This window comes from Dipodomys spectabilis, unplaced genomic scaffold, assembly GCF_019054845.1.
Source record: "Dipodomys spectabilis isolate Male_0828 unplaced genomic scaffold, ASM1905484v1 ptg000081l, whole genome shotgun sequence".
Taxonomy (NCBI): domain Eukaryota; kingdom Metazoa; phylum Chordata; class Mammalia; order Rodentia; family Heteromyidae; genus Dipodomys; species Dipodomys spectabilis.
This window is the reverse complement of record NW_024870758.1, coordinates 25,562,081-25,706,259: the sequence shown is the minus strand read 5'-3', so window position 1 is coordinate 25,706,259 and position 144,179 is coordinate 25,562,081. Positions and strand designations below refer to the sequence as shown.

Below are 144,179 nucleotides of genomic sequence, written 5' to 3'. Positions count from 1 at the left end.
GATATTAAAGGTAAGAAAGAGAGAGAAGTAGAAAAAGAGACAGAAGTGTCATAAATCAAAATAGAAAAGAAAGAACTTTCCCTGGAATAAGAAAATATTTAAGGCTGGGAAGTGGCTCAGTGGTAGAGCGCTTGCCTTGCATGCATGAGGCCCTGAGTTCGATTCCTTAGCACCACATAACCAGAAGAAAAAAAAAAAGCCGGAAGTGGCGCTGTGGCTCAAGTGGTAGAGTGCTAGCCTTGAACTGAAGAGCTGAGGGACAGCGCTCAGGCCCAGAGTTCAGACCCATGACCGGACCCAAAAAAAAAAAGAAGAAAATATTTAAGAATACAATTTAAATACAGTCAAAGCCAGGCACCAATGGTTCATGCCTGTAATGACCTCCTCAGAAGGCTGAGAACTAAGGATCAAAATTCTAAGCCAGCTGAGCAAGAAAGCCTATTAAGGTTCTTATTTATAATCAACTACCAAAAAAGCCAGAAGTAGAGCTGTGGCTCAAGTAGTAGGACTCTAGCCTTGAGCAAAGAAGCTCAGGGACAGCACTCATACCCTGAGTTCAAGCCCCAGAACTGGCACAAAAATAAACAAACAAATAAATAAACAATTAAAATAGGAAGAGAGCAAGGGAAGTACAGAAGGAAATAGGTAGGAAATGAAATATAAACCTTAAGCATATTTTAGTAAAACTCCCAAGTTGCAAAGATAATATATACACATATGTGTGTGTGTGTGTGTATAAACAAGCTTCAGAGCTAAGAACAAGTTAATTATTTAAAAAAAGGAAAAAATGCAGATTGGCATCAGTTACTTTGAAAAACAGAAATAATACTATATTGAGGAATACTGAGAATAATGCAACTGAAAGCTCCTATACCTAGCCAGGTATCATTCAAAAGAGTATCAAAAATTATGGCATTTACTTTCCAAGCATAATAAAAATGCATGTAGACATATGACTACAAAGATTATATCACCAACCTCAGCCATCTGAGGAAACTGAACATGCTTAAGAGATAAGAAAATTTAAACCTTGTGTTAAATCTAGTTGAATATCTAACCTTGGTAAAATGGATCCATTATTTATATGTGAAATTTGGGATGGTTAGTCTTATCCCTACCTTCTACACATGACATTCTAGAAGCATCTCCTTACCATATTTGTGAAAATCTATAATGGCTCCAGCCATCAGCAATTATTTCTTTGGAGAAAAAAAATCATCCCCAGGTTAAGAATCCCTGATGTAGTTTATAATTACTCATTCAGATAACAGATTGACAAAAAAAAAAAACTGTAATGGAAGTGCTAAATAAGAATTCTTGAAACAGAGATACATACTGCTATGAAAAAAACCTAATAACAATCTGGAACTAAAATAATAATAAAAATATTTAGCAAACCCAGAGCATTTGGGTGATGATTATGAACACAATAAGAAAAATAAATACTCAAGAAAGTAAAGATAAAACAATCTTTTGCTGAAGATTTAGTTATATATCTAGAAAGCATGAAATTCTGGTGGGAGAAAAACACTCAAATTAAGAATGAAATGCACCCAGATGCCCCTCAGTGGACGAATGGATCAAGAAAATGTGGTATATATACACAATGGAATTCTATGCCTCCAGCAGAAAGAATGACACTGCCCCATTTGTTAGGAAATGGAAAGACTTGGAAAAAATTATATTAAGTGAAGCAAGCCAGGCCCAAAGAAACACTGGTCTCATGATTTCCCTTATTTGCAATAACTAGTATATGTCTGAGACAAGCAGAAACAGTCAGATAAGTTGATGTTAGGAGAAATGAACCCCAAGATAAGTATTCAAATTTTTTTCTTTCTTGTGATTGTTTCTAACATATTTATAAGATGATTTCTTTGTTGCTTTGTATGTCCCTCCCCTATGGCATATGTTTTCACTGTATTTGATGTTTTCACTGTAATTTCTGGAGGGGAAGGGAAAAAACAAATTGTTTAAATAGGGATACAGGTAGACCCATTGCAACAATGAGATGTTCAAGACATTATGTCGAAAAAACGAACTTTGCAACTTTGGGGGAGGGCGAGGCGGGGGTTGGATGGGGAATGAGAAGGGGAAGGGGAAACAAAGGAGGAGGCAAAATGCTTGATAAGAAATGTATTCAATACCTTACCCATGTAATTGTAACCCCTCTGTACGGTATTTTCACAATAAAAAAAAAAAAGAAAAAAATAATGAAGTGCAATGCATCTTTTAATACAGGAGGATGATGATGTAAAAATAAATAATTTCTCTATACTACCATAGCCATCTAGAAATCAGAATGAGAAAAAGATATTATAGTTATAGTAATAAAAATAGAAACTATTTAAAAGGATATTTAACAGGAACCATGTAGGACCTTCATAAAGCAAACATGAAAAAAATCTCCCTGAAGGTTACAGGCAGATTTATGGTAACATAAAAAATATATACCTTCATTTCAAGGTTATGCACTTGCTCTGAGGTAGGCTGAATAATGTTTTCCTAAAGATACCCATATCCAAGCTAGATGCCAGTGTCTAATGCCTGTACTCCTAACTATTCAGGAGGCTGAAAACTGAAGATCAAGGTTCAAAGTCAGCCTAAGCAGGAAAATTGGTAAGACTCTAATTTCCACTTACACACACACACACACACACACAAATGAAATTGAAGGTTGGTTCAAGTGGTAGAGTAACAGCCTTGAAGGTAAAGCTAGGGGACAGTGCATAGGCCCTGAATTCAAATCACAGTACTAGCAAAAGTAAAACTAAATAAAAAGATGTCCCTATCCTAATCTTCAGAACCTTTGGATTTTTTAATGGATTGCACAGGGATTTGAGTTATAAAGAAAGATTTGAAGATGCCATCCAGTGGCATGACCCCAAAGGTGAAACCCAGCAGAGAAGAACCATAAGTGAAGGATACAGACAGCCTCTTGCAGCTAAAAAGGGCAAAGAAACAGACTTTCCAATCTCCAGAAAAAATACACTTGATTCTTACCCAGTAAAACCCATTTCAGACTTCTTCTAGAACAGCATTACAATAAATTTGTGTTGGTTTAAACAAGGAACTTTGTGGTAATTTGTTAGTACAGCAACAAGGCACTATTATGAACCTCTTGCAAACTCCTAGTAACGGTTTCAACAATGGGTTCATGTGCAATATCATTTGTAATGTTCAGACTACTCTCTCTCTTTGCTTAACTTTTCCACCACTTGTCTCATATTGGGTTGTAGCTATAGGCATTTGGGAGATTCTGCCAAGAAGCTGAATCAGGGATATGGTTAGCTGTTTACTTGTGCATATACCTGCTCATGTTTACCTGGTCGTTTCTACAAGTTATTGTAAGTTAGCCCTCTTATCAGACTGGCTCTCGTAAATATCTCTACCCTCCACTGTTCCAGCACACCACCCAAGGAAAGCACGGAAGCAGAAGTCCTATTGCATCTTATAACACCCACACAAAAGCATCTGGAGACTAGCAGAGAAAAGCGTTTGAAGGGATATCTTAAAGAGTCAATTATTCTACTTACCACCCCCAAATTATTTCATACTGAAAAGAGGAAAACATCCCACTGTCCTTCAAAACACAGTAATTTAACAAAGCATATTTAATAGGATATTCTGTACAGAAATCTTAAACTGTGTTTGATAGTCATATTATGGTAGAACTGTTGGTAAAATAAGTGATTTAATAGCTGCATGAGAAAAATAGCTTTCCCGCATGTGAGAAAGGAAATACAAATTTAAAACTAAAATGGTTAAACAAGAATTGAGAGTTAAATTAGGCACATTGACAAATTTCTCTAATTCCAGCTACTTGAGAGTAAGAGATCCAGAGGATCACAGTCCAAAACTTAGTGAGACTCCATTTCAATCGAAATCTGGGTTTGGCAGCTACTTGAGAGGTAGTAGAAGGATCTTGGACTAGCCCCAGGTTAAAATGTAAACTTCTATCTGAAATATAACCTAACTGCAAACAGGACTTGGAGCATGGTTCAAGTGGTAGAGGCCCTTAGTTCAAAAACTAAACTACTACCATTAAAAAAAAAATACAACCATCCAGTATGTATTTCTTCTTAGCAACTGGAAATACCAATCCTAAAATGTATTTTATTTTGTGACTTGCTACATAAGTGTGTAGTTTCCTGGTCACAGTCCCCTGGATGGAGCAGCGCTGTAGCAGTGAGTCTGTGTGGCATCCACTAGGTGGCTTCTAGTTTCTAGGGAAATAGGGCTCATGAAAGAGCATGTAATGGTTCAGATATAGTATGCAGAGAAACCATTCAGAATTCAAATGTAATTCACAGGATCCTGCTATATGAGAAATGAAAGAATATTGTAAGAGACTAGTGAGCATCTTATCAAAAGAAACAGAGATTTATAATGAGTAGGTCATGATGACCAAAGACAGAAAACTTTGCTATTATCTACAATGATTTGAAACCTATCAAACATGTTTAAAACCATAATAAAAGAACATACTGAAAACTGGCAGAATTGATCACTTTACCTTATAACCAAATAAAGATAATACTTTTTGGGAGTATTCTAGCAAATAAATGAAAGAATGTGATAATTGTTTAATCTCACTGTGAAAAATCTAATGAGTTCATGATTCTTGACAATCATGATCTTGGCTGACAGTTAAGGGACAGCTCTTTTGGCTGACAACTAGATGAACAGATATTACCCAAGTACAACTATCACCTATAAAGTCATCTTACAATAAAAATTTAACCTGATTCCAAAAACATTCCTAAATCATCAATGGATCTATAAGTGAGAGTTTGTTATAGTAATCTTATAAAATGCTTGAAATGTTCTAAAACTTTTGGCAGTAGGAGATTTGAACTCAAGGCTTTGGATTTGCTCTGCAGGCACGCCACTCCTCAAAGGATCTTTCAGATCTTTTGGCTCTGGTCATTTTTGAGATAATCTCATCTTTTGACTAGGCCAATCTAGATTGCAGTCCTCCTACTTACGTTCCCTGTTGTAGCCAGGACACAAGTGTGTTCCACCACGCTCAGCTTTTTCTGTTGAGATGGGATTTTGCCATTTTTCCCCTCATTGGGCCAGGCTGGCCTTGACCAGAAATGCTCTCCATCTCAAATAGCTAGCTAGTATTATAGATATGAGGCACCAGTGCCCAACAAGAACTTCTCAAATTTTAAGTTTTAAAAGGGAGCAAAAGATAAAATACTTCATAATATTTTTGTATGAAATTGATTTGCTATCTCCAAAATCAGCACTGTCACACAGAATCAGAGTACCCATCTATTCTCTGCAAAGTAAAGGAGTGGCCTTCCTGTCTGCCAAAAATCCACGAGCTGAAAGCAGTTCCTTTGTTTTCAGCTTATACCTAGGATCCTTAAACTAAGTCTACCTTCAGGGAAAGAAGGAAAAAGGAAAGAGGAGAGGAGAGGAGAGGGGAGGAGATGGGGGAGGGGAGGAGAGGAGAAGAGAGGAGAGGAGAGGAGAGAGTAGAGGAGAGGAGAGGAGAGGGGAGGGGAGGGAAGGGGAGGGGAGGAAGGGAGGGAAAAGGAAAAGAAAGGAAAGGATAAAGGTATATTCCAGTGAGTAGGCAAAGAATTAAAACTGACTATAGTGAAAGAGGAATCAGACTAAACACAGAATACTTAAAGCATTCTTTCTTATTTCTAACCCTTTGCTATAGCTAATTCAAGTAAATATGAATGAGGTGCCTAGCTCTTCTGGTACAATGTCTAAAGTTGCCCTTGCATCCTTATTTATCCATATTGCTGCTTTAATACCACAAAATTATAAAGTGGTGTAGCAGAAAATGAATGAAATAATGATGAACTCTCTTGAGTTTCTTAAATACATAAGAGGTAAGCAGCTAAGATGTAATGTAAAGATATGAGTGGGAAGTTTGTGACCCATGAAGTTGATACTGCAGGAAGCTTGAATGAAAAGTTGAAAGGCTTTATGAGTAGGCCAGACTAGATAGATAGTGAGGCAATTAGAATCATTCATTGCTGCCAAGGCATCAGGCCAACATGAATTACAACCCAAACTGAATGAAGCAGAATAGAAAAGCCTTTAATGAAAATGTTGGAGAACTCACAAGGGATGGGGAAAGTGCCAAATAACTGGAAGATGGCTAAGTAAACTAAAAGGTCTATTCTCCCATCAATGCATAAGGGATTTACAAGTTTAACTCTCATTGCTGTTAATAGGAATTCTATGTGTGATCCAAGGGTGTATTCATGGAGAAAATGCATCTATTAGTGTCTCGATTGGCCTCTCTTGAGCCAACACTGGCACATGCTCCAAATTGTGTGGTAGTTTGGTGACAGGGACTAACAGGAGCTAAAATGAAAACCACAGATTTAGCTTCATCTTGTAATCCTCTGTAAGTACAACATTCTTTACCAGCAAAGAAGAAAAATATATGTAACTTCTCACAATATTTAATTTGTAGATATTTAGAAAATAATTTTCAAAAAATTAAAAAAATAAAAGGAGAAAACGTCATACATTCCTATTCATTGAAAATAAAAGACACATTTTAAAATCATTTTCCACCCAAAAAGCAGCCTTTTGCAAACTTATTTAATAACAACTACCATAGCCTTCACTATGTGCAGACATTGTAGATTCAGATGCTTTTCTGATTCCATTTATTTGTGACAACTATTTATAAAATATTATTCCTATATCACAGATAAATTGAAAATATTATTCCTATATCACAGATAAATTGAAATTAAGACATTAAGGTCAAAGTTAGAAATTCAAGTTTAGGTCTGCCTAGGCCCAAAGCCCATGATCTTTTCTAAACACCTCTCTGCCAACCAGAAAACAGAATCTCAGTCATTTTCTAGTTCTCTTTGACTTAATAAAATTCACTTCCTGACCCAAAGAGTATCTTCAAAAGCAATGACTTCCCTTATAAATCTACATTCACGTACTTTTAGATGCACAAAATTATGTTTTCAAGTACTGTCCTTTCTCAAAAAAAGAAGAAGAATAAATTTTAAAGATGGCCAAATTAATATCTTTCCAAGATACATAAAGGACATTCTTTGTGTGAATCTATCACATGCCAAGGTCCATACGGGAGTCAATAGGAAGACAATTACAATCTCTGCTCTCAAGATCAGCAAAGTCTGGCAGGAGAAATAGGCATAAGAGATTCATTAAAATCCAGCCTGCTACATGTACAGAAAGGTAGTTCACAGTGCTGTGGGGACAATTATGCCTTTTTTTGGCTGCTGGATTCTTAGTGATTTTTATTGCTCTAATGAATTATTTTTATAACAGATTTTGTTTAAAAAATCCTTACTGAATGCTCAATAGTATTTGATTACTAGGAGCTTCCTTTCCCATATTCCTGTATTATATATTACAGGGCTTAAGTATCATTATACCTAAGTGGCTGGAGAAGAAATAGTGGCTCAACAAAATTACATGACTTACAGACCCCCAAAACGATCACCAGTTCCACATTTTCCTTCTCCAAAACATAAAATTTTCTATAAAACTTTACTTAACCCACAGTAATACAGGCTTTGAAGATTCCTCAAATTCACCTAATTCCCTAAGAACCAGTTGGAACAGCAACCATCAAATATCCTGAACTATTCTAGTTCAACCAAACAGCAAAACAATTTCCGAAACCATAGGTAGGTGCTGGATGCTGCTTTCATTTGAGTTAATTAAAACTATTTGATCCACTATGGTGCAACCCAGTGTAAGATCTTTAAAAGAATTGATTAATCCATGCAAGTTTCAAATAACACCTAAGCTAAATGCTAGAGCTTGTAACTGGATTTAAATCAAGCTCTGGCTATTATTTATTGACCTATTCCAAAATGGGGAGACAGGAGTATTTTCTTCTCTAAAGGTATTTGCATAATGGATAAGCTGTCAAAAATAACCATAATTTCCCATTACACAATGTATTTAAATTTTTGTGAGTACCAAATAGAAATAGATTCAGTCAGAATACTGTTATTTAAAATGCCAAATGCTGAGAGAACAGGCAATTCAGTTTCCCAGGGCATGGGAATAGATAAATTTGACTTATTTCCTTAATGGAAGCTACTAGAGGATGGTAAACGTTCTCATTAAAGTAAATCCTACTGACTTTTGAGAAATACACACTTCTACACAGCCTCTCCTGGGATCCCAGTACCATTATGGCAGCCCATGAATAAGCTAAGACAACACTACCTATGCCATGTGAGGGAAAGTAACCAGAAAGCCTTCAGGCCCTAAATCTTTTCTTCCTACCATATTTGCTGACTTCTGAAGCCGGAATTTTATTTTATTTTTTTTCTCAATGGGATTAGAATGACCTGGGTACTTCTTAAAAGTACTAATATCCTACCTTTTCCAAAGATTATGATATTAGTTTGGGTGCCTGCTTCCTTTTCTTTATTTTGTTTGAAGCATAACAGGGAATTCTATTGAGCAGCTGTATTTAAGAACCAGTGTTAAGATATTTTAATAGACACGGAAGAAAGCAAGAAGATATGGGGTTACTTGGAAAGGATTAAAGAATCTGTCTTTCAAGATAGAGTTTAGGGAGTCTGGAGTATCAAGAGCAAGAGTAACGTTCAGTCATTAGTCAAAATTAAATCTACACTTACTCAGAAGAGCAATGTTGAGGTGAGAGGAGAAGAGTCAGAACTGCTGGGGGGGCAGGGGAGATCATTTTACCACTTCAGACACGGAAATGAGTCTTGAAGATTTTGTCTCACAACAGGCTCAACAAATCTTTTCTACAACCAAGTATAAAATAAATTATTTTAAGTAATTTTTAATGGCTGAACATGGTGGTTTATGCCAGTAATCTCAGATACTTGGAAGAGATCAAGAAGATCAAAATGTGGGATCACTCCAGGCAAAAATGGAGTCAAGAAAAAAAGCACTGTGATGCTATCTAAATGACAACTAAAGCAAAAAAGGCTGGAGGCATGGCTCAAATGGTAGAGCAGCAAGCGCAAGGCCCTGAGTTCAACTACTAACTACTGCAAAAAAAATCATTATCATTACTATTATTAATGCAGAAGTACGAACTATCTTATGCAAAAAAAAACATTATCATTACTATTATTAATGCAGAAGTACGAACTATCTTATAGCCTTCTTATTTGAAAAATGAGACAACAAAATAAAAGCCATTCAAAAAATATTTTTTTTAATTTTGCCATGCTAGCGAATGACAGGCAAATCCTCTACCTCTAAGCTATATTCTTTGTCTCCAAATAAATATTTTTAAATTATGTGGAAGAAAAATTTTCAATTTTTATATAAATTTAATGTAAAAATATGTTTAATTAAAACTATAAAAGTAGGCCCCATAAATAAAAAAGAAATTCTTAAATTATATTATTTTCTTATTGCATGTCCTACTTGTTACCGTTTTGCAGAAATCATTTCTTTTTCAGGAAAGACTTTTATTTTTGTGATTAAGAAAAATTGTTGCTTGTACATTTTTCTAATTTGAAATAATAACTATTTTACTAGATGTAGTTTATTACTTTTGCAAAGGAAATTTTATACAAAGGCATCACTAAGACTGATCATTTTGAGTGTAAGGTGAAATTTTTCAGTCTACTATATATATAAAGGAAAAAAGCTCTCATAGTTTAAACTGCTTTTAATTGTGTATTCGTTCTACGTATTAGAAGTGATAAAGAACCATTGGGACTAATAAAGAGGAAATGTTTAGCAGATCCATCACATATTTTCCTATTATCCCATTTGGGAAAGAAAACAATGAACATTATATACTTGTAATTAAAGGTTAATTCATTTTTGAAAAGCAATAAAGAATTAGAGGATCCATTGCAAATTTGTTATTTCCTTGACGTCTTAACTCTTATTTGATCTAGTATTTTTCTTCATACTGGATTTTATCTACCAATCTGAAAGATCAGTTGTCATCTCATTTGTCTTAATTCCACGGTACTACTAATCGTCACTCTGAAACTAGATGGCAACGTTCAAATCCTAGTTTAACTACTGTTTATTGAGACGTTAGGAAAGTTAACCTCTCCCTGTTTCAGTTCCTTCATCTGCAAGATGGAAATAGTCATAGTATACTTTAGAGTAGGGATAGAGGAGAAGAGTGATTACAAGGCTTAAATTAGTTACTCTGTATTTAAGAATTTATGTGCCAAAAAGAAGCATTCTACAAGTATTTGTTATTAATATTATCATAACAATACTTTGAGTATTTCAAAAATTCAGCTGTTATCTAGAATTGCCATAGTATCTAAGATACTATTTTTGCTTGGTGTGTGTGTGTGTGTGTGTGTGTGTGTGTGTGTGTGTGTGTGTGTGTGTGTGTGTGTGTGTGTGTGTGTGTAATCATTACCTGATTTTTCAAACATTTACTTTGAATTTCAAATCCATTTCATCACAAAGAAATCTAACTGCATTTTCTTGAGGTAAGATTTGGATGTGACAGTAATAGTGCAGAGGCACATTTTAGAAAAATTAAGTAAATTAAATCTCCCAACAACAAATCCTCAAAGAACTGCCCAATTAGTAAGTGGGCTAAAGACTAAAAGAAAGACTTCTCTAAAGAGAAAATAAGAATGGCAAATACACACATGAAAAAATGCTCAACTTCTCTAGCCATAAAAGAAATGCAAATCAAAACAACATTGAGATTCCACCTCACATCAGTTAGAATGGCTATAATCAAGAACTCTAATAATAACAGATGCTGGAGGAGATGTGGCCAAAGGGAACCCTACTGCATTGTTGGTGGGAGTGTAAACTTGCTCAACCACTTTGGAAAGCAGTATGGAGGTTCCTCAAAAGAGCTCCCCTATGACCCAGCAATCCCACTTTTGGACATTTACCCAAAGGATCACGTTAGGCCATACTAAAGCTACCAGCACAACTATGTTTATCACAGCATTATTCACCATAGCTAAGATACAGAACCAACCCAGATGCCTCTCTCTCTCTCTTTCTCTCTCTCTCTCTCTCTATATATATATATGTATGTATATATGTATATATGTGAGATATATATATATATACACACATACAATGGAATTCTATGCCTCTATCAGAAAGAATGACATCACTCCATTTGTTAGGAAATGGAAAGTCTTGGAAAATGTATATTAAGTGAAGCCAGGTAAAAAGAAACATAGGTCCCATGATTTCCCTTATTTGCAATAACTAGTATACGTCTAAGACAAGCAGAAAAGGTCAAAAGCTATGTACATATGACTATATAAGATGATGTTAAGCGAAATGAACCCCAAGATAGGGACACGAGAACTTTTATCTTTGTTGCTGTTGTTTTTATTTGTATTTATTATTATTATTATTTTGTTGTTGCTGTTGTTGGTCATGGGGCCTGGGCACTGTCCCTCAGCTCTTCAGCTCAAAGATACCACTTGAGCCACAGCACCACTTCTGGCTTCTTCTGCTTATGTGATGCTGAGGAATTGAAACCAGGCCTCATGCATGCAACTTCCCAGCCCCTGCTGTTGTTTTTAATATACTTATTAATGCACTATGTGATTTTTTTTGTTTCTTTTGTATGTTCTTTCCCCATAATATAACCCCTGTTTTCACTGTATTTGATTCCGGTGCCCTGCACCTTGTATATACACTTTTCTGATTTGGGGAGGGAAAGGGAAATAACAAAATGCTGAAATAAGGATACAGGTTGACCCATTGTAACAATGAGACGTACATGATACTATGTTGAAAATGAACTTTACAATGTGGGGAGGGGAGGGAGGAGTTGGAGAGATGGGGAGGGAAGGGATGGTAGGGGAAAAACAAAGGAGGGGGTAAAAATGCTTGGAAGGAAATGTACTCATTACCTTACTCATGTAACTATAACCCCTCTGTACAGTATTTTTACAATAAAATATATTAAAAATGAATAAAAATAATAGTGCTGTATGCATTCCAAGAAGTCTTTCCCATTTCTTCTCTCTCTGCTCCATCCCTACTCTACCATTTCATGGCTCTGTCAGCTTTGTGCTCTTTAGACTAAATATGCCATGTTGGACTTTTCAAAACATTTCACTCAAGGTAGATTCCTGCTATCATCATTGTGTAGACCTATACCCTAACACTCTGGAGGCTGAAGCAGGAGGCTCTCAAGTTCAAGGCTAACCTGAGCTACACAATAAGATGCAATGAAGGAACAAATGAATGGGTGAGTAAATGAACGATTCAATATCCTCTTGACTAAAATTCTGAGGCAACAGGGCAAAAAAAGCAACATGGAGCCAGTCACTGGTGGCTCACACATGTAATCCTAGCTACTCAAGAGGTGGAGATCTAAGGATCGAGGTTCAAAGCCAGCTCAGGCAGGAAAAGAGACAATTATCTCCAATTAATTTCTGCCAGAAACCCAGAAGTGGCGCTATGACTCAAGTGGTAGAGTGCTGAAGAGCTGAGGGACAGTGTGTAGGCCTAGAGTTCAAGCCCCATGAAGGACAGAAAAAACAAAAACAAAAAAAAAAAACAAGCAGCATGGATCCAGGCAAGGCAAATCTGGGGTAAAATTATTAAGCTCTACTAGCTGTTTCACCATAGAAGAGTATACATAACTTAAACTTGTCTGGATCCCTTTATCTGAAGACTCAGACGCTGTTCATCTTATACAGTTGTTACTGAGATAAGTTATAAGCTTTACAACAAATCAAGAATAACGTAGTTCAGCCGGGCGCTGGTGGCTCACGCCTGTAATCCTAGCTACTCAGGAGGCTGAGATCTGAGGATCACGGTTCAAAGCCAGCCCGGGCAGGAGAGACCGTGAGACTCCTATCTCCAATAAACCACCAGAAAACCGGAAGTGGCACTGTGGCTCAAGTGGTAAAGCACTCGCCTTGAGCTGAAGAGCTGAGGGACAGCGCCCAGGCCCAGAGTTCAAGCCTCAAGACCGACAAAAAAAAAAAAAAAGAATAACATAGTTCAATTCATAGTTGGAGCTAAAAGACATACACAGACAATATTTCTCAAGATTATGTTAAATGATGGCAGTGACATAGGCATTCTATAAGGAGACAAATGATAAAGAGAATTAGAGAGGTTTTGGATTGTCATTTAGAATTTAAAGGTAATAGATGATTTAATTCACTTATAGAAATATTCCTGATTTCTAAATCAAATACCTAAAAATGTGTTTTTACATTTTTAGTTTGATTTCAACTTAAATATTTTACAATGAGAAGATATTTTGTTAAAGCCAACATTTGCAATTTGCTTATCAAAGTCCCTCATTATCGATGGACAGATGGTAATTAGTATGTAGAGGTAGTCCATGAAATTTTACAAAGGTTCTGAGATTATTACCAGCTAAGAAAGAGTGCATTAAAACAAAACTAAATAGGGAATTATCTGTTTACTTGTTTTGTTTAAGTCCCTGAGACGTATTCCAGTGAGAGCAGTAAGTGAAGAGAATGGAATAAAAAAGGCAGAAGGCCAAAGTGTCATAAATGCTGTTAAAGTATTCGATAAAAGCTATCCACTTGAGGTTCGTTGCAACACACTGGAAAAAAAATGATCTTCCCATATTTAGACACAAGTGATAGCAAGCCGAACACTCTGAAAAATATGTGATACTGTTATATAACAACACGTACAACCATATTTATTTTATTATTGCTACCTATGTGGCCTACAGTGCTAGTAGGAAACCTGCTTTGATGTACACGATATAATGTTTGGAAGCTGCTCTGATTATTCTACCCTAATTAGCAGGATGTCTGGTAAAAGTCAGCAAACAACACAATCCCTCAGTTTTGTACTAAAAACTAAAGCTTGAATCTCCATAATATTTTTTAAACAAACAAACTAGGACATGAATTTTTTTTTGGATTCATCTTTTCAAATTTTTCCAAGATCCTTCCAGTCGATACATAAGATAGGGCACATATTGTCAAGGAGAAGTTGTTAAAGTGAATATGAAATGTGCTTCTCAAAATATCGTTTACACATTTACCAGATGGTAAAATAAACATGTAAATTGTTATCAAGTATACCCCAAGTTTGTATTAAAATTTTACACACTGCAGGAAGGGTGTAAAAATTATCACATATTGTATTACTTGTTCACTTAATAGTTTATTAGCATTTCATAAATATTTTCTTTAAGAAAAAATATTAGTTAAATGGTCAGAGGACTCATGCTGCTGATCAGAACTACAGAAGCTCTGAAAATTATTAGGAAATAAAAATAACACATTTTTTCTTATCCATTTATTAGCTGAAAATGAAAAGAACATTCAAAAATAAAAAATTTCATTAAATCAATAAGCTTATAGACTTCACACTTTTGTAGATCGAGCACTAAGTAAGAAAACTGATTTAACAGACTTACACTTACATAGAGAATTATCCGTAACACTCCTGGTTATATAGAGTCCTCTTTATTTTTAATCATCGCTAACTACTACAATGTAAAGCACTACATATTCACAAAAATAGTAAGATTAAGTCTCTGTGAAATTTCTATCTTTTTAATTCTATCTTGGTTCAAACTTCACAGATAAAGTTTTTAACACCAAAGGAGCACATGATAGCATCTTCAATCTCTTTTTAGGTTCAATCACCAGTTTTAATAAATAAAACTTGTATTGGTGCCACTAATGCCATTACTTCATGGACAGATCTGAATAATGATTATAAAAATATGGTATTACATAATGAACGATTAAAAAGAATTCCTGAACTAAATTTACCTTCAGAATCACCAAAGCTAAGTTACATGTCAGAAACACATGACTCTTATAAATGTTATAAAATTTAATGAGTTTTTCAGTTTTTCTATCAGAATGACTATTTTAGCTGAGGAAATCCTAGAAGTCAGAAGTAGAGCCCAAAGCATTTAACTCAAGTTGTAAAATATCTCCTATCATATAGAAATCTATAGAGAAAGTTCTTATGAATCACAGCACAATGGTTCTTTAAGGGTCCCAGAGATAGTATAATTTACTATTATTCTTGCCTACCTAATGTAATGTGAAAAACAGTATGAAAAACTGAAGTTCAAAGGCCTTTCTGTATCAGCCAAGAAACTTGGAAAAAAACCCAAAGCTTTTAGAATAGAATATATCAAATTTGGGATCATATTCCTTGAATGAAATAGAATGTAGATAAATCCATTGAGCAAACCAGAGATTTTCATCTGATGTCTCCTAAAACTGGGGTGCCAACATTGCTTAAAAGAGTAGTTTTACTTTTTCTCCCAATAGTCTAGATATTGGCACCAATATCAGGAGTCATTGGAGGACAGAGGCAAAGAAAGTCCCAGTGAACAGAAAGCCAGAGTTTCTCTCTGGTCCAACAGCAAAGCTCCATGCTTATTTGTGTACTTTATATTCTGAATATCAATGCATTTTGAAAAGGCGCTATTGCTAGTGGTTTCTCAATTTCTGCTGTCTTTGGGAATGGTAGACAGAAAAAAATTCATGTTCATATTGTTAGTGCTTCCTTTTGAATGTGGCTTAAATATGAATTAGCCTCTTTCCTTCAGCTCATCTACCACGTAAGAATATACATTATGTTGTGTGAAGGGGGGAAAAATTGCTATCGTAAAGCTTAAAACATGACTTCTCTAATTAAAAAAAAAAGTTGAGCTGGGAATGATGACATATGCCACCAGGGTGGCTTATGATCCATCCCAGTAGGATCATCAGTTGAAGGCAAGCCTGGGCTACATAGAGAGACCCTATCTCTAATAATAATTATTATTATTAATAACAATAGTAAAACATGTAAGAGACAAGTTCTAATGTTGCCACTTAAGCTAATGTAATAGTTTGCTTTCAGCCTGAAAGTGTTAACTAATTTCTACTGTACGGTTCCTTTTGATCTGTGTAAGATATATTGTATTAATAAACTGGTTTGTTAAATGACAACTCCTTTGTACAACTACTTAAAGATAATAAAAAGAAAAAAGTGAAAAAATAATAATTTGCCATCTCTTTTTCTTCTATATTGGTAGCTTGTCTGAATAGTCCTTTTTCCATAATCTTACTATTATCCTTGGCTAATACAATAACAACATTTGCATAGTAACTTCCAGTATAAAAAATATTATAATCTACATGATTTGCTCATTATATACAAATGTCCATTTTATTAATAAAAAGGAAACCATATAAATTGTACAGTAATCTTCAAATTTTCAGCTTGTTTCACAATAAAAATTGTACATATTCCTTCCACATTCTTACCAAATTTAACAATCTGGAAAGGTATGCTATATTATTCCTATATGCTTTTTCTTAATGCCCTTCTACTCCAAGATTACACATTCCCTAGAGTTATAAGTTCCCTAGTTGGTAGATACCTTCCTATTTTAGATGCCAATTTCTAATTTTGTCAATACGACCAAATTTTTAATTATATCAAGACTGACAAAGTTGGAACTGGGGAGGGTAGAGAAACAAATTTTCATATACTTATGGAGTAACTATAAATTGACACAGTGTATATTCCTCAAAAAAGTCTTTTTTCAGGAACTTATCCTATTGATATCTAATATTAAACATAAATGTACAATGTATCATTTTTCATAATAGCAAAACCTATGAACAATTACATGCACATTAGTAAGGGACTGTTTAAGTATAGTAAATGTAATGCAATGGTAAACGTATTAAAAAGAATGAAATCAATACATACCAAGAGAGAAACATAGCCTAAGGAGACAGAACATAGCCTAAATATATTGTTAAGTGTAGATATAATTTGCACAATACTACATATGGTTTCTTCAATTAGAATTCATAGTAAAGGTCAATTACATTTAAGCAAACAAGTTGCTTCCATTAAATTTGGATCTTTTTCTTTTTCTTTTCTTCCTTCTTCTTCTTTTTCTTTTTGGTATAGGTCCTATGTCTTGAACTCAGGGCCTGAGCCTTTTTGCTCAAGGTTAGTGCTCTGCTACTTGAGCCATGGTTTCACTTCTGGCTTTTTGGTGGTTAATCATAGATAACAGTCTCACAGATTTTCTTTCTAGAGATGGCTTCAAATCTTGATCCTCAGATCTCAACCTCCTGAGTAGCTACGATTACAGGTTTAGCCAACAGCACCTGGCTTCCATTTTGTTTAAACATGCAGAATGTAAATGGTTACATAGCATCCAGGCTTTTCTTTCTTTTCTGTTCAGTGCTGGGAATAGAACCCAGGACCTTACTAATGCTAGGCAAATGAACACTCAGCCTTTCACCCTCCTCTTACCACCTCTGTACCTTCTAATTTCACAAGCATCAAAACTATTATCCATTTCTTAAATAGGCCTTGCTCCACTATCTTTCAGACTTCGCTTATGAATATTTTTCTATGCAAAATGACTTTTTACCACCCCCCATCCCCAACCCTGGATTTCTGCAAGTCCATTCTCAAGAAGATCATATCAAAGCTTCCTATGATTCCCACAGTTGGGCATAATCACACTTTTTCAAAGGAGCTCTCTTAAGCTACTGTTCTACAAATCATCACTGACCACTTTTTATCCTGCAGAATAGTGTTCTCACACACACACAAATCACGAAGAGTCTATATTTAATTCATCCTACAATCTCCATGGTGCCTTTCATAATCCCACAATCATAGTCAGTAATCAACAAAGGCTTGCTAAATTAAAATAGTAATCAAATCCATATGGAAAGTGCTTGTTCTATTTGTCTGAGATAAAGAATCCCCAATCCTTTATTGTCCTGTGAAGACAAGCTACTTTTCATTTCTCTAAACTGCAAACACAACAATAGTAGAAGGGGAGATAGTAAATTCATCTAACCCACAAAAGCAAGGTGTAATGCTGGCCATTATTAATTTCACTTCAACTGGCAATCCACTTGAAAATAAAGGCCTAGCAAAATTTTCAGTTTGGAGACCTGCCAGAGAGGCCTTTGAAACAATGGCAGAGAAATTCTGAGCTTTAATTCAGGTTATTTTGGTAAAAACATGTTCATTAGGATTTCTATGAAATAAATAATGACCATGTTGCTTTTGGTTTGCAAAATAAATAAGTAAGCTAAATGTTTCATTTAATTGTAGGTTAAGACTGTAAAAAGAGCAAGGCTAAATAAAATGCATTAGTCCAAGGATTTCATTTTAGAAATATTTGTATTCTTTTTCTTGCCAAATTGTATTCGCTAATAAACAGATTTCATTTTTACCATAATTTTCCTTTTTTGTTATCAAGTAAAAATAAGTGAAAGTAACAAAAAGATTGGCAGATGGAAACAAGTGAGAAGCAATGTACACAGATAACTCACAGAAAGGAAATGCCTGAATAATAAAACATTGACTATACATCATTTCTAGGAACTATGTTAACTGAAAAATCAAAAGATATATTATTCATACAAATAAAATGTTGGAGTCTCAGAAAATTCTAACATATTGATTCTTCACTCTTATAAAAGGGTCAATAGAATATGATTGGGGATAGTGAAATATAGCTTTAAAAATATGTAAAATCCAAAAGAAGGAATAAACTAAAAACTGTACATTTGTTCTCCAATCCTTTTACCATTTTTCAATCTGGGAACACTGCTAAATTTAGGAGTAAGCTAAAATAAGCCATGGTCATATGACTGCCTAGTTTCTTGAACATTAATAAATACTTAATTCTAGCACAGATGAAATACTGCATTTGGAGAAGCAGGTAGTAGGTAGTGTAAGAAATAAGTCCAATCAATAACTTTTACTTTTCTTCATGTTGGTTCTCTTTTATTTTTAAATCACAGAAGTTGCAGATTTCTAAAGATTATACAAGCTAAACTGTACTGAACAATAGTTAAGCTAAACAGGGTAGGAGTAACGCCAGCCCTTCAGAGGCTGGGACAGGATAATCAGGAATTTCCTTGTCAGGCTGGGGTCCAAAACCAGACCCTGTATAAAAATAAGTAAATAATTTTGAAAACCATAAGACATTTCTCACAATTTTAACTTAGCAAGTCCCAAAACATATTTAATCAAGCTCTTTCTCCTAACCTTTAAAGTTTTTCCCATTTTGGTCCTACAGCTGGTGAATTTTCATATTCTATACTTTATTTCTTCTTTTTTTTTTTTTCAGTACTGGAATTCGAATTCAGGGCTTTGAACTATGCCCCCTAGCCCTTTATTCTTTAGTTATTTTGGAGAAAAGGTCTTGAGTTCTTGCCTGGGTCAGGCTGGACAATGATCCCCTGACTTACGCCTTCCACATAATCGAATAACAGCTTATTTTTTATTAGTTGAAATGGAGTCTCGATAATATTTTTCCAAGGCTGGCCCAGAACTGTGAGCTTCTTGATCTCTACCTACTGAGTACCTGCAATTATAGGCACAAAGCACTGAGGCCAACCTTGATCAATTTTTATTTTTATTTTTTGCTAGTACTGAGGTTTGAACTCAGACTCGTACTTGCTAGCATGTGTTCTACTGCTAGCTATGCTCCCCTGCCCTATATTATATTTCATAGCAAATAAACAGGCCTCATTTCATCTTCTCTTCTACTCATGTTATAATACTTGCATATATAAGTATTATATAAAACACAAACAAAATCAATTAATATTAACTTATCATTCCTAGGGATAATAGTAAGCAATAACCCTCCACATATTTTAAGGGATACTCAATCTGAACAAAACTTCAAAGTTTCTATACTTCTATTACAATCTCCTAAATACGACAGCTTCTCAAACGTGTAATGATTTGTTTATGATTTAAATGGATACAACCACTTAAAATGAATGACTTGAGAGGATGCCATGGAGTAGGAAGCCATCTGAGTAAGTAAGCTACTTATGTCTGGCCTGCAAAAAGGAGATGAAATTTTTGATCTGACACATTTAATGGAAATTCCTCTATAACTGACTTGAAATATGGTATATGGATGGTATTGCCTAAACTGACTTTCTACCTTTAGAATTGGTTCAACCAACAAATTCCATTTGTGAATAAACTCCATTTACGCTTTGGAGAATGACATCAGATGTCCAACATGTAGTACTTCCTGATGACCTTCCAGTTTCAATCTACCAGATAAAGACTATCTTATGGATGGTTGTAGTTTCCAAAACAGCACTTATCATGATGTTTTATCATCATAAGTTGGCACACAAGTGTAAATGTTTCTTCTATACAGAAAGTGAGAAGATCTACACTTCCTACTATATTCAAAAGGTTAACCTGCTTACTCTAAAAGATGACCAGATTGATTTATTCTTATAAAATGCAAAGTTACTTAAAAAAAATTATTTGTAAGGGGTGGGTAGTTGGGGAGGTGGGAAGGAAGGGAAGCAACAATGCTCTATAGGAAATGTACTCATTACCTTATGTATATATCTGTAACCCTTCTGTACGGTATTTTTACAATAAAAAAGTATTAAAAAAAAGAAATTATTTGTAAAGGCTGAGTGTATAACTCAATGGTAGAGCACTTGCCTAGCATGCTTAAGGTCTTGGTTTGATCCTCAGCACTGAAGGGGAAAAAAGCAAAAAGGAAATAATTATTATTTTTTAATCTATGTACTTGTTTTTGTTGTTGTTGTTGTTGTTTTTGTTTATCAGTCATGGGGATTGAACTTAAGGCCTAGATGCTATCCCTGAGCATTTTCATGCAAAGATAGTGCTCTACCACTTTGAGCCACAACACCACTTCCAGTTTTCTGGTGGTTAACTGGATATAAGAGTGTCATGGCTCTCTTGACCCAGCTGGCTTTAAGCTGCGATCCTCGGAACTCAGCCTCTTGAGTAGCTAGGAATACAAGTGTGAGCCACCGGTGGTAGGCACTTACTATTTTTAAGAAAGTTGCAATTACATCAGTCCCTAGGCCTGATATTATACTCATCAGATGCAATTGTCCAACATTAGCAGTTTTAAAATTTAAAACTAAAACAGAACAAAAATAAAAAACACTTTCAGGGCTGGGAAGGTGGCTCAGTGGTGGAGTGCTTGCCTTGCATTCCTGAGGCCCTGGGTTCGATTCCTCAGCACCACATAAGCAAAAAGAAAAAAAAAGCCAGAAGTGGCGTGGTGGCTCAAGTAGTAGAGTGCTAGCCTTGAGCTGAAGAGCTGAGAGACAGCACCCAGGCCCAGAGTTCAGGCCCCACAACCGGACCCCAAAACAAAACAAAACAAAAAAAAGAAACACTTTCAACTAGTCTTCTCACTACAATAAACAAACAAAAAAACCTTGAGGAATGTTTCCCAGCTTTGAATCACATTAGAATTACTTGGTAATCTATGAAAACTACTGATTCCTGGATCTCACCACCTGATTGATCACATCCTGATTGATTTGGTGCGGAATGATAATCCAGGCATCAGAATTCAAAACATAACCCTGGTGATTCTGATGTGAAACCACTGACCTAGAGAATGTGAGAAGTGATACTGTCCTCTTCCTCCCTCCAGCTGTGTCTTAGTGTCAAGAAGGAAGGAGGCAGTTCATGCAAAGAACCACACAGCAAGTATGGGCCTGTTCATAGACTACAAGTGACTTTGCATTTCAATAAATCAATACACGTGTGTGTGTGTGTGTGTGTGTGTGTGTGTGTGTGTGTGTGTGTGTGTGTGAAAAAGAGAGAGAGAGAGAGAAAGGAAAGAAAGAAAGGGAGAGAGAGAGAGAAAGAGGGAGGGAGAGAGAGAAAGAGAAGGAGGGAGAGAGAGAAAGACAGGGAGGGAGGGAGGGAGGGAGGAAGGGAAAGAGAAAGTGGGAGGGAGAGAGAGATAAGAGGCCTAAAGATGGAATAAGTGCTAAATAAATCAATAGCAATTTGAAAGACACCTTAAAATTAAAAAACAAAAACTTGAGCATCATAAATGAATATGGTAAAGAAAAATTTCTCCATCTTTATACCAAATCACTCTGTATGCCCCTATATACTTAAGAGGACTACTAAGCTATCCACCCAATTTGACTTACATAGTCTAGAAAAGAAATAAAATAAAATGTATATGTAGAAAGAAAAGAGGAGGGGCTGGGAAGGTGGCTCAATGGTAGAGCCACGACCAGACCCCCCCCCCCAAAAAAAAAAGAAAAGAGGAAAATGAATCAGGCTTTACGGCTCACACTTTTAATCCTAATCAGGAGGCTGAGATCTAAGGATAATGGTGTCTACAATAACTCATCAAAGGGCTAGAAGTGGAGCTGTGGCTCTAGTGGTAGAACACTAGCTTTGAGTCAAAAAGCTCAGGAACAACATGCAGACCTGAGTTAAAGCCCCAGACCTGGCACAAAGACAGAGACAGAGACAGAGACAGAGAAGACATACTAGGCTAGGCAAATTAACAGCATCACCATGGCAGTGGTTTTCAAACTACATCACTGTCCTGTAGAGAATCATGGGATAAATTCACTAGGTAATAATTAGAATTATTTTTAATCAAAAGGAACATGAAAGGAAAATGGCAGAGTTAATTGAATGTGGTAAAAGTATTATTTTGTCCAAGTTCTCTGTGTGTACATATCTTTGAGTCCCAGTTAATAAATAAATAAACTTTAAAAACCACTAATCTAGAGGCATTTCTACTCTACGTCATAACATTTGAGTTCAAATGTAGGAAGCCATAAATCCACAGAAAGCTCACCTTTTTCAAGTTGGCAAATGTCATTTTACAAATGAAAATAATGAAAATGATCATAAAGACTTTTCTTTGTGTTCACTGTTTTCTAATCTCTCATAGGAGTCAAGTTCTTTTGAGAACTACACTTTGAAACAAATTTAATATGTAACTATCTTTTTAAAAAATGTGTTTTATTGTAAAGATGTTGTACAGAGGGGTTACAGTTACATGAGTAAGGTAATGAGTACATTTCTTGTTGAGCATTATTGTCCCCTCCTTTGTTTTTCCCCTACCATCCCTTCCTATCTTATATACTAAGTTTCCATGGTACCAACTACAAACTTACAATCATATTGTGAACATTTCTTAGAATGGTAGATTTTTACTAATTTTTATACTCCAATGAATATTGTGCTACATGCAATTAAGTAATTAAAAAAAAAACCTTAAAGGCTCCTGATCCTAATGCTGATTTTCATAGACAAATTGTTTAAAAAGGGTATTTCTTTAGGCTCCAAAAAGAGACTCTCGAAGAACACACAGTCATAATAGTTTCTAGGACAGCTGAATACATAGACTGTCAAACTCCCCACTCATTTTTCCTGGTTTTATCTTCCTGCTCTCCAGACTCATCATGCTAATTGTACACACACACACACACACACACACACACACACACACACACACACACAGAGGCACACATGCATTTATATTTTGAAAGTTGACTGTAAAGCAAAAAGAATTGAAAATGAAAATTTAAAATATGTGTATCTTTAAGTCAAATTCAGGAACAAAAAAATTACCTAAATAAGTGGGATATCAGTAAAATTATATCTCATGATCTACAAGGCCTAAATCTCTTAGATTTGGTTCTGTACTTTTTTATGGCTTTGTGGAGAAAGAAGTGATAATGATTTAGTTGATACTATATAGTGTGTGTATACACTATATTGTATTATATATGTTAAAATATATCCTCTCTCTTAACCGTGTTGTCATAATGATGTACTTAGTTAATATGATATAGTACATATATAAGATACATATCATCTATATTCTCTGTCAATAGTGTTGGCATGTATATTATGCATACTTCCTATTGCAATCTTCTTAAGGAATTTAATAGTAAGAAAAATAACTTCAAAAAGTCCATTTTAATCTTCACTATGTTAAACGTAGGTTAAGGATAAAGAGAACATGACTTAATAGCAAAGGGTCCAAGGAAGGCTAAATAAGAAACCCTAGAATGTCAAATACAATATCAGAGTATAAGAAATTAAAATGATCTAGTAGGTGAAGGCTGTTAGGCAACCAGTTGAAGATATACATTAAGAAGAACACCATTAGATGTTTTTCCCACCTATGCTGGTATATCATATGTTACATGTATAATCAATGTTCTTAGGATAGATATATGAGCACATATGCTGTGAAAATCATCCCCCATAGAGACTTATATGATGAATGAACAAATGAGCAAGCGAGCAGAGAGCCCTGAAAGAAAAGCTGCAAAAAGGAACTAGACAGTAAAGGAGTTTCAGAATCACCTACGATTCTAAATCATCCAAAGAGCTAATTATGACTTAAAACAGTGAAGAGAATGAAGATTAGTCTGTAATAAGGCCATTAAATTTGGTGAAAAGTGTGCTAGGGAACATAGTAAGAAAAGTTGTAATGTGCCTGCAAATGAGGAAGCTAAACTGAAAAGGATCAAAGAAAGCATTGAGATGGACTCTAACTACAAAAGATCAGAATAGGGATAAACACAGCAGCTCACATAGCTAAGAAGGTTATGTATAAAGAGAAAAGAAATACCAGTAAGGAATAAGAATATTACACTATCTTTTCACAAATATAAAGAGAAACAAGAGAAGAGAAAAATGAGTATTAAGAGATGAACTGATTATAAAACATATAAAAGACATTTTTTAACGTGTCTTGGGGTTAAATAAAAAGAAATACTGTATCTGATGTTTGTCTCAAAAGTCCTAATTGTTTTGAGGAAAGCATAAAAATCCTGATCTTAAAAATGCAAGCTGAGAGTGATAAAAATGGTGACACTGATCAAGATGCATTGTACTAATAACCAGATTTTTTGGAATGGTAATTCCTTTGTACATCTACTTAGAGATAATAAAAATATAATCTTTTTTTAAAAGAATAAAAGCAAACTGATGAGTCAGGCATTAATTTTATAAAGATTCAGGTTGAGGATGGTAGCATGAGAAAAAAAAAAAAGAGTAGGTTAAAAAAAAAGTTGTTGGCAAGGGAGTCAACAAGGGCAAAATGAGTGTCAGAGAGAGCAGAGTTGGAGGAGGAAGGAACAAATTTGTTGAGGAGGAAGTCAGTATGTTTCTTTGACTTTCTCTACAGGAACAAAGCAGAATGTGTGCATAAATTAAGAGAATGAATCCTAAAGGTGAATACGCTCTAAGAATTATTAAAACACAGTTACTTTTTAAAAATAGCAAATTAAGACAGAGGTACAAAAAGAATTTATTTGAACAAAATCTACAGGATTCAGTATTAAATATACTGTAAGTATATGGAAATGCAAGTCCTCACTATAGTTTCTACTTCCAAGGTGCTGAGTAGTAAACATTGCTATTTTTGGTAAAAACTATATCAAAAATTGTAATTTTTCAATTCAAAGATATCCAGTTATAAAAGTGCTAGCCACCTTTTGAAACATTTTTAATGAAAAATACTGCTTTGGGCTTCAGCAAATTCCCAATTGAGCAAGCTATTTGAAACACTAGAAACATATATGATAATGGAAAGTTCTCATAAAATGTCTGTGTTGGTTGCAGATGGCCTAATCTGAATCCATACAACATCCATGTATATTTTATTCATTGAAGTCCAAGAGTATTATTCTAGGTGGTAGAAATTATTATACACACAGAAACCAAACTAAGACTGTTATCATTTCACAAAATAGTCTATAATGACTAAATTATAAGGGGGGTGCTTTGCTGATTTGTATTTTAGATACAAGTAAAGAAACTATTGTCTCCAAGGGAATATGAAGAAAATGATATCCTAGAGCTCTGAAAAGAATAACTTTTGCTGATAGAAGATAGAAATGTTTGAATGTTCATGAGTATGCAGTCACTAGTCAAATATGGTATTTAAAACACAACACAAACAAATATATCTGAAATACAGTACTGGTGCATTCTATCAACTTTCAAAGGCAAACTTACAATGCCCAGCGATCAGTGACATCAGACCTAGAAATGATGTGGCCTGTATAGCGTGCAGTGAAGTGCGGTGCTCTACTTGTTTGCGATGGTTTTATTTTTCGACTAGTTTTTATCACACTTGGCATGAACAAGGGAACATGTGCTTTGCTAAATTTGAACTTTTAAGATGAAACTGAATTAACTGAGAACCAAAAAATTGCTTCTGAATTTTTCTAAGATTGAAAATGCCTTTCCTTTCATATAAGGAATAGAAAAACAAATTACAAATACATCTTAATGTTTAATTGTGTGTTAGGAAGACCCTATGGTTTGATAACAACATTGTTGGCTTTTTTTAGGCACCTGAAATGATACGGCTCAACTGAAATGTTTTCCCCCCTATTCAGCATACTTCTGCTGGAAGAGATGTACTAAACCTAAACCCAGAAGTCCCTAAGCAGTAAATCTAATATAAGCAAAATTTTTTTTTACTTTTCAACCAGAAAGTGCAGTTAATTTGCCACTTCTTAACACTTAGTATTAACCATTAAAAAACAGATGCAACTCTTGCATTGAAACCTAATCCTATATTCTTTTTCTTTCCTGCTAGTGTTGGAAGAAAATAACTATACTGACTGAAACAATCAAATATTCATAGACATAGTCTTTCCTAGTAAACTCTGTCTGCCTCCTACTGAAGGGTATGCTGCCCTGTTATCCCAGTATAAATGTTTTGTGTATAAAATGAATATCCTGTCATATAAGTATTTTAAAGAGTTGGACTTCAAAATAATTTTAAAATATAACCAAAGGTATAAATTACAGGACATGTTTATAAGAAATCTAGTAATAAGTAATAGGTCAAACAACCTGAAGAATCAGCTTGTGGTACAAGCTTCATTGCATTAATAATGTCACAGTTAGTATGTTTATTAAATTAAATATTACCAGCAAGGGTCTTCTAAATGCCAGGTTCCTAAAACTAGATTACATATTTATTTCAGAGTTAGCATAGTAAGAAGGGAAGCTATCAGTAGAAGGTCTATTAAACCATGTTTTTTTTCCATTGCTTTAATTGAACTATTCAAATCGAATTTTTCACGCCATGCCTTGAACACCGCTGCAAACCATACTGTGGGTGTAAAATACATGCAAGGCGGATATAATTGGCTTAGATGAGGCCAGTGAGTTGTACACCATCAAGTTTACTTTATTGTGAAAGCAGTGGGGTTTTCTTTCAAGTGAATATATTTTTAAGTATGTGACAACCTAACACACAATCTAAAGACAGGAACCAAGATGACACAAAAATCTCAAAGCAGCTGAACCAAACCAAGTACAATGCAATGCCTACACAAAAATCTTGCCTAGTCTGTCTTCTCTAGAAGACTAGACTTATCTTCTTGTTCTGACAAAAACAAAATTTGACTGTAACTTCACTTAGATACAGCTAAGATTCAAAAGTCTCAGCTACCTTTAAAAACAGTCATTTCATAATATTAGGCTAAAATATTACTCATTCAAATATCAAAAATTAGCCAAGTAATTGCCAACATACCAGAGTAAATATTTTAAAAACTAAATTGAATCAGTGAGTTTTACAGTTGCTAAGTACTTCAGACATAAATTTGACTATTGTTGCTGTTTCTTCCCAGGGAATCTAGATAGGTTTGTTTGAATACAGCATAATAGAATTCTACTCATTTCTCTACCCAGTGGCCAATATGCCCTACATGGTTGATAGTGTGCTCTTCCGCTCTCATGCTCTCTCTCTCTCTCTCTCTCTCTCTCTCTCTCTCTCTCTCTCTCTCTCACACACACACACACACACACACACACACACAAATTCTTTGGGAACATATATGGTCTTTTTCAACAAAGCTTTTGTTTCTACCCTGCATTCTAAACAGAAAGTAGAAAATCTTTTAAAGCCTCAGTGCTAAAAAGATAAATATCACTACTCCTTCAAAGAAAAGGGGGCAGTGAGGGGAAGGGTTTAACTTACAAAGCATTAGCAGTAGGATTTGTAAGGCCATACATATAACAGCTAGAACTAAGTTCAGGAGGTTCTGTGTAGACTCTAAATTGCTGTTCATTAAAAGCTTGGGTGATTTAAATTGTTTCTACAAAGGAACAATCTGGTCCAGTAAGTTTCAGCTAGTCCTAGAAAGACCGCTAGTTGCAAGGCCTAGTAATGGAGAGTGCAAGAACCCATCTTACATACTGCCGGGGGCTATGACTCCGGACAGGCCTGCAGCCTGACCTTGGGCTAATACTGAGGCCTGGTCAGCCAAAGCACCGCATGCCCACCTGATAGCAAGGCCAGAAAGCCCGGGCTCAACGACCGGGCAAGACCGAAGCGCGAAGCCCAGGCTCAAAGGCCAGATCACGCCTCCGGAACCACGGGCCCGGCCCAACGCCGAGGGCCTGGGCTTGCTTGTGCCCGGGCCGGCCGAGCAGAAGCCGCCTGCCGCCGCCTCAGCGCGTGGGGTTGGGCGCTCTGACCCGCCTCGGCTCGGCCTGGAAGGTGAAGAGCCGAGGTGCAGCCTCTCCGCGCCCCAGCAGCGCCAGGCGCCCGCCGCACTCAGCCCCCAGGGAGGTTGAAACTGATCTAAGATGGCGCGGAGGGTCGGGACGGCAGCAGAATCCAAAGCTGGCCGTACGAGGGCCTCCCCTTTTCATCTCCTTTCTTCTTCTTCTTTCTATGCTGTGATAAATTAAGCAAGTCTGACCTCAACCCTCACAACTTCTATCCCAACCTGGGCCGCGACCTTTGATTCCCCAGGGGTCTCCCCACTCCAAGCTCGGGTTTCCTTGGAACACAGGGGCAATGTCACCTCACCAGACACCCAAGCCTTCTTGGAAGCCAGGAGGAACGGTGGAGAAGGCGCACCGCCTCCGAGAGAGGCGCGTGGCTGCAAATTTACCTCACGCTGACTCAGTCCACACAGCAGATGGTGGCGGAGCTGCAAGGGAAACGACCTCCCCAATCTTTGTGGGTTTTTTTTTTTAAAGAACTTCCTAATGGCAGCTAAAGCGCGTCTCTGGGTACGAGGCACTCCGTTCCTGTGAAATCTAGGCTCCGTTTCTAAGAGCTTCGTTGACGCACGAGGCTGGGCTTACCAGCGACGCGGCTGCCCCCGAGGGCGGCGGGCCGTGCCACGCCACGCGTCGTGCGCTCCCACGACCAGGCCTCGGGCGCGCCGCCCGGGGCTCCGTCCGACCCCCAACGACCTGTGCGCTCACCCCTTGCCCCGACGACCCCACACCCAGCGACCACGCGGGATTTGGGGGGCCGGGTCGGTGGAGCGCAGCCAAGGTCAGATGTGTGCACCGAGCTACTGAACTCTGAAGCATGCACCGTGTTTTCTACTTTTCGTCCTCTTCGTTAGTTGTTAGATGTGCAGAGGGGACGGGGGTAGGAGTGGGGGGGGGGGGGGGGGAAGGAAACACAAAGGAAAAGCAGTCATCCTCTTTCTGTGCGGCACGCAAAACTCCACGGAACGCCGTCTAGCGGCGGCATCGTCCAGGGAAAGGCAAGTCAGTTTTATCCTAGCTCGAATCTTTTCATTTTAATTGGAATTTTGAAGCCTCTTCACATCTGTCAAACAGCAGAGGGGACCCAGGACCATCTCTAAGCGGTAGTAATTCCGAACCTGAGGCTAACCCAGACTAACTCAAGAAGATTAAACTGTTTTCTGCCCTTTTTTCCCAGAGACAGAAGTACAGAACCCGCTCCTACAGGAGAGGTAAAAGCAAAGCTCTATGGACTGTTCACTAAGACAAAGCGCCCCTTCACCCTCGCACACAGGCAGCTCTCGTTTCTAGATTTGTTCTTAAAGGATGGGGATATGGCCTGGGTGGGACTAGCACAAGGATTCCGCTACAGAAGGGATCATAATAGCCCCCAGACAGTCCTCGAAGCAAGATTTAAACTCAATGCTTGAAAACACCCCACCATGAGTTTCTTCTCAGGGTCCTTCTCCACTCTACCCCTACACATGCTCTGAAACCATCCACTGAAGAAATGCAGGCCATTCTGTACATTAGCTTACAGATTCGCCATTCACCCCCAAGGCCTCCCAGAAAGACCAGAATTGTCAAAAACGTGTGGACAACAGCCTATCTTGACAAGCTTTTAAATGCACTTTACTCTCGCCAACACCTCCAACCTTATTTTGTGAAATCTAAACACATTCCTAATTGTTCAAAACCCTCCTTTTCCCATTCACATTTCCAACTTCAGAGAGAATCAGACATGATGAAGAAAGCATGTGTTTACTTGGGGTGGGGGGGAGAGCAAAGTAAAGAGAAACTCGACTCATAGGGAGCTAAACAAGGGATAATAAATGAGAAAAGGTAGCTCCTAATGGTGCTATCAAACAAAATTAAGGGGGACATAGGAAGTAGTTCTCATTAAACAGACTGCCCATATTATATTGGGGATGGAGTGCCTAGTCTTTCTTAATCCTTAAGAGTAATCAAGCTATAATATCTGAATTATTTTCGAACTGCAAACTGCTTTCAAACACCATAGTTAGCATTTTTACCAGGTTTATTTTACTTGTTATACACAGACAATACAAACAAGCAAAAAAACAAAACGTTTCTCAATGGGGTGTGTACTTGTATAAATTATTCAGTTCACAGACAAAACGAAACAAATATAAAAATCACAACATTTGATTTACAGAAGAGCCAAAATATACACACGTTTAGACCCTGAATTCCTATTAGGAAATATCCCCCCCGTGGACTGGAATCTAGATTGAAATATTGTGTATGATGCATATTTCACATTAGTTTTAAAGTACAAAAAGTATAGGTTTGCTACACAACATTAGAAATCCTACTAATCTATTTCCAGGGGGATTAATGTGCCTTATCAAATGTAACAAGACTTAGAGGGGGAAAAAATCAGTCTTAACTTGCATTAATGCTAGTATTTTCCCAAGGAAGTCAAATTGCAGCTGTTTCTAAGTGGCAAGGGGGGATTGTTTTCAAAACTAAAATGCAGTAAAATATACAACTCACACAATTCATCTTCACTAGACTACACTATAGTTACCAACAATTCAGTCATCTATATCATTAGTAGAGTATTCATTACAAAGATTTACAGCATATAAAGGTGGAAGGGGTACTGAAAAGATATTCAGAAACAGTTTGTCAGCATATTTGGCACCTGCACAGACCAGTAATGGATTTGGCACTTTGGGGAAAAACAAATAAGGCAAAATAATATTGCTGATGTCGAGCTATTCTATTTAGAAGGAAGGGAGGAAAACATACAACTCCAGTTAACTTTGCTTTGCAGGCATCATGCCACTTAAGTCGACTTGCCTATGGACAGACACCTATCTTTCACAGGTGTTTGGGTAAGTTTCTCCTTAGCTATGTGTGTGCATTAGGGCACATATTTCATGCAACGCGTTGAGGAGAAGTGAGAAAGCCATCACTATGGAGTATTTCATGTTTCCAGAGCTTCTTCAAATATTTTTAATATCTCACAAGAAAATGAAGAGAGAGGGGACAGAAAAGGAAAGAATGGGAAGAGAAAGAAACGCAACGAAAGGGAAGGAAAGGACTAAAAAAGTTAAGCATGAACTGGTTTTGTGCCTTGACAATGAGAATAAAAACTAGCCATTCGTTACAATAAATTAACACTATATACAATCATTTCACAGGCTTTGTTCCACTAAAATTATTCACATCCCTACCATCCATCCATCCATCCATCCACTCGGGGATAAGAAAGGACGCGCTGGGTGGGTCCAGATTCTAGAGTCAACTCCTATGGTTAATGGGGAGGCCAAGACACGGAAGGACGGAAGGACGGGTCGGAATCGCTGCTGCCCCAGAGGACTGCCCAGGTCTCCTAAAGATGAAGAGTTTTAGTCCAAGAAAGAGAAAGAGGGAGAAAAGGAGAGGGGAAAGAGGACTGTTAGGAGGATAACTTCACAGAAGAAAACTAAGTTGGGAAACCAAAAGGTTTACAGCAAAGTTGAAGGTCAGCTGAGCTAATGGCAGAGTTGGCTGTGTCAATAATAATAATAATAATAATAGAAAGGGGGAAAGGTTAAAATCATAGTGTGAGACCTGCACATATTCGCTGCAGACGGTCATCCAGGGGCAAAGAAAATGAGAGGGTTCGCAACGTGGGGCCTGGGGAAGAGGAGCGAGGGGAGAGCGGTGGGGGGCCTGGCTGGGGGCTCGGCGGGGCGCGCGACCCAGACGGGCAGGCGGGCAGGCGGGCGGGCGGGCAGGGGCGGCCTAGCTGTGCGAGTAGAAGCCATAGTAGCCGCCAATGTCCTTGGCGCAGTTCTTCTCACAGTCCCGCTGGGCCAGCACCTCGCTCTTGAGTGGGGACGAGCTCTCCGACACTGGCGTGTCTGCCGGCGAGATCCGCCTCCGCTTGGCCTGCTCGTAAATCCCCGAGTCGCTCGAGTCGATGGACTTGATGGAGGAGGGCGTCTCGATCCAGCTGGAGTCGGACAGGTCCTTAGGCTTGGCGTCCTCGGCGGCGCCGGGCGGCAGCGGCGAGCGCTCGGCGGCCAGGCCCTCGGCCTCCTCGCCCAGGTAGGGGTTGGCGCCGGCCATGCGCGCGGCGGCCGCGGCGCTGTTGGGCCAGCAGGGCAGCACGGAGCCCGACTTGGCGCCGCAGTACTGCGGGGGGCTGCGCGCGCCCCAGCCCGACGGGTCGGCGTAGTAGCCGAGCGGGCGGCCCGTGCAGCCGGCGGCCTGCAGCGGCAGCGCCTTCACACCCGCCGCCGCGTACGACAGCAGCGTGGCCGCATTGCCCGCGAAGTCCGTGGCGGTGTCGTAGGCCGAGGCCGCGAAGTCCAGCCGGTTGTTGGCGGGTGTCACAAACCAGCGCTGCGGCGACGGCGCGCCGGGGTCCTCGGCCTGCTGCGGGGACAGCAGCCCGTTGGTGTGCGGGACGCTGCGGTCCGTCCCCGGCCCGGGGCCCGCGCCTGCACCCGGGTGGAAGCGGGCCTTGGCGTAGTTGCTCACGAACTGGTCCTGCAGGAAAGAGCCAGCCATGGCGTAGCGGGCGCCAGGGACAATCTGCGAGCGCGGAGAGTCGTTAGGCGAAGGGGTCAGACGGTCCATGTCGCAGCCCGTGTAGATCCTGTGGGGAAGGGAGAAAAAGAGAACCGAGGGGTGGCGCGGAGGCCCCTTAGGGTGCAGAAGGGAGAGCCACCTGCATTTTCCACCCTCCCACCTAGCATCTGGGAACTTGCACTTGCCCTACAGGAGACATACCAGCAAAGGTCATCCACCATCCCCAGCCTAAATCCCGGAGTTCACACCAACTTGTCTATGCAGCAACCTGAACAGGTCTCGAAGCTATAGTCTCCCCTCTGCCCTGGGGCTCTCCATAAATGTACTGGGCACAATGAGACAGGACCACCGCAAGGGCCTCTCATCCTGCTTCTCCAGCGAATGTATACACAGGATGACGATTACCCAGCGACCAAGGTGTATTTGCCCAGTGGGCCTCTCCTCTGTGGTGAAATTCTGAGCGAAATTTCTCAAGAAAAGTACCCAATCTCTTCACCCTTTTAAGACTTCATGCGTCCATTTGATTGTTTGTTAAGGTGATTCCTCACCACCTCTATCTAGATAGTTTAGATGCAAATCCCTAGGGAATACATGAGCAGTTGGGGAGGGGGTTCGCACAAATTCAGACAGTAATCAAAGACTGGCCTTCAATGGCCTTCTGAATCCTGAGAATTTCTGCTGGAAATCTCCAAGGTACTTTTTGTCTATTGTTTCCCTCTTACATGCGCCTTTAATCCTTACCTCTACCAACACAAACAAGAACTACATGAAACAATACACATCAATTGAATTCTTTAAAAAAAAAAATGTTCTTTCCCTAATCTTCTCTACCCAGTTTTTGATACATTACTGGCAAAAAAAAAAAAAAAAAAACTTGAGATAAACTCTTAAAGTACATAAATCACCACTAATAACAACCTACCACTAATAACAACTAGCCTTTACACAGCTTAAATGTGTCTCTAGGACTGTACAGACAAGAACTTATTTACAGATGGCACACACAGACTTGTTTAACTCACATAAGTATTCCTATCATCCCACTTTATTTATGAGGAAACTGAGCAAAGGGAAGTTAAATAAGTTGCCCAATAACTGAATTTCCTTAAGTAAAGATTAATTTTAGGGCCTGGGCCTAGAAGGTCCTATAGAATTGAGAAGGAGCCTATGAGCTGGATGAAGATTATGAGGACTTCCTCATTCCCATACACACATGCCTCCCTTTTTATTTTGCTCACACATACATGTTTCAATCTTGAGTCAACAGACTGTTTGAAGGAGAGCCTGTGTTATTAGGCCTTATTCCTTTGGGGAAGAAAATGGCCAAGACACTTCTTAGTACCCCCTGAACTCCTCCCTATTTCACCCAGATCCATTCTTGCCCATCTCACTAGCATGAAGAGGGAAAGGGAGTGTCACCCTTCAGTAGCCCCTAAAAACCTAAGGTACCCTTTTAAAAGGTAAAGAAGATTTTTATGAAAACATGCATTGTGACTTAGAAAGGGGAAGTGGCTTTTCCAACAGAAGCATCCATGGAGGGGAGGTGGGGCAGGTGAGAATTGTTGTGACTGCTCAGGTGCATTATGTCTACTGTACAAAATTTCCCTCCTGAAATCTAATTCCAATTGCAAATAAGAGAAGTGAAAGAAGGCAGTAAGGGAACATAACTAGCAAGGTACAAATAATCTCTTCTGTTTACCACCACAATGTGTTTTTAAAATGATTTTTTAAAAAGCAGTTTGCAAAAGATACAGTTTAGATGCCCATCCAGGTCCCAAGCCACTTGGGATTACTGAGCTGATTTGTGCAAAATAAAATGCTTTTGAGCAGATGTTTGTAACAGAATCAAAAGCTCAAAATCTATAGGACTCCCCTCCAATATCTCTGTTCCCTTGGGCCATATTCTTTCAACAGAGTTGGGCCCCCTTTTTAGGTTATGAGAACTAGAGGATCATATTGATGAGAATTGCTTCCTTTGAAGTACTTTTGGGAGACAAATAGATTGCACACAAAATCAGTTTCTTCTACAATATCAAGAGAGGGGGTGGGTATCTGCCTGGAGATCAAATAGAGGCAGCCACCTATGTCTTTTCCAACACATTTAATCTAGTCCTACCCCAAAACAGCTTCAACTTTTTAGTTCAATCCCAAGCACTTGATACAAGCCATGAAATTGAAATGTATATACCTTTCTCTTTTATAGTCAGAAAAATGGGAGAACTCCCACATTACCAATTGAGATTTTTCTACATACTACTATCTGAACTTTTAGGCCCTATGTACGTATAACCGTATAACCTGCCATGAGTGAGAATCCAATCCCAGAACCAAAAGCATTTATTTTACACCTACTGCTGCCCCAAAGAACAGCCTTGGGCTAAAAAAGAAAGAAAGAAAGAAAGAAAGAAAGAAAGAGAGAAAGAAAGAAAGAAAGAAAGAAAGAAAGAAAGAAAGAAAGAAAGAAAGAAAGAAAGAAAAAAGATAAAGATGGATAATAGAGGCCTGAGGAAAGGGAACCAACATATTTAATTAAAACATAGAAATGAGGAGGTATATTTTTTTCCTTTCAAACCTTATAAATAATACACAGCAATAGCATCTTAGTCCTTCCAAGAGCCTAAAATGACTTTAAGAACAGTTCTGCTCATGAACTTGCCTGTGGTACATGCACATTTAAAAATTCAGTCCATAGTAAACTTGCACAGGAAATGCTAATACACAAAACTTGGAAATGGGTAAATAAATGTCACATATGCCAAGGAGACTGTAACAACTGCCAGAGCCACATGCACTTGCAGGCAGAATTGCCCGTTTCAGACACAGACAATCTGAGCTGAGCATCTGCAGCATTACATACAACACCCGCACCCAGGGCAGCTCCCCAGCCAGCCAGCCAGCCCCAGAGGCCTGCCAACAACTTGGAAATTCACAGAAAAACCGAAAAGAGGTGGAGGAAACCTTTGACCCAAACCACACAAATACCAAGCCATAAGGTGGGGGTGGGAGACCAAAAAGAAAAAAAGCAAGAAAGGATGCATTTCAAACCATTCTATCCTCACATATTTTAACTTCCAAAAGTCTTGAATACAACAGTCCACCCTTGAGCTAAAGGCCAACTCAACAATTATTCAAGAAGGAATATGCAAAATTACTTACGTGTCATAATTATCTCGGAATCCCTTTGCAAAGGGGTTGTGGTCTATTTTCAGTTGTGTAATCTGAAGAATCAAAAAAAGGATGGTTGTGATTTCAATTTTACACAGGAAAGTTCTTTTTATTTTTTATTTTTGAGAATATATAGTCTACCACGTTTTACTGGGGCTTAAGGCTTGTAGTTCTGTCGGGTTTCCCTAATAAAATATTCAGAGAACAGATGGAAAGGAAAAAACAAGAAAGTATCATGAAAGTTCTGAGAAACATGTTTAAATTAATGACACCCTAAAACTAAAGTATTGCTTTTAATTAACTCTCCTTAAACAAACATTTTAAAATTAAGTCTCATTTTAAAATGCTTGTTACACACAATGCACTTACTTAGACAAAAATTGTTCAAGAACTTGAGTTTATTGTTAAATATTTCCATTATGAAATGTTTCACCATATTTTAAGAAGTTGGCCAAGTCTGATTTACAACTTGAGAAGTCAACAAATTGCATCATAAAATAAGGTTTGATCTAAAATAACGTGTTTTCGTTTCTGATATTTTTAAGAACACAGAAACACAAGAAACTTATCACTTCTAGAAAGTCCAATCAGCTATTAAAATCATGTTTTGGTGAACATGCAAATACCAAACAAGCTCAAGTGATAGACTCCCCCCCCCAGCCCCTCCCAGATCCCAGTAGTTTGATTTAATATAGTTTTCACATATATAAATGTGCATTTTTGAGGCCCCTCAACAGTGTTGCTTGCCATTTCAACCATAATTTCTTAGCTTTTTTTTTTTTAAAAAAAGAATAATTTAGATGCCAAAGCAGGCCAAAAGTAAAACTAAGCCGGGGCAGGAGGGTGGGGGTGGGGCAGGGGGAATCTTCTCGTTTCCTAAAGGAAAGAGGGGAAAGAGAAAGAAAAAAGGAAGGAAGGGAGGGAGGGAGGGAGGGAAGGAGGGAGGAAGGGAGGACAGACTATCTGTACTAGTTGGAGGACCAAATTAAAACTCTCAAAAGAAGAGGCCCCAGAAATCCTGGCCAACTCACAGGTGGTCCAAGTGACAAATCGGAAGCATTAGCCCCTAACCTAAGCTCAGCAGAGCCAGCTGTTGCTGCTGTTAGCTGGGCTAGTATGAAGCCCAAGAGAGCCAGAGGATACGGAGGGTGCGGGACGCGAGCGCGCTGGCCCCGCAGCTCGCCCATCCCCTAGGCCTGCTTACATCGGTGTTCTGGTAGGCGGTGACAGCGATGAACTGAGTCTCGGGGAAAGTGAATGTCTGCACGCGGCCCGGCTGGCTGGTGTCCTCCGTACCATCTTCGTTCACTTCCACCACATGCAGGCGGGGCTGGTACTTGTGCAGGGATTGTAAAACCACCATCTGTCCAGCGAAGAGAAAGGAGAGCGCCGGGCTGTTTACGTCCGGCCGCTCGCCCAGGGCCGGGTGAGCTAAAGTGGAGCCTGTCGCCCCAGGTAACTGTTTTGGGGACTGGCGTCACTGGTGACCAGCTGTCTAGGACAGACTGATGGTCCTCGCACCTCTCCCGAGCCAGGGTGCTCCGGCCACCGGAGGAAAAGCAGCCGGCTGCTGCGAAGCCTCGGGCCCTCCGCTTCCTCCTTTAAGGAGGAACAAAGATCTCACTCCACCTGCAGCTCTGGTGGATTTCCTTCCCCGGACCAGTCACTATTTGTCCTTGGGAAGGTTCAGTTCTGGTATTAAGCCAGGATGGGGGCCGAGGAGAACAACCTCATAAACCTAGTAGAATTTGAGAGGTTGGAAATCGCATTTTAAAAGTCTCTAATGAAGCAAAGAAACTGCCCAGTTTTTGCGTGCTGCTTTGAACTGTGTGTGGGGTGGGGGAGACGGAAACAGAGACCCCGAAAGACAAGCGCTTGGAACCACTGACCTGCCCATTGTTGTTTGAAGCTCCTTTGTTGTTCGTAAGTTTTAATTTTCCAAAAGAAATTTCTTGGCGCATCCAGTGAGCCCCAGTATTAGGAGAATCCGGATGCATATAGACCCGATTTCCTAGAGAAAGAAATACGTTCTTTGCATATGCCCCCTGGCACTGCCCAGTCCCAACTCCTCACAACACAGCACACACACACACACACACACACACACACACACACACACACACCTTAGTCTATTGTGAGGCCCATTAACTGGGGTTTTTTGAGGCTGTACTTTCTTCCTATTAACTGGGGATGATTAAAATAGCTTTTGCATAATCCTCCCCCTTCTTGCTGCCTCTGTCTGTCTGTCCCCTTATCCCCCGCGTCTCCTTTAAGGAGTCATTGGCCGATCGTTTTAAAAGTCGCTCGAACCAGTCCACAAAGGCTTTAATTAATCATTCTCACCTAAATAAGTGTCAAGGAAACGTGTTAATTGGAAGGACTTGCCTTGCACATTGGTGTCCGCTTTGCCGCAAGGAACCCATTTGCCTCCTTGAAACCTCCAGTGATTGGGATCGGCCAAAATCACATCCACAAAAATATTGTAATGAGCCGTGGGATCGAGACCAGAAATGTTAAAACTTAAAAAAGGAAACATGCGCCTATTCAAATGAAGAGGGGAGAGAAAACGGGGGGGGGGAGAAAATAAATGTTAAAGATAAAATGCAAGAAGCGGGGCGCCAGATAGCAAAGCAAAACTTGTTCTCACAGTAGATGAACGAATGTTTGCTAATCTAGAAAAGAGACGGTGGGAGAGGGCAAATGAAGTGGGGCCAAAGTCGGGGAGAACAGCAAACAAGCTGTAGTGGACACTCGGCAGGTTCCCCTCAGCTCGCAGTGGAAAGCGCTCTAGGGCGACCTGCGTCTTCACCTGTCCGAAAAAAGACCGGTGTCGAAGCGTCCCTCCCTTCGCTCGGCAGCAAGCCGCGGCTCCTCTTCCTCTTTTCTCCCCTTTCTCCCGCCACTTACTGGCTCTCGGAAAGCGTTTCTCCGGAGAGCTCTCTCCCTCTTAACCTCCCCGAGGTGGTAATCCCTTCCACGCTTCCCCTATCCAAAAACCAGCCAACTCCAGGGCGCATCTGAGCGCCATCCATTCTGCTCCCGACCCCCCAAAAATCGCTGCTGCGGCGGCGGTCACAACCTGGGTGTGCTTGCCCCGGGTCATGCCTGGAGCAGCTGCAGCCAAGAATGGAAGCATTACCTTCCCTGTTTGGTGATGATCATCTCCGTCTGGTGCCGGTGAAATTTCAGCCAAAGCGGCCTGTTGCACAGATACACCTGTGCTTTGCCTGGCACCAATCCGGGCTGGGTAGAGGAGAACTGGTAGAACGGGGCTCCTTGGTAGGAGTGGCCGTATTGCTGTGGGTAGGGGTATCCCGCCGTGGGGTAGCCCTGCGGTGAGGAGTTGGACAGGAGGCTGTTGTAAGCTCCATTGGTGATGACCGGATGGTGGGCCATGTAGCGACTGGGGCTGCCGATGGAGAAGGCGGGGTGCGCCGGTCCGTGCTGGCCGGGGTACGGGAACATGGCACTGGGAGCAGTGGCCGCAGACTGTGGCTGGCTGGACTGAGAGAGGAGGTAGCGATCTGCAGCAGAGCCATCGAAACTGTGACGAAGCTCAGAGACCCCGTCCAAGACAGGAGAGAGTTTACTTCTCTGGACGTCCCCTGGTGAGTCCTTGGAGTCAGGAAAATTGTCTGTATCTGACTGATTCGTCATCCCCCTGGTAATTTTTTTCAAAGGTGAACTTCTCTCCAGGTTGTCAGTGGTCGAGATAATGGGATGATCGTGCAAGACAAGCTCAGATCCGCCTGAATGTGGGTAGCTGCTGCTCACATTGAGAAATTTCTTGGAGAGCATGATAGAAGGAGAAAGGCAATGCTCCAGCTGCATAGCTCTAGAACCTGAACACTCACCCTCCCGTCCCTGGTTTTTAAAGTCCTATTTATCATAAACTAGAAATCCACAGACCCCCTCACTAGACAGAAAGCACTTCAACCAGCAAATGCTTCTCAAAGGTTTGATTTACTTTTTTTTTTCCCTGGGAGAAGAGATTGGCCAATTGACACTATGCAGCAATCAGAAAAGGCTCACTTTTGATCTTGCTGCTTATGCAGCCGATGAAACGGCTCCTGCCATTGGTTAACTGCTGACAGTAATTTAATTAGATAGACATTAATTAGGATAATCACCTGGCTGCTGGTCGCGACGATCGTGGCAAATTGAAGGGGATGATTTTATTGTTGGCTTGAGGGGTGGGGAATGTGTGCTGGTTTACGTGAGCTCTGTTGTGTCACCTTTAAGCTTTGTGACCACTGCTTTAGGAAGATTCAAAGATGTGCAATTTACTAAACATTTTCTACCCCCACCCCCACCCTTCCCCACTTTAGAGCGGAGGAGGGAATTCGATGATGCTAGGAGACTTTTCAAATCTGAATGAGCCAAATATTCAGTTGAATGTAACGATTTCAAGTGCAAAGTATACAAAGCATGAGCCGGTGGCCTCTTCTCGCCCTGTAAAAGTTCCAGAGTCTGTCTTTTCCAGTTAATACAGAAGCACACAACACCTGAGTGATGCTTTGTGAGTAGGACCTGCGTGTCCTTGACACCCCTTCCCCCATCTTTTAAACTACATACATAAATAATCACTGCAGTGGAGAGCCACAGCGTTGGTGGGGATGGGGATGAGGGGCGAAGTGGGGGCGAAAAGCAGCAACTCATCCACCCATCCACCCACCTCGGCAAAGGTTCGGTTTCTTGGTGGAACACAGATACAGTGACAATCTATGATCTCTCTCTCCCTCTTTTAAGTTTTGAAATAATCATAAGCTGTAGGGCTGAAGTGCCTTAATGTATTTGCCGTGATGTTTACCAGGTCTTTACTAAATATTTTATCAGCCAACTTGGTTGCGGATCTTTTGAAGAGCATCTAACTGGGGGCAGACGCCATGCATCCTTGAGTTCCCCTGCGCTTTCTTCTCTGGGAGGTACTCGCTTGGCGACCCTTTCAAAAGCCTCACCAGCTAAAGAGGGCCCAGTTGCCGGGTAAATGGGTTCGCTAGAAGAGACCTAAAGGAAGTGGTGTCAGCCCAGCGCAGTGATCCTAGTTGCCTCTGTGTGTGTGTGTGTGTGTGTGTTGTTTATATAATTCGGAGAGGAGAGAAAGAATCCATGCCAGTAATCTTAAGAGGAGTAAAGAACCAATTTAAAGAAACGTTGGCACAAATACATAGCACGAGGCCCAAAGCAAGTCTGGAGTGTAGGGAGATCTCTCAGTACCTGCTCTCCACTGAAGAGTCCAGCCGTTGGCCGGAACCAGCCAATAGCACCAGAGGCTTTATCCGCCCCAAGCTGGTTCCCGCGGCGCGGCCCTCGCCAGCCTGCCCTCCCGCAGCTTTCTCCCCGGACGCGGAAGGGCGCGGGAATGAGAAGGAGCGCAGCGCCGGCTCGGCTCTGCCCAGCGAGCTGGCCGAGCACCGGGCTCCCCAAGCACCAGGCGGGCTCCGCCTCGCAGAGCCAAGAGCGCGTCAGGCGACCGCGTCTGGCAGGGACCCCAGAGGCTCACACTCTCCCCGTGCCGCAGGCGCTGGCCTGGGCATCTCGACCGGGTGGAGCCTCTGCCTTCCAGCCAGCGGCCCCTTCCCCCCCACCCCGCGCCCCGGCCAGGGAGAGTGGTGCTGGGGACACTGGGTGGGTGGGTGGGGGTGGGGGGTCAGAGCATGGATGGGCAGACGGGTTAACCAGATTCGCAGCTGTGCTACCATTTAGAGCATTGCCATTGACCTACCGGTCATCACCGAGCCCAGACTGCACCACCCGCGCGAGGCAGGCTGGGCGCCTTGGCGGCAGAGGGCACCAGCTGCGGCGTCCGGCAGGGCGCCGCGAGCAAGGCCCAGCAGGCGCGGCCCATGGTGGGACAGGTTGATGACCAGATGTCTCCGATTCAAGCCCAGGCTATTTTTCTGGGCGAAAAATGAATTCGGATCCATTTTCCATTTGAAAGCAAACCAGCTCCAAGCCAGGAAGCTTCATAAACAAGCAAGATCTTAGCTACTGAAACCCTGGGACGCCAGGGAAGGGAAGAACTATGACACCATTTGACACTTGTGTTCCTGCCTTTGACCTTCCACCATTCGTCCTCCTGAGAGGCTTTCTGTCCCATTTTGGCCACTTGTTTTCTCCTATCTTCCATCAATTTCAGTCCCCAGGTGCTTCTCCCTCTGTGGCTTCCTATCTTATTCTTCCCTCTGTGGTAAACAATCTTAAGTATGAGACTACCTGAGCTGCTCTTAAGGTTTTGCTATTCGGACACCCTGCACTGGCTTTAAAAAAAAAAGAGGAAAAAATTAACATTAAGGTGTTAATGTTATGTTAACAAGTATACCTTCCTGTTTGGGATCATCAATATAAAACTCAGTGGCTTCTCACATACAGGTTCTGCCTTGAAATTTATATTATGACAGTGCACCTTCTAGAGACCAGTTCTCATTTTAAATGGCACATGAACCATGCTAGTAGTCCTGTGACTATCAAGTCTGGGGGGGGGCTTGGAATGAATACATATTTATTTATACATAAATAGAACAAGCTTCCATCCAGGTATTATCCTGATAGATCATATTTTTGAATCATGGATCTGTAGCTTTCCATGTCCCATACAAGTCTGAGAAGAAAGCAGGAATGTCTCTAGTGGCAAGTATTGTTTCTGGAGCTGCTTTAATTATTCATAGTGATGAGTAACAATGCTCACATAAGCAAACCTGTGCAGACGCACATGCATGTACACATACCTTATTAAGCTTGTGATTAAACATTTTAATGCTAACTGGCTCTGGGCCTCAGGTAACTGTTGCTAATACAGTTGTACATGCCTAGACAAAGGTGTTTGCTGAGAATCTCCTTTCAGACTCCTGATTTTGACTTTTAACTCTAGAAAGAAAATGTAGGTTTTTGCTACTTGTAGCAAAGAGTAGCACAGTGACAAAGTTCTGAATTCAAGACTGTTTACAACATGAACTAAGGAGGAGGAAGTTGTATATTTCTATGAGGAATACAGGAAGATCAGACACTATGGAAGCTTTCCCAGTCATGATACCGTATTCAGTATTTTCAGGAAACAGTGAAAAACAAAACAAAACCACATCTTCCAACTTGAATACTGAGACCATCCCTAAGAATAATGAAACTTCCATCTAAAGGCATGCTGTAACAAAAAAACAACAAAAACAATAATACCCCTATATTTATTTTTATTGTAAAGGTGATGTAGAGGGGAGAAGGATTAAGTTACACAAGTCAGGTAATGAGTAATTTCTTCTTTTTTTTTTTTGAGTAATTTCTTTTTGAATGGTATCACCTCTTCTGTCTTTTCTGTTTTTCTCCCTAAATCCCCCTTCCTGACAGCAAGTTGTAAGAGGACTGCAATGAAGCTCATTAGAAGAGCAACTTGTATAGCATGCACCAAGCTCTGAGTTCAATCCTCTGCTCAAATTCAAAAGGAAAAAATTTCCGATAATATGAAATAATATTTATCGAAATGAACTCCAGGAAATGGAAACAAGGGTTTTTTTTTCTTTTGTTGCTATTTTCTTCTTTTCCTTTTGTCTTAATATTTACCTGTCTTTGGGAAGGTAAGAGGGGGGCACAGAAGTGGAGGGACAAAATGTGAACAAATGCAGAAGCAATACTAAATACTACGTTGAAAATGAACTATACAGCTTGTAGGAGAGAGTGAGAAAAGGGTAACACTATCCAAAAAGAAATATATTGTTTATCTGACTTATGTAACTGGAACCCTTCTGTACACCTTTATAATAATAAAAATACATGAAAAAATCCCTAGCTATTATCATCAGTATCTGTGAAATAAACTATAGAAAGGAAAAAATACTGTACATCCAAAAACATTAGCTCAGTATCATGGTGCATATCCATAATCCTAGGTCTTGAGAGCTGAGGCGGGCAGATGGTATGACACTAGCCTGGGCTACATAGTAACGCGACCTCAAACAAACCAACAAACAAAAAACAGAGAAGTTTGAATGAGATTCTAACTTATATTTTACTTGATGTTCTTTTTTCTTTGAGACAAGAGTTTGCTATGTAGTGGCTTGGAACTTACTAGGTAGCCCATCCTGGCTCAAACTCGTCTCATCCTCCAGAGTGCTGGGATTAGAGATGTACACTACCACACTGTTTATCTTCCATTTAAATAGTTAAATGTAACTTAAAAACACACACGCACATGTACACACACACAATAAGAATATACTATTATATCTAAAGAAAAAAAACTACAGGAGTAGGAAGTGCTGGAACACCTCTTTCTACCAAAAAATGACATTACAATACATAGGCAGTTCAAGTCATTTCTACTTTGTTTCTAACTTCACTGAGTAACAAGAGCCTAGAATTAATCAAGTAGGACAGGACTTTGGTCTACCACTATATTCATAATATCCCTAGCCTTAAGTTGAAAGTCTTAAGTAAAACTTTTCTTTATGGAGCCTTGGAAATATTTCCACAAGGAACAGCACATATTAAAATTTTTACCTTCATACCTTTTGCCATACTCCTTGAGGTGGTACCCAGTATGTTGGGTACCATGAGTATTACAATTAGAAAAAGGTTTGAAGTCTTCTATGAAAACTGGCATTATTCAAAGGATTTCTCTCAGAAAACACTACTTCTAGGTTAATTTGGGAAAGATGTGAGGAAAAATTGTTTATGAAATCATTGTACTATGAACACAGATTACTTTTCTCACTTTGAAGACATTATATACCTCCATTCTTAGATGAAAATCTAGTGGTTCCCAGCAGTCAATTTCAGACACTTTCAAATCTACTGGTTGAATGTACTCTTTAAAATATGATAAAGTCTAAATTACAAGTGCCTTCCTTTTCTTTTTAAATGTATCCCTCTGAAATCCTAAGAGTATAAAATGTTAGGATCCTGAGTATACAATGCTAGCTTGTAAGAATTCTCTTAATAAAATGTCAACTTTTTCCTGGGTTATTCACTTAATGAGGTAGCCACTCATTAATGGCAATCATTTTGCATTTGTGAAGTTTTGTTATCACACTGATGTTTTATGTGTTAGGAGATCTTAAAATGCAAAGGGAACTATATCTTTGTGTGAGATTTCTAAAGCACTGTCAAATGTTATTCTGTCAATTCCAACCAGTGCCAAAAAGACCTCAGGAGACATGGATTGTAAATGTACTTTATTTTGTAAGCAACAATCAAAATATATTTGTGCTGATTTCTTCAAATATTAAATGAGATCTTAACAAAATTTGTCCACTTTGATGTATTCTTGTACAAGTTTAGAATCTGCAAAGACCCTGACTAAAGAAACAGAAGTAATTGCACAACTAAAACTAAAGGTGTTATAGTGCTGCAAATGATGCCAGATGTCTTACATTGAACCAAATACACCTTCAGAGGTCCCTTGATTTTGAGCATTAAGAACAACAGAGGAATATACACTGAAAGTATCAATAATAGCATTTCATGTTGCTTTATTTAAATACGACCGTATCCAACATAGCTGCTAAACACTGGACAATATTTGAAGTCATAAGTACATCCACATGTTCTTCCAAATGACGTTTGGGATCCTGAAAGAAAAAAAAAATGTAAGAAAAGACAAAGGAAAAAGTATTGTATTACTTGTAGATAAATTACCTAAGGTGTTTTCCCAAAGCTTGATGGAATGAATAGACTAAATTTTATAATTTCACAAGTTAACTTTTCTGAAATAGTATGTTCTTAAGAGTTTTTAAAGCTATAAATAACTAATAAAATAATAGATTACACAATGAAAGATTGATTTACACAAAGCTTTACCTTTACCAGAGATTTTTGTTAAAGGTAACAAGGAATTCTATAAAGCTCACAATCATCTGATTTTAAAAAGCATGTATGTGTATACATACAATTATTTGTATGTATTATCGTGCTATTTTAAATACCTGAGGGGTGTTTTGTATAAAACAAAAGTAACGAGTAAATGTAAATTTTTAAATACTTATTCTTTATGATTTTAATACTTTAAGAACAGTGCTTTAAATGATTCAGAAAAATAATCTTAAAATAAAAGTCACTGTAGTTGAAAATTTAAACACAATTGAATCTACTCTAAAATATTAAAATGTTTTATGCAGCAAGTTTGGGAAAAGGAGCTATAAAAATTACAGGGGTGCAACTCTTAAACCTAACCAAACCCATTTTTGAGCAGGTTAAATGAAATTTAAAATTACATAATAATAATACATTTAAATTAAAATGCTTGCCTAGACTCATGTTTAAGGGTGAATTAAGTATTGCAGATGAATTTAAAAGCTTTGAAATAAAAGATGTGTACTATAAATAATAGAGAACATTAAATTTTCTTATTGATATTGTTAAATTATCCAAGATTACTAAATTCAAACAAATGTTTATCACTGAAATTATTTTTTGGCTATGCTTTTCTAACTTACAATTTCAATACAAAAATTTTTCTAAACAGCACGGAGATACAACATGCTGCAAATAATTGCAATGGGCTAAGCGACAATGTTATTATTGGTTTTTTATGTTGGAAATAAGGCTTAGTTAATTTTAAGTGGAAGGTACTTCTTAGGAAGACTGACAGGAGAAAAAGATACTGATTCAATTCTGTTTTACACAGGTTTTCTTTTGTCATGCAGTAGATTAAACAGGGAGTTACTACATAAAAAGAAAATGATTCTGATGATTAAATTTTGCCAATTATGTATTTTCAGTTTCACTTTAATTTATTCCTTGTATGTTGTTGCTGTTCAGTGAAATCTAAATCAATGAATGATAGCCTCAGGAAATAATTTATTCAACCAGTGCATACTATGAAGGGTATGTCTCAAAAATTGGTGATCTAACGTTAGTTATTAGATTAAAATAAGTAAAAGAAGGAAAAAAGGCTGCTATCATGTAAGATAGAAAATAAGATAACTACATTTCACTTTGGGTTAGGGTTTACTTCTTTTTGAATTATAATATTTAGAATGCACTGAAAGTAGATTTCCTCATTTATAATATATGATAAAGTCAGACCTTTGCCCTTACTACTCTGCTGGAGTAATTGGTTTTTATAGTGAATTGGTAATTCATTTATCAGTTATCTACATTACTTCTTGTGGCAGCTGGGTGATTCTTAGAGATTTCCCATCCAAGAATGGTCCTGGCCCAAACCTACATAGCTTGTGAGATGTGATGGGATCAGAGCATATGGTAGGATGGCTGAAAGCAAAGACAGCTTAGTGTCTTGCATCTGAAATATCAAGATTCTGCCAACATCAGCAATATGATAACCATGTTCCATGAAATAGAAAAAAAAATGTAATCAACATTCTTTAAAAACAGTCTTAATTAATCTGTAGATTCCTTTAATTGGTTGGTATCTTCCTCCCACCACCAGATAATAAAGACTAAAATATATATTTCATCTTAGAAAAGTGAAAAAAATACATAAAACTCTTTCTTCTTCACTCAGTATAATCCAGTAGTAAGCTCTCTCAGGTACATTACCTACATCTTGATAAAAATGTATCATTTAAAAAGCTACTACATATACATTATCTTATTATCTTACCTGGTCTATGATAAGATTAACTCAGGACACAAGTTTCCTAATTTATTTCTAGTAAACTCTTTTCACTATGAACAGTATATTATAGGTATAAATTTGTGGCTTATTCTCAATAGACAGAGAATTTGATAGCAAGTAAATTCAGTGTCCATTAAAATTAGCATTGCATTTATATGACAAGAAAAATATAAGTGAACAGATTTACAAAACCATTATATAGGCTCTGCTACTTAACAGTTAAGTGTGTAAGAGTTTTAAGTTTTAACTCTGAAAGAGCAAATTATTATATGACTATATAAGGAATTGAGGTCTCCTCACCTGCTTGCCAACATTCTTTATTGCCAGCTGTTCAGGTGTCATCTTATCTTCTTCTTCCACAGCCTGTGAATGAAAACAAAAATTTCAATAGTTTCAAACTTTAAATTTACTATTACTACAAAAGAAAAATCACCAAAATAATGATGATCATAATTTTTACTTATAGAACCTTTTATTCAAAGAATTTTAACAAAAAGCAATTCTATTCATCTCTAGGTTAATGGAAACCATTACCACCATTAGTTGAAAAGACTGCAAACCATTATTGAATTGAAGGATAGGGGAATGGAACAATGAGGTAGCATCTTATGCCACCTTGGTAAGTAACTAGATCTGATCTCTCCTTTTCCTACATTCATAGTAGTTCTCTCCCAACTTCCCAAGTCATTTTCTCCTTTTCTCTTGTTAATCCAGCCTATGTATATCTAATACATATTCAACAGCATTTAGGCTCAAGGGAGTTGCTGACTTTTGACTCCCTTATCAAATCATATGTTGACCTCATTATATTTAAATTATTTTATTTAGTGACTTTACTGAGGTTTGAGCTCATCAGAACCTGTTAGCTGTCCTTTAGCTTTTTCGCTCAAAGCTGATACTCTACATCTTGAGACACACCACTTCTGGCTTTTTGCTGGTTAAAGAGTCTCTCAAGACTTTCCTGCCTGGGCTGATTTCAAACTGTGATCCTATCTCATCCTCCTGAAAACTGATGGTTACAAGGGTGAGCCACTAGCCCTTTGCTACTTTTCATATTTTTAAATGTCTGAAAATATTCAGAAAAATAATTAAGAAAGAGTAACTTCAAATTTTCAACATCGAAAGCCAAATCAAATAAGATGAAATCAACCCAAACTAGCAACATGTTAACTATTTTCGTGTCCATACATTTTTTTCTTTTCTTTTTGGTAGCAGTAGGGTTTGAATTTAGGCTTCTTGTAATTAATTAGCCACATCTCAGTTCCTGATTATAACCGTTCTGGCAAACACAATTTTAAAACCATTTACATTTAGATCAGCTACCACCACTTTCCTTCTCTTTTAGTAATAGCATGAACACAAAACGCTGTTTATCGAGGAGTCTAAGCTTAAGAAACTTTCTTAAGGGCTGGGAAGGTGGCTCAGTGGTAGAGCGCTTGCCTTGCATGCCTGAGGCCCTGGGTTCGATTCCTCAGCACCACATAAGCAAAAAGAAAAAAAGCCGGAAGTGGCGCTATGGCTCAAGAGATAGAGCGCTAGCCTTGAGCTGAAGAGCTGAGGGATAGCGCCCAGGCCCAGAGTTCAGGCCCCATGACCGGACCCCCCCCCCCCAAAAAAAGAAACTTTCTTAACAATTTGAGTATGCTGCTGCCTGAAGATAAGACCCTGTATGTGGTGAACTTATGGTCTATGATTTATTTATAACATCTGTTAATGAGAAACTTAATGATCACCTCAAGAAATGTCACTACAGCATTTACCACAAAGATAGCTACACATAGAGGTAAAATGGTAATGGCAGAAAGGAACCAAAATCCCAGTGAGGATTAGATTTGGATACTCTAAACTTAATAATCTCACAGCTGCCAAATTTCTTTATGTGTGAACAATGAACATGTAGGGAATGCAATGATCAGACATTTCCCATAAACTGGGAAGTTTGGCTGCATTTCACACCTTCTTAATAGTTTTGTAAACAGAGAACTTGAAAATGAGCAAAGATGGCAAGTGTCTAATTTTATAAATGGACAAACTATCTAGAGAATTTTCCCCAGTAGAATCTACCTAAAAAGAAAAGATGGAATATAAATTTTGCCTCTAATGGTTAGTAGGGGATACTTATTTACCTTACATCATTAAGAATTACACTCATTATGACTCATAAACTTGAAAGAAGGAAAAATAAAAAGTTCAAAACACTCCCAATCTAGAATTCCCTAGACAAAGAATATGTTCCTTTTCAGTGTCAAATGTCATTCTGTTATTCTCCGTTAATTATGAAAGTATTCTTTAACTAGGAAATTGATTCTTCTATTTTTCACTGAGGTGTTTCTACATAAGCAGAAAACAGTGATACACATTAAGATCTTATCTTTCTAAATTACTTGTGATATAAAACCTCAATTGACTTAAAAATGTATTAGATGAATGGAACAATTCACATAAGTTTGTACTCTGTGCCCATTCAGTGTTAGTTGTTTTATGCCCATGCCAACAACAGTACTTACTACAGTATTGGAAGGAGGCAAGAGTTTTGGAATTTGGCTCAAAATACTAATCCACATATAAACAGCTATTAAAGCATATTCTGGATTAGTGAAATATCAATGATGGCAGACAAAGATGACAAAGGTCAAAAAGCACTTAAAGCACTATTCTTATTTGTGAGGATAAGAATATAAAGGCTATAATTAAAAAAAATCTTTTACATCATTTAGCCACTTTACCAATTAGTTTTTCTATTCCCAATAATTAAAAGAGAGTTCACAAACTCTTTGAGAAGTGCAGATGGTAAAAAGTACTCCCAGCCATGGATGCCATCTGGGAAATGAGGAGCAGCTGCAGATTTTAGGCATATACTAAGGTTGCAAACCCCCATGACAGAAGAGTAAGCACATCTCTTCCATTCTAAGACAGACCAGATCATCTCATCAAACCCCTAAATAATATCTCCATCTACCTAAGTTATTTATATCTCACCTATATCTGAGCAAAACCAGTTTGTCTTCATTCACAGTTCTAATCTGGCTATTCACCAGGAAAAATTAAGAAATGGTAGTAGCAGAAACACATGAAACTCAGGCACAGGCAGTGTCCTCACTAGGGAACTTCTGTGTTTATGGCAACTTCTGTGATTTGGCTTCAAATTTTGCTTTTGCATTCGTGCTCTTCGGTTTACTCAACCAACAAAAAAGCACTGAAAATGTTTGTGGCTATTCACACTAGAAATGTTTTAACAGTTTATCAACAAAGACCCCCAGATGGCTATCCCATCATGCACGGTCTGCACAGTTCTAAGAAATTCTTGGAATTTGGTCTGTTAGTGATCATAATCCCCTCAGATGTACCCCATCTTACAAAACCTTTCCTAACCCATTAATCTCATTCTCTTTTTTTTTTTTTCTGCTGATGGTCAAGTGGTTAAAATAGAAAATATGTACCTCAAACATCATCATTTTATTAACTCTCTACAAAACATGAATTGGTTCCTTGACATTCACTAAAATTAAGGATCTCCATCAGGCAAATTCCAATTTTCTGAATATCTTTAGAATTAATCTCACACTTGCTTTGTATTTCCTAACCTTTGCTTTTGACAATGTGCCTCTTATTCTATATGGCTGACTCCTTCACTTTTTGCTTCCATTGTCATTTGTTGTTCCCTCTGTAACATGCCATGATTCCATTTAAACAGTACTTCTCAGCAGAACTGGTGATTGAATTTAGGGTCTCAGATGTGCTATGCAAGCAATCAACCAAGCACTTGAGCCCTGTCCCCCAGTCCTTAACCAATATGGAAGTTGCTATGGAATACAGGGGAAAAAAAACTTGTTAACATGGCATATGTTAATTTTTCACCAAGTAAACAACCTCTGTCTGCTAGTGAATTTCAAAAATGTATTTTACCTGTGACTTTTTCATATTGAATATATAATTGAAAATAACACTGAGTTGCAGGAGTAGAGAATAAGTTTAAAGAAATTGCTTTTTACAAAACATATTTAGGGGGCTGGGAAGGTGGCTCAGTGGTAGAGAGCTTGCCTTGCATGCATGAGGCCCTAGGTTCCTCAGCACCACATAAGCAGGAAAAAAAAAAAGCCGAAAGTGGCACTGTGGCTCAAGTGGTAGAACACTAGCCTTGAGCTGAAGAGCTAAGGGACAGTGCCCACGCCCAGAGTTCAGGCCCACCACCGGATCAAAAAAAAAAAAAAAGAAACAAAACATATTTAGGAAAGCAAAATAAATATAAAGCAATTAGGAAACTAGTTATGAGCTTGAATAAGAACATTAAAGCTGTCTTGTATCAATATTAATTGAACATAAATATACACATATTTAAAAAATATTAATTTGCTGAATTCTTTAAACATCCCAGTGATGCAGCCAAGATTTTCATGTAAACCATCTCAGTGCTCTCTTCTGGGATGCCCTACTTCCATCAGTTCTCTCAAGGAATACACATTTGGGCTTTACTTGTCTGTAAATCTCAAATTATCATACATGAACTAAAAAAATGAAAAAGTGTCAAAAAAGAACTATTAGTATATAGTCAGTAAATCTACCTAGATTGTCTGGGAAAAAAAAAAAGTCAGGATGAGAGAACACAGAATCCACAATGGAAGAACACAGAAGAGGAAGCCAGAAAACTCCAAGCTTTGAAACAAACAGGATACTTAGGAATAGTAGAGTCCAATGAAACGATTAGAAGAATTATTCTGAAACAGAAAGCAAAGCAGACAACAATATTCACTCTTGAACAGTAAACACTTGAAGAACTCAGTACCTGCAAGTGGAAAGATCTCAGAGACAGTGGAGACCAAATATTAAGTGGAAGCAAAAAAGAAATTTCAAAGCTGCTAACAGGGATAAACCATAAAAGGATTTTAAAAGAAAAGTACACAAATAAAAAAAGGCAGTAGAGAGTAGTATTCAGAATTAGAAGAACCAATGGAGTGTGTGTATAGTTTTGGAAGGGAAAGAATTAAGAAGTTCAAAGTGAGGCTGAGTGTGGTAGTCCCTATGTGTCATTCCAGCTACTCAGGAGGCAGAGAAAGGAGGATCAAAAGGCAGGCTGGGCAAAAAGTTTTGGAAAAAAAATCTATCTCCAAAGTGACCTAGAGGATTGGGTATATTAGCTCAAGTGGTAGAGTACTTGCTTAGCATGCCCAAGACCCAATTTCGATCCCCAGAACCACAAAAAGGAAGAAACAGACTGACTGGCTGCATGCTTCATTATCCGTTACTCAGAGGCAATCGTAGGAGGGACATAGTTTAGGCCATTCAAAGAAGTTAGACCAAGACTTGATCTAAAAAGCAAACTATCAGTTAATAAATATTCACCTTGAGTCATGAAATGGAAAAACAATAACAAAGAAAGTAGAACAGAAAAACGAGAGGAACCCGAGACTCTGATGAGTTCACCAAGTTTCACTGTCCTTAAAGTGTAAGAGATAAACTTTCTATATTATTCAAGCCATTGTTGTTTTGAGTGAATATAACATAACCTTAGATTTAAAAAAAGGGCTGAAGGAATTATATTAAGCATAGAATTCCTCTATCTCTTACCTTAGAAGTAACAATGTTACCAACGTAATATTATGTAAGCGATTATTATTTCAAAAAGTGTAAGGGAAGAAAATATGGCAAATTTGTTTTTTTGCCTACTGTTATATATATATATATTTTTTTTTGTAGGTCGTGGGGCTTGAACTCTGGGCCTGGGCGCTGTCCCTGCGCTCTTCAGCTCAAGGCAAGTGCTCTACCACTTGAGCCACAGTGCCACTTCCGGTTTTCTAGTGGTTTATTGGAGATAAGAGTCTCATGGACTTTCCTGCCTGGGATGGCTTTGAACTGTGATCCTCAGATCTCAGCCTCCTGAGTAGCTAGGATTACAGGTGTGAGCCACCTGCTCCCGGCTTGTTATGTAGTTTTTTAATATCTAAAAGCAGCTTATAGGTCAATTCTCTTAAGTCAATTATTCTGGAATTTTATTTCTCATCATGAATTCTTAAAAGACAACATGTACGTTTCAAAAGCTGTATGCCAGCTGAATGCTGGTGGCTCACATCTATAATCCTAGATACTCAGAAAGCTGAGACCTGAGGCTCGAAGTTCAAAGCCAGCTCAGGTAGACAAACCTGAGAGATTCTCATCTCCAACTCACCAGCAAAAAAAGCCTCACGTAGAGGTGTGGCTTAGTGATAGAGTGCCAGTCCTAGGCAGAAAAAGCCAAAGAACTTTCAAGACCCAGAATTCAAGCATCAGTACAGACACAAAAGAAAAGCTGTATTCATTTAAAATGAAAAGACAGCTCCATAAATTATTATTTCAATTTATTTTTGGCAGAACTGGGGTCTGAACTCAGGGCATTCCACTTGCTAAGCAGGCAGTCAATAACTTGAGTCATTCTATATTCAGCCCTCAATTTAGCTTCATTGAAAACTTACCTCTAGCCTAGCTTACTGGTATTTCTACCATCTACAGAATTCTTGATTTAACAGCTCTGAAAGTTTCTAGCTCATTCTCTAGGACTTTTAAGCTTGAATGAAACAGACATTTTCATAACAATGAAGATGTGGCCTGTTTTCCTCAATATTTAGATTTTTTTTATTATCTAATTACATAAAATTAGTATAAAGCAAGATTTTTCTATAATATAAATAGACATATTTTATATGTAATCAGATAAATTCTACATGCATGAAAAGACATTTTTGTTATTCATTTTCTTTATGCTGATCCCTTGGGCATAAACTCAGGGTCTGGGCACTATCTCTGAGCTTTTGTGCTCAAAACTAGCCCTCTACCACTTTGAGCCTCAGCTCCATTTCTAGCTTCTTGGTAGTTAGTTGGGTCCGGTCGTGGGGCCTGAACTCTTGGCCTGGGTGCTGTCCCTCAGCTCTTCAGCTCAAGGCTAGAACTCTACCACTTGAGCCACAGCGCCACTTCCGGTTTTTTTTTCTGCTTATGTGGTACTGAGGAATCAAACCCAGGGCCTTAAGCATGCAAGGCGAGCGCTCTACCTGAGCCAACTTCCCAGCCCCTTGGTAGTTAATTGGAGATGAGAATGTCATAGACTTTTCTGCCTGGGCTGACTTTGAACCACAATTGACAGATCGCAGCTTCCCAAATAGCTAGGAATACAGGTGTGAGCCACTGGCATCAGACAGTTTTGTTATTCCTAATATGCTCTTTTACAATTCATTTTTCACATGTAAATTCATTTACAAATATGTAATAAAATATCAAAATTTAATTAGGAGGTTGGAATAATCAGGGTTGTGGGTGTTGTTCAAATGAGTAATAATCAAGCAAAATTTCTATGTGAAATTCAGTCTTGAAGTTGAAAATTTAATTGTTTTCTAACCTTCTTTTTATGTTAGAACTTGACCGACACCTAACAGTAATTACATCAATTTAAACCCCAACCAATTAAAAAATGGTAGTATGGACATTTCATTTTCAAATATTACTTTAAAAAAACCCACTGCATTTTTCAATCATACAGGGAAGAACAGTCCTAAATTTGGATTCTTCCATATCATAGCTTACACATTGTTTTCATTTTTAAACCAAATTTACAAGTTTCTGAGTACTACAGAGATTTTCTAAAACTGTAAAATAGGAAAAATTCTGTGGACAGGCAGCAGTAACCATAAATAGGTTATTTCCTGGCAGTAGTACCAATACAAATTTACTTAAATATGTAATGACATAGCGAAGTAAAATCCATTCCTACCTTCTGCTACCAATAACTGTAACTTTATAAAATACAAGGTTAAATGATAAAAGAAGCTCAACAGCGTGACAATGTTACTAGAAAGATAAATGATTTACCTATCACTTTGTGCCAGGAGGAATTCCTAGTTGAAATACTATATATAAACTAGGGTATGCTCCTCAAAACCAAAGCTAACTGCTAGAATTTAGTTTTAATGAGCCTATTAATTTATTTCAAAGCTTAATTCTCTCAAAAGACTTGTTGCTATATTTTTACACATATAATATACACATGCATGTTATATATAACATGTTGCATATTGCCATATATAACACATTACAACGTATGATATAGTCTATGTTGTTGCATACCTAATGTATTATATATGATATATAGTATATGTTATACACACATATATGTGGCAGTACTTGAGTTTGAAGTCTGGTCCTCCTATTTGCTAGACAGGAGCTCCAATCACTGAGCCAAGTCTCCAAGCCTTATTTTTTGTTGGTAATTTTTGAGATGGGGGTCTTAGTTCCTGACCAGGTTTGTACCTGAGCTCTAGACATCTGTGTTAAGACTTCTCAGTAGTTCTTCTTAGTTCAGCTCTTCACTGAGAATAGATCTCCTGAATTTTCCTGCCAGGCTCATGTATCTAGGAATACAGTCTCCCATGTATCTAGGAATACAAGCATGAGCCACTGGCCCCAGGCAGCTTTCAGCAACATTTAAAATAAATAAATCGTGCAACAATCAACATCAATCCTAACGATGACATCAGAATAATGAATTCTTGGGTTACTTTTAGTCTCCTACTACTTTGTGTGTGTGTGTGTGCGCGCGCGTGCATGCACACACGCGCCAGTTCTGGGGCTTGAACTCAAGGCACGGGCACTGTCCCTGATCTTTTGCTCAAGGCAAGTAACATTGTATACCTTAAGCCAAAACTTTTTGGGGGACAGTTTATTGGAGATAAGAGTCTCATGGACTTTCCTGACCATCTAGCATTGAACCATGAAAACCATAGATCTTAGCCTCCTGAGTAGTTAGGATTATTGGTGTGAGCCACTAATGCCTGGCTAATCTCACATTTTTAACTGCTTGTTTAAAATAGTTAACCTTCTATTTTACCTAAATTGGAAAAGTTAATGGCACTCATGCATTTCTTATCACCTAGGTAGGAAATCTTGAATTCACCTTTGATTCTGTAATCAGTTTATTTGCCTGATATCTTCATTCCCATTGCCATTAGAGTAATTTAGACATTTAATACAAACTCTTCTTCAGTACAATCTCCCACTCAAATTTCCTCTTTTAGCATCCCTTCCATACTGTTGTAAAATAGCTTTCTAAAGACAAATTTTGAACATATCATGCTTCCAATATAAAATAACTCCTGATATTCCAGCTTAAATGTTACTTGATATACTGTATTGTCTCTTTTCCCCCTATTCCTTCAACTACCTGGTAACCACAATTTTGTACTCTCTACTTCTGAGTTCAGAATTCTTACACACTACAGTGTGTAAATATGTATATATGTGTATATATGTATGTGTGCAACTGAAATGGAGTAAAACAAATGTATTACATATAATAATCACTGTTTTAAATTTTTGTTTTTCTTTCCCCAAAGACCCAGACTTGAACTTGCTATCTGACACGCACCACTTCCCGTTTATCTGTGATTTAATTTGAGGTAAAAGTCTCACAGACTTTTCTCCTGGGCTTGCAATGTTTGCAGCTTCCTGAGTAGCTAGGATTATAGGCATGAGCCACCAATGCCTGGCTTATTTTTTTCAATGTAGATATGGGTCTAAAAAGTTGAGAACTATGTTATGTGCTGAATGATGTCTCAGTAAGATATGCTATAATTCCATTTGATTAAGCACTGGGATCACAACTGCTAAAGTTGAAGTTTGCCTAGGATCACTAGAAACTAGAAAAGAGAAAGATCATTTCCTACAAGCTTCAGAGGGAGCAAGGCCCTGCAAACATCTTGGTTTCAGCCTTTTAGCCTCCAGAACCATAAGAGAATATATTTTTGTTGTTACAAGCCACTAGTTTATGGTAATTTATGATGGTAGCACTGGTTAATACAACATGGAAGATACCGTTTAGTAAAATCTCAAGGTTTTTGTTTTGGGGCCTAGGTCCTGAGCTCCTTTTCGTAAAGGCTAACATTCTACCACTTAGAACAACAGCTCCACTTCCAGTTTGGAGGTAGTTAAATGGAGATAAGAATCTCACACTTTTCATACTCAGGCTGGCTTCGAACCATGATCCTCTGGTCTCAGCCTCCTGAGTAGCTAGGATTATAGGCATGAGCCATCAGTGCCTGGTCTCAAGTATTTTCTTTTTTTTTGGGTCCAGTCGTGGGGCCTGAACTCTGGGCCTGGGCGCTGTTCCTCAGCTCTTTTAGTTCAAGGCTAGCGCTCTGCCACTTGAACCACAGCGCCACTTCCGGCTTTTTTCTTTTTGCTTATGTGGTGCTGGGAATTGAACCCTACCACTGAGCCACCTCCCCAGCCCCTCAAGTATTTTCTTAATTTCTTTTTCTTTTCTTTTTCCTTTTTGTCGGTTGTGGGGGCTGAACTCTGGGCCTGGGCACTGTCCCTGAGCTCTTCAGCTCAAGGCTAGTGCTTTACCACTTGAGCCACAACTTTACTTCCAGCTTTTTTCTGCTTATGTAGTGCTGAGGAATCAAAACCCTGGGCCTCATGCATGCAAGGCAAGCACTCTACCACTGAACCAACTTCCCATTCCTATTTTCTTAATTTCAGAGTTGTAAAAGAATATAAAATTATGAGAAAATATTATGGACATGTATATTTTAGCATACAATAAACATTTTCAGGAGGTTTTGCATCGTACAACTTCTTAAATGTTCACATACGAAGTAACTAGAGTCTCTTTAGTTACTTTTTTATATTATCTTTATTTATTTATTATTTATTATTTTCTCATAGCACAATGCATTATGTTTACTTAGCTTTCTTTTCTTTAAAGAAAGTAAGCTCTCTAATAAGGACTTTTCCTTTCTTGCTTTTTATCATATCTCTGGTGCCTGGCACCAGAGTAGATTTTCAATATTTATTACATGGAAAATAGGAAAGTCCATAAATTACATGTAGCAAATAACAAATGCTGTTGCAACTGTCTACATCTTCTTCCTCTCTTTCCTTTGTAAGAAAAACTCTCTGAATTAATGAGAAGATTTCAAACATTCAACTAATGACATTACATGGTACAAATTGGCAAACTACATCCCATGGGCCAAATCCGGCCAGCTATCTATTTTAACAGAACATACCATTTTATTTATTTATATATTGTTGATGGCTGCTTTTGCACACGGCATTTATGAGACTAGTTGACCTATAAAGCAAATATTTACTATTTAATCTACAAAGCAGGTTTCTCTATTTTTAATGACAATACACATTTGTTTGACATCTAACATACAATCCAAAAATTGTTTTACCTTATTGTAATTCTTAGCTAATTCTAGCATCTCTTTTACCACTGATTCATTGTGTTTACAATGTTCACTGTAGTCCTGAAGTGTCAAACCTTCCATCCAACTCTTCTTATGCAAATTTAGCAACATCTAAAAATATAAACAAAAAGTAATTACTTTCTTAGCTTAGGAAAATTCCCTTGAGAAAAGGATATTACCAAAAACAAGTCACACCGAAAAACTTAAGTATTAAATTTAACTTTAGTAATTTAAATAAATCCTAATTAGAGTCTTCTAAATTATGTAATCTCAGATGTGCTCCAATTCCATGGCCTTTCTTCCCTTTGCTATCCTATCTAGAAGACTATTCTAATTCTGTATGACTTATTTTCCTCTTTTCCTTAGAGATAGATCCCTTCCCTAATTACACTATCTAAAAAGGCCACCCCACATTATCTTAAGCAAAGATTCCTATCTTACTATGTTTTTTGTGCTGATCCTAGGACTTGAACTCGGCCTGGGCACTGTCCCTGACTTTTTTGCTCAGGATTAGAACTTTACCGCTTGAGGCACAGCTCTACTTTTGGCTTAGTGTTTAATTGGAGATTAGAGTCTCTTGGCTTTGAACTGCAATCCTTCGATCTCAGCTTCCTGAGTAGCTAAAACTACCAACAGGGCCTAGCATTACTGTTATAATGTGTATGAACACCTGAAAGTTTTGTTTTCTTGTTTAGTGTATTTCTCTCCTGCTAAAAAGAAGCCAAGAGGGCAGGGACTTCTCTTTTAAGATCATCAGTCTATATTAATCATAGGCAAAAAAAATAACAGATTTATTAATCTGTTTTATATTACATACAGGTCTGCTAATTTTTCATATAGTCAGGTTTTGAATGTCAAGGAGGTAATGCCCTATTTATTAACTGGTTTTGTCGGTCTCAGTTTATGTACCTACAAATTGATAATCTCAATTTTTTCTTCAAATGTTTCATATTTTATCTATAATTTGAAAAGTTAAAAACTTTCTATGTTATCAGAATAAAAGGCCATGAAGCTGGGGAGTAAATGATATAAATCCAGTTTATAATTACACTAAAAACTTTGTTTGGACTCTGTATTAGTGATCCTGATATTGAACACCTGAACTCAGTATTTTTCAAAATGGACTCATATATATATGTGTACATGTACACACATGGGAAGTCAGGGGTAGAAATCTTGCTATGTAGCCCAAGATAGCCTGGAACTCAAGTGGTGGGATTATGGGCATGAACAATCACTGGCTTTCAAGTTTGCATTTTTAAGATAGTTTTTCTTAACGTCTCATAACACACATTGTTTTCAATTAAGGTCTATCACTGAAGAATTTGTTTTTTTTTTTTAAACTGAAACAAGTATGGAATGTCAAAAAATAGTGGCTACAGAAAGATTATTGGTGTCATCAGAATACTTTAGGGGTTGTTACAGCTCAGTAATATAGTATTTGCTTCATATGCACATATGCACAATATGAATCCTGGGTTCAATCCCCAACTCCACAGACACAAACACCAGGATAACAAGCAAATTTTAACTGGTATCACTTAACCAGGAGGAGCTGAAACATAACTTCTATAGATTAGTTCAGTTTAGAAAACAATCCCACTTGTTTAGAAGTTTGTAGTTTTTATTGTACAATGTTTATATTATGTTGGAAAATACTGTGATGAGGCTTCATGTAAAGCCTTTGAAGCTTTTCAAGATAAATGTTCTACCTTTAGCCAGGTGCCTATGACTCATGCCTGTAATCCTAACTATTCAGGAGGCCAAGATCTGAAAATTGCTGTTCAACGCTAGCCTGGTAGGAAAGACCATAGACTCTTATCTCCAATTAAATACCAAAAAGCTGGAAAAGGAGTTGTGGTTCAAGTGGTAGAGCTCTAGACTTAAGCATAAAAGTTCAGGCCCTAAGTTCAAACCCCAGAACACCAACATATGTACACACATTTAAAAAACAAAAAAAGTTCCACCATAGTTCCCAAGACAAGAATATTATGTTAAAAAATTCTCTGGAAAAATCTTATAATGTAAATCCAATTTCAGCTTTTTTGTTCAAGGCTAGTGCTCTACTATGTGAACCACAGCTCTACTTCAATTGGAGATAGAGGTTCATGGACTGTCTTTCCCAGTATGGCTTTGTCTGTGATCTTCATATCTCAGTCTCCTGAGTAGTTAAGATTACAAGTGTGAGCTACCTGTGCTTGGCTGCAGTGATCTTTTTAAAAGCTTGTAATTATTCCATAGAAATAAAAATAAAGGCTGAAAAGGTATTTCAAACAATAAAATAAATTAATCACAGCAGAAGTAAACATGAGCAAACAGCTGGTTTCCTCTAGATCATTGCTGTGCACAAATACCTAGATTCTTCAGGGGACTTTATGGGTGTATTTGACCTTTCAAAATAGTTGATCAAATCTAAAATAAAAAGGAAAATTATTTCTTTTCAAAGACTACCTGTTATAGCACGTGTTTCACCCATATATATCTGGAATTAAATATGAAAGTTATCTGGCTGAGAGTTGGAAGGTATGGATGGGCTGCCCAACTTACTTTGCTTCCCACTCATCATATGTACCCAAATCCTCTCCAAGCCACCTTTATGAGAAACAGTTTCAACTAGTAAATAAGACCATTCTTATTTACTACTCAATACTTATCACTTGTATACTTCAATGTGTATGTAGCAAGCAAAACTTACTGCTTATTAATAGTAAATTCAGTTTCCTTAAAGAAAAAAATTAAACAATTTTTCCTAAGTGATATACAAAAGGCTACTTGAATAGATAACTAATTGTAATAGCGATTGCCTCATTTTTGGTTTATAGTTTTGAGTTTTTAGATGTTCACGTTAGATTTGTGTCTGTTTTCATACCAAGAATTTTCAACTATAACTTTTAAAAATATTTTAACATTTTGATAGATTTGTATTCTTCTATATCTTATTTTATGATTATTGCTAGTATAGTTTTTCTCTCAACTAATGTCAATGTCAAATACATATCTGCCTATTTAAAAAAATTCTATAAACAGTTTCATTTTTATTTTCCTTAAGTTACAATAAGAACTATACAGCCAGTCACCAGTGGCTCCTGCCTATAATCATAGATTGTGGTTCGAGGCTAGTTCCAATTAGGAAAATCCATGAAACTCTATCTCCAATTAGCCACCAAAAGGGAGGTGAGGGGGAGAGCTAGGACTCACTCAAGCAGATTCATAACATTGAGCAAAAAAAAAAAGCTCAGGGATAGCGCCTAGACCCTGAGATCAAACACCAGGACCTGTATTGCTCCCCATTCTGTCAAAGAAAAGTACTATATAATTAAAATTTTATCTTATTCTTATCAAATTTGAAAAGCTATAGTTAATCAGAAAACCACAGAAAAATACTTTTATACTTTATCATAAAACAAAGATGAACATTTGATTTCCAACCTTAAAACCTACTACTAAGAGAAAATATATCTTTAAATAAAATGTTCTTTTCTTTATGTTACAGTTATGGCAAACAACTACTAGTTTAAGCAGTTTGAAAAATATTATTTTCTATGATAAAAATTTAAACTTACCTTCTGTTCCAGTTCATTTTTCCGATAATTAATTGTGATGGAATAATAATGTCTGTTTAATCCATGAATTAATGCCTATATAAATAATTTAAAAAGAATAAAGTAATATTTTTATGTACTAACATATAAATGTTTGAAACTGTTGACATATATTATACACAATACTTTTATCACATTTTAAAGAGGGCATTGTATCCTGAATTCAAATTAAATTAAAACTTTTTTTATCTCTGTTACAAGTTTAAAGGAAAGTTTAAAATAATGAGTGACACATTCTTTTCAAAACATGTTAAAGGACTGGGAAGGTGGCTCAGTGGTAGAGTGCTTGCCTTGCATGAATGAGGCCCTGAGTTCGATTCCTCAACACCACATAATCAAAAAAAGTCAGAAGTGGCGCTGTGATTCAAGTGGTAGAGCACTAGCCTTGAGCCGAAGAGCCTAGAGTTCAGGCCCCGTGACCAACAAAAACAAACAAAAAAACAACATGTTATAGAGCCTAACAAATTCAACAGTTTCAGTAGCCTTTCTTAGAGTCAGAAATCAGATATGGGTTCATCATAATTATGTCTGATTTTCTGATATTTAGAGGGTCCTTTGGTATTTCAAAAGTTTAAGAACATTATAATAATGCACTTGTTTCTTCACCCACATGAATCTGGGGTTTCCTTTTTCTTAACTCAATTTTGAGTGATTCAAATAATTGTGTATAGGCACATTTCCAAATTAACAATGTGAAATTTATTATTTACTGTATCTAACACATATTCTCTTCTAGTATAATGTGAATCTCACTAAATAGAATTTCTTTCGCTACACTCTATCTCCAAGACTAATCATAATAAAAATTTATGCTAATGACATGGCTTCATTTAAAAAAAAAAACATAAAAAACAATAACCCCGGTGTACTGGAATCAATTCACAACTGCCCAAGGACCTAGCATTAGCAACAGGAATTCAACTATGGTTCAAAATAGTAGTCTGAAGGACCTAAAAAGCTCAATCAGCCTAGTAAGGTATGAAAACAGAGCAACTTAGAAACATTTTTTTTCTTTATCAAGTATGAAAAACGAAAAGGGAATGGGGATCAACTGTCATTAATTCATGGCAAAGCTAATCAAAATACAGGATTTTTACTGTGCAGGTCTTAAGGTGCTAAGAGACAAAAAGAGGGGAAAGGAAGTGAACATTTAATGAACACCTAACATCTGCTTTACACATCACATCTTCTGATTCTCAAGACAAGGTTGGTTCTATCTGTATTATGACAAAGAAAATATGAAACAATCTTTGTCTTTGTCCCAACTTTATCTAGCAAAATACAGAGCTTGAACCTAGGTCATTCTAATTCCACAGCCCCAGTTCTTTCTAACATGCTATGTTACATGTAAGTAAATTCTTTCTTGGATTAAGTCTATACATTTTAAGGATTTGCATAAAAAGAAAATAGTTTCTTTAAAAGACTTGTAAGTACTAAAGTATTTTAGATATTATATGTACTGTGACAATCCATTATTATCTTTCTGATGTCTGCTATACAAATGTGCCATAAAATACTGTAGTTAACATTGGCTGATAAAACAAGTGTAAGTTTAAATAGTTGCACTCAAGCTGTCATACAGTGTTACTAACTCACCTACTATGTATCCCTAATGCATTCATCACAGATCATAAACAAACTGATCCAGAGCTTTTCAGTTTCTTGCAGGAGGAGAACTGCACATAGCTGGTTTACTTACGATAAAACTATTTATTCTTACATTCTTGATAGGTTTAAAACATTACATCTAGTTAAAAAGGCATGCTTAGATACATAGATAAATTGCCTTGTCTTAAACTATTTTACATTAAAATGGGAAGATGAAAAAAGTGATATCCATTAAATCTAAACTGAGACTTTCTATATATAAATAGAAAAACTCTGAAAAGAAATAAAAAAGTATTTTTTTGGAGTCCCTTTAGAGTGGAGAACTGAGATGTGGAAGGCAACAGTAGAGAAATTTTATTAAATAACCTACTGCACCTTTTGGAACCATAGCCATGTTATTTATACCAAAATTAATTTTTGTGTTTGTCAGTCCTGGGGCTTGACCTTAGGGGCTGGGTGCTGTTCTTGACTTTGTTTTTTGCTCAAGGCTATCACTTCTATCACTTGAGCCACTGCCCCTCAGATCTCAGTCTCCTCAGTAGCTAGGGAATAGTTTGAATAATTCAACTTCTGAGTCTCAGCTGCTTCATTTACAAAATAGGTGAAATAGTTCCTATGCAATTGCTTTAGCTACTTACACACTTAATAATTATTAACATTACTCTACAACATAGGCTCAAGGCCCTAGCACAAGCATTTATGCATCAATATTTACTTAATCTAAAATGTCATGAACAGTTTTCAGTGAGACTGTTTTTAAAAATGAGTTACTACTTATTCTCAATTCTAAACATTTAATATAACTGTCATATATTCCAAATATACAATAACATTAAGTGTCACATATTAATATAGAAGCCTACAGTACTGTTTAGGCATTATACTTTTCCCTCTCTGTCAGGAATATTGAATTTTTAAATAGAAAACATGGAATTGAAAACAAATTTGTCTATTAGAACTTAACATTACCATTAGTGCTTGAAACAATATCATGTTTCACTGTACAAACCTTAAGAAATATGGATAGGAAAGAAAAAAGAAAAAAATCCACAATTCTACCTTCAGAAGTAAACAATAGCAACATCTTGTAAAAATACACAGGCATTGTTTATAGTAAAAAAATGATGTTTGAAAATTATTAGTAATCACCAGCACATGGAGCCTCTGGCTGCTATCAGACTTCTATAACTAGTATTTGAAAGATAGCTTGGGAGCAGATTCCCTCTGAAGGCTTAACTTTCCCTTCAAAAAAGGCAAGGACTTCTAATCTGTAAGTTAGGGATCCGGCAAACATTTACATTAAAAGTCTGTTGTGGGTACTACCATTCATTTCAGGCCCTTCTGGGTTGCTGCCTTTCTAGCTTCTTAAAACAAAACAAAGTATTCTGAGGTGTGACTTTGTTCTGACGTTTTGGCTTGATCTCATTTGTGTGGTTTAGTACTGAAATTGTCTTAAAACTGTAAAGCACCCAGATACATGTCATTCTGATGGGCGCTATATAAACTGTGAAATAAATATATTTACAGATTCTAATTGGAAGGCAAAACAAATTAAAATGACAGGAAAAATAATGATGCTGTATTTGTTACATACATAGAAATTTAGCTTAGGTTTAGTACCTGCTTCCTAAGGTCCATTTTGAATTATAAGATGTTAGAAGGTAAGATTAAATAGCATGAATGGATGAATACAGAAACATACAGACTTTAACATAAATCATACTCAATTTTAAAATAAAAGAGCACTATTTTCATTAAAAAATCTTCAACAGGTGGCTGTTGATTTGCAATTAGTAAAATTTTCTGGCAGAAATATATCATGCAGTAATCACAATGATTCTAGATTGAGCTGCTACTTAACCTTTTGCAAAAAATAATGAAGCAGTATGGTGCTATGGGGGTTTATAAGAAAGGTCATTATCACAGGTTAAACAGGTCCAATAATATATTCTCTTGGAACATACAAGTACAGGCTTGTCTGTGCCCAATCAAAACCAAAGGTAGTTATTTAATACTCATTATACTTTGCAGTTTTCTCTGAAGATAAAAATACTTATTTCAAAAGCAAAACATCTCAATCCTTTAAAAAGTATATTTCACTTTAAGGAACATTTTTGGATGAGTGACTGCTGCAAAATTAAGTGTTTAAAAGTATAAAGTTACCAAAGTATAACCAAACTTAACCATAGTTAACTGTCAAAGCCACAATTCCCCAAAGAGAACTTTATGGCAAAGCATGGGTTCACAGGAAGAAAAGCAATAGCTACTATAATGTGTTTGTCTTGTGTGTTCTATTTAACCAAACATGTTATTTTTGTTCTATTAATTAATCTTTAGAGAAATAATTACTTATATAGACACAGACTATGACACATTTAATATAATTTTTGTAGACAATGAAGATTTGTATTAAAACAATGAGGCATGTGAATAATACCAAGAAAACATTAATCACTCAAGAGGATAGTAAGTATTTAAGCACCAATAACTCTGATAACATTAATTAACATTAGATAAAATGAGTTAAATCCTCCTCAAAAAGTAATTTATACTTCACAGGAATTACCTTAATAGTGGGTATTAAACAAAAAAGATAGGAAATTTAAGTATTATCTAGAAATTGTTTTAAAGAGCCTCTTAAAATGTCTATTAGTTTTCCCATTATTTTCCACTGTGAGAAATGTCTATGAACTAATTAATGATGATAGCCAATGCCTTCTACTTGAAGCTCCTTTACTCTACAAATACTAACCACATGAAACGTCTCTCAAAATAAGGACTGCCTGTCCTATGCTCCTAAAAGGGTGTCCTCAAAATATAGTAGGAAAGTGCAATGACTACTAAAACTGACTTATAGAAAACTGACCTATATATGAGCAAATCTGACTTTTCCAATAATCTTTTTTCTTTTTTTAATTGGAATGAAGTTACGTTCTGCTGGTCAGGTCTGGCTTACACTCAATTTTTTAGCTTCCGAAATAGCTAAGATTATAACAAATCCTTCCTTCTTTTCTTCTTTTCCCCCCCTCTCCCTTCCTTCCATCCTTTCGTTTGTTGGTCATGGGGCTTGAACTTAGGGCATGGGAGCTGTCCCTGAGTTCTTTTTGCTCAAGGTTAACACTCTACCACTTTGAGCCACAGTGACACTTCCTAAAATTCTATTTTTAAACAAACAAAAAATGCAAACAAATTAAAATGCTAATAATTACATCTCTTGTTTGTGTGTGGGGGCTTGAACTCAGTGCTTCAGTGCTTCATAAAATCATGTTTTGTTGTTTTTTTTTCTGCTCAAAGTTGGTACTCTACCACTTGATCTGCATCCCTATTCTGGCTTTTTGCTGGTTAGCTGGAGATAAGACTCTCAGAAGATTTATCTGCATGGGCTGACTTCGAACCTCAATACTCAGATCTCAGCCTCCTGAGTAGTAGTGAGCCACAGTGCATGGCATGTGAAAATAACTATCAAGTAATGTAATATAGAATGTGTTATCAAATATAGCCATTACCTGGATAGATGGCTTGTTTAAGTGACCCAGATTTGAAGTTGTTTGTCTTGGTTCATGTCCTAAGACCATCATATTAGCATTGATCAATCTGAAGGCATCAATAACAACCTGTAAAAACAATGTGTCAAATCAATTCTTTTTAAGAAAACAAGCAATAATGCCAAGAAACACTGGACAAAGCATGATCAACTTGCATCTGTTTCTGGCCTCTTTCCAGAAAATCATTTAATTATAATATTAATAAAAAAGAATCTCCTGCTGATTGTGCCATCAGCACACCACCCTCTATCTTGTAATGTAAGGTGACACCAATTATTGCAATTTTCATTGCAGTAAAGAAAAATACTATCTTTGCATCTTTATTATTAAAACACGTCAATATTAAACTTACACCAAACACCGTTCATTTGTGTGCATGTTTGTCACCTAAATTTTACCTAGTCAAAATGAATGACAGAGAAACTAAAACTGAAAGTGAGCACAAGCTAAGGGACTACATTTAAAGCCCAGTCCTGTCACATCAATTACACCACCATAGTACTTGAAATGACAACAAAATTATTGCCAGCAAGTCACTTGTCCATGTGTTCTCTACTAGTCAGATACCTTTTACTTCTTGTAACTATGAGAGATTTTATACCTTGTCTGATGGTCTTATACAAGCCACTGCAAAGTATGGGAAGCACAATATAGGGAAACCAAGGTCACCCAGCTTTAAGCCAAGAGAATCGTATACAATGATACCACAAGTTTATAGTAAAAAAAACAAGAAACCAAACAAAAAAATAGGTATCTTTTTTCTATATAGAAAAACTTCAAATTCTTACATGATGTAATCTGCTAGCTTTTACACATTAAGAAATCAACAAGAACCACACACATACTATTCATTATCCTTTTGCTAATGTGTTTGTGTCCCTTATCATAGATTTGAAAAAAAAATTGTTAAAAGATTTTAACTATTGGGACGTTTTAGGTAAAATCAAGCAGCTTCAAGATAGATTGCCTTTTTATGGGAATTTACTTCAATATATCAATCAGATAAAACAGTCTTACAATAAGTTAATGTAGTATTTTAAAATTAATTGAAAAGTCTATGTAAAGTATGAACTGAGATTTGCCAACAGTTGTTATCAACTAGATATGTTCTCATTTGTACAATTAAGAGCTTTACTGAGATAGATGAAAATTGCATTTATTTCAGGTTTAGCCAAATGAAATGTAACAAAAACTAAAAATCTGTTTAAAGAATTTTTACATGTTATATACCAATAAGAAAAAGAAAAACCACTCTTCAAACAATACTTCCAGGAAATGCTCAAATATTACATTTATAAGGAAAAGAATTAACACATTCAGAACATTAGAGAAAAATCAATCTGAAGTTTCTATACAAGCCTACTGGGTTTTTTGTTTTGTATTGTTTTGTTTTTTTGGTTGGTCGTGAGGCTTGAACTCTGGGCCTGGGCACTGTCCCTCAGTTCTTCAGCTCAAGGCAAGTGCTCTACCACTTCAGCCACAATGCCACTTCCAGTTTCTGGTGGTGAATTGGAGATAAGAGTGTCACGGACTTTCCTGCCCAGGCTGGCTTTGAACCGTAATCCTCAGATCTCAGCCTCCTCAGTAGCTAGGATTGCAGGCATGAGCCACCAGTGCCTAGCTTAGCCTACTGTTTTTAATTCTAATAGTTCAAAATTTCCTAAAGATTCCCCTTGACTCAAAATAAAACCAAACATCTTTAGAACATTAATGCTTTGATAGTTCAAAGAAACTTTTTCATTTTTATGCAATGATGGTTAGAAAGTAACCATTTCAATAGATTGATGCACATGTTAAACAAGTAATACTTTAAAACTGCCACTCATTATTGGGAAATATTAAGAAGCAAACTATCACTTTGATCATATTATTTTATGGCTCCATTTTAAGATCTCAGTAAATTCATTTGCAGGGAAAAAAAACTAGCACAACATTATGGAAATCTCAATATATATCACAATGAAATGCTAACTTTTCAAACTAAAATACCAGACAGCTATTTTACATGTAAAAGTCTCTTTTATTTCTGAAAAATAATGTGAGCAGGTGTGAAACACCACAAAAAATAAGTGAAAATACCAAGAAGGTATCATGGTCTGTTTTTTGAAAATAAAAATTAATTTTATTAAGAAATTAAGAGGAAAAATTAAGGAAACAATTGTCCAACTAATAAGTTACAGCATATGTGAAATGACCCATTTAAATTGACAATTTGTGAGTAGCAATGATACCCAATAGAAATGATTACTTCACACTAAGATTAAAGGAATTTGCTGCCATCACTATAGTAACTGTCTTAAGGAAACTAACATGTTCAACAACCTGCAGACCAAAATTAGACTTAGCATGCAATAAAAAATAAATATGGCAATAGTCTACATTTTAATTTTTGTACAATTTTATAATTGCTTTTTCTGCTGTGAGAATAAGTAGGATCGATCCTCCCTCCTTTAGAGCAACCTATCAAAATAGACTCATTAATGTCCAGTGTCCTAATGAGCAATGGGTGAAGAAGGTGTTAATTATGCCACAGTTAGAGTCAAGAAAAAGCCCTAGCGAGAACTGGAGGTGTTCATGAGCTGAAGATGTTTCCCCATGTTTGTGTATTTACAGCATGATGCAACGAAATGACAGCAAAGTGGTCACTCAATGGTTGATTACAAATCTGAGAATATACTAAACAAAGAACCCCAAGAATTAAAGTATTAGGGAAGTCACAGGAAAAACAATCCATCTTGGGAGATATCAGAATTTTCTAAATATTTCTTTTTGAACTACATATCTATTACACCCATTCCATTTGTCTTGTAAACTTCCAATTGTTTAACCAAAAATGGCTGCACAAAAATCACTTCCTTATTATGTAATAACAAAAACCACCAAGCTGAAATAGGAAGAATAATGTCTAGAATATGATGTTATACTTGTAAAATTCCTTCCCATGTTGAAGTCCTAAAAACAACACTGAATTTGCTCACCAGCCTGACCATTTAATTTTTTCTGGTACAAGTGCCTTGAGACTTTTCAGAGGTCACTGCAACAGTAGACAGCTTATAACAAAACCATTAGCAGTTTGGCTAGCTTAGGGAAACCTCTTACTTTCCTTTTTTGTTTATTATCACTGCATGAATCTGCAGCATATGATAGTTTATAATTTCTCAGGCTTGTTAAATTCATGTTAAAGGTCTGTTTTCTTGTTGAATAAATTTTGTTCATATAATGCTGCCTATTTCATACACTCAGTCTTTAATAGCACCTTTGGTCTATGCGCAACTCACAGATCAAAACAGAGGACTAAAATAGGGGTTGATGATGCTATTTACATGTGTGATTCCTGCTGTCTTCTTGTTAGTAGCTTTAATATAATAGAAGACCTTGTCTGTTTTGTAATTAACACATCTTTACTGGAGAGATATTTGGAAGTGATTGCTGTGAATATACTGGTTAGTAAAATAAACACAATCACACACCACTTTCTGTTATCAGACAAATTTGTGAATTGTACACATTATACTCCAGATCAACAAACTGTGATATAACAGCCAAGTAGAAGACACATATTTATATAACCCTTTATTTTTCTGAAAATATGTATTCACTCTGACCTTGCAAATATAATTAGCTTGTGGGATGTGCAGATTTCAGTACCATGGTTGCTTTACTAATTGCAACTCTTGGAAATAGATACTAAATATTTGGAAGCTGCCAATACAAAATAAAAACTACATCTTTTTTGTACATCTGTCTTAGCTTATAAAAGCAAAATAGTTTTAAAAACAATACTAAGTTCCATGTTTATTCCAAGCATGGCCAAGGGTCAAATGACCTATCATTTCATTTTAAGGATGAATCCTTGGTTAGGACAAAAAAATTTGAATTATGTTCAAATTCAGTCTAAATTATATTTTTTGGCTTCTTTCATGAATATAGTATGGTTCATCCAATATGCTATTTTTAAGTTCTTATTTTCTTATCAACTGCTGGGTCACTGAAAGACTAGACTAAATTTCCAAAGCACTAATCCATAATTACTTTTAAAGAAAGCCACTTTTTTTTCTTGAATAAAATAACTGGTCTTTATTATCCATTTTAAAATTCAGTCTAATCCATGATGTCTAATGTATATTGAGAAAACTAGTATAGAAATTAAGAGACTGGGAAAAGGAAGATTTAGGGAGCAGTTTACATTAACTAGTTGTGAAATATGAATTGGTTTAACACAGAGATCTTTACTACAGCTGAAATATCCTATGTAGATCCATGGTTAATATAGAAAGACCAAAATGACTAAAGTTTGGAGAAAAAATGAGACAGGAATTTCAGAAATATCTTCTCCCACCTAATTTTTCAATACTTTCCCCCCTCTTAATTATGCCCTGAAGCCTTCAGCACTTCTCAAAGCCCAGGTTAAAACACAGACACACCAATTTATATTCAGAAAGCTACTTCTTAAAGCATTACTCTGCAAATTAGATGAACACAAAGTATTTTAAGAAAAAAAATGCATACTTCTGGCAGTGATTAGTGTTAAATATGTGTGTGTGTGTGTGTGTGTGTGTGTGTGTGTGTGTGTCTGTCTGTCTGTCTGTCTTCTTCCTTGCCGCCCTGACATGGCATTTTCAATTGTACTTATATTGAATTCAATAAATATGGGAAATATCTGAGGTAAGACTAATGTCTTAAGATTTTTTTAAGACCTCAAAAATCAGTGCTGGAAAGTAAAAAACAAAAGAAAGAAAAAGAAAATTCAGTTAACAACTAGACTACATACTTAAAAACATAGAAACCTACCATAAATTAAAACGAATCATCAAATCACTACAAAAAGAAGTGTGGAGAGAAAAGCAACATCCCATAGCAAACACTCTTTATCACCTAGAAATGACCTGTTATCATCATTGTTCAGGTTGTCTCTAGATTCTTTAAAAATTAAGAGTGCATGTGACCTGGGAAGTACTCTTGAGCTTTGTGACCATTTCATTACTTCTGCTTCCATGCACTGCCACACATCTATCAGAAAAAACATCTTATGTCTCTTATAAGCCCACAGCATAAAAAATTCAGAGATTTCTTACTTTTTATGCCATTTCCAATGGAAAGCACTAAAAACTAAAACTGACTCATGCCAAATGCATATCACTGAATTGCTGTGATTTCTTAGTCTCAAGTTTGCAACATGGAAATTATTTATAAAATGTCAATTTTAGCTCTGGAAAAGAAATTCCTATGTGTATGTACATTTTCTTTCTTCATCCTTGGAGAATTGCTTACTGTAGCTAGAGATCTGCACTACAATTTCAATATACTGGGAGAAAAGAGGGATGGAGTAAAAGTAGAATAACATACTTTTTTGACAAGTGAAGACATGCATCAAAATTCAAAGAGTTTCAAACAAGTTTTGAACATATATGCTTTAATGAAAACAAATCGATTTTCAGAAACTAGTATGGCAAAAAGGTAATTAGGCATTTTTAGATCCACAAAACACTGTGAAATGAATTTAACTTGTAAAAAGAAGTTTAGTGAAGTATTTTAGTGTATACATTTCAGTCAATATGGTAAAGAAGTTTAAGTTTCTGAGACACAAGTTAGAATTCTAGTTCTATCACTTGCTACCTAAGTAACCTAGGACAAGTTATTTAACATTTCAATTTCTGTTTGGTCATAAATAATATATCACAGTTGGTGGTAATATTAAATATATATGTTTCTATGTAATTCTTATTGCTATTAATTGTTGAAGTCATGGAGCCCATTTCTATAAAACCTGCTGTGGAGAATAAAATTGACTTTCATTTCCAAAACTTTGGATGCCCTGGGACTCATACCAAGTCATGCTTCCTTTGGTTTGCTCTAAGCCAATGATTAGATACAACAATGGTATTAGAACCCTTTGCTACCAAAAGACACCTCTGGGAATCAACTCTACCTGAATGATCCCTACAGTAGTTTTTTTTGTTGTTACTTTTGTTTTTTTGGTGCTAGTCCTGGGGCTTGAACACAGTGCCTGGGTGCCATCCTTGCTCTTAAATGTGCTCAAGGCACATTTAAGGTGCTCTACACCACTTTGAGACCAGTTCCATTTCCAGCTTTTGGATAGTTAATTAGAGATAAAGAACCTTAAGGGCTTTCCTGCCTCAAGTGGCTTTGAACTGTGATCCTCAGATCTCAGCGTCCTGAGTACCTAGGATTATAGCTTACAATTAGGTTTTCCCTATCCAATTTTACCCTTCTTTTCTACGTCCCCAGTTGTCTGAAGGCTTTACTCTTTCCCCATCATGAGTATTTCCCCTAAATACATCTGCTACATGCTTAATTTTATCCTGCTGAATGATCTTTGCAATATCCAAATTGACACTGTTAAAGCAGAGTACTGCTAGATTGAACAGTGCTAAAAGTCAGAAGAATGTTTATGAACATTCATGACAGATGTTTTTAGATTCATATGTCACAAAACAACAGTAAATTTAAAACTAAATTCCTCAGGGGACTGCTAATGAGCTCAAAGACTACTGCCTGTGGGCCACTGGTTTGATACCAACTTAAGAGTGACAGTTCTCTCAGGTGGCTATTCAGTCAGCATACATAAAATGATCAAGTAACTTTAGATCCCATTGTAGTATTCAAACTAAAACAATTTTTGTGCTTCTTGATAGTTCCATATAAAGTAAAGAAAAAGTCCTAGAGAATAAAGACTCCAGTTCAATCATTTTAGCATGGTAATAGGCAGGCAGATGAAAAGAATAAGGGACTGATATACATTTCCTATACAAATAAATATGCAAATTATAAGCTTTAAACTTTTATCTCAAAAGTCAAATCTATTTAGGCAAAAATAAAGTGAAATAAATTTACTGAATGTCACTTTTAAACACTTTTAATTTTGTTTATTAATTAAATATTGTATAGGAATTGTCATGCCTAATCATCTCAACAATCAAAAGGCATGTTATTACTGGTAATAATAAAATATCAATTTACATGTGAGGAAACTAAAGTTTATAGAACTATCATCAAGCTATCCTAATACAAAAGCAAGAAAAACTATCATTTTACTTTATACTGAATGTCTCTCCTATAACAAATTAGGTGGCATAAATAAATTTGGTTTAAAAATACATATGTATATATATATTTATTACAATAAAAAAACCTCCAAGGCATTTTGATTTTTGGTTAACAAAATCTTACAATTCATGTTAAAAAAATTTCAAGGAAAAGAGAAAACAACAGGCATCAATTATCTATTTAAAAAACAAGCCCTAATAATTAACTTTAACTATATATACTCTTCCTATTATTGATGTTAGCTTAAATTCATGAAGTACCTTTCCTGTGGCCTGTCAAACTGAACATTTCAGCAGCATACAGCACTGACTTTTAGAATAAAAAACTAATTTGGAATAAAAAGTACATGTAGTAAATATTTGTAATGTGAAAGGTGGGACAAGCATCTATTAAACAGCTTAATAGAAGCCTAATTTACCAATATAATAAATTATACATTCCTTAACAAATTACAATAACACATTATACCTGTAAAAACTAAGACCTAGGTCCAGAAAAAAAATCTTTGCAATTGACAATGACTAATGTTATTATCTAGAATATGATGTTTAAAAATGAATATATATGCCACCTCTGAAGAGGTCTCTTCAAAGTCAGTTTATTAATACAAAATATTAAAGAGGATATATAGTAAATCTTATTCTTTTTTGTATCTCTAGTATACAAAGTACTGCTACTGTCCCACAACAGTGATCAACAAGTTTGTGTTTAAAAAAAAATGATCACAGATAATTACATAATTTGGGAATAAAGAATTCAGTAAGAAGAGTCAATAAATACTATTCTTATAGTATTTATATAGACACTGACTTAAAAGTTTCTTCTGCGTTTTTGCTTAAACAGTTGGATTCAAACTAATTTGAAACACATTTGAATAATTCAAATGCACAGCAAGTAATAATGCAAAGTAAATTAGCTCTGAGATGATACTAATATGGAAGTGGTAGAGTAAAAGAACTCCACTTGGAACTTTTACCACCATTGAAGATTTATTCTCTTAGCACTTAAGGCATAAAACTGCTATACTCACTAGACACTGCTGGAAATGAACTTTACAACTTGGAGGGGTGTGTGGAGGGGGAAGGGGAAAGAAATTGAGGGAAGGAGTAACACTTTCCAAAAAGAAATGTACTTATCACCTTAATTATGTAACTAACCTCTCTGTATACCACAATCTTATGTTATTATAGAAGTAATGTAGAAAGGAATTCGAATTACATGAATTAGATGCGTACATTTCTCTTCATAGTGTCTTCTATTTTCTCATGCCTCATGTTTTTATATTACTAAAAATTCTTGATTATAGCAGTTAAATAAATGCTATAACAATTAAGTTTTTAAATTACGAATGGTAACTAACAGTCACATTACCACCCATAATATTTTCATAGGCATTCTCACAAGATCTGAGAGCATTATAAAATTTCAAAAAATGGATGAGTAACAAACAGGAGGCAAACAAAAGATAAGATAGTAACTAAATCTGTTCCAAGAGTTGGAAGAGTATGCTCACAGAACTACATCAGGAATGGAATTTTTATGTCCTCTATGGTATTTCCTAATTTTTTTGTTTCAATCAAGAAAACTAGACAAAGGCGCGTGTGTGTGTGTGTGTGTGTGTGTGTGTGTGTGTGTGTGTGTGACTTAAAATTATCTGGCCTTGTGTCTTAGAGGTAGAATGCTTGTCTAGCATGCATGAAGCCCTGTGTTAGATTCCTCACTACCACATAAACAGAAAAAGCTGGAAGTGGTGCTGTGTCTCAAGTGGTAGGATGGGTGCTAGCCTTGAGCAAAAGAAGCCCCAGGAGTAGCCAAAAAATAAATAAGTAAATAAATTATCTGGCCCTAACTGATCCTTACAGTATACAAGTAAGGAAAAAAAAAAAATCAATCAATAGTAGGAAAGGTGTCTTTTACTACCTTGCAAAGACAAACAATGTACTAAATTTGAGATCTGCTCTCATTATACAAAGGCTCAAATTTATCCAGACTCATGTGCATGAACAAACTGTTCAAATGACCTTGTTAGTGTCATGTTTCAGTCATTTAATAAATGAACATGAGTAACCTGTAAAAATTACTAAACCTGTGGAGAAGAAAACGGAAATGATGACGGAAACACAAAGTTGTTAAGCATCACACACAAACTTTTTTTTTTTTTTTTTTTTTTTGGGGGGGGGGGGGTGCGGTCATTGGCCAGAACTCTGGGTCTAGGCACTGTCCCTCAGCTCTTCAGCTCAAGGCTAGCGCTCTACCACTTGAGCCACAGCGCCCCTTCCAGCTTTTTTTCTTTTTGCTTATGTGGTGCTGAGGAATCGAACCCAGGGCCTCATGCATGCAAGGCAAGCGCTCTACCATTGAGCCATCTTCCCAGCCCCCACAAATCATTTTATGGGCCAGAGTTTCAATATAATATAATCACTTTCTTCATTAGTATGCAGAAAGACAACTTCAAAAAATGCTAAGTTCTCTATAATCGTTTCATAAATATTTATATTCCATTTCTAAAATGAAGATATTTCATAATAAATACTATATAAGATACTAATAGTTGCATACTTTCTATATGACATTTATTCTAATCACTATACAGATGTTTTACAATATTCATAATATTATGAAATGGGTATTAAATTCCCTATTTTATAGATGAGAAAACTGAAGATGAAGGAAACTAGGTAGCTTGTTCAAGGTCATGACGAAAAATTGGGATTTGAATGCTTGTCCCAAAACCTATGCTCTTTGATACTTTGTCCTGTCTTTGCATACCCTTTTTTTTTTAAGCAGGTAAAAGCTTAAAGGAAAACTATTATTTGAATTATTTAAAACCTCTACCATCTGACAATTTTCTAGTAGAAGACATTATGGAAAAAAAGTACCCCTCTCTTGAGAAAGACAAACTTCTACATATCTGGAAATAGAATACTCACATCTAACTCATTTCTCTTACATATGTGTTTATTCTCTAGGGTCTCATTTATGGTTAATGACAATTAAAAACATAACAGAAGGGTAGGTTTAGGAGGGATAGAGGATGAAAGGAGGAATGGGAAAAATGATGAAAATACATTGCATTCATAAACTGCTCTGCTGAATGACAACTATTTGTAAAACTACTTAAAGATTAAAAAAAAAGCTCTCAGGACCCTATGTCAACCAATAAACACCTACAGTGATAGGTGCCTCGCATCCCAGCTACCTGGGAAGGATAGCAGTCCAAGTTGGCTTAGGCAGAAAATGAAAGGGGTGGGGAGCAAAAAGGGCTGAGGGCATGCTTCAAGTGGTAGAGTACTTACCTAGTAAGCAAAAGATGCTGAGTTCAAACCCCATACCATCAAAATAAATTGATATAAATAATACCATTGATTTTACATTATATTTGTGAAAGAATGAACAGCTATATTAGCACAGAGAATGATAGTATTTCTACATTTTTCACACATGGCATAAGCTCTTCTTTGCTGAGTGATATCCCCCTTTTCACTCTTGAAGCTAAGTATCTGCTTCATCAACTTTGTTCAGTACATACTATTTTCTTCCCTTTTCTAAACCTAATTTGCATTTATGACATTTCCTACAAGCATAATACTACTGATACACACAAAGTTTTGAATATTTGTTGAATTATTTCTGTCCTTGAAAATCTACTTAATACTTACAAAAACAAGCAATATTAGTACATTTTGTAGTGTCTTATATGCAAGGAATGGTATAATATGCTGATTACTAGTGACAATGTGTAAGAATTATCTTCTAGAAACAAAAAATATTTTCAGTTTTGTACCCCAATATCATTAGCATATAGGTGTACCAGGTATAATTAAGTAGTATCTATAGGTCATCTTTAATAATATAAACAATACATTTTTTAAAAGTCTCCTGGGTATATATAAGTAAAAATGTTTTAGGAAAATCCATTGGAATTATGTACTTACAATTAAATTGTCATCAGTTTTTATGTTTGCAACCAAGAAACCAGATACTACAACAACTGCTTGCAGTCAGCAGGTAGTATCTGAACATGTTATGAACAAGGATCCTCTTATAAGGAAAATAAGTTCTCTAAAGTATACTTTTTAATATAAAAATTAAAATGTCACAATCAATTTGTTAGTTCTGATATTACCCAAAGTATCCTTTTGTTATTAATGCTGTTCTTTTTTTCCTAAGGAGAAGCCTATGCGTATAGTTGAATTAACTGATTTGCTGCTGGATCAAGCCAACTATAGCTTGAATATATAAGGTGACAAAATATAAAGCAAGAGGTTGCCACAGTGGCATTTTAAGAAACAAAGCTTAAAATATTTGAATGTGTACTTAAAATATTTGAATGTGTATATTTTTGTAAATAAACTAAAACAGGACCAGAATCCTAAAAAACATTCACTGATTTGTTTAGAGTAGATCTCTCTGTTTATATCCATGAGCTTATTACTCTCTTTATAAATTATGAATTTAATTAGCAATTGTCTTTACCTCTATCATTTAAAAACATTTATAGCAATGTAGTATAAAGAGTGCAACAGATTCTTTATCATAGTGTATTTTATCATTTAAGTGGTCTCACTGTCTAGAAAAAACTGACAGATGAGTCAGAATTGTTCGTAAAAATACATAATACCTACTATGCATAATATAAAGAACTATTAACAATTTAGAGACAATGTATAGCTCTTTCACCTACTTAGTGCTAAAAGGAGTGACATCTAGCCACACTAATTACAGAGACTGAAATGACCTCTGGTATTCATTTACCATTCCTAAGTTTATTTTGATTAATTTATAATAGTCTAACATTAAAAAGAAAAAAACCAAAACTTGAGCACTCAAGTTTTATAAACTTGAATTTATGTGCTTGTCCTGCTGCTTTCTTATGTTGTGATTTTGGCAAAGTAATCTCTTGACCCTTCCCTCTTTTTTCAACCATTTTACTGACAAAAGGTAATAGTCGTGCCTATCTCTAAGATTACTAGAAAGAATTAGTGTGGTACGTTGAAATGATTATTACTACAATACCAGGCAAACAGAAGTTATTTTTAAAAAAACTACAATCAAATCAATGAAGAGTTCACAAAGAATCCTGATTATCAAATCACTCAAAAGACACAAGTAAAAACTAGAATTCATAAAAAGGAAAACATAAAAATACATAGGAGAGATGCTTAAAAATATTAAGAGATCCAACTTAAATCACTTACACATAGGTTTTCATTTTACTTCTTGACCTAGTCATTGACTTACTAAAGATTTTGACAGCTTTGAAAAAACATATACAGGAAAGGAGAAGGAGAATACTATACTATTTTTCATTTTATAACTTTGTATTATTAAGTTTACAATTTAACTCACACTATATTTATGTTTGTTCTAGCATTTAATTTGGCTCATAAGTTTTGAGAGGTGGGGGGGCCTATGGAGGGACATGAGTACATATGCACGTGCATGAGTGCTAATCCTGGTGCCTGAACTCAGACCCTGGGCATTGTCCCAGGGCTTTGTTTGCTCAAGGCTAGAGCTCTATCACTTGAGCCATAGCGCCACCTCTGGCTTTTTGGTGGTTAATTGGAGATAAGGGTCTTACAGACTTTCTTACCCAGGCTAGCTTTGAACTACAGTCCTCAGATCTTAGCTTTCTCAGTAACTAAGATTACAGGCATAAACCATCAGCAGTTGGCAAAGAGGTCTTGGCACAGAAAAAAATCATAAATTGTAACAAAACTCAAGCACCATATAGATGAAGTTGCATTACTGACAAAGATCTGGAATCAGGAATATAATCATATGAATCTGTAGTGTGGGTATAACAAGTAGTAATAGTCATCAATATTAGAGAATAATATTTTTTCAAGAATATTTTTCATAACATATATATTACCTTACATAAAATAAATTTATTTTTAAACTAGATTTAACATCGCTAACAGGAATATAATCAGTGTATTTTATAATGCAATTCATTTTTAATAAATTATAACTAGATATAAAATGCTGAATATTTTAGAATACTTAATGAGGTATTAAAACTAATACCTCATTTAAAACTAATTCCTATTTACAATTATACTTAAGTTTTAATTATTGCTAGCTAATTATTGTGATAAGGCAACTGTGTATTTTTAAAACAGTAATAATTATTTAATTAAATTACTTAGGTTACTAAAAAGATACCTTAAATACCAAAGATTTAAACTTGAATTATTATATTGTACTTCTCAAAAGCCAAGGAGTTTTTGAGATGAAAATCAACTTGATTTTTACCAAGTTGATATAAATATGCTTATGCTTAGCTTTAAACGAGAAACTAAGTAAATATAAACACAAGCATGCAGCAAGCCAAATAAGTTGTCTATTCTAAATTGTCTTGTATAGCAGCTTCTATTATTATTGATTTTAGGGATAGTTCCTGTCTCTGAAAAGCTAAATCTCATTTAATAGAATTATGTTTTGAAGAAGACCTCAATTTTTATGTATCATAATAATATATGCGGAAACATTCAACTCCAAATTTATAATAAATAAAAACTCCATGTTTTAACAACTATGTGTAGTTTGTTCAAGTTGGTGAGCAGATGTAAAAATAATCTACACTACTATCAAACTGTAGGTCTGATAGATATCTAGCAAATATTTATTTCTAAGCACTTTAAAAATTATTTGTAAAACCTGAATAAAAAGGATTCCATAAATGTATTATGATTTTATTTTAACAATTATTCTACACTACAATGGAAGTACATGCTCAAACAAGACACCTCAGCAGTATTTTAAAGCAGTAACCACCTAGCCAATTTCTGTATGTTCTGTAGTTTTTCTAATCCACTCTCCCTGTGGTTGAGCAAAATCGAATTGCCTCTCACATTTGCAGACAGCTCTGTGAAGGTGATAATAGAGCTGCTCCCTGCTGTCATGAGGCAGGAAATAGGAAAATGGCATATGGGGCTAGAAAGAAAGAAATAAAAAAAAAAAAAGAAAGAAAGAACGAAAGATCGAACAAAAAAAGAGAACTAAATAAGAACAAAAGAGATTTCAACAAAGAGCAACTATAACCCATTATGCTTTGCAAGTAAATCTCTTTTCAGAATCATTTAGCATATTTAATCATTCATCTGTGTCTTCACTCCAGATACATGAATGGCTGATACCAAATCTTTGGTGCAAGTTTTCATTGTCTAAAAGATTTGGAATATTTAACTTCAAAATACGTCCTGCACAACATAAAGCAGAATCCTTCAAACAGACATTGTATAATATTATGCCAATTCCAAGTATATCATTTAAAAATTTAAAAAAGGTAGAGTAAGCCTAATTAAAACAGTAATAAAATGTATACAGCAGCTTTCAGTATGGTTTAGCATCCCCAGATTTATGAAAAAAAAATTCATACCCGACACTAGGTGAATAAACTAAAAAAAAAAAGCCAAATCCCTCAAGAGTTAAACTGCTAATAATATCAAAACACATTAACTGACTTGAATACTTTTGTTCTTCTAAGTATAAAGTGGTTTTAGTGTGATTAAAAACCCTGTTTAAGACAAAATGGATGTTTATTTAATCTATATGTAAACAGAATGTGGCCATAGACAGCAACAAAGATAGAATTGACTCTACCTTTCCTTTTACACTCTGAATGGGATCCACAACTACTGCCACAGCTCTTTCCGACAAGGCTTCAAAGCTCTGCTGAGTGTTGATATCCACACCAGAAAGCCAACAGCCAAAGCCAGGGTGACTGTGATACCAACCAACAACCATCTCAGGCCTGAAACAAAGAGGGCATTCAGATGCTCAGAACAGAACAAGTAATATATTTATGATATGAAAAGAAACAACACACTAACAGGGTATAAATTAAGAAGAGATGAAAAAAACACAGGTGTGAAAAAGCACCATTAGAAACTCTGAAATTGTACACCATATTATCCAGAAAACATAGAAATGAGTAAGTGTGACAAAGGAGTGCTATCATTAAGAGTTGCACATTAGCAGTGGTAGATAAGGCTTTCAGTTTTTCACCTTGTTACCACACTTTCTCAGAGCCAGTTTTTACCCTTTCAGCATTCAAGTAAATATCTACTCTTTAACTCCTTAGCTCTGGGAGTTGGATTTTCTAGGCACAGAGCACATTTTCAACAATGGACACCAGGATCCACTGTTGTGAAAGGATTAAATATCAATTAAACCAGCAGTAGAACTAGGAACTCAGTCAAAAACCAATTTGCACTGTTCTGCTCAGCTGCTGAGCCTTTTGCTAACATTAATTTTGAAGTTTTTTCCACAGTAGAAGAATTTGAGCAAGAGAATGACAACTATTGAGAGATTTGGTCTGAGGATAAAGACTTACAAATACTTGGGTTGTACTTTCTGTCTGTAAAACATATCTACAAACAAATATTCAAAATCTCATTTGCTTGCAATTCTCAAACATAAAATACACAAGTTCTTTCAATTACAAGTGACAAGACAGTAACTCCATATCGTAGACATAGTAAGCTTGAGCCCATGTCAAGAATTTTAATAAGAGGCAGTTTTCTGATGGCAGAATTCTTTCATTCTGGAGGGAAGAGATTAACACATAGGCAGAATATAACACTGATACTGACAGATACTATTATATCATCTACATGGCTTTATTTCCCCTAGGAATAATATTCACAAACACCTATTATTTTGAGGTTTCTAAAAATAAATTCCCTTTACAAAAAGACTATATAGAATACATACCTTCCAGTTTGCTTCAACATATCTAACATTTTAGCTTGGAACACTGGATCAACTGCTTCTACACTGACACCCTAGTGTAGAAAGAAAGAAAAATGATTGCTTTATATAACTTTAAAAAAAGATGTATTATAATGCCAATGGACAAAAACTCTACAAAAATGCTGTATATATTATTTTGGGGTATGAAAGTAATTTTACAGGATTTAATATTACTTAAGTCACTCAATCATAAGCCATATAACAATGAAATTCCTAAAACTGCTAAATACCAAACTGTTGCTGACTAATCATGTAAGTAAGACAACATTCAGGAGCCTTCAAAAATTTATAACTATTACTATGTCATTATCAGAAATACCAAATAATTTAAACCTACTACGACTTTTGGTTATACCTACTTTGACAAGCATACTTCCTAATGCCACTGTCTGATAACTAATAAAGACTACAAATATTCAATTATTATAATGGAACATATTTTTAAATTATGTAAACACTTTGAAGAATTCATTGCCTCAAATAAAAACAGTCACAAGAAAACTCCCTGATAGACTACGACCAAATACCATAAATGTTGCATTACTTTGTTAGTTCTACCAAAATAAGATTCTAATACCTGGAAAAATAAAAAGGGTTCATATCACTGGGCTCTGCGGGCTCATGCTTATTACCCTAGCTATTCAGAAGGTTGAAATCTTGAGTTTAGAGTCAGCCAGGGCAGATAAGACTCTTACTCCCAGGACTCTTACTCCCAATTAACCAACAATGTCAGATTTGGAGACATGGCTCAAGTGGTAGAGTGCCAGGCATTGGCAAAAAAGCCAAGTAAAGTGAAATCCTGAGTTCAAGCCCAAGGACTGGCACAGACATAAAAACATACATAAAAATGGAGCGAGGGAAGGGAGGCTCATTATTACCTATTTGGTATATTTGGTGATATATCACTGCCATTATAGTTCTTACAAGACTTCTTGTACCATCATAATCTAAATCAAATCTAGCTAAACAAATCAGTTAATATAAACCCTTCCTTCTTACCAAAGAAACAGTATATATTAAATTCCATTAACAATTACATCATTTGAGAATGTGAGTATAATATGCTGCTGGCGTAAGAATGTTTTTTTTTTGATTCTACTACAGTGTAAATATGAATATCAAAGTATTTTATTTTACATTGAAGTAATGATATTAAATGATCTTAAATCCTAAGAACCACATTTAACAGAAACAATTTTATTATGTGTTTCAATATACAAAGACATAAGTAATAACAGTCTAAAATTAAAATATAAATCTTATTTAATATGCAGAGTGTGATATATAGAATGTTTATATCTGAATGAACAAAAAAAAAAAAACATAATGGACATTCAAAGGGGCAAAATCAATAGATTAAATTAGTTTACCTCAATATAGTCACCTAGAAAAAAATGCCTATTTTTTGGTATTTTATATATAAATATACTGCATTCTATAACAACTACTTTACTTAAAATAATTGCTTCATATACACAATATCACCTAAAGATGATATTCGTTTCCTAGTATGAATTTTACCAAAGCAAATTCAGTAAGGATCTTTAGCTTTATGGCAATTCTTTATAATCAATTACAAGGCTCAGTGAGAAGTATTGCTGGCAGACAAAAATAAAAATTAAAAAATACACTTTTTTAAAAAAGAAAACAGATGAAAAGAATATATGAACCATCTTTTGGTGTATAGAATAATTATTGACTATAAAAATTGTTTTTAAACCTAAATATACTTCTATCTATACATGTTTAATGCATTAATCAAAAAGGCTAACCAAGACCAAAAAAAAAATAATACATTGTAAAGAGAATAAATAACTTTGAAAATACATATGAAATTTGGTACATATACATAAATTAACATGCCTGAGTAAAAGCAGCTAAGATATTCTACAATTCCATTCATCACCATAGTATCAAATAGGACATATTTCAGAATAACATAAACAAGACATGAGGATTAGTTAATGTATGTGCATTCAAATTTTAAATGAAAGTCTTTGAAATCTTTTGAACCAAGTATTCAAAGTAACCAAACTAATATTGTGCTTTTATAGAGTAACTTTTAAATCCAAAGTTTTGTTAATTAAAGCTAAGGGCTTAGTGTCAGCATTTTTAGACATATAAGAATGTCTGTCATTCTAAGACTAATGGTTTGCCCAATCCCGTTTAGAAATATACATTACTGTTATGATTAATTTTCCCTATTAGAAAGAGAAAATGATGAGAGTTACTTTGCAATGGAAAAGTAAGAGAAAAGAAACACATTTACTTGCAGCAGGCAACCAAAAAAGTACTCACTGTTCCTGACTGTGGCATAGCAAACACATCAATCACTCTGACCGTGTAATCATCAACAAATTCGCCAAGCATCAGACCCATAACTTCCATTGGAACTCCAGCACGTCCATGTTTTAGCATCTGTAAAAAAGAAGTTACTTACATTAAGAGAAAGCATTTTTCTCTGAAATGTTTAGTCCCCAAACCCTTTGAAGTAAAAAATGTTTCAATGGAAGCAAGTCTTTTTTATAAAGATGCCTAAATAATTATGTCTGAGAAGATTAAGGTGACCTATGGCAAAGTACAAGAGTGAAATTAACTGGGTGCTGGTGTGAACCTGTAATCCTAACTACTTAGGAGGCTGAGATCTAAGGATCTCAGTTCAAAGGTAGCAGAGGTAGGAAAGTTGGTGAGATTTTTATCTCCAATTAACTACTCAGAAAAAGCCAGAAGTGGCATTGTGACTCTAGTGGTAGAGCACTACCCTTAAGAAAAAGAAGCTCTGGAACAGTGCCTAGGCCCTAAGTACAAGTCCTAGGAGTGGCAAAAAAAAACAAAAACCAAAAAGTGAACTCAACATTTTCTAAACCATTACTTCACTTACTTACTTTTAACAGTGCCAAGGAAGAAATATAGACTTGTTCTGCTGTGTCTACTGCAGGAGCATCTGTAGGTGGGCCCTAGAAGCAAGTATATCAACTATTAATACACAGTGTAAGAGTTAAAAGTTACAAGCATTGTAAGCTTAATGGTTTTAAGAGTTCTGGAAATAACTGTCAAGCACTTTTTAAACTTAGTTACAACCCAAATAATCATAATATATTTGCAAGTATCAAACCTGAAGAAAACAGATAAAACTTAGCATTCAGGCAAGTTTCCAGTGGTCATAAAGTTGAAGTCTTTCAGCAATGCTTGGCTATAAAAATATTTCTAATAGCACCAACTGTCCACATTTGTTATCACAATTCGAGTACAATGTCAAAGTAAAATGTTTTGGACTAGCACAATTAATTGAAGAATCAACGCAAACAGCAAATCCTCTGAGACTCTTCAGTTTTAAATAGTCAGCATATAGATTAGAGCTATGGGATCACTTTGAAGAATGATGCTAGGGAAAGGGAAAGACTTCTGTTCCCTAGAGAACATGGTCTACACTTCAACTAGTAAAGTTGACCATATACACAACAGGTGTGAACAAACTGGCCAAGAAAGGTGTAGCTAACGTTTGTTTTAAAGGAATGGTCAGGAATCTGAAGTTTAATTTAACTTCAAACCATTAAAACAAATACTACTAGCTAGGCAACATATAGTCTCATGCCTATAATCTTAGCTAGATGAGATGAGAGCTGAGGATCTCTGCTTGAAGACAGCCTGGGCAGGAAAGGCTGTGAGACTGATCCTTACCTACAATTAACTACCACAAAAGAGCCAGAAGTGGTGCTATAGTTCAAATGGTAGACACTAACCTTGAGCAAGGAAGCTAAGGGCCAGTGCCTGAGTTCAAACTCCAGGCACAAAAAAAACAAACAAACAAAACCCCAGGCACAAAAAACAAACAAAATACCACAAATACTATCAATCATATCATGGGCTAATGAAGATAGTTTCTTCTGTAAAATTGTTTTCTATCATTAAGAAGTAAATCTCTTTGGACTATAATATTTGGCTACACAAAACAATTTACAGTTCTTACCTTCAAGATGCCTACAATTTTGTGGCTTTACCAAATATAACACATACTGAGATTTGATTTTATAATTGTCAAATCCTGTTTTCTTTATACTTCTCTGCCTGAAAATGTCTATTACAAATTACATTATAGTTAACTATTCAAATTCTAACACAATGCTTCCCTCAACTTCTTGTTTTTTTGTCAGTTTTCGGGCTTGAACTCTGGGCCTGGGCACTGTCCCTCAGCTCTTCAGCTGAAGGCTAGCGCTCTACCACTTGAGCTACAGAGCCACTTCCTCCCTCAACTTCTTAAAGGTCAATAAAAGACTTAGGACAGTGAGCAATTCAGCCCATTTTTCTCTATGTTCATTTTGCTTTTATACTTTTACTTACTGAAATTAAACAACTAGTTGGCTGATTATATTCCAAACTTATTAAGGTTTTATATACTTATAGCTCTACAGTATATTCTATCATTTTTGCTGGGGGAGTTGGTTTAAATGCGCATAATACTGTAAGGCTAAAGTACAAAAGGTTATAGATTTAAGTTTTCTTTAAATATAAGAATCACATACAAAAATTTCTTGCCTTGGCTGGGAAGGTGGCTCAGTGGTAGAGTGCGTGCCTTGCATGCATGAGGCCCTGGGTTCGATTCCTCAGCACCACATAAGCAGAAAAAGCTGGAAGTGGTGCTTTGAACTGAAGAGCTGAGGGACAGCACCCAGGGCCAAAGTTCAGTGCCACGACTGACCCACCCCCCCCCCCAAAAAAAAAATCTTGCCTTTTTTGGTGGGAAGGGGGGCGGTTACAAGTACTGGAGCTTTAACTCAGAGCCTCAAGCTCTCACTTAGCTTTGTTGCCCAAGGCTGTGGCACTCTAACACTGGAGCCACATTTCCACTTCCTTTTTTTTTTTTTTTTTTTGCTGGTTAATTGGAGATAAGAGTCTCACGGACTCATTTCAGGGCTGGCTTTAAATCTCAATCTTCAGATCTCAGCCTCCTGAATAGCTAGAATTTTAAGTGTGAGCCAATAACACCTGTCTTTATTTTCTTTTGAACACAGTATTGAAAAAACAACAAGCAAGCCCTATAACTATATATTTTAATAATAAATGATAGACAATGAAGTTAAAAATGACCAAATTCACTATTTTATCATCACTGAATGGATTTGCTTATCTTGCAAATAGGTAAGAATTTCTTTCAGAATGAATACACTGTAAGCTAAAGTACCATCAGGCTAAGCCAACTACAGAAGTTACTATAGTTTCAGTGATATGATTTTATTCAGTTAACTAATAAAGTTAAGAGAGATTATGTCCAGACCAGTAGTGACTTAGATGTGATGAGAAGTTTGAGGAACATTGGGATAATAAACACTATATTCATTAAAATAATACAAAGAACAAAGTTTAACTGGTATCAACTGCAGCTATTCATTCATCCTTTCTCAATTTGTCATAAAATAAGAAACTCTTTAGAAAACAAAAAAATTACACCATCATCCAAATGTATTCCTGACATCAAAGAAGAAAACTTTTTTTGTTGAGCATTATGCACAGCCATCTAGAAAAGTGGTGCATAGAATTCAATATGTGTCGGTTGGAAAGAATAAATGGATACATTAAAATTGGTTGGAAAGAATAAATGAACACACTGAAATACAACAGAACAGAAAAGGCCAGCAGTTACTTGTGAGAGAGGGAACAAGCCACATGCAATAAATATCTTAGTCAGCCATACCCCTCTTCCCACTATACTGGGGGGAAGCTAGGGCCTTAAGCATGCTTGGCAAATGCTTTATCATGCCCTTCAGCCTTTTTGTCTTTTTCTTCCTTTGGAGGGAAGGAGAATAAACCCAAATAGGGAAAGACAGAAGAAAGAAGGGAGGAAAGTAAGGGAAAAATACAGATATTAAGAATCTTAACTAGCAGAGAATATGTTAGGCTACTGCACTTCTTACATGTTCACCTTTTCAGAATATCATGCAACTAAGTAGTATAAAACAAAACCCAGCTAAGACCTTGAAAACTGAGTCCAGAAAGATCTTGTACAGCTACAGATTAAAAATGACTTGATTAGCCTCCATGGTAGGAAAATATGAGGGGCTGTAGACAATCAACATTTGTTGTCTTTAGAAATCACTCCTGGAGGCCAGCATTCTGATGATTCAAGAAGCCATCTAAAAGCAGGAATCATGAACAAAATTTTATGAAACTATGGTGTCAGTAAACACACAGGTTTCTTTGAAATATAAACTCAAATGTGGGCTGGGAAGGTGGCTCAGTGGTAGAGCACTTGCTTTGCATGCCAGAGGCCCTGGGTTCGATTCCTCAGCCCACATAAGCAAAAAGAAAAAAGCCGGAAGTGGTGCTGTGGCTCAAGTGGTAGAGCGCTAGCCTTGAGCTGAAGAGCTGAGGGACAGCGCCCAGGCCCAGAGTTCAGGCCCCATGACCGGACCCCCCCCCCCAAAAAAAAAAAAAAAAAAAATATATATATATATATATATATATAAACTCAAATGTAGTCAAGATGAAAAATAATCAAGAATTAAAATTACACTAAGAAAAGAAAGGATGCCAGGACAAACTGAATCAATACAAAATTTTCTTGCAAATGGAAGAGAAAATGGATTTTGAAAATACTGATTATTCTACTATTAAATAAGGACTGAAAATCTTTTTAAGTAAGTTTAAAGCTATAAAATTTAAACCATAATGTATGCCATATCAAGTTTCTGAAGAAAAAAAAAACTGATAGAAAATAAAACAATAGTAGAAACCAGCTATGGTGAGTGGCATCTTGTAATTCCAGCGTTTCTGGAGATAGAGATGAAGGATTACAAGACCAAGGCTATCCATGAGACTTATATGTCAAAAAGGAAAATAATGCTGAGCATGGTAGCCCACACCATACTCAACTCTTTGGGAAGCAGAAGCAGCAGGAATGATCTCCAAGTTCAAGGCCAGTCTCGAGTATGGAATGAGAATGTTTACAAAAACAGAAAACATGAAAACAATATAGACACTGGGCCACTTAGGAACCTGAGAGCTGAGAAATCGTGATTCAAAGCCAGCCAGGGGAGGAAAGTCCATGAAACTTTTATCTCCAATTAAACACCAGAAAAATGGTGGAAGTGGAGCTGTGGCTCAAAGTGGCAGAGTGCTGGCCTTGAGCAAAAGAGCTCAGGGACAGAGCCTAGGCCCGGATTTCAAGTCCCACTGCTGACCAAAAAAAGGGAAAAAAATATAGGAAGTGAAGAAAGGTAAAAAGTACCAAATCACATGATATAGTCAGATATATTAATTGTGAAAAATATCAACAGACTAAATGTCTTATTAAAACATAAAATGGGACTTTTAAATAGTGTATTGTTTTGTTGTTATACTTAAGGTGTTATACAAGAGGTTACTATTTCATAAGTCAGATAATGAGTAAATTTCTTTTTTGGACAATGTCAACCCTTCCTTTGCTTTCCCCCAGTCTCTCCCATCACTGCTCTTAAGTCGCATAGTTCATCTTCTGCCTAGTGATAGTGTATACTAATACTATGACTACATTTATTCAACCTTTCTCCTTTCCTTTCTATGCCCCACCATTGCTCCCTATAACAAACAAAAAAAAAAAGAAAGAAAGAAAAAAATACCACCACCACCACCAAAAAACACAATGTTTCCTCTGTGTTCCTCCCCTAAGGGTATCTATCCTCTTTAGTCTGACTATGTATGAATGCCGAGTTCTGTATAAGTTATCATGTCCAGTTATATTTGGATCTAGCTTCCATGTATGAAACAAAAACATTCAAAACAGATTTTTATATGAAAATTCATGTATATGCTATTTAAAAATAACAAAACAATTGAATAGTGACTCACACCTGTAATCCTTACTATTCAGGAAGCTGAAATCAGAGAAACTCAGTTCAAAGCCAGCCAAGGAAAAAAAGTCCATGAGACTCTTAGCACCAATTAACAACCAAAAAATTCAAAGTGTAGCTATGGCTCAAGTGGTAGAGCACTAGGCTTGAGCAAAAAAAGCTTAGGGACAGTATCCAGGCCCTGAGTTCAAGCCCTAGGATCAGCACAAAAACAAATAAGACTAAGCAAAATTTCTGTCAAAAGGATTTACAATTAATGTATTTTTAACTGAAATACTTGGAACCTAAAGTGCTTCAGATCTTGCAGTCTAGAACATGGAATATTTACATGGACTTTACCCATAGAACATCCCTAATTCAAGTATCTGAAATGGTCCCTCATATCTGAAACTTTAGAAAGGCTTAAACATTTTAGATTCTGAAGCACTTTAGCATCTAGATTAGTAATGCTCAACCTGTGTGGTCACTATGGTTTACTTATCTTGCTTCCCAGCAATAAATCATCTTTAAACTTCTCGGATAAATGGTTCATGTTTGATATAATAGTTTTTATTCATAATTTTTGTTTTCAAAGGGAGTTTGGCCTGTTTTTTCCCCATTATTCTTTTTTAGCAGTATAGCAGATTTATAAAATATTTTTTTAAATAAGAACTGTTTACAAGTTCTCCAATTACAAACTTTTCTATTTTCTATGGCCTAATAATCTGTGTATGTGCATAAATACCATGTCTTAAGAACTGGGGAGTGGGGCTGGGAAGGTGGCTCAGTGGTAGAGTGCTTTCCTTGCAAGCATGAGGCCCTGGGTTTGATGCCTCAGCACCACATAAGCAGAAAAGGCTGGAAGTGGTGTTGTGGCTCAAGTGGTGGAGCTCTATCTAGCCTTGAGTGCTAGAGCTAGCCTTGAGGCCCAGAGTTCAGGCCCCACCACTGACAAAAAAAAAAAAAAAATTGGGGGAGAGTTCATTACTAAAACATTTGGCTCTGGCACTTTTTTGGAGTTAATTGTTCTAACTTTTTCAGTGGTACTGATAGTCAGTTTACTTTTATTTTGCAATTAGATGGACTGCTACCCAAATCTATACTTTTACAGAAAATTTCACATTATTTATATTTCAAAGCTATCACCATAGAATTGAACACACTCTCTTTTCAGTTTTTTTTTGTTAATACTAGAAACATTTAAAATGAAATTTGCTTTTCTATAACATGCTATACCATCACCCACATGAATTAAGATTTATATTTTTAAAAACAAAACTATATGAAAAACTACGCCAAAAATACTAGTAAATGCCTACTAAGAAAGAAAAATGTTTGGTACATACCCAAACAAATCAATAAAACAAGGTAAAGTTGACACCATAATCTAAAATTTCTGAATATTAAAAAATTTAAAAGCAAAGCAAAACAAATACTCTAAAACAGCTATCACATTTATAACAATATCAATACAAATTAAAAACCACTAAAACCTAATTACAAAAGAAATGCATGATGAAATAACTATGAAAAAATGTTCATCTCTAGTTGACCTTCTTTAATTAAAGAAATACCAATTAACACATTAAGACATTTATTATCTTACATAACAAGTTTTACAATGTCCAATTTTGGAGAGGGTGTAATAAGGATATTCAAAAGCCTTGGTAGGAATGTGAATTGGTACAATCTATCAAAAGCAGCCAAACAAGGTACAAATTTTAAAGGTGTACAAACTCTGTAAACCACTTTTTCATTCCTATAAATTATTTCAGTAAATAAGCAGAGCTGTTTTTAAAAGCCAAAATGTTTATAAAAATCCTTTTGATATTGAAAAATAACCTAAGAATTTAACCTATAATTAAAGAATATTGTTAAAAGTACCTTCTTCTGATGGCTCTAACCACCTTAAACAGCAATATAATCTTAAAATAAAAACAAGTACCTTATTCTGCTGTTTACTGAATATTTTAACTATATTCTTTTTTTTTTTGGTCATTATGGAGCTTGAGCTCTGGGCCAGGGTGCTGTCCCTCAGCTCTTCAGCTCAAGGCTAACAGTCTACCACTTGAGCCACAACACCACTTCTGGTTTTCTGAGTGGTTTATTGGAGATAAGAAACTCAGGGACTTTCCTGCCCAGGCTTGCTTTGAACCATGATTCTCAAATCTAAGCCTCTTGAGTATCAAGGATTACAGGCATGAGCAACCAGGGCCTAGCCTTAACTATATTCTTAAAGGGTCCTCCCCCAAAGTAAAAAGAGGCCAAAGTTGTAGAGGAAAAAGACACCTTGTACAATGTTGGTGGAAAAAATACACACACACACACACACACACACACACACACACACACACACTAATGTCAGTCCTAGGGCTTGAACTCAGGGCCTGGGCACTGTCCCTTAGCTTTTGGATTCTGAAACATTTCAGCATTTGGATTAGTGATGCTCAGAATATCAATAAAAATAAAAGATTATAATCTCTCTTCTGGGTTTTACACTCAAAGGAAACAAAATTACTACAAAAAAAAAAAATCTGAGCTCAAGGCTAAAGCCCTTACTCTCTTGATCCACAGTATCATATCTGGTGTTTTGCTTGTTAATTAGAGATAAGCAACTCATGGACTTTCTTGCCCTGGTTGGCTTCAAATGCAATCTTTTTTAACTTCCTGACTAGCTAGGATTACAGGCATGAGCCTCTAGCACCTGGCCTGAAACATAAATTATTTAGTCAATGTAAAAAACAGTATGAACTCACTTGAAATAACAATAAACAGAACTACAAGACAACTCTAATTTCTTCTGGGTTTTGTACTCAAGGAAACAAAAATCACCATAAAAAAATACCTGAGCGCCCATACTCACTACAGCCATTGCTATGTAGAACTTTGGACAAGTATGGATATCTACACTGGCATATTATTCAGCCATAAAAGAAGAAAACCTTGCTTTTTGCAACAACATAGATGAATCTTGAGGATGTTATGTTAGGTGAAATAAGCCATGTAGAGAAAGACATGATTTCATCTATACTCAGAATCTGGAAACGTTGAACTCATAAAGAGAATATAATGGTGGTTACCAGAGGTAGGAAAAGTGGGAAAAGGAAATGTAGGTCAAAGATTTTGAGTAAATTCAGGAGATCTAATATATACACAGTGAGGTAGCATAAGCTATGATTTTGATAATTTTATTACAAAATGCAAATGTAGCAACTGTATGCCTTATGATCACAAAGGTTTGGTTTTTTTACTTATAAAGCTGGGAGTACAAAAAAGAAAGCTAAGTGAATGGTACACAAGTGACATATATGTTCTGATAGAGATAGATTTCTTTTGGGTGGCTCTGATATTAGTAAGTTAGGAATTAATCTATAAAACAACTAGGTAGGCTTATGTGTTTTCCAGCATGAAGTATTTTGGAGCATTTCAAGGATGGAGACTTTTCTGGCTCTAAGTAAGGGTTTTCAATTTTAAAGAATATTTCACTATCAAAATCTGAGTTACACAGGACAGAAAGATAACTTGAAAATAATGACATATAGGAAAATTTAAAAGAAGCATAGGAAGTTTGGAACAGAAAAGACTCTACAAGTTCTCTTTGATGTATCTAAAAACTACCAGAAGACAGAGTTTAGACTAATACTTCAAGTTGGATCCTCAATCAGTCCCATCAATATCACCTACAAACTTGATAGCAATGCCTATTTTTTTCTGAATCAAATTATATAAGACATAACCAAAAAAAAAAAAAAAAAATCAGAGTTTTAAAGAAGTACTGCCAGATAAAGCTTTTTACCATTAAAAAAAAAAAAAAAAAAAAAAAAAAGTACTGCCAGAGCTGGGAAGGTGGCTTAGTGTAAAGTGCTTGCCTTGCATGTGTAAAGCACGGGGTTCCATTCCTCAGCACCACATAAGCAGAAAAGGCAGGAAGTGGTGAAGCGCTAGCCTTGAACCTGAACAGCTGAGGGACAGTGCCCAGGCCAAGAGTTCAGGCCCCATGACTGACCCCCCCCCCCCCAAAAAAAGGGGAGAAGTACTCCCTAACCAGGTGCTGGTAGCTCACACCTGTAATCCTAGCCACCTAGAAGGCTGAGATCTGGGGATCACAGTTTGGGAAGTCAGCCAGACAGGAAAGACCATGAGACTCTTATCACCAATAAACTACTCAAAAAAAGCTGGAAGTGGCACTGTAGCTCAAGTGGTAGAGTACTAGCCTCGAGCATAAAGAGGCTCAAGGACAGCGCCCAAGTCTAGAGTTCAAGCCCCAGGACTAGCCAAAAAGGAAAGAAAGAAAAAGCACTGCAAGTGGTACTGATAGTCAGGGAGTTTGATTACCACTGTACTGTATAATATAGTCCAGTGGAAAGAAGCAAGGATCACAGTGGCCTGGAGTTCAATATGAGAAAAATTTTATATTAGTTCAAATCACCTATAGAGGAGCTAAACTTAGTGAGTTCCCTATAAGTTACTTAATTAACATCAAGTCCCAGGACTAGGACACACACACAAACGAATCTCATGTATTTAATTCTTATGCCCTACACAAATAAAAATACTAAGACATAGCTCTATTTTAAATATCAGCTAACATAAGAAAAAACAAACTATAGTCGGGAAAGGCAGTGCACAACTGTAACCCAGCATTCCGGAGGCACAGGAGGAGGATTAACTACTTTAAGGTTAGCCTGGGCTTAAAAAATTTTTTGAAAGAAAAAAACCAAATAAGTACGAGTCAAGAGGTTCAGTGAAAAGGGAAATACTAGGTAAGAGTGGTAAGGTCATGGATTAGAAAGTGCGAGTAATATGCTACAGCTTGATGTCTTTTTATCTTACCAAAGAAAGTTTCCAAGCCCCTTAAAGTTTTTAATTTTTCCTGCCCTTTTGTCTCATATTTCCAATACTGTTTCTTTGATTTACACTTAACTAAAATGGACATGTGATCAAAAATAAGAAAAATTATATATGTCCTGAATAATGTGCAGGATGTGAATCTTCTCAGTTGTTTTTCATTTACTGAAAACTTCTGTTTGACCACAGTAACAAGATTGAAAAGCACCTTTTTGGAGATTGAATATGATTTCAGGGGCTTTAGTAACAACTATAATAGTAACTAAGGAGGTACTTAAAGAAACAAAAAAATCAAGAACTAAAGAAAATCGGTCTATCCTTCACCCATTGCCACTGCAATATATCACTGTTAACAGATAAGTAAAATGGGAAACTCTCAAGGTCCTTTGACTTCATAGTCCACTATTAAATCTCAAAGCAATGTTTCCATTTGACAATGAGAATCTGGTTTACAGTTGTAAATTTCTGTAAAATATGATAAAGCCAAAATGCACATATCATTTACAAAGAAAAGAAAATGCTTTTTAAAATGTGAATCCTCAATACTTAATTACTACGAGCAACTTTGAAATCACTTAGGTCTGATTTTGTCTTATAAATGTTTACAATCTGTAAAACTGAAGAAATGTATAAGGCAGCTACCTATACAATTGAAGGGCAAATAGTAGTATAACCAGTGTTTTTCAAACATGAAAGTCTAACAAATCAGTGATGTAAAACCTCTTGTGAACTCCTGAACAGCATCAAATTTATCTTTGTACATAAAATTTTATCTGCCATATTGAGTAAACAGAAATTATTACCTGAGTCCACAAATTTTAGAAGTGATTATATTGAGACATGGTTATTTGGTTCTTATTGTTTTGTTCTCTCCTACCCTATCCAGGTTAAAAATCTGATCTAGCATAAAAAGCTGTGACTTTTATTTGGGTAGCCCTTGTTGACTAAGTGTTAAAAAAAAAGGCATTTGTCATTATAATAGTGTTACCTACTCAGGCCTTTTAACAAATTGGTTAACACTATTAGTTCCATTACTCCACCTTTCTCGTAGTGTGAACTGATATCAATTATTAAGCCAATTTTATTACTAAAATACCTGCTGATCAAACATACACCAAAATGTCACTTAGAATATATCTAAAATAATATTTCACCAAATTGCAGTATCCCCAAGAGATCTAAATACACAAAGTTATCTTAAAAATGACATTTCAAAAATTTTAAATATAGTTGTTCTAGTATTAAAATAGTACATAGGACTTATTTCATAATGGTTGTAAATAATGGAATATTTGATCACAGATTTTAGAACTATCCTTAAAAGTCTTGAAAAATCCAATAAGATACGAGTGTTTTAACAAAAAGAAAACAGAGTTAATTAACAAACAAAGGTGATTATATTTTAAAAACAAAATGAAACATAGGGCCAGGATATAGCTCAGTGGCAAAGGGCTTGCCTAGTAACTGCAATGTCCTGGGTTCAATCCCCCGTATCAATAAACAAAAAAAAAAATTAAAAAAAATAAAAGTTAAAAAAAAAACCCAAGACCTCCTTCCTCATATTTCAAATGTAAGCTTGTAATAATGAACAATTGACAGAATATAATTTTTAATTTTATTGCATCCAGTAAGCCTCAACAAATTATATCATAAAATTTAAAAATTTAATAAAACCACCTTCGATTTTCTTGATTAAAAAAATCCCTTAAAAATGAATACAAAATAAATTCAAACATATACAAATATCTACCACTATATTGTTTACCTCTTACCCAGCAAGGTAAGAAACAACCTTTTAATACTTTAATTTTGTGAGTATTAAACAAGTAGTGTGAAAAACACGCTGCATGTAAACTATTTCTACTGCTTGAGCTTCAATGACTAGCTGAGGCAACCTGTTATAGGAGGTGTTAATTGGCAATAGGAGTACAAGTCAGAAGCATGTTCCCTATCGTCCTAACCCAGCAAGGCTAGGTCATTAAAGTGGAAATGAATTCTTTCATGTCGACTTAACCCTTTCAGTGCATGATTTCAGCTATTTTCTCTCAATTAATTTTAAAAACAAAAACAAAAACAAATTGTTACTTTTTAAGAGTTAAAAAAAAGTTCCAAAAATAAACCCTTTGGCTGACAATTCCAGTGGCTATATTGTTCAGAAAAACAATGCAAGTTAATTGCGATGTAATACTGTAACTCCCCCCCGCAAAAAAATAAATTAATTGTATTTGCTTATTTTAACATCGAAAGGAAGATCTAGAAATAGCTTAGAATAGTTTCAGTCACACAGAATTTTGATACACTTGGGTTTGAGAATTCAACAACTGTACTATTAACAACCTTAATATTAATAGTAGGAGTATTTCTTTTATTCCCTTCACATCTATGTAAAAATTTCCAATAATAAAATGTTTTGGAACATATGAGTTAATACATCTTTTTAAGTATGTTTTATTATTCTGATAAGGTGCAGATCATAGCACACCCTGATGAATCGTTGCCAAAAAAAAGCCCAAATTCCTTTTATGGCATGATCTCAGGTTTCCAGATGGCACATTAATTCTTTAAAAAAGAAAAAAAAAAGGACAAAAGAAAGTAAGAATGGAAATGTCAAAATAATGATGTATTGCCTTTCAAATACCATATCTGTAACTACTAATATTCTCACATATTTTAATCATTACAGGAATTTAAAATAAACCTCAACTATATAAATAAAATTATAAAGATTAATACTAAAAATTATTAAAAATTAATGTACATATGCTACATCATACATCTGAGTAACCTTGAGAGTACTGACTTTAATAAAAACTCACAAAGAACTAGACATTTAAAAACCTATTATACCAAACATTACATACATGTGATATATCAATGGTTACCAATATTAAAGAAGTATAATTCTATCCACTGATGAATGACATATAGCTTGGCTCCTGAGTAGCTATAACTAATACATTTATTTATTTAAAACTTGATCAGGAAGGGCTAAGATAATGATAGGTATCAATATGGTTTAGTATATTACTAAACCATTTTATCCCTATTTCTTCTCACAGTACTCCTCTCAAGACACTCAGTTCTTTTCTTTTCCAAAACATTATTTCACTAGGCCCACTAAGATTCAGCATAGCAAACCTAAGTGACTACCCTAAGGCCAATATTTTGAGAATATAAAATTTTCAGTGGGGAACAGGATGTGGGGTAGGTGCTACAATAATGGGGGAGGCGGAAGTTGACAATATTTCCTGGTTATAAAAAAGCCTGATCAAAATACAGGCTAGTGGCCAGGTGCACAATACCCAATTGCAACACTTCTCTCTCCTCAAGACCACACTTGATAGTACTTGGAAACAATTTTCACCTACTTAAAAATGTCTATTGTACCTATAAACTATGCCATGATCACCAATCACTTCATACATCTATGAAATCTGTCCTACCAAAAAAGAGACAGTGTCCTCCATTCTGGGTGAATACCACTATTCTCTACTGTAATACTGACTACTTTTGTTTTAAAGCAATATTTACAGAGGATCAGTTCAAACTTCAAAAACCAAAAGGTAACTACAAACATTTGAGAACAGTGAATCATGCTCTTTTCTAACTAGAAATAAGGACCCATAATCAAGCCTTTTAGTGTTCTGTCCAATAGAGAGTATGATATCAGTCCTTTGTCCCATAATAGACACTTCAACTAGCATTAGAGTTCTTAAGCACTAGCAGTTCACACTTCCTTTTTAAAGTAATGTTCAAACACAGTATTTATTTGTGTTTAAATTTCAAAAGATAGCCAGATGCTGATGGCTCACACTTGTAATCCCAGCTACTCGGGAGGCTGAGATCTGAGAATCATAGTTCAAAGCCAGGCTGGGAAGGAAAGGCTGTAGACTCTTGTCTCCATTTAACCACCAGAAAACAAGAAATGATGCTGTGGTTCAAAGTGGTAGAGCACTAGTTTTGAATGAAAAAACTCAGAGACAGTGCCCAGGTCTTGACTTCAAGCCCTACCATGGACAACAACAACAACAAAAATAAATAAATAAATTCAAAACATAGAAAATACAGTTTACCACAGTGAGTTATTTTGTGAAGCATAATTAGCTCATCTTCTAAATTATTCTATGCAAAGCCATGTATGGAATATTATAAACACAGAAGACAATGAATACTAAGACAGAAGGCATATTTTTATTCATTCAACAACCACAGAGTCCATATAATGCCTTGTACTGGCTTACATACAGGCAGTTTACAGGTTTACAGTTCATGGCTATAATCCTAGTTACTCAGAAGGCTGAGATTTGAGGATTGGGGTTCCTGAAACCCTTATCTCCAATTAAGCACCAAAAAACCAGAAGTGAACTGTGGCTGAAGTAGTAGAGTGCCAGCCTTGAGCAAAAGACAGCTTCCAAACCCTGAGTTTAAGCCTCCAGGAATGGCACGGAAAAAAAAAAAGGTTCACAAAATAGAAGGCTGGCAAGAAATAGTAAAACCATAATTACAACACACTAGATCCAGAACAAAAGCAGAGGTGGGGCAGGGTGTATGTGTGTGTGTGGGGGGGGGGGCCCGGAAGGGGAGTTGGGGAGGAAAGGGATGGTAGGGGGGAAAAATAAAGGAGGGGCTCACAATGCTCCATAGGAAATGGACTCATTACCTTTCTCAAGTAACTGTAACCATTAAGAATAAAAAGCAGAGGCAGGGGGCTGGGAAGTTGGCTCAGTGGTAGAGCACTTGCCTTGCATGCCTGAGGCCCTGGGTTCGATTCCTCAGCACCACATAAGCAAAAAGAAAAAAGCCAGAAGTGGCGCTGTGGCTCAAGTGGTAGAGCGCTAGCCTTGAGCTGAAGAGCTAAGGGACAGTGCCCAGGCCCAGAGTTCAGGCTCCACAACCGGACCCGCCCCCCCCCCCCAAAAAAAGCAGAGACAGGTAAAATATGTAGGTCTTTCCTACGCACAAAGAAAGGGGTGTGTCAAAGTAGGACATGCCAAGAAAAGAAAATGACTCAAAAAGTCAGACATGAAACAGCAATCAGCCAATGCAATATCATTAAAAGATTTCCAATCAATAAAATGGGCCAAAAAACAATGAATAGTAAGAAGCCATACTAAGTTACTCTGGATTCATTTTCAATGGATACTTTCCTGAAATATTTTTTAAGGTCTATTTAAAAAAAAAAAATCAGCAGTCCCTGAGACTCTTATCTCCAATTAACCAGTCAAAAACCAAAAGTGGAGCTGAGTCACAAAGTAGCAGAAGGCTAGAGCCTAGCCCTTCAGATGACAATCAATCAATCATCAATAAAGTCTTGTATTCCAGTTTTTTTCTTTAATATAAAGTTCTTAGAACAAAATATTTTCTCAATAAATAGTATGAAATCTGATTATCAGACACTGATGATGAAAGGGACTGCAAGTGGACACTACTGTGATAAAGTCCAACCCTGAAATGTTAATAGGAATAATAATAACCTTTCCTGTTTGCGTGTATTTTGTTTTATAATTTTCCAATGTTGGATTTGTATTTTCCTTCATTTCAAAATATTAGTTATCTCATCCAATGAAAGAGAAAGACAAAAAGATAAAATGTAAGAAAAAGAATATTATATGGGCCCAACAAAAGCCCCAAACCATGAGGATGTGTAGCTAGACATGGGTATCAGAAAAAAATAAATAAATAAAAAGAAAACAAAGATACATGAACTAGATATATGATGAAGCAATTAGATGTGGTGCTAGTTCTTAAAATGTATCAGAGGCAGACAAAACATAAATAAATATAAAAATGAATATATAACTTGGGTTTGGTGCTAAAGGTAACAGGAAATAGAGTAAGTTTTAGGGAAATAATAAAAGTAAGGCTTCATGTTAAAGAGCCTCTCCAGAAAACCATGATCATAGAAGCTAGGAATTCTTGTCTATTTATACATTAGAACTACATAGAAAAGTTACAAAATTCAGATACTCAAGTCTATCCTCGGGGATGCTGATTTAGCTTCTGGGGGTAAGGTTCAGGCTTTGTTGATTTATTTATAGAAAAGCTCCTCATGTGGAGTACAGTCCAGGTTGAAAGCCACAGACAATAAACTTAGAAAACAAAGATTTCATTATTATTGTGTTTCTAACATGACTGAAGTTAGTTTGCCAGGTAGCGGGTTTGAAATGACAGAGATCTAGAGCCAACTACCAAACAAAACAAATTCTATATTGCTTATATACTTTTATTATCATTTCAACTCAGCGAGATACAAACGTTTTTAAACTATCATGTAACAATGAACGAGAAATTAGCAATTGTGGAGGCAATATATTCCTGGTCCTTAAAAAAAAGGCTACTCTTCCCTGGCCTCTTGAAGTTAGGTGGCTTTACCTAATGAAAGAGAAACCAAAGTGACTTGTCATGTCCACTGAAAGCTTTTTAAGAGTCATTGTTCAGTAATAATGCTCTGTCAGACTGAGTCCCATAGCAGTGCCAATATTACAACACAGAGAAACCAGCTGAACCAGGACAGACATGCAACAGGAGTACAAAAGAAAGCTGTGTGGATTTTTTTGTTTATTTTTTGCTGGTCCTGGGGCTTGAACTTAGGGCCTGGGCATTGTCCCTGAGCTTTTTGGCTCAAGGCTAGCACTCTACCACTTTGAGCCACAGTGCCAGTTCCAGTTTTCTGATGGTCAATTGGAGGTACAAGTCTCACAGCCTTCCCTGCCTGGAATGGCTTTGAACCATGATCCTCAGATCTAGCCTCCTCAGTAGCTAGGCTCACAGGTGTGAGCCACCAGTGTCTAGTTAAATTTCATGGTTTTCAGCCATGGGAGATTTAGTGGTTGTTCCTAAAGCATGATGTTCATTCCTGACATACATAGAAGACTAAAGGGGAAAGGGAGATTATGTAAGTAGTCTAGAATAAATGCTAGGAGCAAATTTATTCAACAACCAATAATGGCAAGGCTATTCATTTATAAAGAAAATATTACACAAGTAAGAAAATCTTTGAGTAAAAAAAAAAATCTTTCTTGCCGGATGCCGGTGGCTCATGCCTGTGATCTAGCTACTCAGGAAGGAGGCTGAGATCTGAGCGTGGCAGATCAAAGCCAGCCCAGCAGAAAAGTCCATGAAACTCATTACCAATTAACCACCAGAAAACTGGAAGTGGTGCTATGGTTCAAGTGGTAGAGAGCTCACCTTGAGCTGACGAGCTCAGGGACAGCGCCCAGGACCAGAGTTCAAGACCATGAAAGACAAAAAAAAAAACTTTCTTAAAAGTTAGATAATGGATGACATGGAACATACAGAGGATTAAATACTGTAGTACAAAATAGCTAGTTTAGGATATGAAAAAGTTAGATCAGGATTATAACTTCCAAACATTTCTGATTGCATTAGGAGAGATGGCCCTTCACTGTATTTTCATTCTCATGAGAAACACTATAGTTTGGCTTTAGGAATATCCAACAATGATGACGACAAAGGTCCTATAATGGTAACAGAAATAAGTATCAAAACCAGTTCTACATTTTAAAAGTACTGTACAATTACTAGTAGTGGAAAGATTTACTAAGGGAAACTAGTGACAAGGAAACCATAGATAAGCAGAGGGAATGACAGATGGAAACACCTTCAAGACAAGTTTAGGAAACAAGAGATATGATATGATTTAGGAAACAAGAGATATGATATGATACTTAAGCACTATTAACATGGAGTAAAGAAGTAAAATATGGTTACAGGTTTTTGCTTAGCCTGCTATGTATACATTTATATCATTAACTACCTTCAGGCTATGGCCAAAATCTCCAGAATCTGCTTCTTAAAACATTTTTAATACACCATTCTGATGATTAATGTGCTTATGTAGACATGAAATTCATTTGTATCTCTTTTTTTTTTTTACTAATTTTAGTTTTACTGATTGGCAATTATCAAAGATCTCCTCCCATCTCCATTGTCTTATCTAATCAAGACCTGACACTGTGAAATTCAGTTAACACAGCTATAACATTATATTTAGTCTACAAATGGCTAGTTAGAATCTTGCCCAAACAGGAACAATTTAAGACAGTCTAAGATCTGATCTTTATAGAACTAGTTTACTTCCTTCTCAGTATAAATTACTTAAGTTCATCATCTCCAAAAAAACTGTCAAAGAAAAAGATATAATACTGAAGTAAATTGGAATTTCAGATATTTTTTTTTTGGGGGGGGGGGGGTGTCTGGGCGTGGGGCCTGAACTCTGGGTCTGGGCGCTGTCCCTCAGCTCTTCAGCTCAAGGCTAGCGCTCTACCACTTGAGCCACAGCGCCACTTCCGGCTTTTTTCTTTTTGCTTATGTGGTGCTGAGGAATCGAACCCAGGGCCTCAGGCATGCAAGGCAAGCACTCTACCACTGAGCCACCTTCACAGCCCCTCAGATATTGTTAACAAGTCCATTTCATGAAATATTTGGTACATACCTACAGAAAAATTATTTGAAATTTAAAATTAACTCAGATGTTAAACCTAAAATTTTATCCTTAAGTAACTACAGGTATCCTCTAAGACCCTTTCAAAATTTATTGATTCTGCCAAGTTGAAACTGGAAGTGATTTTATGTTGCCATACATATTTTCAACATTTTTCTCAAAGTCCGTTATCAGTTCTTTGTTTTTAAATATAATACTATTAAGAATGAAACACCCAGTGGTACTCACTAGATACTATGTAGAAAGTAAAGTATACAATTGGGGGGGGGGGGGGAGGCAGGAAATAACTGGGAAAGAGCAAGAGCAAGAGAAGAGGTGACATTGTCCCAAAAGAAACAGACTCTACCCAACTAATGTAACTAGTAACCCCTCTGGACATCACCTTTATAACAATTTTTAAAAAATAAAAGAATAAAACACCTTCATCAACTGGAGATAAACTTTTCATTTTTGTTATGAATCTGCATCTACCATATTGCATTAGTGAATGCAATAATCATTCACTAATTGAGAAATATATCTTTTATTTTAGGCAAGAAAACAGTTCAGGACATAGTACCCACATGGTCATGCTGGTCTCTGACCTCCATCCCTTGAGTAGCAGCACTCCTCAGGAGCTATAAATTCTGTTCAACATGTCATCAACAAATCTATTAAGCCAAACTCAAGGACTGTCATTCACTTGTTTGTAGCTTTACACAAATCGGTCAGTACTCTATATACTATTGTTGTTACCTGGTAGAATAACATAACAGAAAATCCTAAACACTCAGAGGTAAAAGACATTGAGAGAATTCCACACTAGAGAAAGATTACCAAAACAACACAAAATGGTGTTCTCTTTACAAATAAATGTGGTTTTAGCTTTTAATGTGTGTGTGTGTGTGTGTGTGTGTGTGTGTGTGCGCGCGCGTGCGCGCGCGCATGGGCGCGTGTGCATTCCACCTCACCCCAGTTAGAATGGCTATAATTAAGAAATCTAATAACAACAGATGCTAGAGGGGATGTGGCCAAAAGGGAACCCTACTGCATTGTTGGTGGGAATGTAAAGTTGTTCAACCACTCTGAAAAGCAGTATGGGGGTTCCTCAAAAGACTACACATAGAGCTCTCCTATGACCCAGCAATCCCAATTCTAGGCATTTACCCAAAGGATCACAAGCAAAGCCATACTAAAGCTACCAGCACAACTATGTTTATTGTAGCATAATTCATCATAGCTAAGATATGGAACCAACCCCTCAGTAAATGAATGGATCAAGAATATGTGATACACACACACACACACACACACACACAAACACACAAAATGTAATTCTATGTTACATTTATTGAATAAATAAAAGATATTAATTTCTGATCTTAGATAAAAGAATTCAGATACAGACATATGCACAAAATAACATACTGTGATATAAAGAACCGCCAAGAATGTCATGAAGGCCATCAGGCTAACTTATAATAGAAAATAGACCTATTACCCCCCACCCCCAAAAAGGAAGAAGCACAGTCCCAAGCCTCGGCTCTTTCTTTCCTCTACCACCCCACAAATAAAAAAGATGAGTTAATATTTCTATGTTATATAAAAATGAATTTCAGAAAGCTACTATATTGTAAAGTAAAAAGTATAAAAAATGATGATCAACTTTATTATTTTCTTAAGCATAAGGTCCATGTCACCAAATTCACAAAGAAAGCAAAAGACTGACTCTGTTAAACATTTCTATGTAAAGAAATCTATAAAAGTCAAAATTCTAGAAATAAAATATAAGATATTCTCAAATAAGAAAATACCCAAAAATCCTGTAAAAAAATTATAGCCAGCCATTGAGAGAAATGAACAGATAAGAAGTTAACATCCAATTAAAAATAAATCCATAAACCTATGACATGCTCTCATTGTACCAATATCAGATGTGTGAAGCAGAAAATACCCAAAGTTGGTAAGGATGTCAAGGGAACTTAAATAAAGGGTGATATAGACATACACATCTATCTATCTATCTATCTATCTAAAAAAAAAGAAATGAAAAACTAGAGAAAAAGGCAGTAGGCAGCAAACTAGTTAGGCAGTTGATTAGGCATGGTAGTCATTTACTTAGATTTCTGATCTAAGTGCTAAGAGTAGTTGTGCCTCTCTGGGAATGAGACAGGCTAATGAGGTTGGTGATACAAGACCACCACACACAGAATAGTCTATTTTTTTTCTAACCAATATTATTTTCTTCCTTCCCTTTCACATCTGCATATGGCACATTAAATGTTCTTGTCACCATATCCAGCTCCTGACTTTTTTGGGATTGGGGTGGAATTCCAGAGCATACCTAGACAAGCATTCTAACATTGAACTTTATCCTCAATTCTTTGGCTCCTGCCTGTACTACCAGCTACCCAGGAGGCAGAGATCTGAAAACTGTGGTTCAAAATCAGCTCAGACAGGAATACCCATGAGACCTTTGGTTGTGTGTGTGTGTGTGTACACTGAAGCTTGAATTCAGGCTTTTTGCTAGTTAACTGGAGGTAAGAATCTTACAAATATTCCTGCCTGGGCTGGCTTTGAATCAAGATTGTTCTATCTCAGCCTCCTGAGTATCTAGGATTAAAGTAATCAGCTACCAATGCCTGGGTTATGACATAGATCAAGTGGTAGAATACAGACTAGAAAGAAAAAGAAAAGAGCTGTGCAAAACAATACGGCAGTTCCTTAAATAAAATTATTGAGCATACGATATAGATTATTTGGGTTCCTCACAACCCCCCCCCCCCACACACCCAAATTCATATACTAAAATCCTACTTGCTAATGTAGTGCCTTAGTACAATTAGTGTCCTTATTAAAAGGTCCTAGAGAAGGAAAAACTGGGAGAGAGTGAGGGAAGAGGTCTAAAAGGAAATGTACTCACTACCTATGTAATGTAGGTACTATGTAACTGTAACCCCCTCTGTATGTCACCTTTATAATAATTTTTTTAAAAAAAGAGATCCTAGAGACCCTACATGAAAAATAAGTAAAGAAGGGGCTGGGAGGGTGGCTCAATGGTGGAGCGCTTGCCTTGCATGCATGAGGCCCTGGGTTCAATTCCTCAGCACCACATAAGCAAAAAGAAAAAAAGCCAGAAGTAGAGCTGTGGCTCAAGTGGTAGAGTGCTAGCCTTAAGCTGAAGAGCTCAGGGACAGCACCCAGGCCCAGAGTTCAGGCCCCACGACCGGAACCCCCCCTCCCACAAAAAAAAAAAAAAAGAAAAAGAGGAGCAGGAAAGTGGATCAAACAAGTGCCTGCCTAGCAAACAAGTCTCTACTTCAAATCCCAAGACCATAAAAAAAAGAGATACATTGCATATTTTAATATCAATTTCATAGCTAAAAATATTATAAGAGCCGGGCGCGAGTGGCTCACGCCTGTAATCCTAGCTACTCAGGAGACTGAGATCTGAGGATCACGGTTCAAAGCCAGCCTGGGCAGGAAAGTCCGTGAGACTCTTATCTCCAATAAACCATTAGAAAACCGGAAGTGGCACTGTGGCTGAAGCAGTAGAGCGCTCGCCTTAAGCTGAAGAGCACAGGGACAGCGCCCTGGCCCAGAGTTCAAGCCCCACGATCGACCGAAAAAAATAATTAATTTAAAAAAATAAGAAGAAGCTAGTCATTTGATACTATATGATCTTTTCAGTAAATGAAGAAAGGATCCTAACTAAATTCAACACCCATCCTGATGGAAACTTTCACTAAAGTAGGTATAGTAGTGGTCTTTTTAAAATAATAAACATCTATTAAAAATTAAGTGGGCGCTAGTGGCTCATGCATGTAATCCTAGCTACTCAGGAGGCTGGGCTGGGATCTAGCCCAGGCAGGAAAGATTGTGAAACTCTTATCTCCAATTAACCACCAGGAAACCAGAAGTGGCACCGTGGCTCAAGTGGTAGAGTGCTCATCTTGAGCTGAAAAGCTCAGGGACAGAGCCCAGGACCAGAGTTCAAGCCCCACTACTAACAAAAACATAAAATGAAATAAATAAGCAAAATACCTAGTTACTAAGAGAGAGAAAAGGAGTGATACTATCCAAAAAGAAATGTACTCTACCTGATTTATGTAACTATAACCCTTTTGTATACTGTTCTTTTAATAGCAATAAAAAAAGCCAACACTATGACTAGATAAGATGATGTTAAGCGAAATGAACCCCAAGATAGGGACACAAGTGTTTTTTTTTTTCCTTGCTTGCTCTTGTTCCTAAACTATTTATAATGTACCATGTGATTTTTTTTGTTTCTTTGTATGTTCCTCCCCCACAGTATAACTCCTGTTGTTTTCACTGTATTTGATGTTGGTGCCCTGAATCTCATATATACACTTCTCTAGTTTGGGTAAGGGAAGGGAAAAAACAAAATGCTTAAATAGGGTTGCAGGTTGACCCATTGTAACAATGAGAAGTACAAGATACTAAGTTGACAAAGGAACTTTACAGTTTAAAAGGGGAGGGGGAGAGTGTAGTTGTAGAGGTGGGGAGGGAAGGGATGGTAAGGGAAAAACAAAGGAGGAGGTAACAATGTTTGACAGGAAATTACTTTGCTCATGGAACTGTAACCCCTCTGTACAGTATTTTTACAATAAAAAACGTATTTAAAAAAATAAAATAAAATAATTTAAAAACCCAACACCCAGTTAGCCAGGTGCTAGTAGCTCACACTGGTACTCCTAGCTACTCAGGAGGCTGAGATCTCAGGATCAAGGTCGAAAGCTGGGCAGCAAGGTCTCCAATAAATTACTCCCCCCCCCCCCCCAAATATCCCAAACCCAAAACAACAACAACAACAAAGCTAGAAATGGTGCTGTGGCTCAAGTGCTAGAACACTATCTCTGAGCAAAAGAAGCTAACAGCACCCGGTCCCTTAGTTATAGCCCCATGACCAGCGCGCGCGCGCACACACGCACGCACACACACACACACACACACACACACACACACACACACACACACACACACACACACACACACACACACACACACACACACACACAAAACCCCTCACAATTAATATTATGATTGATAGTGAAAGAATGTTTTCTAAGATTAGGAAAAAGTCACCTCAAGTCAACATTGATATTAAGGGTTCTAGTCAGATAAAGAGCATCTAGACCAGAAAAGATGAAATAAAATATCTTATTCATATGAAATATAACCTTTGATGTTCCTCCACTATCCCTTCCCTTCTCTACTCCTCTCTCCCCACCTCCCCCGCCCCCCCAAAGTTGTAAAGTTCATTTCTGACAGAGTGCCTTGTGAGTATTGATTTTGCAACTGGTCATCCTTTGTCCTTGTTTCAATATTGTTATTCCCCTTCCCCTCTCCAAATTAGATAAATGCATATACCCGAATCAAAGACAGTGACTGCCAGGAATAAACCAATGGGAAAAGAAAAATGAAATAAAATAAGAAGAAAGAACTAGACATTGGTGACAAGGTCAACAACTAAAAGAAAGACCTGTTATTTCCATGTCTTGGAATTCAATTAGCATCAATTTTGTAGTCATACATACATAGCTATTGAGCTATTACGATTCTCTGCCAGGACTATCCTAGGCATAAATTAATTATTACATGTAGGGGAAACCATAGAGCCTATGTTTCTAGAACAATAAAGGAGTGGGTAACAAAGTTCAAGGAAATGTACTCATTACCTTACTCACATAACTGTAACCCCTCTGTACAGCATCTTTACAATAAAATAAATTAATAATTAAAAGGAGAAAATAAAGCAATTAAATTTAATTTAAAACCATCAAAGAAAACCTAAACAAATGCAATGTTTATACCATGTTATGAACAGGTATGAATTGTTGTAATAAAATTTCCAAATCTTAGTAGGCATTTTTTTATTCAAGAGAATTTGACACGATTCTAAAATTCATATACAGAGCCAAAGGGCCAAAAATATACAAGACATTACTAAAGAACAAAATGCGAAGATTCTCAGTACCACAGAAGACTTATTTAACACTACAGAAATTAAGACACAAAATAAGTGGTGGCTATGAACTAAGAACTCAAATATACAAATATACCCATCTGACAATTGAGTATTTCAGCTCTAAGTAGGAAAGATGAACTTTTCAACAGAAAGGCTTGAAAAGTATGTTATCTTCTTGATAAAACAAAAGTAAATTCTTGCCAAATCCCCCAAATTGGAACATTACAGATGGATCGAAGTCTTACATGAAATGTGAAACTGTAAAATTTTAGAAGGCAATCTATGAGACTATCTTAATTACTTTGATGAGTTGTTCAAAAAGAGCACAAAGAATAAAATTGATAAGAACAGATTTTTTAAAAAGAAATATAACCTTTGAAATAAAAAACCCCACTACTTATAACAGTATATAACAAGGAGGGTACCCTGACAGTATATACACTGAAAACTACCAAAACAACCTGTTGAAATTTGAGATAATCAAAGAGAGAGATCATATTCAAGGTTTAGAAACTTTAACATTGTTAATACATCACTTTCACAAGTTTTTGCAGAAGCTGACAAACTTGGTTCTAAAATTTATCTGAACACCTAGGATAACTAACAAACCTGATTTCAATATTTATTACAAAGCTAAAGTATTCAAAAAAGCTTAAAAAGCTAAGCAATGGAATAGAGATTATAGAAAAAGCCAAACAGGTGGTTTCAACGAAATAGAAAGATACAGAAAAAGATCAGTCTTCTTAATAAGTGATGTTGTGATTAGATATCTACATGTAAAAAAAAAAAAGATCATATTCAGTGGTGTGATTTAAATTACTTACCAATCAAGCATAGGGCTCTTAGTTTGAATCCTAGTACTATCAACAAAAACAAAAAAGCTCATTCCATACTCCCTACTATGCAGGAGACTGATATCTATAGAGGGTTACAACTGGAGGACAATTCAGGCAGAAAAATTTGCTAGACTACCATCTCCAAAATAATTAGCAAACAACAGGGATAGAGGTATGGCTCAAGTGGTATACTACCAGCTTAGGAATCATGAAACTTAAGTTCAAACCTCAGTACCATTAAAAGAGAGAGGAGGGGGGAGGGAAAGAGCTTATCCATATTCACGAGCCATACCTTGTACAATTTACAAAAATGAATTCAAAGGCTGAAAATGTGGCTTAGTGGCAAAGAGCTTGCAAAGACTGAAAATGTGGCTTAGTGGCAGAGTACTTGCCTACCACGCATGAAACCCTGGGTTCAATTCCTTAGTACCACATACACAGAAAAGGCCAGAAGTGGTGCTCAAGCAGTAGAGAGCTAGCCTTGAGTAAAAGAAGCTCAAAGACAGTGCCCAGGCCCTGAGTTCAAGTCCCAGACTAGCCAGAAAGAACTCACAAAAACTATTGAAAAAGTTGATTATGGACACATATTAAAAAAGCTTGGGCTGGGAAGGTGGCTCAGTGGTAGAACGCTTGCCTTGCATGCCTGAGGCCCTGGGTTCGATTCCTCAGCACCACATAAGCAAAAAGAAAAAAAGCCGGAAGTGGCGCTGTGGCTCAAGTGGTAGAGCACTAGCCTTGAGCTGAAGAGCTGAGGGACAGTGCCCAGGCCCAGAGTTCAGGCCCCACAAAAAAAAAAAAGCTTCAAATCATAAAGCTTAAGAATAAAACATACGAGAATATCTTTGTGATCTTATGTTAAAAACAAAACTAACACCAATGCATTAGAGAAGAATTTTTTTGCCAATTAAGCCATATCAAAATCAGAATTCGGACCTTCAAAAGAGATAAGGAGGAGACAGTGAGAACGTATCTGCAAATGTTATATTTGATAATAATTTTTAGTATAGATATTTAAAGAACTCATTAGCAAAACATCATAGGTGAAGTATTACAGTTATAGGAAGAATAAGTTCTGTTGTTCTCTTGCACAGTAGAGTGACTACAGTTAACAGTAATGTGCTGTATATTTTAAAATATCTAGAAAAGAGGATTTATAATGTAATCACCACAGGCTGGGAAGGTGGCTCAGTGGTAGAGTGCTTGCCTTGCATGCCTGAGGCCCTGGGTTCGATTCCTTAGCACCACATATGCAAAAAGAGAAAAGCCGGAAGTGGCGCTGTGGCTCAAGTGGTAGAGCGCTAGCCTTGAGCTGAAGAGCTGAGGGACAGCGCCCAGACCCAGAGTTCAGGCCCCATGACCGGACCCAAAAAAAATAAAAATAAAAAAATAATGTAATCACCACAAAAAAATGGTGTTAAAGTAATAGATACGCTTATATCCTACATCCATGAATCCAAGTATCATATTATATCCCTTAAGTTTGTACAATTATTGCATGTCAATAAAAAAGTAAAATTTAAAAAAATGTATTTAATACATTTCCCTGACAAACAAGAGAGCTTGGCAATATAGTATATTATACAGCATCCACTGCTTATTAAAGTTTACACTTGAAACAACAAGGAAGATGACTGGATGGTGCTGGAAGCATGTTGTCACTGCCCAGGATCTTACGATAGTATTGAACAGCACATGGCTGGACAGATATTGAAAATTAAAATAGGAACTATGGCTTCTACCAACAATGGTTCCAAATGTAAATGCTGATATATGGAACATTTGAAAATTCCTGAGTTGAACAATTTTAAATCAAGGAGTATATCTATATACAGTAGTAATGCAAGCCAGACAAAGAGTTGCCAACTATATGATGCAATTTATTGACATTTAGAAAATGCAAACTAACACATAATGAGAACTAAGTAGTTAACTGTGGAAAGATGGAAGACAAAAAGAGTTCACAAAAAAGGACTACCATGGAAAGTAAATTAATTTTGAATGATGGATATTCACCACCTTGATTGGAATGATGGTTTTTCAAGTGTGTATAATGTCATCACTTGTTATCTGTGAGAAAATGGTTCTAAAACCCACTCCCCATATAGCACATCTCTAGATGCTCAAGTCCATCATAAGAAATGGTATAGTATTTGCACATAACATATGTATATCTTCTTGCATCATTTAAGTAATCTCTAGGTTATTTATGATACCTAATACACTGTAGTAAATACATTATTAGGGAAGATGACAGAAGAGTAAGTACAAACGTGATTTTTTCCCCAAATATTTGGTTTCTCTAAATATTTCCCCAAATAGTTGGTGGAATGCATGGATACAGAACGCAAAGATTCAGTCTCAGAATCAAAACATTAGGCAAGGTGGGAGAAAACAATGTAAGGGGTGACCCTGATCAAGATATATTGTACTAACTGGTTGAACTGAAACCTTTTTACACAAACAAAAATAAAAGCTAATTATATGATATATATATATATATATATATATAGTTTACAACATGTTATGTATATCTTAATAAGACTATTAATAACAAAAATATTCCTACCCTGAAATTTATCATTCCAAAACTAGGGTAAACTTAATAAACATCTCTTGATGTTTATTACCTGCTTTTGAATAATTTTCAAATAGAATGACTACAAAATATTTTTGTAAGCATGAAAAAATAGAAAACAGTACATACACAGTAGATGACATGATTTGTTATACTAAGCAAATTCAGGATGATCAAAAATAACATTAATTCAGAAATGTCCAAATTTTAAAAAAAATTAAGCACTAAAAATATAGCTCAATAGTATTGCATTTGCCTAGCATGTGCAGGGCCCTGGAGTTCAGTCTCTAGCACCATTCTAAAACATTTAAGAGTAGTTTTTCTCTATTTCAAAGTAATATGGCCCTATCTACAACATAAGTAAATTATAGCACCTGTGTGTATGCATATGTACATGCACACATGTTTCAAAATTTCATTTCTTATAACTTATGCTTACAAATATAAGTTCCAAGATTTTTTTGAGAGAAATTCTGGTTTAAAAAACCCAGATAAATCTAATTATGCTTCTAGTTATGATGCTCTATGCTTGGAGACCATCATTTTTTTTTAAAGCAATTCAAGGCCTGTACATGTTAATCAAGTACTCTACTGATGAGCTACATCCCATCCTTTAGATTAAATGGCTTATCTGAGTACTATATACATAGTTCTGCAAAATATTTTAAGTAATTTTATTGATCTTTACAAAAATACACAAAGAAAAAAATGTAGATAAATGAATTGTACATGCTACAATATAGGTAAAGAGGTACATTCAGAACTATAACCCACATTTGCTGATCAATTTTCACTGAGGAATGCCTGTTAGTTCAGGACATAATAAAGTTAATATCCATCAAGACCTACTTAATCCCCACTCTAAAATACTAATGAAGTATAAATATTTTGGAATCAGAATGACTAAATCTGAGGTTCAATCTTTACTGTTTAAAACTGAGACTCAGTTTTCTTTGTGAATTGTGCTAATCATAGTGTATGTTACTGGCTAATATGGAGATTAAATGAGATAATTTAGGAGTGAATTTGATATACAGCAGGCACATAAATGTGATTCCTCCTACTATTTTTATCAATAAACCTTTAATATTTAGAGTACTGTATCTACCAAAAATGGCAATTCTATATACCATATGTGCTTTACAAATACTAGATTTAGGTATAAAAATACTTTTTCCTCAACTGACTTTTATATACAAATATGTTTTAGAAGATACACTGATTTAAAAATGAAAGGCAGGAGAGATGGCACATTTTCTCTTGCTCATATTTACACAGGACATACCTGGAACTGTTTTTGATATTGTATACTTAGGAAAAGTTGCAAAAAACTTTTATGTAATATTTCTTTAAAAATTTAAATACATTATTTCCACAAGTAGCCACTTATATGATGGTCCTAGGTATTGAAAATGGGCTTTAGTGAATTCTTATCAAGTAATAATTGCTAGTGTATTAAGAATATAAAAACACTTGTAGTCAAGGAATCAAGTTGTAAAGCTTAACTTAAGGGTTCTATTTCAAATTAATGACATCACTGAAAATACTAAGGAGAAAACTACATACAAACACACAGTAAGTGTCTAGAACCCCTTAGCCAGGTGCTGGTGGCTCATGTCTGTAATCCTAGCTACTCAGGAGGCTGAGATCTGAGGATCACGGTTCCAAGCCAGTCCATAACTTCTATAATTTTAATACCCACAGCTACTTCTAAATAGTATTAGCATTTTCATTTTCCCATTTTCTACCAATATGCTATAAAACATTCATATGCAAACTGCAATGCTGAAGTAAGACAGTTACACTTAAATTTAAATACTGGCTAATAGGCAAGGCACCATATATAACCTGAAATATACAGTTTTGCCAAATAATGCACAAAAATTGTAAAATAGTATGAAAGTAATTTATACACTATACACAACTCAGAAATCAAGTGAGTAAAAGGTAGGCCTGTCTGTACATCTAAGCCTGAAATGAGCCAGTTAAAGCTATCCTAAAGGTTCTGTCACAATCAACATATTTTTTTTAAAAAGAAGAAAAACAAAAAGGCCTCTGGATTGGTTATGTTCTCATTACCAATTTTAAAAAAAAAAAGCTGGGAGTTGGTGGCTCATGCCTGTATTCCTACTCAGGAGACTGAGATCAGTCACTCTGGATAGAAAGTCCATGAGACTCCATTTCTAATTCCAGAAATAAGGTAAGCTAGGGGCATGGTTCAAGTAGTAGAGCACCAGCCATGAGCAAGAAAGCCAAGCAAGCACAAAGCCTGAGCTCACCCATCAGTACTATCAAATAACATAAAATAACAAAGAGTAGAGTAACACTATCAGTACTAAATTTGAGTTCCTGAAACTACTTGAGAGATCCATTATACATAATACTTTTAATAATATAATGTGGCAGAGGGGATATCACTAGATCTCTTTTTGAAGCTTAGGTTGAAGGTAGTTAACCAGTGTGTCCAAGTTATAAAGATACTGGGAAAGCCTAAATCCAAAGCCAAAGCATGCACTGTTTCTTAAACACAGTAATTCCATTTCTAGAAATTTATCCTCTGGAAATATGTATGTGAAGTAATGTTTTCAAAAAGTTACTATAATACTGTTTCAAATCAAAACAGAAAACAAATTATGTGAGCTATCAACAGAGGACTGGTTAAATATATCACTTATGTGTGGTTTTAGGCTACTGCTGTACATCTTTATAAATGAGATTTTTGAAAATGAGTTTATATTAATGAAAAAGCGCAGAGAAACTTCCTAAACTGTGCCAGATCCATAGTCCACTGACAATAAAGCATTCATGCTTGTCTATGCCAACCAACATTGTGAAGGCCATAAAAAGATGCTGGAGTAAAACTCAGTACAGGCCAGAGCAGCAGACTAAGCAGAACTTTACATCAGTGGCAGGTATCCCAAGTTCTCTTGATGCCACAGAATTCATAAATGGGATCAGCATGTTCTAAAAAAACATGGTGATGAAAAAGGAAAAAAAAAAAAAAGGTTCCACAGCATCAAGCAGTGTAATACTTGAAACCTCATCATCAAAGTGACAGTTTTCAAGTGCCATTTATGATGCCCTAGTCTGGAAACATCCCAGCTAACCCATCTGATCAAAAATTTCACAGATGGAAGCACTTGATGGCTAATTGGCAAGTCTATTATTCAAATAAAACAGCTCTCTGTACCTCTTTTTTTATTATTACAAGTCAAGGTACAACCTGATGGGTCACTGAAACTAGCTTACTAAGTGATACCTCTTTCCCAAAACATGGTTTTTTAGTTAAGCAACATATTCTGATAATTAGTTTAGAACTAATCTGATTTGTGAAAAAATAATAAGTAAATCATCTTTTAAGAAATGAGTAAAAAATGCAAATCTTCTTTGAAAGGTCGTATTGTTGTAACCTTTAACTGTATCAATGTGTCAATATATACATTATCACAGTGAAGAAAATAAGCTATTCACTAATTTCTTGAATATTTTTCAAATGTAGATAAAGCATTTCGTATCAGAATAAAAAATAGCCTTACATATTTTAACTTCCTAGAAATTAAAAAATCAGTTTTTTGCAATAAAAATTATAACCATTTAAAATTTAGTGATATAAAGCAAGTAGCCAGTAGCAACACTATAGATTTTAGCTACTCAAGAAAATATTGTGGATATGGACTAGGCATTGCCATCAGATTTGTATTCCAACTCTAGCTTCATTTACTGTTAGTTCTTTGACTCAACCCTATGATATGGGAATAATTATCCCTACCTATGAGGGATAAAGATTAAATGAGAAGACTATACATATATAGAAACTTCACATCAGAATATGGAATATACTCAGTATTCGCCCAATGGCTCTCCTCTGCTCTTCTATTCCACTTCTGTAAGAACTAGAAGGACTCATGAAACAGTTGCCAACCAAAGTTGCTTTTCTTTCTAGATCCCACTCACAGTTACATATCTTATTAAGAATATTTGGCTACAATTTTCGTTAACATTACAAATTAAAAGCCTCCAAGGTAGAGAAGTATAGAAAAGCTGAGTTTAAATATATTCAAAGATCTCACTTAACCTAAAAAGTAGCACAGGACATGTATATAATAATCAGAATCTACAAGCAGCGGATGGTAGTCATGGACTCTAGTAAATACAAGAAAGTGAAATTTACCTCCCTATTATAACATATACATAAATGATGGTAGCAAGATACATTCTACTAGGTAATGAAGTAGTTTCCATAAGGTACAAGAAACTTCTCCTTCTACAAAGCAAAATAGAGCACTTTTCCAACATTATTTTTTGTTATTTTATTGTCTACATTTGTTTGTGAGAGGGCAGTGCTAGGAATTAAACAAATTGAGAAAACTGGAAATGCTAGGTGAGTGCTCTACCACTGTACCACCGAACTATATCTCACCTTTGGTAATTTTTTGTTGTTGTTAGCGGCCAGTTATGGGGCTTGAACTCAGGGCTTGGTCTCTGTCCTTGAGCTAGAGGCTAGAGGCTCTACCACTTGAGCCACACTCCACTTCTGGCTTTGTTTTGTCTTGTTGTTGTTGTTTTGTAAAAGTCTCATGGACTCATGGATGGTTGGCTTTGAACCTGGATCCTCAGATCTCTACTTCCTGAGTAGATAGAATTACAGGAGTGAACTACTGGTACCTGGCCCACCTTTAATACATTTTTGAAAAGCATTCTGCTTCTAATTATTCAAATTCTGATGCCTATAACAGTAGGAGGATAAAAAAACTGATTAACCAGAAGTTACTGTACAGGGAGGAAAAAATGTATTCCAATAAGACAATAGTAAATGCATAGACAAAAATATGAGAAAAGTAAAGTTATCACAGTCACTAGTTTGCTAAGCCTTCCAATAATGCCCTAAAGAGGAAGCATACAGGCCTTCCTTCACAGGAGAGAAAGCAGGAGAAATTGGTACCCATTTGAAAAGCAGCACTGGGAAGTTGCCTTGGGAAGAGTATTGTTCTGCTTTGATGATAACTTCTAGAATATTCAATATACACAACATCTCACGAAAAAATCACCTTGAATGTGCATGAGAAAACTCCAGTCTTGCATGGCAAGGTTTTAAATTAGTATGTTAACAATAGAACTGAAGTGATAGAATGAACTGAAAATTTCAGAAGTTGTATTACTCATGTTTAAGACAAAATTCAAAAAGTTGGTATGCCAGGTCTTCAGCATAACCAGTAAAACAAACATGTAAAGAAAAAAAAAAAAAAGAACCAGGTAAAGAAAAAAAGGACTGAGTGCATGGCCAAGTAGTAGAGTACTTTCCTAATAGGTGTGATGTCCCAAGTTCAATCCCCAGTACTTAAAAAATACAAACAACAACAAAAAAATGGAGATTGGATCTCATAGGATCCATAACATGCATACATTTGGAATCTTAGGCTTATCTATTTTGGTCTCTATTCCACACATTTTTTCTACTAAAAATATAAATATATGCCACAATCAGAATTCATACACTTCAGGTTTAAAATGTTAACCATGATATTTTTCCTCAACATTTTAATTTGGTCTTATCAGAATGTGATTAATGCTTGTGGACAATTTCAGTATCACTCAAAAAAAAAAATCACCACTCCTCTTATGTTCTAAAGAACTCAAAAACCCTTTATTGTAATTTCTTACCAAAATAGAAGTTTAACATTCACAAGTTTTCCTTGAAACACTTGTTACAACTAGAATGTTCGAACAGAATGACATAGATTAGTAATGCACCCACCAAGAATTTGTTTCTTTTACTTAAGAAGCTTAAGAGCAGATTTGAGACCTCTCAAAAGCACATTTTCAGAGTTAAATACCTATAGTGACAACTATAGTGGCAAGAAAAAGACCAGTTTACTTTTTTTTTTTTTTTTGATCAGTCATAGGTGTTGAACTCTGGGCCTGGGCACAGGCCCTGAGCACACTTCAGCTCAAGGCTAGTGCTCTACCACTTGAGCCACAGCGCCACTTCCGGTTTTCTGGTGGTTAACTGGATAGGCAAGAGTCTCCTGGACTTTCCTACCTGGACTGGCTTTGAACCATGATCCTCAGATCTCAGCCTCCTGAGTAGTTAGGATTATAGGCGTGAGCCGCCAGCCACCGGCACCCAGCACTAGTTTACTTTTAAGCTGACCTTTTTAGTCTGCCTAAAATTAGTTTTACTTTTGACCTAACCTTTTTGTATTTTCTACAGTACAAATACCAACTTAAGCATATGAATAGAATGATTAGTATCTATACTTTTTAAATAATAAATTTTTTATTGAATAGAAAATAGAACATTAAGCACATTTTGTATTTTTGCTTTTTTCTTAAGAAAAATTACTGTTGTTTGCAATTAAACAAAGAAAGGAAACTATTAAAAATACCTGATCCCAACTTAACTGGAAGAAAAATCGTCAAATAAATAAATATAAGGATACCCAGAAAGGCTCTTTATATATATGGGGGAGGCGGGGGGGGGGGCTGGGAAGGTGGCTCAGTGGTAGAGTGCTTGCCTTGCAAGCCTGAGGCCCTGGGTTCGATTCCTCAGCACCACATAAGCAAAAAGATAAAAGCCGGAAGTGGCGCTGTGGCCCAGAGTTCAGGCCCCATGACCAGACCCCCAGCCAAAAAAAAATTAAAAAAATAAATAAATATACAGGGGGATAACAACAGATAATCCAAAGAAATAAAAGGAAAACAGAAGCATTCATATACATACAATAAATATACACAATACACATACAATATACGTACAATATACACAATATACTATTAATAGAGGCAGGCTGAAGAATTAGAAATATAAAGAAACTCATAAAAGCTTTTTAAAAATAAAATCCTGTTAAATCATTTTCATGCTACAACACCAATGCTTATAACAGAATTACAGCTTTTATTTCGAATGACAAGTTTCAAGATTAATCATAGACATTAATCTATAATAGCTCATGCCACACAATTCTCTAGCAGATAAAAGATGAAATAAAAATAAACACAATAAGCCAGGCACTGGAGTGCATACCTGTAATCCTAATTATTCAGGAGGCTGAGACACAAGATTTGGATTTTGAAGCCAGCTCAGTCAGCTCAGGCAGAAAAGTCCCTGTGAGACCCTTATCTACAATTAACCACTCAAAAACTGGAAGTGGCACTGTGTCTCAAGTGGAAGAGCAGCACTGCAGCACTACCCTGGAGCACAGAGTCTCAGAGACAGCGCCCAGTCTGGCTTCAAGCCCCACAACCACCAACAACAAAAAAAAGTGGGCTGGTGGTTCACTCCTGGAATCCTAGTTACTCAGGAGGCTGAGATCTGAGGATCTTGGTTCGAAGCCAGCCAAGGCAGGAAAGTCTGTGAGACTCTTTATCTCCAATTAACCACCAGAGAATGAGAAGTGACTGTGGCTCAAGTGGTTGAGCACTTAGCTTGAGCTGAAGAGCTCAGGGCCAGCATCCAGGCCCAGAGTTTAAGACCCATGACGGACACAAAATAAAAACAAAAAACTCTGAAAAGTAAATGCAAATGATTTTTTGAGTTTGTCCCATTTGGTAATGATTTTTAAGAACTAGATACAAATGTTAATAAATATCACAATGTCAAGTGGAATTTAATGTGAGTAGCATCTTGTTCTTTTGATGTAGTTTGGCCCTTTGTATTCAGTAGAAAAGACATTACCTGAAAAGCTGAAGTTTCTTTTTATTCCCTTCTCATTAATTTGGTGAGTTATCTGGGCACTAGATACATTTGGTTACTTAAACTTTTTTTTTTGGTCAGTCCTGGGGCTTGGATTCAGGTCTGGGCATTGTCTCTACGCTTCTTTTTGCTCAAAGCTAGCACTCTACCACTTGAGCCACAGTGCCATTTCCAGCTTTTTCTGTTTATGTGGTACTGAGGAAACAACCCAGGTCTTCATGCGTGTTAGGCAAGCACTCTACCACTAACTAAGCCACTTTCCCTGCCCAACTACCTAGACTTAAATAAGTTTAAAATCTAGTTCTTCAGTTATTTATATATATATTATGGTCCCATGAGGTATACGTGATTACAATAACTAGAACATAAAATTTCGTTCTTCAATTTTCTAGGCTGAAGTGCTTTGCATTTTGTCAATATTCCAAACAATTCTATGTCTCCTGATAGATATATATATGTATGTGTGTGTGTGTGTGTGTGTGTGTGTGTGTGTGTGTATAAGAGTTTCTGTAAAATGAATATATATGTATAAGAGTTTCTGTAAAGTGAATAAATGAAATTGCTGAGTATCCTAGAGTCTAGGTATCTTCAACATCAGTATACACTATCACAGTTCTAAGTAGCTTATAATCCATACTTGATGTGTTCATTTAACACCTTTATATTTGTTCTATTATTTGCTAGGGAATGCTTCAAGTATTGAACTACAATCCTTCACATCTACTACCACATACCATCCCCCTTCTCCACATAAGTAGAAAAGCTTTCATGAGAACTCTTGACTCCTTAAATTTTCTTAACATATATTCTTATCTCCAGTTAGCCAGTAAAAAGCCACAACTGGAGACATACCTCATCATCTTAAAGAGTATCAGCTGTAAGTGGAGGAAAAAAGCTCCAGTACCAGCACATACACATATTTTTTTAAAAAAAGCAAGATGTGGTGGTTTTATTATGCACATGTCTATAATCCCAATTACTCTGACAAGAGACAAGGAGACGGCAGTTCCAGGCCATGTGGGTGAAAGTTAGCAAGGCTCTATCTCAAAAACAAGCTGGGCAAGCTGGGGCCTGCAATCCCAGCTATTCAGTGGACAGAGGTCGGAGGTTCATGCTCCATACATAGTGTTAAGTCCATCCAGGTAAAAATACGAGTTTTTGTCTGAAAAACAGTACAAAGGACTAGGGTAAGGCTCAAGGGGTTAAGCATTTGCTAGACTCTGAGTTCAATCCCCAATACAACAAAAAAATGATAGTGGTTTTAGTTTTCATTCCCAATACACAGTCATACTGGTTATCTTTGTGTACATTTAAAAAAAGTATTTTTTAGTGGGGACAAGAGAAAAGCTAGGAGAAAGCAAGGGAAGGGGTCCAAAAAGAAATGTACTCTTTACCTGAGTTATGTTGCTGTAACCCAAAATAAATTTAAAACTTTTTGAGGCAGTCTATACATAGCCAGAGGGCTTTCTCATCCAGGCGCCCAGGTTGCCCTGAAACTTGAGGCTTGTACTGCTACACTCAGCCTCTTCACCATATTCTAATCAGTGATACTAGGGTTTGAATTTGGGGCATCATACTTGTTAGGCTATGATATTGCTGTGAGCCGTTTTTCAATGAGTACTTTTAGGACAGGGTTTCATTTTGCCCCAACGTGTATGTGATGTACGATCCTCCTACTTTTAGGCTTCAAAAACTTGGGATCACAGGTGCACACCCCTGTGTCCAGCTTCCTATCACTAAGATAGATGATGTTTCTGCCCTAGCTGGCCTGGAACCATGATCTTCTCATTCTCAGCCTCCCAAGTAGCTAGGATTATAAGCATAAGCTACTGGTGCCCAGCTTATTGCTGATCATTCTTAATCTACAAACCATTTCATGTTCTTTTTCTAAGAGGTTATCTTTTTTGTATTACTTCTATATTTTTTTTGTATTACTGATTTTTGTTTAATGTCTTACAGATGAATGTGCTATAATTATCTCTTCCATCTACTCCTAGTATTTTGATTTAAATCTGTGCTTCAGGGACAAGAATTAGTAATATTTGTACTGAGGTAGTAAAAATATGAGTATTTTTTTACTGAGATGTACTTTCCTGTCTTGAGGAAAAAATTTCTTTTTTTTGGGTCTGGTCGTGGGGCCTGAACTCGGCCTGGGCGCTGTCCCTCAGCTCTTCAGCTCAAGGCTAGCGCTGTACCACTTGAGCCACAGCACCACTTCCGGCTTTTTTTCTTTTTGCTTATGTGGTGCTGAGGAATCGAACCCAAGGCCTCATGCATGCAAGGCAAGCGCTCTACCACTGAGCCACCTCTCCAGCCCCTTGAGGAAAAAATTTCTTCAAAAACAAAATGAGAGCTGGAGGCATGGCTCAGTGTTAGATCACTTTTCAAGCAACCCAAGCCCTGAGTTCAAACCTGTTAGCCCCAGCAAAACAAAACAAGACATTAAATTCTGCCAAGTGCTGATTGTTCATGCCTATATCCTAGCTACTTAGAAAGCTGTTATCTAGAAAACTGAGAATTAAAGCCCGAGCAGAAAATTTCACTGTGGCTGAGCACAGTGATAAAGCATCAACTGAGCAAACAAGAAAACCAAGCAAGCATGAGGCCCCAAATTCAAATTCCAGTACTGTAAGAAAAAAAGAAAAAAAAAAGACTGCTTATCCAAAATTACTGGACTAAATGAAGAAATAATAATTTTTCCAATTGCTATGTTAAATTAATCCTCTTTATGCAGCATTAGAACAAAATCGAAGATAAATAACAAAAACACAAGATCTACAGTAAGAAACCAATGGTTATTAGCTAATGTACACTAAAACCACCTACTATAAAGATTTGGAAGTTATAAGAAATACATCACATTCACTGGGAAGGATGGGTGAGAATGATGAAAGGGGTGACATTGATCAAGACACATTATATTCACAAATTGCTTTGCTGAATGACAATGCCTTTGTACAGCTACTTAAAGATAAAGAAATTTTAAAAAACAAAAATCTATTCAATTTATGAAATTATTTTCTAAAATCTAGTCACTAAAATAAAATTTTAATTGTACATGATAGCATGTTCAATGAATAACACCTGTAATTCCAACACTTGAGAGACTGAGGCAGGAAGATTACAGGTTCAAGGGTATCCTAGACAGATGTTCCAGGCCAGTTATAGCTACACAGTGAAATCCTGTCTCAAAACACATGCAGCCAGATTACATAGATAGATAGACGGATGGATATGTTACCACATGTAGAAAGCCTTCAATATCACTTGCCTATGTTTCCTTAGTTCTGCAGGCTGAATCTACTGGTCTACATCATAAACTTCAAATGACTGTATTTTGGCCAGTTAGGACATAACAGACAAACAAAAGGTAATACTAACTCTTCATATATCACTGGACATAGGCCAAAACTTGGAGAGAAAAAATTAAGAGTATTTTCACAAAAATATCACTGGATTTCTGACTGTTCTAAAACATACAGGTTCCATTCTCACTTAAAGACTCAGGTAAAAAGGGCTTCAGTTGAAGTGATGACATTTATCAAGATGAACTGTACTTTTAAAAAAATTTTCCCCAGTATTTGCTCTTACACTGCTTACTTCTCAGCTTATAAATGAATGATTTCCAAAACTAAAAGAATCAGAAAATTAATCCACATTTAATATGTAAGCCTGGGTCCCCAGCTCACACCTGTTATCCTAACACTTGGAATGTTGAGAATGGGAGGTCTGAGGTTCAAGGCCAGTCCAAGAAGAAAAGTTCAAGAGAACTTTTCTCAACACACTGCTAGCTGCTGGTGAGATGGCAAATGCCTATCATACAAAGTTACACAAGCGGTTGAGATTGGCAGAAAAGTCCATAACACTCCATCTCATGGGGAAAATCTGGGTATGGTGAGGTAGAACTAACATCTCAGAAACTAAGTTTAAAATAGTAGATTGTAGTACAGGTATTGTCATGGGTAGGAAGTAAGACCCTATCTCAGAAATAACCAGAAAGCTGGGCACTGGTGGCTTACATTTATAGTCCTAGCCACTCTGAAAGCTGAGATCTGAGGAGCATTGTTTGGAAACAGCCCAGTTAAGACAGAGACTATTACCTCCAATTAACCAGCAAAAAGCTGTTACTGTGGGTCTAGCCCGAGTAGTACAGTCCTAGAAAGAAGTGGTTCAGAGCCAAGAAAGTAAGTAAGAGTCAAAGATCCTGAATTAAAGCCCCAATACTGGTGAAAACAAGAACAAAACAAACAAAAAACACTAGCACACACACAAAAAAATGCTAAATCCCAGTACCACCAAGAAAAAAAAAACCCAAAAACTAAAACTAAAATTTTCTTAGGCACTACATTTAACCAATCTCATCTTTTGGACTTTGATTTTGCTGCTTTTACAAGTAGTTTAGATATCAAGATGTAGGGCAAGATTACAAAGACAATGGAAAAAAAATTACAAGATGGACACCAGTCAGGCTCATGTCTATAATCTAAATTACTTAGGAGGCTGAGATGAAATGATCAAGGTTAAAAGCCAGCCAGACAAAGAATCTGAGAAATTAAGTTTCAAATTAACTAGCAAAAAGCCCAGGTGGAGGCCTGGCTCAAGTGCTAGAGCATCAGCCAAGGTGACGAGTCAAGCAAGAGCATGAAGCACTGAATTCAAGCCCTGCATCAAAAATTACAGCAATATATATTCTAATAGAATCATCTTAGCATCTTCTGAAAATGTCAAACTGTTAAGAATTTTAGCAAAGCAAATTAAAAGATACATTCAAAAATTTAAAAATACTATTTTATGTAAATTAACAGTACTATCAAAACATTTGCTTCATTCAGCTTCAAACTACAATAACTTACATTGAAATAAGTGCGTGTGGACAGATGTAACAATTTTAGCCTACCACTATTTAAGTACTTACATTTTAAAATGTAACATTGCAATAAAATCTAAGTTGTTTTATAAATATAGTCTAGAATAAAAAAACTGATAAAGATAGCATGATAAAAGCTGTGGATGAAGAATGTTTTAAGATTGTTAGTATGAAATATTCAAGTCTAATAAACAAGAAATAAGAGCAAGCTAATAGCTAGGTATGGAAATATACATCTACAAACTCAACTACTAGGTAGGGTTGTGCAAGAGGACAGTAAGTTTGAGATCAACCTGGGTAACTTCGCAAGACTCTGTTTCAAAATAAAAAGGGGAAGAAGTATAACTCAGTGATAGAAACACTTGTCTAGCAGGCCTAAGACTCTGGGTTCAATCCCCAGTAAAAACAAATAATCTATATAAATTTAGCCATTTTAACAATTTTAGTTCAGTAATGGAAAAGACTGAATATAGTTCCATGCGAGTAAAAAAAGATAGGCAAGTAAAAAATGAGTATATTATCTTAGAGAATTATAAAACTAATGGGAAAAAAGGATTACTAGGCTTCACTTTGTAGATATAACACACAAAAACAACTTTATAGTCAAAGAAAGTGATTAGTGGAGACAGTAACATTTCAAGAACATGGGGCTAGAGACTATAGAAGGATTAGACTTGGAAAAAGTAAAGGGTGCTCTCCTATTGAGAGAACATCCGAAGTCTAGAGTGAAGACTGATTTTTTTAAAGAACTATTTAAATAAGGTCCTTTTTACCTTTTAGCCCAACTGTTTTGCCTAAATAAGCAGTCAAAGCTACACCAAAGAAATATCAGTGTCAACTGTGATTAAATTGCTTGTATTACTATGAACTCCACAAAAAAGGTGACCAATGAGATTAGCATACAGAGCAATGCCTAAATGTCATCTAATATTAGACTGTATTAAAGATACTACGGCCATTGGTATATCTAATATATATATTTGCCTTATATATATATAATAAAAAGATAAGATAAAGATAACTAAGATAATAATAAATAAGGATAATTAAGATAAATGAAGATAAGATAAAGATTCAAAGACTTCTATTGTTTTATGGGGCTAAGGGTATAGTTTAGTGGTAGAGTACTTCCCTAACATATGCAAGGGCCTGGGTTCAATTCCCAACACAAACTAACCAACCAAGCAACAAACTTGAACTTTTTATTAAAAACAAAGAATCCATGTTGGGCACTGGTAAGGCATGCCTGTACTTCTATCTACTCAGGAGGATGAGACCTGAGCAATAATACTCAAAGACAGACTCAGCAGTAAAGTCTATGACAGCCTTATCTCTGATTAACCACCAAAAAGCCAGAAGTATAACTGTGGCTCAAGCAATGGAGTACTAGCCCAGAGCAAAAAAGCTAAGAGATAGCACTCAAGCCTTGAGTTCACTGAACTGGCAAAGGAGGGGAGAGGGGGGAACATACACATTTCATTCTTATTATTTCAAAGTAATACTTAATATTTCACATTGAAGAAGAAATACAGTATTTTTCAATTTAGTCCTGGAATAAGAGTAAGTTTTAGGGAGAAAAAAACTGATTCTAGAGCATCTGATAAAGGTGCTACCATTAAAAAAAAAAAAAAAGAACTACAAATTATTCCTTTTTTAATGCGTCACTAAATGGGGGATGAAATAACAGGTTCTTAAGCAAAATACATTTAAGGTCCAGTAGGATTACAAATTGAGTACCTACAATCCAGAATCCAGTTAATAGAATTGAAATTAATGAGACAGTTAATAGAATTGAAATTAATGAGATTACTTACTAAGCAAGTATTAAACACAATGGTTTTTAGTGGTCTCTGAGAATCAGTATAGCCCAGTTTGTCCAGTTGTTTTTCCAGCATAAATTCATTAAGATGAATATATAATTTGCTGAGTCTAATGCCTAAGAAAAATTATTTGAGCAGTAAAGTACCTACCAAGAAAGCAAGAGGCCCTGAGTTTAAAAACTAGTGCAAAAAAAAAGAATTGAAAAGTTATTTTGGTATTTAAGCATGATAATTAAGCATGATGCAATTTCTGTTAGGTATTCTATTAAGGCAATGTTTTAACTCACAATTTGCAACTAAATTTATAAATTTACAGAATCTCCCTATTATCACAGCTCACATCTGATATCTTTATATGCCAGAGAATGGTTATATAGATATTACAAAAAGAAGAATCATGAAGAAAACTGGCTCAAAGACATATGAGAAATATTCAAACCATCAAAAAGTCAAAAAGTGTTACTGCTCAAAAAAGTACACCCTGCTTACTTTCATAACATATTAACTTTACAATTTAAACCCAGAAATACGATGTCCTTCTTTCTTTTCTAAAAGGTATAATTTCATGTATCTCAAAATTTTAAACAAAGTGAACAGAGAAAATTCTTATTTCCAGGAAAGTAGTAAATCAAAGTAATAAATGTTTCCCACACATTATTTAGTGTTACAATGCATCAGTAAGGTTAGCTCCTTACCATGTTATCTGTTGGGTGATTTCTTTGTCTTTGTATAACTATAGAAAAGCTTGTCGTTTATACACCATGAAATACTTAAGGAGATTTCATACTAACCTGGCCAAGTCCAGGCATACCTCCTCCAAGTCTAAGAAGTCTGTCCATATTTCTAGAAAACAGAAACAAAGGAAATGTTCCTAAGTACAAAAGTGTTTACTCAACTGCTATCTATATAATTCACCTTCAGTCACTCAGTATGTCAAAAATATTGGTGGTAATTACAACACAACATCAGACTTCCTGTTAATTAACACCACATATTAATTCAAGAAGCTGTCTTCCATGCTAATTAACAGACCTTATTTTACTGCTTTAGTTTTGGGTTATCCCCAGTTTTAAAGACAAGCAATCTAAGCATACTTTCAAAACTTTGCTATCATTAAGTTAATTATATTTTTTTATTGTTATCTAATAAACTACCTGAATGAGGAAAAAGTGTCTGAAATGCTTATCATATGTATGATTGAATTTCCTTCAATTTGTCCAGAGTGTACAAATAAAAATCCTCACTTTTAAATTAAATTTTAACATCCTCATTAGTAAGTTCTGTGCTAATTAACTTACAGCTTGTCAGTTATCATCAAAACTACATGTGAAAGACATTGTGAGCAGATTATGGATCTCTGAATTAGCATCAAAGGCTTTTTAAAAATGAACTCATTATTCTAAAAGAAATACTATAAAGTAAACATTAATACATTAAGATAGTGTTCTAGAACCTACATGGATATATTATTACTTCAAATGTAGTTACAAATCTTTTATACTAAGGAAATTCAGCTGCTATTCTCAATTACAATTTCAGAGTTCATCAATACAAAGAGGTTTAACTTTGAACTATCAATTTTTTTGAGTGTTTTGAATAACTATACAAAAACTTGAGGAACTTATTCAAGAAAACAATTAACAGAAGTACTTAACACATCCTCAAATGCAAAAAAAAGTAATCAAATTATAAAACTTAACAGTACAACAGATTCCTTATAAAATAAAAATGTTTTCTTGATTTGAAAACTGCTATTACAACTTCAAATTCCTCTTCTTCTAAATGTATCCTTTAGAAACTATTACCAAATTATATTCTAAATTAAGTACTAATAACATTTGTCCTTGTTCTAGTTAGAACTGCTATACAAACTAACTGCTGAACCAATCAGTAACATTTTAATTCTGCAGATATTTAACAGTAATACTACAAACTTTATTCAAGTTCACATATAGAAAAATATAAAACTATAAAGCCATAGACTCAAGTGATGGTCACCTAAATACAAAAAAAAAGAAACCCACAATCCACATCTCCAAAATGCCTCCTCCAGTCTCTACCATACTGCATAGGTGGGACTCCAATTTCTAATAGTAAAGACCAGTGCTATGGCTTCAAATTTTATATGAACAGAATCAGATATTTGTTGTGTCTGGCTTGTTTCACTAAGCATAAAAGCTTATACAAATGAAAATAAATTCATTTGTACAAATGAAAAGGCAAGAAAAGTTAATGCTATAAACAAAATTTCTACTTCCAACACCTTACTCCCTCAACCTAATAATATTTCAAATAAAATCTCACCAAATTCTCATTAAAATTTCTCAACTCAAATATATCATTCAATATATAGCATATTTTAAAAATGGAAAACAAAAAAAATCCTATATATATATATATATATATAATATTAAAGACATTATCTTCTAAATATTATTACCAAAGAAGAAAAAAATTGAGACCATTTCTGTATTACAAAAAAAAAAGCCAAAACAACAATACTTTAATATATACTTTAATATATAAACATAATACATTTTTAGGTATACACATATAGATACACAAATATATATGTAAATTCTAGGCCAAAGTCAATTCCCAGCTGGGTTCAGTTTTATCTACTCCCTCTGTGTTGTTTCTGGTGACTTTACACAGACTCCAGATGCTGTGAATATACATGAGCAATGTGGGAAACGGCGGGAAAGAAAATCTGGCAGGTCAAATTTGTGTTTTCAGCAAAACTAGGTGTCTCAATCCAAGAAAAATATTTAACAAATTAAAACATTTCAGATGACCATATTTTAATAAAAATACTAACATTTAGAATGAAATATACTAATATTCTAAATCTTACAAATCTAAAAAAATCTGGTGATTACACACATACATAATTCAATGTCTGCTAAAAAATTCTTTTTCATAGTACCTATTATATCCTGAAATAAAAATTAAAGGTACAATACAATTTTAAATCTTACCTGGTCGGTATTATAAGCCTTAAGGTATTAAGCTTCAAATTGATGAGTTTGGGCAGGTTTCTTCTTAATTCAAACTCTTGCTAATATTGGGCAATAGTTCCAGGAACTATTTTTTCTTTCCTTAAAAAAACAAAAGCAAAGTAGATATAATTATTTTATAAATTAAAGAGGACATTTTTATACCAAAATCATTTCAAAGAACAAACTTCAGGCTGAGCAAGATAGAGCGTGCCTATGTATGTCTACAATCCCAGCTACTTAGGGAGACTGAGAGGACTGAAGTTGAGGCCAGTCTAGACAAAATTTTTCTGGAGACCCTATCCTAACCAATAAGCCAGACATGGTGTTTCACATATGTAATCAAATCTACAAGGGAGGCATACATGGAAAAATCTTAGCCAAGGCCAGCTTGGGTGAAACCACAAGGTATTATCTGAAAAATAACTAAAGCAAAAAGAGGTGGGGGTAGAGTATTGGTAGAAGCACATATGCAATCCTACACCATAAGAAGTTTTAGAAATGAGTATTGGTAGAAGCACATATGCAACCTTATATCATAAGAAGTTTTAGAAATGAAATAGAAATTAGTTGCTTATTTACTTTTGAAGTGCTGTGGATCACACCCAATACCTCACGTAAACTAGGCAAGCATTCTACCCTGAGCTATACTCCAGCCCTAAACTGATATTTATCATTTCCTGAGAACAAAGATTTACCATCCCAAGCAGCTGTGGAATAAAACATTTAGTTCTATGTCCAAATTTTGTTTGTTTGTATATTTTACTCTGAGTACTGACTCTAAAGACATAGATTTTATGGCATTTAGTTGGTTTGGAAGTTTCTCAAAGCATAAAATTTACATGTATTTTCATTTTATTTTATTTGCATTTATTTTTTTATGTGGGAGGGCAGGTATTGGGATTTGAACTCAAAGAGTCTTCGGCCACACATCCAGTCCCTTTGGATTTATTTATTTATTTTTTGCCAGAGTAGGTCTTAACTCTCAATCTTCCTATCCCTGCTTTCCTTTTAGCTTCAATTACCAGTGCCACCACAACAGGTATGTTCTTCAAGATAACGTCTAACTTTTTGGCTGGTCTGGTCTTAAACTATGATCCTCTGATCTCCATCTCTATCTAGCTGGGATTACATCCAGTCCTACTTTTATTTTCAAGTAGAAAGTTCATTGTACCATGCAATTAACACAAAGGTTTATTACAAATTACTACAAATTTGTGACTCATGCAATCTTAGTAATATTTTCCTTTTATTTTTTGTTCTGGTCTTGGAACTCAGAATCTGGATGCTATACCTGAGCTTTTTTGCTCAAGACTAGCTCTCCACCTCTTAAGCCACAGTTCCACTTCAGGCTTTCTGTGATTAAGTAGAGATAGGCCTTTCTGCCTGGGCTGGCTTCAAACTAGAATCTTCAGATCTCAGCCTCCTAGGATTACCAGCATGTACCACTGGTACATAGCTCTTATTTTTAAAGTGTGCCATTCATTACCCTCAGAAGTAGTCATTTCTGGGGCTGGGAAGGTGGCTCAGTGGTAGGGCACTTGCCTTGCATGCCAAAGGCCCTGGGTTCGATTCCTCAGCACCACATAAGCAAAAAGAAAAAAGCCAGAAGTGGCGCTATGGCTCAAGTGGTAGAGCGCTAGCCTTGAGCTGAAGAGCTAAGGGACAGTGCCCAGGCCCAGAGTTCAGGCCCCACGACAGGACCCCAAAAAAAAAAAAAGTAAATAAATAAAAAAAAAAGTAGTCATTTCTTAATCATTAACAACTATACCTAAGAAGATTAAGATAACAAGATAAAACAATGATAATAATTTGTATAAAATACGGCAATTTAAAACTACAACAACTATATAAGTCTTCATTACTGTGTTACCTACCTTTCAATATCAAAAGGCCAACATAAACTACATAGCAAGACAAATAAGAACATAAATAGGGCTGGTAAGGTGGTTCAGTGGTAGAGTGCTAGTCTTGCATGCATGAGGCCCTGGATTCCATTCCTTAGCACCACATAAGCAGAAAAAGCCAGAAGTGGTGCTGTGGCTCAAGTGGTAGAGTGCTAGCCTTGAGCTGAAGAGCTGACGGACAGTGCCCAGGCCCAGAGTTCAGGCCCCACAAACGGGGCGGGGGTGAGGGGGAGAACATAAATAGCTTTATGAAAGAAATAAGCATAAAAGGTCTCATATCATATGACTCAATGAAATATCCAATGAATCCACAGAGAAATGCTGACTGGAAAGAAAACTAGAGAAACTACTTAATGGATACAGAATTTTTCCTTCAAATGATGTAAATATTCTAGTGCTACTGGGGTAGTGATGCAGCACAGTGTGAATACACCAAATGATACTGAACTAGTCACTTCAAAATGGTTAACTTTATTTTGTAAGTTTTTTTCACAATAAATTAGTCATCCAATAATGTGTTTATCACACCATTTTGCAACCAGTATATATCTTGCTAAACAGATAATGTATTTGGTCTCCTACAAATGCTGATATTCAACTAGTAAGTGGACAAATGCTAAGATTTACACAGTGAATAAAAATAGACAATGTAGCTGGGTACTGGTGGCTCATTCCAGTAATCCTACTACCTCAGAAGACAGATCTAAGAACTGAGTTTGAAGCCAGCCTTGGCCAAGTCTGTGAGACCCTTACTGCCAATTAACCATCAAAAAGCTGGAAGTGGAGCTGTTGCTCAAGTGGTAGAGTGCTAGTCATGAGCTAAAAAGCTCACAGTACCCAGGCTGAGTTGAAGCTCACTGGCAAGAAAGAAAGAAAGAAAGAAAGAAAGAGAGAAAGAGAGAAAGAGAGAAAGAGAGAAAGAGAGAAAGAGAGAAAGAGAGAAAGAGAGAAAGAGAGAAGAAAGAAAGAAGAAAGAAAGAAAGAAAGAGAGAAAGAAAGAAAGAGAGAAAGAGAGAGAGAGAGAGAAAGAAAGAAAGAGAGAAAGAGAGAAAGAGAGGGAGAGAAAGAAAGAAAGAAAGAAAGAAAGAAAGAGAGAAAGAAAGAAGAGAGAGAAAGAAAGAAAGAGAGAAAGAAAGAAAGAAAGGAAAGAAAGAGAGAAAGAAAGAAAGAGAGAAAGAGAGAGAGAAAGAGAGAAAGAGAGAAAGAGAGAAAGAGAGAAAGAAAGAGAGAAAGAGAGAAAGAGAGAAAGAAAGAAAGAGAGAAAGAGAGAAAGAGAGAGAGAAAGAGAAAGAGAGAGAAAGAGAGAGAGGGAGGGAGGGAGGAAGGGAGGGAGGAAGGGAAAGAAAGAAAGATAGAGAGAGAGAAAGAGAAGAGAGAAAGAGAATGAAAGAAAGAGAAAGAGAACGAAAGAAAGAAAGAAGAAAAAGAAAGAAAGGAGAGAGGGACGGTGGGAAGGAGGGAGGGAGGGAAGGAAGGAAAGAGAGAGGGAGGGAGGGAAAGAGGGAGAGAGAGAAAGAAGGGAGGGAGGGAAGGAATGAAGAAAAGGGAAAAGAAAAAGAAAAAACAATGTAAAAAAAGAAAAACAATGCAATATTGAAAGTCACTGGACTAATTCTTGAACTAATTCTAACATCTCTAAAAATAAAAATGTTGTGCAATTATGGAACAATGACGGCCATCTTCTAATCAATGAAATTATGAGCTATCAAATGTTTCAAAAAGTACTGTAATTGCAATTGAGAAACTAGAAAAGCTGTGAATGGTAGTGGTGATCAGGTTAGTAAGTCATTAAGTCAACATACATAGTGCTGCTGAACTGTATACCAAAAATGTTTAAAATAGTAAAATTTATGATATATAGTTTCTAACCTGACCCGTGGACACAGTGTTAACAACTACAAGAAGAAACAGAATAATAAGCTAAGGCCTATTACAAATGTACTTGTACTTTTGGGTTGGTGTTGTTATTGTTTGCTTCTGGCAAGACTACAGATTGAACCCAGGACCCCTTGTATGAGAGCAAGTCTTCTTATCTCTGAGTCCCAAACTCCTACAGATAGATTTGGAATATAGAATTAATCTTCACAAGATAGACTATGTTCCATGTTCATGCAAGAGGACTGATGAACAGTAAATTACATAAAAAAGATATTGACCATTTAAGATACATATACCTCAAAGACCAGGAAAATATAGAATAAATATTTGCATTTATCATATGTAAGCTTTAATAACATTTCTAACGTAATTGTTTTTCAATGTCTCTTTATTTTCATGACCTAATGGTGCAAAAAATAAAAAGGTCCACTGGAACCAGATGGTAAATGATGATGAGTATTTTTCTTAGTATATGAGGGTTAAGTGCTGTGATTCTGCAGTTAGAATAAGATTGAAATATTGGCTCTTAACACTTATTAGCTATGTGCTTGGGTCAATTATGTCTCTCAGCCTGTTTCTTCATCCACAAAAGAAGGATAAGGACAGCACTCATAGCAAAACATTTAACACAGTCCAGGCACAACATAAGTAAATAATGAATGCTAGCTGTTATTACTAGTACAATCACTTCTAAGAAAGTAGTTACCAACACAGTCACTTCCTCAAATAGTTTGCCACTTAATGGTTTTAAAAACACCACATCAAGCATATTTCACAATATTCAAAAAAATCACATTAAGGCAAGGACTTGAATTCTGCAGAATTTAGCAAAGAGGTTCAAAGTTAAAGTGCTACAATGTAACAAAAACACTTTGTAATCTTAGAAATAAAAGCAAATCAAAAGGTCTGTGAGAAATGGAAGAAAAAAGGGTGAACAAATGCAGCAGTTACTCACTAGATACTATGTGGAAAATGAACTATACAACTTGTGGGTGGGGACAGAAGAGAAAAACTGGGAGAGAGGGAAAGAGAGAACTGAGAGCAAGGGAAGGGGTGACATTCTCCAAAAAGAAATGTACTATTTGACTTATGTAACTTTAACCCCTCTGTATATCATCTTTATAATAACAATTTAAAGGAAGGTCTGTGAATCTAAACTAAGTTTTTATACCTTTCAAAAAAGTTAAGATTACAAAAGCTCATTCATGATATGATTAAATTTATTCAAAATATTATTAGGCAGTATGAATAGTGATTAACAAACCTAATATGTCATACAAAGAACAATGGTCAGAATCCTAAATGGCAAAAAGAATTTATCAGTATTTACAAAAATGGATGACTCCTGATGGGTAAACAAAGGAGGAGGCTACAATGTTTGATAAGAAATGTACTCATTATCTTGCCCATGTAATTGTAACCCCTCTGTACAGTATGTTCACAAAAAATAAAAATTAAAAAAAATCCATTTTTTCTTAATCTTAAAATCAATATCTGATTACAATCTCCTACTGTTTTATGATTATGTTCTATTTAAAATAAATAAGTTCTTAAATTTTAAAATCGATATACAGAACAGTGAATAACTGTAGTAGATCCTTCAAAATTATATATATATTTTTTTATTTTGGGGGGGGGGGGGTTCCGGTCCTGGGGCCTGAACTCTGGGCCTGGGCGCTGTCCCTCAGCTCTTCAGCTAAAGGCTAGCGTCTACCACTTGAGCCACAGTGCCACTTCCGGCTTTTTTGCCTTTTTGCTCGTGTGGTGCTGAGGAATGGAACCCAGGGCCTCATGCATGCGAGGCAAGTGCTCTACCACTGAGCCACCTTCCCAGCCCCCAAAATTATGTTTTTTGAGTTTTCAACTTTTCAGATTTTTTTAAACCAGGGATACTAGTGTTCTAGATATGTATAAAATTCTACAAGAAGCCAGGCGCCAGTGGCTCACACCTGTAATCCTAGCTACTCAGGAGGCTGAGATCTGAGCATCGTGGTTCAAAGCCAGCTGGGGCAGAAAATATCTGTGAGACTATCTCCAATAAACCACTCTTAGAAAACTGGAAGTGGCGCTGTGGCTCAAGTGGTAGAGCACTAGCCTTGAGCTGAAGAGTTCAAGTCCCATGGCCAAGACACACACACACACACACACACACATACACTCTCTCTCTCTCTCTTTCTCTCTCTCTCTCTCTCTCTCTCTCTCTTTCTCTCTCTCTCTCTCTCTCTCTCTCTCTCTCCAAGATCTGGATATCCTTATCCAGTAGAGCACTAGCCTTGAGCTGAAGAGTTCAAGACACACAGACACACACACACACACATTCTACAAGATCTGGATATCCTTATCCAGTCAGACTTATTGTTGTGTTTCTGTTGTTGCTTCATTGGTTTGGGGGAGGAATACTAGGATTGGAACTCAGGACTTCATGCATGAGCCGTGCTTCCAGCTCTTTTTGCTCTGGTTATTACTATTATTGGTTTTCCTACATTGTGCTCCTAATGCTCTGGTTATTTTTGAGACAGGGTCTCACAAACTTTTTGCCCAGGCTGGAACTACCATTTTCACTATACCAACCTTTCTTATAGCTAGGTGACATATGCACCACTGTGCCCAGCTACAAGTCCAAACTGGGGCTCTCACAAACTTTCGAAAACTTCAAACTTCAATCTTCCAAACATTAGACTCCAAAACAGAATTACAGGCATTGCTACACTGAGCTTCACTGTTCATTAACAAATCCATTGCACCATTAATTTACTATTACTTCTCAGGCTAATACTAAACCATTTTAAACTACTCTAAATATAATGACTATATTTGATTTGTTTGTTTGGTTTTTGGTGGTGTTGGGAATTGGGAATTGCACAACTAGGCTAGATCTCAGTAATCAGCCATTTGAAGACACAGTAACACTAACTCAAACTGGCTTTGAACTCACTGTTTCATTATATTTCTAATTTCTCTATTTTCTGCTTTGTGGAAAGTAATTATGAGCTTCTTTCTGTGGAAGTAGTAGAGCCAGAAAGAGTTAACATTAAACTTATTTATATAAACAAGATTTGAAAAACAAGACCACACCCACCCAGTTTGGAAGAGAATGGAATTATATAAGTACTCCCTAATTACAACATTCAGGCAAAACATTTGAGTGCTACCTTGTGTACTCAAGAATCCGGAGGTGAGAAAGATACAATCCTACAAAAAAAAAAAAAGATGAAAAGTAGAAGGGCAACTGTACAGAGTAGAAAAGCCACTAGAGTGACAAAGGCTGAGTCTGAGCAAAGTACACTATACACATATATAGACATGACAAAATGAAATCCTTTTGCTCAACTAATTGATGCTAATAAAAAGTGTTTTAATAAAAGACAAAAAAAAAAAACCCTCTAACTCTAGTCTACTTAGATTCAAATCCAGGCTCCACCACTATTTTACTATATTGTGGAACAAGTTTACCTTCTTCTAGTTAGATATTTGATATGCCAATAGTAATATCTATAGCTTGTAAATCTGAACTATTTTAGAATTGGTAAGGATTATTCTCTCCAATTCTCTCATTTTACAGATGAGAACATCAAAGCAGAATGTCAAATGTCAAATGAGTGCAACAAGAGTAGATATTAAGTTCATGACCAAGAAATCACATGAGTATTCAGGCAGGGTTTTCTCTAAACAGTGAAACAAACATTTCTATAAAATGAACCTACATACTTTGTACAATGTATGAACAAAGTATATATTATATATATATATATATATTCATTGAAGTTAAAACCCAGCTTTTCAATTAGAATAACAATGCATTATTTACCAAGTACCCTGGGGAAATAAAACAAGAAACAACCAAAAAACAGATGAGACTAAAATGAAAGATTATGACTTCAAAACTCTCCAGCAGCTCATGACTGTAATCCCTGATTCAGGAGGCTGAGATCTGAAGATCTCAGTTCAAAGCCAACCAGAGCAGGAAAGTCTGTGTGACTCTTCTATCTACAATTAATCACCCAGCCAGGATAGAGCTGTGACTCAAGTGATAGTGCTAGCCTTGAGCAAATGAAATGCAGGGACAGCACCTAGGTCCTTAGTTCAAGCCCCAGAATTGGCACCAAAAACAAAAAACAAAAAACACTTCTTTTGGCAAGACTTAATTTTGTGCTAGACAAATTTGAGACAACACTCAGGCTATTCACTAACCATATCTTGACCGTAGTTTATTTTTAGACACTATACAGATGCATTAAAATCTATGTAACTTTAAGTGAGCCTACATGACAAGGCTACCACTATGTTAACTATCTTGACTCAAACCTTGGTCAGTTTATTTCAACATTGTCAGTACTTGTCTTGAAGCTTGACTCACATTAAGTCAGCAACACTAAAACCATGCTTTGATGCCAGTGTAGAAGCATACACTTGAAATCCCAGCAGTCAAAAGGATGATCACCAAACCCGACTGGACTACATATGAGACCCTGCCCCCGCCCAAAAAAAGTCACACTAGAACCATGTTTCTATGCTAATTCAAAAGCCTCTCCCCTCTCCCTTTGCCAGGAAATCATTATCATTTTAACCTCCAAAACTTTTCATTCAATCACTAGCTTTCTATTTAAACTCAAAACGTTTACATTATTTTTCTTTAGACAGGTTCTGAGCTAAGTTCCCAAGAAAATTAAGTTATAAGAGGTAATGGCACAGCCTTCGTGGCTGTAGGGACAGAAAAGTCATCAATTCACTGACAATTACCCAATTAGAATACAGAAAATAAGTAAGCGTAGCAAGGAGAACTACGCTGTTCTGATAATATTCAAGGTTAAAAACAATGACTCTCCGAAAATTAAAGAAAAATAAGTTGAAAACCTAAAACAAAACATTTTATATATATATATATATATATATATATATAATTAAGAAGGACATAGCCTACGGAGGGTGGCGGAGAGAGACAGAAGGAGCAAGCGATAAAGCCTGTATGTATTGTGGGAAAGTTTCTGGTCTCTCCCTTGTGCCCCAGATTGCCGTGAAGTTTTTCAACATTGGAACTACTATAGACAGGACACCAGCAGGCCGTAAACAAGGCTGCTCCCTGTGTGAGCTGGAGACGGTCCGGAGCTGTGGTGAATCCCACCAAGTAGAAACGATTGAACCGAGACCCCTTGCTGACCTGAACCCTGCCAGAGAACCTGGGGAATCGGCGGAGGGCAGGAACCGGCCGTAGTTCCTCTCTCAAGGTTCGGGCTTCCAGTAGCAACTCGGCTGGGCAACGTGACTCAGGAAAGCCCGGGGCTGCGAGCGGCCTAGCGTGGCCACATCGGTGGATCGCCCGCGCCAACCTCCTAGACCTCACCTGAAGCAGGGCAGGGAAGAAGGTCGCCGTTCAGACCCTCGTCTGGCCTCTGCGGTGACGCGGCGACGGCGGCAGCGGATCAGATTCGGCCCGGCTCTGACTCCGCGAACCGGCGATGAATCAGCCCGATTCCATTCAAAAAGAGTCGCCCGGGCCTCCGCCGCGAAGTACTTCCGGGTTCACGGCTCCACTTCGGCTTCCGTTCCCCCGACGGCCAATAGGAACTGAGCAAGCGTCCCAGGAGGAGCGCGCGGAGCCTCCGGACCGCGGCGGCTGTTCCCGGGTCGTCTCTCCTCCCCGGAGGCCGAGGCGGAAGTGGGCGTCTGGGCCCCTCCGCCCCTCCGACGGCCTCCAGTTTCTCCCTCGGCCTCTGCGCAGCCTCCTGCCGCCTCCCGGGCCTGGGACAGCTCTGTGTCCTGCTTGAGAAATGACCGGCTCGGAAAAGAAACTGTTAGTATTGTGGGGCCCAGAAGCACTTTCATCCTGATGTCCACCTGATGTGACTTGCCTCAAAAACTAAAAAGTTTTACTTAGAAACATGGTTATCTAGAAAATAAACCAGAAAAAGGGACTCGGTCAGAAAAGGGAAATGGCCAGCCTCTCCCACCCCGTAGTCTAGCTTACCCACTATCTTGTATTTACTGATTTAAGGGTTTGGATTTAAAGGATATTGTGTTGTTGACCAAATATATGAAACTATTTAGCCAGGTCTGGGGCTTGAACTCAGGGCCTGGGCACTGTTTCTGAGTTTTTGTGCCCAAGGCTAGCACTCTACCACTTGAGCCACATCTCCACTTCCTGCCTTTTGGCGTCATTGTTCTCACAACCCAGTGCTGCCTTTATGGCCCACTTGACCCACCCAAGGTTCATTCTTTGCAGTCTTGGCCTTGGAGAAATTCTCAGAAAAACTTCACCTGTCCCAAAGTATGGATTGCCCAGGCAGAACCTTCGGCTTCAACTGCCTGATTTGACTTCCTTGTTTGATTATATACTTAAACCCTGGATCCCCTGCTTTCCTTGCCCCATGAAACTCTTATCTTCAGTTAACCACTAGAAAACCAGAAATGGAACTGTGTGTGGCTCAAAGTGGTAAAACCCTAGCCTTGAGCAAAAGAGCTCAGGGACAGTAACCAGGCCCTGAGTTCAAGTCCCAGGACCAGCACTAAACACAAAAAATGTGAGAGAAAAAAACAGTTAAATGTGTGCTCCCAGCATTACTATTACTATACTTCAAAAACAAATGAGATATATCACCAAGAAGTTCTCGCTACAAAAAACCCCAAAGGACTTAGCTATACAGGGGATGAGATGAGACTACCTATGGGAAACCCAGCAAGGCGTTGGTAGCCCACACCTGTAATCCTAGCTAGCTGCTCAGGAGGCTGAACTCTGAAAATCAAGGATCAAAGCCAGCCCAAGCAGGAAAGTATGAAACTCAAATCTCCAATTAATCACCAAAAAAGCCAGAAGTGGCTCAAGTGGTGGAGTGCTAACTTTGAGCAAAAAAGCTCAGGTACAGCACTCAGGCTCCAAGTTCAGTACAGGCAAAAAGAAAAAGAAAAAAAGAAAGAAACTTTAGTCCAAGTAGAAAATACTTGCAATTCATTGTCCAGAATCTCACCCCAGTTCTGCCATTAAAAAAAATAGGAAAAGAATTCTAAAGAGAGTCCTTCAGACCTGAATTAAAGGGCAGTAACTGATTCAAATTTATATGAAGGAATAAAGAACATCTGTAAAAGTCACTATATAAGTAAATATAAAAAGCTACATTTCTTTGTATCTGTTGTATTCTCAATATAATTTAAAAGGCAATTGCATAAAATAACAGTTATAAACCTGTTGATGAGAATATTGTAGGTAAGCATGTAATTTGTATGGCAACAGAAGAAAAAGGTATACAGTAGCAACCTTTCAGTATACAATTGAAATTAAATCGTGTTAATCTAAACTTCATTGTTAGATTTTGAAATTCTAAGTCCCCTGAACAATTACTAAAAAAAAAAAAAAGTGTGTGTGTATATAATAAAGGCAAGGGAATTAAAATGGTGTAAATATGTATCTGACAAAGCAAACTAGCAGTAATGAAGAGAAACAAACAAAAACATGGTAAGAAAACAAATGCTGCCCTGGGGATTAAATCTAGCCCTTTTCCCTTATAAGGCCTCTGGGGACCTGCCTTTCCCCTGCTCTCTAGCCACTCTTCCTCCTTTATTTGCTATAGTCCCAAGTACTGAACTTTTAGAGCTTGAGAATATTCCTTGAGAATATTCCTTGAGAGCTTGAGAATATTCTGCTTAGAGCTCAATGCTACACCCTCTCCCTTTCCCCAATAACCTTTCACTTAGTTAATTCCTGTTTACTTCATGTTTCTGAAAATTTCAACAGGGTAGACCCTTAGATGCTTTCTAAGAACTTTGTATAAATGGGATAAACATTCCAGTTTTGAGGTAGAAATTGACAGAATGGTCTTTAAGAAATGATCCCACTACATTCCCTCTACAAGGAATAAATTTTGAATTAAAGACACAAACAAGTTGAAAGTAAAGGGATGTGTGTATGTGTGTGCGTGTGCGTATACACACGCACACACCTACACACTTAGTTGCAAAGAACAACGAAAATGGCAGAATCTCACTTTAGGAATTACTCTCACATTAAAAAAAATAAATAAGGGCTGGGAAGGTGGCTCAGTGGTAAAGCATTTGCCTTGCATGCTTGAGGCCCTGGGTTCGATTCCTCAGCACCACATAAGCAGAAAAAAAAAAGGCGGAAGAGGCGCTGTGGCTCAAGTGATAGAGTGCTAGCCTTGAGCTGAAGAGCTGAGGGACAGGCCCAGGCCCAGAGTTCACGCCCCATGACCGGACCCAAAAAATAATATAAATAAATAAATGCAAAGCTACCAAAGCTGGGTTTTGTGGCAGTGCTTGTAATCCTAGCTCACTGGAGGCTGAGGCAAGCAGATTTCAAGTTCAAGGCCATCAGGACCTACATATCAAAACACTGACTCAAAAAGACAATTATCATTTGATCAAGCAATTGTTTGTTAAATGTTTGCATATGTCCACTACATGACTTAAAAATTATAATCCAAAAAATCCTTTTTTGGGGGGGCAGCACAGAAAGATAAACAAATGCAGCAGTGGTACTTACTAGATACTATGTTGAAAATGAACTATACAACTTGTGGATGGAGAGTAACAAAGTAGAACAGAACAAGGGAAAGGGTGACATTGTCCATGAAGAAATGTACTCTTTATCTGACTTTTGTGACTGTAACCCATCTGTACATCACCTTTATTATAACAATTTAAAATACTAAAAAAAAAAAAAAAAATCCAAGCCCAGCACTGGTGGCTCAATGCCACCAATCCCAGCCACTCAAGAGGATGATATCAGAGGATCACAGTTTAAAGCTAGCCTAGGCAAGGACATCTGTGGAGACTCTCCAATAAACAATTCCCTTTCTCTCTCTTTCTTTCTCTCTCTCTCTCTCTCTGACACACACACACACACACACACACACACACACACACTAGAAATGGGGCTCAAGTGGTACATCAGTAGCCTTGGTAGCCCTGATCATCAGAGAGCACCCAGGCCCTGAGTCAAGTCCTAGGACTGGCACACACACACACACACACACTCTAAATAATAATCCATAGGAGCTTAAAGATACAAGCCCTGAAGTAGAAACAATTCTACTTGACAATGAAGAGAAAGCTACTATATACAACTATATATACATGAGTGAATTTTCAAAACATATTGAGGATATGAAATGAGATAGAAATGAATGCATTAATAAGAGCACCTTAATGAAACTCTAAACATTAAATTTATGAGGTGTGTGTGTTGACAGAGAGTCGA

The 144,179-nt window shown here is 36.4% G+C and overlaps 2 protein-coding genes across 2 annotated transcripts; both read right to left on the bottom strand.

Moving 5' to 3' along the window:
- Nucleotides 1-30,250: 30,250 nt before the first annotated feature.
- Nucleotides 30,251-40,030, bottom strand: Tbr1 (T-box brain transcription factor 1). Its single transcript, XM_042683497.1, has 7 exons — nucleotides 39,083-40,030; nucleotides 38,329-38,483; nucleotides 37,833-37,954; nucleotides 37,148-37,306; nucleotides 35,935-35,996; nucleotides 31,950-32,845; nucleotides 30,251-31,918 (listed from the first exon to the last, which is right to left on the bottom strand). Exons 1-6 carry the CDS (start codon nucleotides 39,772-39,774, stop codon nucleotides 31,987-31,989), a joined length of 2,049 nt encoding a protein of 682 aa, XP_042539431.1. The 5' UTR covers nucleotides 39,775-40,030; the 3' UTR covers nucleotides 30,251-31,918; nucleotides 31,950-31,986.
- A 5,060-nt stretch (nucleotides 40,031-45,090) lies between these two features.
- On the bottom strand, nucleotides 45,091-140,485 carry Psmd14 (proteasome 26S subunit, non-ATPase 14). The gene is made up of 12 exons (XM_042683499.1): nucleotides 140,313-140,485; nucleotides 131,169-131,288; nucleotides 128,982-129,033; nucleotides 86,200-86,271; nucleotides 85,613-85,732; nucleotides 83,276-83,346; nucleotides 82,163-82,313; nucleotides 67,448-67,555; nucleotides 62,295-62,369; nucleotides 58,717-58,842; nucleotides 47,813-47,875; nucleotides 45,091-45,503 (listed from the first exon to the last, which is right to left on the bottom strand). Exons 3-12 carry the CDS (start codon nucleotides 129,027-129,029, stop codon nucleotides 45,405-45,407), a joined length of 933 nt encoding a protein of 310 aa, XP_042539433.1. The 5' UTR covers nucleotides 129,030-129,033; nucleotides 131,169-131,288; nucleotides 140,313-140,485; the 3' UTR covers nucleotides 45,091-45,404.
- Between the last annotated feature and the right edge of the window lie 3,694 nt (nucleotides 140,486-144,179).

Bases quoted from the DNA above. Each gene is read 5' to 3' on its own strand.
- Tbr1 (XM_042683497.1), bottom strand. From the start codon at position 39,774: ATGCAGCTGGAGCATTGCCTTTCTCCTTCTATCATGCTCTCCAAGAAA. The intron at 38,484-39,082 runs GTAATGCTTCCA...TCATTTGAATAG, and splicing joins ATCATCACCAAACAGGGAAG to GCGCATGTTTCCTTTTTTAA. The intron at 37,955-38,328 runs GCAAGTCCTTCC...TTCTTTCTCTAG, and splicing joins AGCGGACACCAATGTGCAAG to GAAATCGGGTCTATATGCAT.
- Psmd14 (XM_042683499.1), bottom strand. From the start codon at position 129,029: ATGGACAGACTTCTTAGACTTGGAGGAGGTATGCCTGGACTTGGCCAG. The intron at 62,370-67,447 runs GTAATGGCTATA...TTATTTATATAG, and splicing joins TAAACAAGCCATCTATCCAG to GCATTAATTCATGGATTAAA. The intron at 47,876-58,716 runs GTAAAACAATTT...TTTCATTCACAG, and splicing joins TAGCTAAGAATTACAATAAG to GCTGTGGAAGAAGAAGATAA.